The following is a 142756-nucleotide window of genomic DNA, read 5'->3' as shown; positions in this document are numbered from 1 at the left end:
ACCTTGCACAAAAACACACACACACACACACAACATTCTTTTCTTGCCATCCCTTCTTCTGTTTTTATTCTAAAACATTATCTAATGTACAAAAATGCCTGTGTGTGAAGCTGGGCATCTGGGATCAGGTTGGTATGGCAGGATACACACACACACACAAGAGGAGTTGAGGGGGAATTCATAATAACCAGGGTAAACACCAGGTAGATAGCACTAGAGTGTCTCAGTTCATTTTCACTGAGGGCCTCTTTGCATCAGCGGTCAACAGAGCAATCCACTGCAAACACCACTGTGGCTGACTGGCTCTTGAGATAATGGAGACACACACACAGACACACACACACACACACACACTGAATTACCTCCACACTATCATGATCGTTTCATCTTAAATTCTTGTCCCCCTCTGAACTCTGTATTCTCCTCTGGGATTTGTGGTGAAGGGGTGTAACAAGATGGGCGACTGGGTGGATCTAAAAAGCTCTTGCCCTTTAACTTTGCACTCTGGCTGCAGGATGAAATCATCCCTCATGCTGCCTCCAGAAATTAGAGTGGACTGCAGAGTGCATGCCAGACATTTCCTGAATTTAGAGCAAATGCTGCCATGACTGTCTTGATAATGCCATTAAGACATCTCTGCAGGACATGGAGGTTGTGGCATTTTTTGTCTCACAGTTGCTCATGAGATGATGATATCATCCTTGAGGCCTTATATAATCTCCCTGAGAAGAAAAGGAGCATCTGACACTGACCCGGCCCTGTAGCTCGGAAGGCCGACATCTCTTATATCATTAATAATCCAATAAAACTGTATTAGAAGTCAATTGTGATGTTATGTGAGTTTGCCTCCTTTGCCTAGGCCCACTGTGCCAAAAGCTACATTTTATTTTTAGGCCTTCAAAACTTTATCAAAATAAATATTAAATATATCTTCATAAATTGCAGAAGTTGTTTGAAACTGTGTCAGTTTAACTTGTTTTTTTTGTGTCTGATTGTAATAGGATGTTTCACGATCTGTGCGTTGGGGCTTAGATGAAGCAAACACACACACACACACACACACACTCTCTCACACACACATACAAACGCAGCTGTGTCAGAGTCAGGCCTGCATACAGGATCTGCCCGTTGGTGCATTAACAGTGGCAAGGTTTAGGGTTCAAATCGCCCTGGCCCCTGTTATCTGCCATGGTTCACTCACTGGTGCACACACACATAAAGCAGCTGTCATGCTGAACATATACTGTACATACCTGTGATTCATTCTCGCTGCATCACATCAACAAAGGAGATATAGCGGAGTATAAATTCATTACTCCTGTTCAGTGTTTAGTCAACGTCTTTCAATATTTCTTCTTAAGTTTTTTGCTACAGATTGTTTTTCTTGCTCTTTTTTTGCATTAGCATCTTGATAGATTGTAAATATGGTAAGACACTTTCATTAATATCAGTCCTGAACTAAAAAGTCATGACAAAAAGGGTGACTTTTTCATGATCTTAGAAAAAAGCCTTATTTTTCAGTTGTGTGACAGCTAACCCATCAGGTTTTTAAATTGTTTATCTAGCTTAAGATGGAGGATAAAACTTAAGCCTTCAGTTTATCTTTCTTTGAAATTTGAGTGACTCAGCACATTTTTATTTAACTGCCTTGGGAAGCAAAAAGTTTGTGTTTGAAAGGCTGAGGTAGTGAGCACTAGTGGTGGAGAGTTTAATGCCATTATGTCTGGCTGAATTTTGGCAAAGAGCACATGAAAGGCTTTGGGGGTGAGCTTTTGTATTTAAACTGATGGATCATAAATACAGAGCAGTCGAGGCCCAGACTATGCAGGAGAGATGAAGAGGGAAACACACAAGAGTATTAAAGAGGGAGGAAAGCTGCTGTTGAATTGGTGAATATATGAAGCAACCATAATCAGAAAGTGATATGATAAATTCTATCAAACCATCAAACAACGAGCATCACAGCACCTCTGTCATGGAGGAAATGCCCAGTGGTTTGGTTTAGTTGCTTCCCAAGCTGCTGGATCACATTACTCGTTTGAATAAACATCGGCAGAGAGTAAATTGGATTTGGATTCTTCTGTTTCAACCCGTGTGATGGTGGCAGGGATTGAGTAATCTGTGAGAGATCTATGCATCGTTCATTCAGACCACACACACACACACACACACACACACACGCACACACACACACACTGACTTGCAAAGACAGAGACTCTGCACATCCCTCTAATCTGGCTAAGGATTACAGCTGCAATTAGAGGAACGAAAGAGAGAGCTAGAGGGATGAAGAAAAAAAAACCCAATGCAAACAGCTGCTGGCCATAAAGTTCTGAAAGTTATAAAAGGTGAGTAAAATGGTGCATTGTTTCAGGCATAAGTATAAGATTATATTGTTACAGTCCTGTTTGATTTTGGGGATCAGTCTATGATTCCCTCTGTATCTCACTTCCTCTGTGCCTACATGCTGGTTCCATCCATCTTGTTTGCATTTTCATAAATCCTAATGAGCAACAAACAGAAAAACAAGATAATCAAGACAATCTTTCACCACTGGATTCCAGTGGTCAAATGTGCAGAACACACAGGACGAAGGCGCAGACGTTTATGAATAAGCAGCACAGTGGAAAGAATCAGAAACCAGCAATGATGCAAATGAATTTCAGCTCTCTGGTCTACAACCTCTTATAACTTGATCTATGTATGTGTGTGTATGTGTGTGTGTGTGTTGAATGCTACTGTGTGGTATGTGTTTACTACAGATGTGTCTCTGGATGTGGGCATAGGTTTGTGCTTCCATGACACAAGCCAAACTACCTCCATTCAAAAAGACAACATGCACAGACTCTAACATGATATACTGGTTTTCAGTGTCTCCCTCCTCAACACAAGCTTTGGTTTGGCTCTAGGTAAAAATTCCTGTCTGAGAGTCAGGCTAATGTAAAGGCCTGAATGAGAATAACAAGTGAGGACACATCACAACACGGAATCACACGGTTTGACTGACAGTTGGTCTCTGTGCAGGATAAACAACACAACATCAACAAAGAGAGACTCTAAACATAACATAATACACTGGGGAAATTCTAAAAGAGAGTGAAAATGTTTAACAATTGTCGCTGCAAAGTTTTAACGTTGATAGCAGAGGAAACATGCAGGAACATGGTGTCTATTCTGCAGTTTACACACACAAGACAGAGCAATCCAGATTAGTGACAACACACACACACACACACACACACACACACACACACACACACACACAGATGTCCTCATGTCCCCTGCACACACCTCTTCTGATGATCAGCAATCAAACTAGTCCACACAAGTTCAGTACAGTATTATGACACACACACACACACACACCCCAACAAACACACACACACACACACACAGTCTGCATTTCCTGCATGAGAGCCTGATCTTTCATGCCGGGGCATTTTGACATAGGCCAGTGTTGCCTAGCAACAAGGTCTCATGCACGATGTGGAGAGTGACTGTCTGCACTGCTAGGATGCTGGTGTGTGTGTGTGTGTGTGTGTGTGTGAGAGAGAGAGAGATAAAGAAAGAAAAAGTAGTAATCATATGTTGGTGTGTAGAGTTGCATCTGCAAACTCTAAATAGCCCATTACATTGTGTGTGTGTGTGTGTGTGTGTGTGTGTGTGTGTGTGTAAGAGTCTGAGCTGTCACACTTTGCAGCTCTGACCTTTGCCTTAAGCCATATCCTAAAAAGAAAGAACATCTGCAGTTTCTTGTTCACACAATCAACTGAGTGATGGAGTGTCCTGACCGACCTCACTGTGAAGTTAGAAGTTAGATGAAAATTATCTCTGGGTCAGTTTGTTCCCGGAGTCATGGAACATTTTCTACTTATTGTCAATTTATGAGTGCCGTGCAAGGTCGCACAGAAGTCAAACTGTTTCTACAGAACACTTTTTTTTTTTTTACAATAAAAAGATCTTCATATCTAAATTCCCAGGACTCTGAAGTGCTGAAATTGACCTTTCATTAATCCCCATTATTTACTGTTGCTACGCCTGTTCAATCCCACACAGCACTTATGTAGTTTACAATGATAATAGTGGCAGATTTAACAGTTAAAATTCTTCCAGACAGTGGAAGATGTGAAAAGTCAATCCTCACAAAAATGTCAAATTTAATATAACCATGTCTGGCTGCTCTGCTGTGCTACACTTGTTTGTAAGATTTCACTGTCAATGTTTTTTTTTTTTTTAATATTAAAGAAGTCACTTAATCAAATGAATCTAAATGTAAACAGATGCTGTGAAAGGCAGGTCACAATCACACACTGAGGCAGCTGTTTCTCCTCTCTGATATCTGGTAAGAGAGCGCAAGGAGAGGATTTGTGCTTTCGGGGGCCTCAGGGGCTGATCTTAACAAGGAAAGAGCAGCTGGATTCTTTGAGCACACACACACACACACACACACGGAGGAATGGACATGGATTTGCACTGGAGGCCTCTGGGGGCCAATATGACGTTGGATGCGAACTAAAATATTTCTAGATCCCCTCTGAGCTTCTGCCGTGGAAAAGCCTGAATTTAGATTTCGACTCCTCTTACAGCCCTGCTGGATCATCTCACTGGCCACACTCATGAAACAGCATGAGCATGGATTTGAATGTGGACATGAGGAAAAAAAAAAAAAAGTAGAAATACACATCATGGATAGAGACAGACGCTCAAACACGCACACAGTGGAGCATGGATCTCTCACTGAGGCCCGAGGGACCGATCTTAGCCTCTTACTGATAAGCCAGAGAGATGGATTTACTGTGGTGGGGAGGGAAGAGAAAGGGCAGCCCTGATGGTCGTTTTCACTAAAAACACACACATACACATACAGATGGGCAAATACACGGTCAGCACAATTGGATCGTTCAAAAAAAAAAAAAAAATCAATACCAGTCTCACTGAAGCAGAGAGAGTCCTGATCTTCCTTCCTTCTCCTTCTCTGCTATTCTACTCTCATGCCACCAACACACACACACACACACACGCACACACACACACACAAACGTGAACATAATTTTTCGTGTCGACACAGAGTCACTGGTGATACTCTAACACACTCCCAAAGAGACACTCCTGTTGGAAAAGGGTCAAGTGCACAAAAAAACAGACACAAACACACGCACGCACACGCTCGTCATCTTAACCCCATTACTTAGTTGCCATGACAACAATCCACACCCCATCTACCAAGATATCCATTCCAGCAGTACACCCAGTAGCACACACACACACACACACACACACATAATGCAGACAGTGTTTCAGCCTGAGGAGGCAGCCAGACAGTGTGAACAAGTTCATCTAGTGTTTGTGTCGGATTACGGGCGACAAAAGAGCAAGACGTCAAGCGTCTGCCGTCGCTCTCTGTTCATCTTTCTTTTCACAATTTTTCCATCCAATCAATATCTATACTTCTCTGTGTCTGGACTTCAGCTGAACAATTTGTTCACAGCTGTTTCACTCAGTCATTTACATCCTGCTCAAACAGTCTGTCCATCACTTATCACCAACATTTAGCCTCCAACCTCTGCTGCATGAGCTTTAAATGAATGCATATCTGAATGTATGTAAGTAAAAACATGTTTGTATATACACACACGTCTGTGTAGATGGCATATCTTATATCATTGTTTTTTTATGCACAAACTAATAATAAAAATGTTCAAGCCCTTTCTCTATAACACTGTTAAACTTTCACATGTTCTCTCATGAGATTGCTCCTGCAGTGTCTGCTCCATATTCATGAAGTGCAGCTCCTATGAACTGTTGGAAGTTTCACTGTCTGTGTTTGAGAAATGTGCACCTGTTGACTAAATCAAATTTATGTTTACATTTGAAAGGCAATGTTTTTGCCTGTGAGGATTAACTGTGCATTTTGACCACAGCGACTAAATTAATGCATTAGTGGATCATTTTAAGATACATGTATTTATTTATTTGGATTCTATATTAAAGGTATAAAAATGCTTATAATCTGAGAAACTCAGTCACTTTTGAGAATCATGAGACAAACTGTAAAACATCAATATATTTATCCTGATTCATATTTAAGGTTCACAGTTTATATTTATTTATGTTTTATGTCACAGCATTGTATATACTGTATATATATGTATTTATTTAATTTTCTGCTTTTATTTTAATCTCTTTCACCAGCTTTGAAAGCAGCAAAAATAAATATATTGTGGATCACAGTCTGTTGCAGGTCAGCTGTTTCATACAAGCCTCAATTTTAGAAACTCAATCAATCTGATCATGGCAGGATTTGCATCAGACTTTAACATTTTGAAGCTGGTATTTCTGATTTATTTACTTCATGGGCACAACCACAGTAACAGTTAACTCTAAGGAAAAGGTTGATAAGGATTAATTATGTCTAATATCATTTATACTGTGTCAAAGTATCAGTTAAATATGATGAAAAATGAACATCTTGTGATATTATGTATTGATTTTTCCCCTCCCTGCTGTCTCTCCAGCCCCCCCCATCTGTTTGTCTGCCTGTCACTCTTTAACACACTCTTTTGAATGAAACACACACACACACACACACACACACTATCACAGACACGCACACACACACACACACACAAAGATGCGGACATACATAGCAGCAGCACAGCATGTCGTATGGTGTGGGCAGCTGACATTTCAGTGCGAGCAATCTGCCAGTCAAAGTTGGATGCACTCACGCAAACGCACACACGAATACACACAATCACACACACTCACATACATGCATGTTGTAAAGAGTGATTTTTTTTTCCTTTAGCCTGGTTTACTCGATCAAGCACACATGTGCGCTGGATTCACATTATATAACACTTCATTCCCTGCTCTGACTTTCTGCTGTTTAGTTACCCATGTGTGCAATGAATCACCAAGCTGCCTCAGTTTAATATAGCCCACACGTGCAACCTGTTATGTAACGATCCCATCATCATGTAATTAATAGCTGTCGCTGTTTCCTGCGTGCACAGAGTGCTTCATTACACTGACAACGGCTCTTAATGTAACACAGAAGTGATGACGGCTGAAACGTCACCTCGCTCACACATATGTAACAAACACACTTAGAATAAAAGACAGCATGTTTAACACAGTACATGTGCAATGGAGGTTTTTTTGTGAAATTTGAATTTGTAAAGCAAGTCTATAATTTTGCAATTTGGATGATGTGTAATTATCATAAACATAATGCATGTATCTTTATGAAGAAAAATTGGCTTATTAATTTTGTATCTTCATTATCTTCAATAGAGGAGAAAACAACATCTGACATTTTTATCTATTTATTATCAAGCAGTGATATTTAGTGTCATTTACTCTTCAGAAGACTGCTAGAAATACATGAATCATATCCTGAAGTGCTTTATTCGTTATATTTATTATTTCTCAAATGTACCTATACAAATGTATAATTGAGCAAAATTAATTTAAATAACCTATAGAGCCAATTATGTTTTGTTGGACATTGGATTTTATGTGTGTTACTTTTCCAAAGCCTAATTCTATGATCCTTTCCTGTTTTTCTTACAAACTGCTGAACCCTCAACCCTTGATTTACACTGCTTTAAAGTCAAGTGGCAGATGTAAAGAGCACATGAATAAGCAGAAACTACAACATAAATGTAATCCCATAGGCTTTATCTTTATTGTAAAACAGGGATTTTGTGCTTGCCATTATTTAATCTGCTTCGTAACATGGGCTTAAGATATTTAATGGAGCTTAGTGAAAGTTCAATCAGGAAAAGCACTTCATTCAGTCTCCCTTATGCCTTCATTCATCACTGCCTCTTTGCTGCTCTTCATTCATCGTTTCAACTCATTTCACCCGATCAAATGAAGCCAAAGCTACTTCACCTCTCACACACACTGAAATACGTAGGAAAACAATGATTACTGCTACTTTTATTTCTACTTAAAGAAACAAGACTGTTCTGTCTCAAAACTACAACTAAACTGCCTCAATTCAGGTCTATGACTTTTTGACATCAACATAAAGATTCTGCTCAATGGAAATAAATCAAAATAAAGCCGACATAAGGCAGAACCATGAGAGCAACGAGCGTAAGATGCAACGCCAACAGCTGTGTTTTTTAGTGTTGCAATGGGATTGAGTTCAAAGGACAAAAAGTTCTCACACATGTAGTTCCGTAAAAATGGCCGTGTGTGTCTCTGCTCCTGACAGTGACAACATTTTGTGTATGCAAATTCTGAAACAGTCAAATTATCGTCAACACATTTCCTAAACAGGATGTTTTTGAAATGCCAGAGAGGAAATTATCGTGTTTTTAACTTTTCTACCAGACTACTGTTGCAAAGTTCCTATTTTTAGATTTAGTGTGTGTGTGTGTGTGTGTGTGTGTGAGACAGGTGCTGAGGTAACCATGGCAATCAGATAGCAGGAGCGGTGAGGGATGTTTTTAGACACACTCTAAGGAGGGAAGAAAATGATCATTTCCTCTCTGTCTGGTGTCCCCTATGTGGCTCTTTGTCCGGTCTCTCTCATGGGAAGTATTGACATGGCACGTGAAACTTTCTTTTCTTCTCCATGCTCTTTTTTTTCTGCTGAATAGGCACTTCCAGTTAGACTGCATCAGTACAACACCTCCTCAGTGTGTGCGTATGTGTGTTCTCCCTAGAGTGTCGCTTAGAGCACATGGCCACAATGTGTGTGTGTGCACCGTCGCCTCAGGGAAGCCAGAATTTCATGCTATCATTATCTTCCCCCATCAGGGCTGCAAGTTCCTGAGAAGTGGGCCAACTTCATCTTTGATGAAACAGCGGGGAGTGAAGTGGAGGAAACAAAGTCAACGTAAACACAAAGTTTGAAATCAGAAAATGTGTGAGATCATGTATGAAAACGGTCCTCCTGTATAATGAGATTCCGCAAATTACAACGCCGTCATTCATAATGTTCAGCTGCAGCTGTGTCATCCACTTCAATGTTCTACTCTGTCAAAATCTTTGAGCTTCCTTTCCTCAAGACATGTTTTAACCAAAATATCCCAGCCAAATGTTTGCAGTGTTGAACTGAACGGTTCGGAAATCAGCTGGTTTATTGTCCACTTTGCTGTTCCATCCACTGACTCAATTCCTTCCACTTGTGGTAAATTTTAAATAGGCTGTCTTCCTGACTCTGCACATATACCCACAGGATTTTTATTAGGTTCATTATGGCTAAAACTCCAGTCTCAGATCTGGATCACCACCAGCACCTCATCACTTGTTCATTGGCTCTGTGTCTATTTGTCCACTGAATTTCATAAGAAAGGTTTTCATGGGTTGAGAATACAGCAGCTCACGTAGTCCTGCATGTCAGTACATCTGGTTTTAACACATCTCCACAACTTAAACTGAAACTCTTTGTTTGCTTTTGCTTATGTGCATTTTGTGAGCAGAGTTTGAAGTAGTAGCCATGAGAACTACATCTTATTATTGACCTCAGCTTGAATACAACTACAGTATAAACAGGAACCCAGCTGGAGGTCATTCATTATTCAAGGTATTTGTCATAACAAAACAATCTGGTATTGATATTGATGTGCAATGTGTAAATCTTATCAATAATTTAAATTTTAATTAGGCCAAAGCCACAAACAATAAAGCACCAAAGATCATGCCTGACAGCTTCAGTAAAGGTTGTGACTGTCAGTAAGAGGAACTGATAAATAATGCAGCAGTGCTGATGAGTGCAAGAAGGGTCGGCCATTTGGCATCCAAGTTAAATCTAATGAGAGGTAAGATTGTGTTGGTTTTGTTGGACATCCCTTCTGTCCCTTCTGACTCTCTATTATCAGTAACTTTGTGTTTCAGCCAAACACACACTGCAGTGTGTCTGTTGACATATTTATCTGGACTATGTAGCATTTTTAAAGCTTCGTTTTCAAGGGAGATACCTCTGACGTGCAGAGGATGGAGGCCAAACACACACACACACACACACACCCACACACACACACACCCACACACACACACACACACACACACACACACACACACACACACACACACATTATTCGGCCTCTCTTTCACACACTCACTCTTTAAATAACCTGCCACTAATTAGAGACAACAGTTAATTAAGGCTAACTAATGGCATGGGCTTCACAATGAGCAGCTGTGTGTGAGCGTGTGTGTTTGTGAGCACTTGATTGACATGTTGTTGGGGAACAGTTGAGCACATGCTGCCCAGAGGCAAACACATATACAAGTGTCCTTTCCAACACATCTTATTTATACACATATTGTGCATTTAAAACTTGTTTTGAAATCTACTAAAACTTGGGTTTGGCCTCCTTCTCAAAGAAAAATGTGCAACAAAGTGAGAACAGACGCAGAAACGCCAGAGAGGAAGTCTGAGCGTGAAAGAGTCAGAGGAGAGAGATCAGCTCAAGTGAAGGGTCAGCGTGCACGGCAGATGGTTGCCAGCAGCGACACAGTGATGTGACGGCATCTACCGCTCTCCTCACATCTGTCATAACATCCATCTGAATGTGTGTGTGATCGTATGTAATTTACATCTACATCTGCCGCTAAAGCCCTTTATACATTACGTGACTCTGCTTAAGTGCAAAAGACGGTGTGCTGTAAACCGCTCTCAGGGTCAGGCTGCTTGCCTGCTGCATTCAGGGCAGCTGACTTCCACTAACATTATTCACAGAACTGGCATATAATGTCAAGAAATGTTCATTGTGTACCGGAACTATTCATATCCAAGAGAAATGTAATGGAAAGATTAAGACATCACATTATATTGTGTAACTACATTTTGAACGAGTTGGAAGCAGGATGTATAGATTAGGAGTTTGGTTTCGTATTCAATCAAATTTAGATTAGTGATGTAATCAATGCACATACAGGCTAAACAAAGTGAATACTTAATAAATGTATGGTAATCATTAAGTCCATTAAGTCCACAACACACAAGATGAGACAACAAACAAAACTCCAGGATATACTGCACACTTGAAAACTGATCCACACAGAGGCGACATAGTGCTCCTCTGCCCTCTATCAGCTGAGTGTGTTTTTTCACATCCTTTTTTCCCACCTTGCTCCACATCTGCTTCTGATCATGAAAAGTAACGCAACATTTATCCAATGCAACATCTGTCTCTCATTATTAAAACAGATACAATATGGGGCTGACTTAAAGGCCAAATCCAGGATCGGAATGGAGCAGAACACAAAATGCAGGTCTGAGTTTACACACAATACAAACATGAACTATTGAGAGCTTCACGGTGAACGCTGGTATGGGTCTGAGATCTTAACCCCACTGCTGTGATCTCAGTCATCAGGAGCAACTTTTGATTAAATGTGAACAAGAGAATAAATCTGTAATTGAAATAAAATAAAAGTTTGAGACCAGAATATAAGAAGCGCTGGCTGGTGAGACTGTCTTGTAATCTGAGGGTCACATGTTTGATCCCCATGACAGTTATACGTCCTGTCAAAACATCCAAGAACCGGTTGCCCTGGGTAAAGGATAATTCTGCCCTTATTCTATATATAACTGTGAAGTAATATCCTAAAGCTGGGCACTGTAGCTTTTAGCAAATGATTTTTAAACAGTAGTACAGTGTATTTGTTGGGGACTATTTTCAGCTGCGGATTAACACAAATGTTGCATACTAGTGAGAATTTACAGCAGCAGCAGCAGCACAGTGTATTTCATTGACTCAAAACAAAGAAGAAACATCTCACCCAGTGCAACTATATGGCTCATGGAGGATATCTTTAAAGGAATCACTGGGTATAAAGGCTTATTAGCTTTCTTGCAGAGAGTTAGATGAGAGGACTGATACCAGGCCATGGACCCCTGTCTCCAAAGCTGGAAAATGTCGGCCAGCCAAACAAGGACACTACATGTCCCATGAATCATTTCAAAAAAGCTGCTTTAAAGTTCACAATAACTAAATCTGGAACAAATGTTGAATCGGAGTTAAAATTATTCTCAGGAGAAAAAAAATCTAACAATAAAATAAAATAAAAACAACCAGTGATTGAATACATGTACTCCTCTATCACACACATACACACAGATGTTGTTTATATTAAAAAAAAAAGGCCTCCTCCTGTCTTTCCCAGAATCCCTTGTTGTTGCTCCCAGCATGCTTGCAGGTTTGCAGGGAGAAGGGGGAGGAGCTAAAATGTCAGAGGTCACCTGACAAAAATGTTTGATCTTTCTTTTTCCTCTCTGCAAGTCTCTCTTTCTCTTTCTCAGTATACATCCACTCTTTCAGCGCAGCGATCAAATTTAAGATGGAGGGATGGGGCTCTGCCCTCGAGGGTGTACGTGTGCTTTGACACGTTTCTTCTAGTCTCTGGGGTCGAACACATTTCATCCTGGGACCAAAATGCTTCAACAGATTTCCAATAAAATGGCCAGACTTTCTCTCTTAGATTACAATGACAAATACTATTTAAGATTTCACTTCTACAATGAGACTTATTATACTTTTTCTGACCAGGTCATCTGCAGTTTAGATCTGTTAGACATTTATAATTATCTAAATCTGGATGCAGTAGCTTAAAATGTTTTCAATATGAAAACTTGTAGATAATGCACAAATATGATGCTTTATTTATATGTGAGGAAAATTCTCCTGCCCTCCTCCTCCTTCTCCTCAGAGAGTTCAGAGGTCAGAGTCATGTGGTTTGAAGAGTAAATCTTGTTGATGTATTTTTTTATTCTCAGTTTACCATGAATTAATGATTTTATTTACCATGTCTAATGGTTTATTATCGTAAAATAAGAAAAAGAAAAATATATCTCTAGCTCCATCTACTGGACAATATTATGCAAGACACCTATACACCTGCACTGGATATCTGGGTGTGCTGAGTGACTGTTATAAATCCAGCGCTGTGCTCTGTCAGCACTGAACTACATTTTGAGGAATGGATTCTCAATCGTGTTGTAGAAGTAAAAGACTCAACAATCATATCTAATTTTTCTCTGAACATTCAGTATGAGAGCTGTGCCCCTCCCTCACAACTACATGTAAATGATAGACTAGGCAGAGGTGAGTTGTGGATCTCTTTCCAGCAGTTGCTTGCCTACAGCTGCCAGTTTCCACTCGGTGGCATGTAGGTGGACCCACAGAGGAATGTGAATTTTCAAAAACTTGATCTCAATCCAGCTTGTTTGAAAAACACAGCCTTAACCTGAGAGATACGCCTTAGCTGCCTGCTTACAGTAAACCACTCTGAGTCAGTCAGCAAAACACCTGGACGCCTTTCAAGCTACATAAGGTACATTTACCTCGGCCTCACATTCACAAGCATGTGAAAAATCTCAAAGCCATGAGTCAGGGATGTTTTTCTATCCTTTTATGATGACCTTTCCAATTCACTTAACCTACAAAGCAATGTGGTTTGGTCAAGAGAGGTGAAGAGAGCTTGATCAAACACAAAAAGCTCTCCATGATTTGAAACTAGGTTGACTGACATGCAATTAAGAAGCCTATGGTCTCTGTCAATCCTCTTCAGCTTTTGATATTGAAACCCAATCTCAGGACAAAGAGCAGCACTGATTCCTGGTGCAGTCATCGTACCTAACAGCTGCAGGGATGACTGCATGGATGAGAATGTCAGAGGTACCAGCAGCCTTAAATGGAGCCTCTACTGTGGTGTGAGTCCTCCAAATGACTCTGTTATGCATTCAGCAAATTGTTTACAGACACATCCTTGTTAGCAAACATCATTTGTTTCTTTTAACTCTAGAATTACTCCAACGCTCATTTCTACTCATTATACTTCTGCTATAAGGAAGTTTTAGAGTTTATCTATGTTTTAGATGGAATGCCAAGTGCGTTAAGGCAGTAACCGTCACAAAAGGGTCGAAGCTATGTGACCTGCACTGAAGGTCAAATATCTGTGACGACAGTTTGCAGTGTGTGTCAGTGGCTTTGGCTGTCCGAAACACTCCACTTCAAGAGATAGCTTAGAGAGCTATTGTCTGAGAATGCAGGCAACAAGAGTCAACACCGGATTCAAATCTGTAATATGTGCGAGGGAATTGTTAAAAGCGTAAAGCAAAAATTTGGGTATGTGTCCGAATCTTTACAATATATCACAAAGGGAGCAGGTCTAAGGTCAATATTTGAAAAATTTCAGATACAACTCATCTGTGCACAAAGCACACAAGAATTGGACACTATATTTAAAACATATATGATAAAAAATCTGAATAGTCATTAACTGTCTGATTTTGATGAATCTTGGATTGATGATCCACAGACTAACATAGTTTAATTAGTATTTTAGTATTTTCATCCATTCATGGTCATTCAGTTTACACCTGTAAAGTATTACCATGCTTTTCCTCTGACCTTTAATTGCTGATAAGACACTAAAACTGTTTCCTAGGACCCTGAGAGTGAGGATATCACTTGCCAGATCACAATGGTTTTGAGTGCTTCCAACACTTGAGCAATCTTTTCTTTATCAGTGTTCCATACATCACTGAGAGGAGTCTCAGCTTAGACTGAGACTGACACCATCGCTATACCAGTGTATGGCAATACACAACTATTGTGCACAGCAAAATGCACTTTCCCCAAGTTATTTTTTAATTTATGAAGACAGTCAAACCATCGAGGGAATTTCAGCATCCAAAGGTCCAGTTTAGTATTTGCATTGAAGATCTTACCTTAGCATTCCAAGTGTAACTTTCAAATAATGATAATATCGAGTAAACTGGTTTGAAAAGTTAAGCATAGGCTCATTAGTTTGAAATTTTTCTAAGCAAACCAGAGAAAATAGATCTTTCTTTGCATGTCAGTATTCAAAATCTGATAATTTGATTCATTGTTCTCAAGTCCTGAGGTCAGGGATCTATAGAAAGTGATCCCTTAGAGGATAAAGTATAATAAATGAAATGAAAATCCAATACTGTACAAACTGCACAGGTAATGGATAAACACTATGAGCATTTAGATATAAATTTGAACATTCAATTTTATATTCTTAAACGTAATTTGATTGGGGGCTAAAATAACTGTTTTCTCAGTATATTTGTGATGCAGTTTTACAGTTACATTTTGTAACTACTTTTTTCTGTTTATTCTTCAGACCACTGCTCCATATGAATTATTTTCTAATACTGATGTGACACTAATTTGACCCCATTTAAGAACCAGCATGACTCATGACTCAAGGAGCTCCAGCAGGTGGGGTGTCCTTTCTCTTGGGCGGTTTAACTCAGGATATCTATTGAGCTGTGTGATCCATAGCAGGCCTCTGCCTCCCCTCTATCTTTAGCGAGCCACGGTCTGTGAATGGAGAGCCTAACTTTATCTGGCCCACTGTCATCGAAGCTGCTGGTATTTTTAGGTGGTGGCTTGCAGTGGCAGCAGCTGTGAAAGCATTTAATGTTGCCTGCCCCCCCATTCCAACTCCCCTTCTCTCTCTCTCACTCTCTCGCTGTTGGACAATGACAGTATCAGAGCTGACGCATTAAGGCAAGCACTTGACTGAAAGACCGTGGTCATTTTCCTCTCTGCCACTGGCAACCAAACACCAAACTGCCAAACATTACCAGGACATCATACCTGTGACTATGGACCACCAATTGTGAATGGAAGACCTACTTTAACTTGCTTTGACTCTCAGTGACCAGGTGTCAATTGTGAGCCAGAATCAACAAACTGAACCAGAGAGACAAGGAACAAGAGCTTAAACGTCTCACAGAGCTGCACAGCTGTTCTACAGAGCAACAGAACGAAAATCAGCCATTTCTAAGAGTCAAAGAATAATTTAAGGAAGGGCCAAAGGTCATATGTTTTCAGTAAACATCACAACGGTGACAGAATGCTTTAAGGAGAGCAACTCATAGGAGCGGTAAGTTGATCCTTTAACAGTTTTTTAATGGATTCAGTTTTCTGGTAAATTTTACATGCTGCGCTTTGCTCTTTTCCTGGTTACTTGAATTGCTTCTCTCGACACTGCTTCTCGTGAGTAGAGTAAGTAGAATAATTTATATCCATGTGCCTACAAAATGCTCAAAGAGAAGCTGAGCCTGTTTCATGTATTTACTGATCAGACGACTTCTACGAATGCTACACAAACAGCTATTTTCCTGGCTAGACATGAGCACGTGACTACACTATATAGGCGGTGCTGCTTAGAGGATGTGCATCAGATGCGAGAGCACGATGTGTCATACAGCAGAGACAGTTGCAATTCTTAATGCCAAATGAAAGATGGTGACAACATGAGGGAAGCAAATGGGCACGAGAGGCACTAACATTTTCCACTGGCTGCTCCATGATCAAACCAGAAGCTGTTATAATGCAAAAAGTCTCTCACAAGAAAGAGGACTTTAGCTCCAGATATCAAATGGCTTGGGTTGTTGCTAAACCTTAAAGATGTGGACAATAAGACATCAGTTCAACAATCCAGAAACAAAGAAATGACTCCATCAGGGAGGATACGGCTGAGACACAAACTCTATACATGCATGGCTTTATGGGTCGGTTTCGTCTTAGTTTGTGACTGCAGGTGTGTCACTGCACAGTTTGTGTGCTATGTGACACATGGTCTCCTGTGTCTTTTTTTGGACAGACTACTTTATAAATACACTCTTCAATGAGTTACAGCACCAGCTGTAAGAGAACCCAGAGTGGTTTACATTTGCTCAAAACCATATTCACTGAATCACTAAACATGTGATAAACACTTTACTACACATGTTTACCTCAGTTCAGCTCTGCTAACTACACTGAGTACTTTGAAAAGCTGGAACATTTCATTACAGCCTTGTATCTAAATCATCAAAGTCAAATTCCTTATGATAAAATGGTAATTTTAAGGCACATTCCAGATATTTCTTTAAAAATATCTCACATTTGATATGCAATCATCTGGTCTGGATCAGCTGTAAACAGAAATATACAGAAGACAATGTCTCAGCAGTCAAAGCGAAAACACGAAAACAATCAAATGTAAAGATTTTTGCTTGACTGTCTTTCTATTGAATTGATTGCTTTCTGAAACATACATGTTCTTTGTCTCACAGCTCCTTCACCATAGATAAGAGGATCATTTCCAGGCAATCCACAACAAAAGAAATTTCTTTACAAAACCCAGAGAGAAGGTGACACTGTCATGGATATTTTCGGAGGTGCTCCTCGTGTTTTGGGCTACCCACGCCCTGTAGTGGCACAGTGCGGCACAGACGCCACACTGAGCTGCCAAATTGGTGGGGACCCTCGTCCTGATGTGATCTGGGAGCGTAAAAATGTCCAGATCTTGTCTGAGGGACGCTACCAGCTCTCAGAGGAGGGAAAAGCTTACCTGCTCACCATTACCGGAGTGACCCAAGAGGATGCTGGCCAGTACATATGCAAGGCTAGAAATAGCATAGGTGAAACATATGCAGCAGCTTCCCTCAAAGTGGAAGGAGAGACCCAACCACAGGAAGGGGTGCAAAGGCAATTAGCAGTCAATGGTATGAAACAACCAATGACAGACAATGGAGAACTTGAAGGACACCTGAATGGATACTGCAAAGTGCAAAATGGTGAATACAGGAAAGAAAATGGAGCAGAGATCAATGGAGAACACAAATCAAACAACAAGTTTAGCGGAAAAAGAGAAGAAGTTGATTTAACATCTGATGATAAACCACGATTCCTCATCAAGCCCCTCTCTCTGCGTGTGGACAGGGGAGAAGATGCCGCCTTCTCCTGCAAGATCTGGGGCACTCCTCTGCCAGAGGTGACGTGGGAGAAAGACGGGAAGAAGCTGAATGACATCTTTGAAAGTTCACACTTCAGCGTGAGCATTCAAGATGGTGGCTGGTTCCAACTCAAGATCTACAGGACGCGCATGCCAGACAAAGGTGTCTACACCTGTAAAGCCATCAACTGCCACGGTGAGACCCTGGCTGGCGCTGTCCTCCTTGTTGAGCCTGTACCAGAGCGAGAGGAGAGTAAAATGTCCTCAAGCGGTCACACTAACAGCCAGTGGTCACCAAGGCACAGAGGAGGACGACTCAGTTTATCAAGGGTCACAGAGGAGCCACCTGTCAACGCTTCTACAGTCAAGAAGTTCGCAGTGGCAGAGGGGAAACACGCCAAGTTCCGCTGCCTCGTGACAGGGAAGCCAAAGCCTGAGATCATCTGGAAGAAAAACGGGGTTCCCCTTGATCCCGGGAGACGTCATCTGATATTTGAGGACAGAGAGGGTTACTACACGCTAAAGGTTCTGTACTGCAAAGAGCAGGACACAGGGCTGTACATTTGTACAGCATCAAACGCTCTTGGAAACACCCTCAGTGCCGTTCACCTGTCTGTCAAAGGTAAGAGATACTTCCCTAGTTTGCAAACAATCTGCTTTTACTGCAGTTCAAACTGGCAAAACACACAGCTAAATGGCATATATCACTGTTCAAAATGCCAACAATACAAAATTATTATGTATGTATGTATCTGCTGAAGAGAATCATCTAAAATAAAAAGTCAAAAGCAAGAGTGGCAAGAGCAAAGATCACAAAACAATTCATGAGATTGTGCACCGGTTTTGCTCGTCACTGGAAGTGAACATCTTAAAGAAACAACTAATGGTCCAAATGAATGGGTCATTGTGTCTCTGAAGCATATCTCCTTCCACACAGATAAAACATTAGGTCATTAGCTCCACTTGTCGAGGCTAACTGCTTTCTGTGCATTGCTGAAATGTATGCCATTACCTCTTTAAGTAGCTAATTATTTTGTCCAAATCCCTTCATAATGGGAAGATAATTCCCAGGGTCACATAACTTTTCATAAGCATTGTCCTGTACTGTGCCAGCTGCCTCTATCATAATTGTCAGCTTAATCTTGAGGTCAACATATCAGTCCTTAATATTCAGATAATATGGAGTGGCATTACAGCAGCTGAACATTGCTTAACAAGTATTCGTGGCCTGGGAAATTCAAGGGAACTGAATGATTTCAAAACTTCCCTCACAAGTAATAATTTCAGGTTTGGGTGTTGAAGTAAGGTGGACATCTTGTTGTGTAGTGAGAGTTTTGTAGTACTACCTGTACAGCCTCAGGTGATTAACTTGTATCGATTTGCCATTGTAAGCCAGTCTTAACATACCACAAAGGATAAAATTAATTTAACCAACTCAGCACACTTTTTTGTTACTAATCCAATAAATGTGCATATGTCACATGGATTTAATATTTATCATATATTTGAACTATTGTCAATTTAAGCCATAACTGAATGTTGTAGTTATACTCTTATTGTATTATTACTGTTTGTGTTTTAATCTACCCAGTAAACTGTAGTTTTTGTCAACTTAACAGTGCACTAAATACCTGTTTCCCTTGTTCTTCAGGCCCAGCTGTGCGGTTCAAGCATCCATTAAAAGATTTGGAAGTGAGGGAGAGGGATGTTGCTGTGCTGGAGTGTGAGGTGCCTGATGAGTCGCTCCCAGCCGCCTGGTACCTGGAGGACCAGAGGCTGATGCCCAGCAGTAAATACGGGATGGAGCAGAAAGGAACCAAACGCAGACTCACTATCCATGATGTCGGGACAGATGATGATGGAGTGTATCTCTGTGAGATGCCTGATGGAGCAAAGAGCATTGCGGAGCTATCAGTTAAAGGTGTGATATACTGAATGCAGAAATACAGTATTTAGTACAAAGTAACATATCACGTGTAACTAGACAGGGTAACACATTATATGTTTGGTATTTACACCTCTGTTCTGCAATATATATTCTTCTTCTGTGTATTGATTTTGGCAGAAACTGAACTGAATTTGAACTAGAATGAAAACACTTTATCATAGATTGGAAACAAGCAAGTACTCCATCCAGAGAGAACTGGAAACTGGCTATAGCAGCTTTTAAGTTACTCAAAAATTATTTATCATCATTAAAACACAAATGTATGAGTCTGACATAAAATTATAAATCTACAACGGAGAGCAAATGAATGGAGAAAATGAGTGGAACAGCAGGTTAGGAGTAAAACCTACTGTACAACACAAATTAAAATAAATGAAATATTTTTCCTACTTACAGGTACTATTGTTCGTAAACTTCCCCGGAAGCTGGAGGTCCTCGAGGGTGAGAATGCAGCATTCTGTGTGGAGGTGGAGGACGACGAAATGGAGGTCCACTGGTTCAAAGATGGTCTGAAGCTACACGAGACACACCAGACGATCCTGAAGTCTTTTGGCAAAACTCACATTTTGGTGTTTGTCAATGTGGCCTATCAAGACTCAGGGGTAGTGACATTTGTCGCAGGGAGATCCAAGACATCATCACGCCTCAAGGTTAAAGGTACTTTTTGGAGAAACCAATTCCTGAGCTTGTTTTCTGGCTGGTTAGAAAAAGAGTCTGAACGTGATATTCTAAGGAAAATAGATACACACAGATGCATTCTTCATCCTTCTGGTCTCTGCCCTTTAGCTTCAAGACACTGTCCTCCTATCTGTCCTGTGGGTGTCAAGATGGATGTAGATCGACCCAACAGTGCCCTTCTCACCTGGGTTCCTGCCCCTAACAGCCAGACGTCCACCCGCTCCATCTTCATCCTGGAGAGAAAAGAAGTGGGCTCCCAGGAGTGGCAGAAGTGTTTCACCTCAGAGACCGCCACCTCAGCTGAGGTCTCTGGTGACAGCGTGCCATGTGAAGGCGACTACCGCTTCCGTGTCTGTTGCATCAACAAGTATGGACGAAGTGGTCATGTGGAGTTTCCCAAAGTTGTCCATCTGGGTAAGGAAATGCCTGGGAAGTAAAATTGTACATGTTATTGTGTGTATTTTATATTAAACTTTAATAGAGTATAACATAGAAACCATAACCATAGAACCATAGAAAACAATGGCTCTCAGGAAGGAAAACAGTTTTTGTTGACTTGTAGTTCTATTTCCTTCCATTATTCTTAGTTCCTGGGCCCAAAATTCGCAGTCGCCTCCAAGGCTGTGAGGTTGTGGAGGGAGAAGATGCTCGCTTCTCCATTGAACTGTCTGCCTCAATGGTTGGAACCTGGTTTCTGAACAGCGCCCAACTGCAGAATAGTGGACGATATTTGATACAACAGTCCCAAACATGGCACTCATTAGTTATCCGTGACATTCACAATACAGAGGACACAGCAGAGGTGACGTTCATAGCCAACGGAGTCCGGGATTCAGCTGTGCTCAAAGTTAAACGTAGGTGTTAAAATATGGTAATCTTGCTACATCTAGTATGTGATAAAAGAGTGTTTGGGAGTTTGTCTAATTTGTATGTTCATTTCTTTGCAGCTGCTGTAGTAAAATTCAGCCCTCTGTTAGAATTAGACGCCAATAAGAGGGTGGAGCCTGGTGATCCTATTGTTCTCTACTGTGAAGTGTCCCACCCCTTTGCAAAAGTATCCTGGTTCAAAGATGGTCAGGAGCTCCAGATGACTGATGGCCTCAACATCCAATCAGATGGGAACATGAGGAGGATTGTGATCCATTCAGCTGATCCATGTCACTCTGGAGTTTATACATGTGAAACTTCAGGAGATGTCATCAAATTTAATGTGGATGTTGCAGGTAAAAGATAGTTGAATAGCAAGTTCATCCTCTTGTACCTTGTGTTACAACTGTTGACTTCCATTCCTTCCTTCTGTTTTTTCAGGTCCTCCTGTGGAGTTCAGTCCGGTCCCAGAGGAGGAGCTCAATAAAAGCAGCATGGAGTTGGACCCCGTGGTGCTGTTCTGCCACGTCTCCAGAGAGGATGCTGAAGTCATGTGGTAAGGAGTAAAGTCCTTGATCAAACAGTGTGTTTTGATTCATTTGTAGCATATACTTACAACAGCCATTACTGGAAGGTCTGACTTAATTGATCTACTCTTCAACTGGCCACTTTGAATTTAATTCTATTAGTCTGTAATCTTACAGTTGTCTTTATCAAATTTGTGTCCTAGGTATAAGGATGGCTGTGAGATCCAGCCCAGTGACAACATCACTCTGCAGGCAGAGGGAACTGTGAGGAGGTTAATAATCCGCTCTGCAGAAACCTCAGATGCTGGATGCTACACCTGCCAGTCAGGAAACAACAGCATGGAGTTCACCGTCAATGTCAGAGGTACAGGAACGGTTCTGACTCCCGTTGGTGTGGGTAACACATATCGATTCATGAACGAGATAAGAATAAAGTGGTGGTTACACACACTTTACTTACATCAGAGAGCTAAATTAACATGAATCTGCTTCAACTGTCTACAAACAGAGCCTCCAGTGATGATTGTGGATCCTAAGGATGATGTTGTGATGGAAAGCTACATCTCAGAGGAGATCCACCTACAGTGTGAATTGTCCCGCTCCAGTGGGAAGGTGCAGTGGTTCAAGGATGGCCAGGAGGTGATGGAGAGCGACAACATCCAGCTGATATCTGAGGGTCCTTACAGGAGGCTGACTATCTTCTGTGGCTCAGTGGAGGATGGTGGAGAGTATGTCTGCAAAACAGATGGAGACTCTGTCTTCTTCCAGCTTACAGTCACAGGTTTGTACTCACTTCTGGTTCTGCTATATTCCTATTATAAATACCATATACAAATCCTAACCTGGTCAAACAAAGGCTATTTTTTTTCTTCCTGCTCCAGAGCCACCAGTCCGATTTGTTTCCCCCACTGAATCAGAGCTGGAATTAACCCACTTGGCCTCTGAGAGGCTGGTGCTCAGCTGCGAGATCTCCCAGCCAGATGCTCCTGTCCACTGGTACAGGGATGGCCTAGAGGTAGAAGAGGGCCCTAACTTAATCCTTGAGGTGGCTGGGGCCAAACGCCACCTCGTTATACCCATGACTACTGTAGATGACACAGGGGAGTATATATGTGACACTGAAGACGATTCTGTGGCTTTCTTGGTAACTATTACAGGTAAGAATGAGGTCATAAGGGTAATTGTTTAGCATCTTGATAGATGGACTCTCCATAAATGTAAATAATTTTGATTGCATCCCTATCATTTATGACTCTTTCCTCTTTAATGTCTTAAATCCCCTGTTTCATTTAGAGCCACCAGTGACGCTTACTCGTCCCAAAAACACACCTGACAAACTAGAGAGTTTTGCTGGCAATCCAATTGTAATGGAGATCAAGGTGTCCCGGCCAAGCGCAGAAGTCAAGTGGTGGCTGAATAGCAAAGAAGTCGAGGAGAGCAGCAACATCACCATCACAGAAGACGGGCTCATCCGTCGTCTGACCATCCACATTCCTACCCCAGAGGATTCTGGAAAATACACCTGTGATGCTGTTGATGATAAAATTGATTTCCAGGTCAAAGTTACAGGTAAGAAACACAGGTTAGTTTTGGAGATGATTTCTGGTAAAAAGCCATTTTTAAGACTACCAGAATGTCATATTGAATGTCACCATGTAATTCTGTATTCTCAGAGCTTCCAGTGAAGATCTTAAGAAAGTCAGAGATGAAGACAAACCTCAAATCCCTGATGTCTGATGACATTGTGCTAGAGTGTGAACTCTCCAGAGCCAATGCTGTCGCCAGGTGGTACAAAGATGGCTGTCGCATTGAGGGCGATGAAAGGTTCTGTGAAGAGGAAGAAGGCACTTTCCGCTCACTGGTCATTCTCAATGCTGAACTCGGAGACTCAGGAGAGTACTTCCTGGATGTAAGAGATGACAATATCAGCTTCCAGGTTACAGTAGAAGGTAAAATCCATGCACTTGATTTTATTGTTGAAAGGAATTTGTTCAAAAACTCATACTTAAATAAATCCCTCACCTTGTCCCTCTTTTGACCTTAGAGCCTCCAGTGACCATTGTAGGAAACTCACTTGACCCTGAATACCAAGAGATGGTGGCCGGTGATGACCTGATCCTGGCCTGTGAGGTGTCCCGTGCCAATGCCCCCGTTGAGTGGTACTGCAATGACAGGCTGCTCACTAATGACTCTCATACCTACATTGAGAGCTATGGGACTCTGAGGAAAATTATTATCTCTAATGTCCAGCCCTCGGATTCTGGGAAGTACGTGTGTGACGCTGTGGATGACAAAATGATCAGTGTTGTCCGGATTCAAGGTACAAACCCAGGGTTAAGGTCTCAAAAGACTTAAGAAAAAAAAGCTTCTGATAAAACAGGTACCTAATATTTGCTTCTACTTTCTTTTACATCAAAGAACCTCCAGTTATGTTTGTGAACAAGGAGGATGACATTGTTGTGACGGGTTACGAAGCAGAGAGTGTGACCTTGACGAGTTACGTGTCCAAGGAAAGTGCTCTAGTGCGTTGGCTGAAAAACTGGACACCTGTTGAAGGTGAACGCTTCCGAGCACTCATGGAGGGCCATAAGCGCACCCTCACCATTGAGCCTTTGAGGCGCGCTGATGCTGGCGAATACACCTGTGATGTCAACACAGACCAGATCCACTTCAGCCTGCTGGTCAAAGGTTAAAATTTCAATTTCATTTTGCCAGTAACATTATAGAATACTTCAGTGTGGGCTGAAAAGCCTTATTAACTTAGATTTTTCTTTTTTTTTTTTTTTTGCATCACAGAAATGAGAATCAAGTTTGTGAAGCCACTCCGGGACACTGTGGCCCATGCTGACGGTATGGTGACCCTTCGTTGTGAAGTGTGCAAACCAAAATCAGATGTCCAGTGGCTAAAGAATGGTGTGGAGGTGGTTCCCAGCAGGAGGTTCTCCATTCGGGCGGATGGAGTGGAGCGAAGCTTGACCATCCACCGTTTAACTAGAGAGGATGCTGGGGAGTACGTCTGTGAGTCCAGAGATGACCAGACTGTGGCATCGCTGAGAGTAGAGAGTAAGTATGTCTGGACTCTGTCTTTTCTTACATAAGGCAGCAGCTTCATGAACTTTCTTACGTCTTTTCAGTGCCTCGAGTGGTGGAGTTCCTCACAGAGCTTCACAACACCACAGTGCTTGAAGGAGAAGACGCAACTTTCAAGTGTGTGGTTTCCCCTGACGATGTCCAGTTGGTCTGGCTCATGGACAATGAGGCTATCACGCTGGGTGATCGTTTCCAGGCAACCCAGAATGGCCTATGCCACACCTTGGTGATCAAGAAGTGCCAGATGTTGGACTGCTCAAAGATTACAGCAGAGGCAGAGGGAAAATTGAGCAAAGCCAGCCTCAAAGTTCAGGGTAAGATAATTAAATGAAAAGAAAGGAAATGGTGTATTACCAAATGTGCCACAGTAACCTTCAATTCTGCCTCTCTTTATTTTATCAGAGGCTCAGGTCATGTTCACTAAGAAAATGGAGGCTGTCATGGCAGAAGAGTTTGGCGACGCCACCTTGGAAACAGAGATCTGTCTGGAGACAGGTGAGGTCCAATGGATGAGGCAGGGGGTGGTCATCCAGCCCGGCCCCCGTCATACACTGGCACAGAACGGCTGTAAACGCAGTCTGACCATCCGCAACCTGACTCTGTCAGACCGGGGAACCTACCGCTGCGAGACTCTGCACGACCGAACACAAGTCAAACTAAATGTAGAACGTAAGTGGTGTGAGGTGGGATGTGGATGATTGTTTGTGTGTAGACATATCAATGATTATCAATTTATTGTGTAATCTGTGAAATGTCAGAAAAAGATGCAATCTACAATTACATTAAACAGATTAAAGTAACAAATCCAAACGAAACAGATTCAATAAATATTTTGCATTTCTGCTTGATAACTGAATTCATTTTAGAGCTAAATGACATAATATCCAAATACTATTTTCAAATAATTTCTAATGTTTGGAATCATCTCCAAAAGGACATTACAATATGCAGGAATTATTCAGGAGTCAGTGCAGTGTGCCACTCTTATCTGACACAGATGAGCTCTGGGGAGTCGAAGAACAGTACATATTGTACGTGTTTTTCACAGTATGTCCCAGGCAAAAAGATAGTGAGAAGAGCAGGGCTAGACCTGTAAGTGTGAAAAGGTTTTTGAAACACAGCCATGCTGTTATACAATAGTGTACTGAATGACACTGTGACAATGGGCCATGGAGCTACTGTAGGTGTTGTTTTTGTAATGTGATAAACTGAGTTGGGTCTATATTTGAACCACCTTTTGCTGTCCTTGAAAGACAGTGTTATTTGAGTCTACAGTATTACCTCCACCTTAAAGCAATATGATTATATTTAAAATGTAATTATGAGATGCAACATAAAGTTTTGCCAAACAGATGCATCCCCCAACTTTTACCCAGATTTTCAGGAATTATTGCTCACCTGTATCTGTTATGAATATCTGAATGGCATCATGTAATCCTGATACCTAAGAAGACGTACATCACTCCTCTCACAACACTACTCTCCCTCATCTCTTCCGATCCAGCCCGTAAAATCTCCATCCGTAAAGGCCTAACCGACCAAGAAACCCTTGAACGAGAGACCGCCTCTTTTGAGGTGGAGCTTTCCCACACAGATGTGGAGGGAATTTGGCAGAAGGACGGCATTCGGGTGAAACCAAACAACCAGTTCCGGGTGAGCACCAATGGGCGAGTCCACAGCCTCACTCTGTCCAACCTCACCCTGGAGGACACAGGTACCATCGTCTTCTCTGCTGAAGGGGTGCGCACCACTGCCAGGCTCACAATCAAAGGTAACTACCACCTGTGGCTTATTGGATATAGACTCAGGTTCTCGTTTTAGATTTTGACTGCAGATTGCTTTTCTTGAAATATAAAGCACAGCAAATTACCATTAACATTGCTGATTGATTTTGACTTGTTGATAAACTGATTGATTGAGTTAATTGACTGAACTGACAGAGACACCAGTGTCCATCTTGAGAGCGCTGGCTGATGTCCGCGTGGAGGAGGAATTTCCTGCCACTCTGGAGTGTGAATTCTCCAGACAAAATGTTGAAGTCAGATGGCTCAAGGTAGGAAAATCCTATCATTGTGCTTGTCTATGTTTTGGCTCATTGTAGAAAAAAAATATAAGATTTGATGGGAACAAGTTTTAGACTTATGAGGAATACCTTTGTCTTTTTTCTTCTGTGAATCAGAACGGGACGGAGCTGAAGCCAGGGAAGAACTGTCGGATCTACTCCATGGGTCGGAAACGGTTCTGTCAGATCCTGCAGTGCTCCTGCGCTGACTCTGGCAACTACACATGTGACGCAGGAGAAATTAACACTTCCTGTTCACTGGAGGTCTATGGTAATTGTCTGAACAGATTCTGCCATAACACACAGACCATTAAAACCTTTAAGAGCATAGTCTGCTTAAGTTACATTTTGACAATATTTTACATTCCAAGGCTCATCAAAGTTTCATGCTGAATTCTGCAGCCAGTGAAGCAGCTGGAGCTGAGCTTGTACTGTGTCTCCATCTAGTGGTTTTAAAGAGAAGTCTTCAAAAGAGACACTTGATATTTGTCTCCTTTCTGGCATCTAATATCCCTGATCTGAATCTCTTTACAAACCTCACAGAGCATGAGTTGGAGCTAGTGCAGGATCTGGAGGATCTTTACATTCAGGAGGACCAGAATGCTGTCTTCATGTGTGAGGTTTCTCTGGAGGATGTGACAGGAGAGTGGTACAAGGACGGCCACAAGATCCGGCCCACCAGCACCATCAAGATCCGCACTGAAGGTCAGAAAAGGACTGGGTTAATTATTAACGAGACTGAAGGATTTTGATAAGAGTGAGAAACAAATACCCACAATAAATTCAAGAGGATAGGAGACAGATTGGATTTGACTCAGTAACAAATGTACCAAAGGTGTGTGTGATGTAGGGACTGTAACAACCAGTAAAATGGCAAAATTATAAATCTGCAATCAAATCTTTTTTTACTTGAGTGGATTTAAGTAATTAAAAAGTTGCAACTGAACCAATGATACCAGTGTTTAGCAGGACCTCTGGTGGGCAGAAAGGGAATTGTAGGGCCTTGCAATAATTCTACAAATCTATTCTCCTTCAGGGACCAAACACTTCCTGTTGATGTGTAACGTCAAAGCTGAAGATGCTGGGGAAATCCACTTTGTAGCCAGAGACATTGAATCAACAGCCTACCTTGAGGTTGAAGGTAAGCTAATTTTTACATCTAAAATACATTTGACTTATTAACATGTTGAAAATGTTCATTACCAAATTAAAAATGTTTTCCCTTCACTCCAGAGCTTCCAGTTTCCATCGTTAAACCCCTGCGAGACCGAACAGCCCTGGAAAAACATCGCGTGATCCTTGAATGCACCGTTTCCTCGCCTCGCTGCAGCACCACCTGGTACAAGGGCGGGGAGGAGCTGGTCTCCTCAGACCGAGTGGACATTTTGGTCGACGGCTGTTCCCATAAACTGGTGATCCAGCAGGTGTGTGTGGAGGATGAGGGGACCTACAGCATCGAGGTTGGGGAGCACACATCCAAAGCCAAACTGATGGTGGAAGGTAAGATGGGTGGAGAGCTGAGGACGTTTAAGAAGAAGCCAAAAATTAGGTGTGATCGGTTTTTACAAATACTAATGTGTCTAAAAAAAAAGGTGTCTACTTCTCAAGGTCAAGTTTTATGATTCACCAATACTTTCCCCAAGTTAAAGTGCTTATTTTCTTACTGTGTTCCCTCATACTGTGATTACACTTCTTTCCCGTCGTGCTGCTGCAGCCCAGGCTCTCACGATGGTCAAAGAGCTTGAGGACGTGGAGGTGACGGAGCCTGAGCCAGCATCTTTCCAGTGTGAGGTTTCTGTCGCCATAAGCAAGCCACCCATTTGGACTTTGAATGGAGAGGCCCTTCAGCCAGGCCCCTCCGTCCGGCTGGAAAACCACGGGACAGTCTACAAACTCACACTGAGAAACACAAGTGTGGACATGAGTGGGATGGTCAAGTTTACCATGGGCAAGGCCAAGAGCAGCGCCATGCTCAACGTTATGGCAGAGTAGAAGCACAAGAGAGAGAAAAGCAAGTGACTCTGAGAGAAAGACAGAAAGTGAAGACACTGACTGCAAAAATTGGATTTACTTTTGTCCCTGAGAATTTTTTAAAATCCATTTATTATGATTGGATGCCCTGCACTTTTCTCCTTATGTCAAACTGAGGGGATTCAGTGAAGCTGGACTAAGCATTTAAACCCGAGGGATGTTTTTTCAGTCCAGTTGTTCCTTTTTTTATAGAGTGGATGATATTTATTTGCATAGTTGATTTTACATTCTTGTATTCTAATCGAAATCCCCCAAATTAAATATAAAGTAACAATGGTTAATGCCATAGAGTCAGACACTTTTTTAAATGCTTTCTAACGAAGGATGACTCCATGAAAATGCACTGGCACACCCAAAAATCCTCATCAATATCCATACATCCCCAATCCTGAGTAAACTGTGGGACTTTTATCATAATAATCATAGAGACAATGGCTGGCCCTAGCTCTCACCTAGATGTTATGTTAATGCTGAAACAAGTAGTCAATTAGTCAATTAATTGATTAGCTTGCTAACAGAAAATTGATTACCAGTTATTTAAAAAAAAAACACTTTATCATTTCATCCATTTTTTCAGTAAAAATGTCAAACATGCTCAGTAAGAGTGTGCTGCTTTTCTCAATCTCATATCATCGTAAACTGAATATCTTCAGGTTTGAGATTGTTGAATATTAATTTAATATTAATTAATTACTAATTAATCAGCAGATTATTCAATAATGAAAATAACTGTGAGTTGTAGCACTCATATCCACACTCTTATTTAATCACATAACCTAACTGCTTCCTAATAAAGCAAAGTTAATAGTGCTGCTGGACATAGCACCCTCTTTTTGTCATAAATCCTGCTGTATTTATATAAAAAAACGCAGTATGTGATGGTCTGGTTTGTAATTAAAGTATAATACCAGCAGTCAGTGGTGGAGTACACTGTATTTCTACTGATGACAGATCAGCTGTTTACCAAAGTTAGCTACCAGCTACCGACTAGCTAGCCCCAGTTTGTGCCTGTCATGTAACTATTACCATAAAACACAAAGCGTAAGATAACTTGTAAATCTAAGTTTCAGGAGACAGATATTTCTCCAAGGAGCTGGTGGACACTAAAATAGTTCAAATGGATTCTTACATTCATCAACACGTCTCCAAACATCACGATTTACTGTTGCTGTCTCTGCTAGCTGAGGAGCTAAGTTTGCTAATAGGTGGTTAGCAAACAGCTAATTGTTGAAAATGAATAGGACACAGTGTTGTGTTTACTGCCTGTTATGCTGCTCCAAGGTGTCAAATAAATAAATAAAATAATAGGAATTATAATTTATTATTTGTTGCAATTATTGAGGCTGCAATAAACTGATGTAATAATAATAATATATTTTATTATCAAGTAATTGACAATATATATAATGTGTAATAAAAAATAGTGTAGACCATTTACAATTTCTCTAATTAATCAAATATCAAAATCTATGCTGTTTATCTTTCTATTGATCAACTAATGCTACAGCTCAGATTTTCTTGTTTTTACATTACCTGTGATAAACCTAATTCCCATACCCATGGATTTGCACATATGCTACTTTTCTGTTCATTTTGTGTTAGAAAAGAAGAAAGGCTCAACAAACCAGCACGTGGACCATATTTCATTTAGCATTTATGGAAAAAAATGGCATTATTACATAAAGTCCATATATAATTTGGTATGATAAAACAAAGGTCAAAAATTAGGTTACATCTATTGAATCATGAGTACAGTAACATGAATATTCCATATATTAATGAAATTTGTTTGCTTTATTACTGTGCAAAACAAAATATACATATCTACTGAATGTGTAAGAAGTACAGTATCAGCGAATGGGCCCCGTAGTGACACAACACTTGTTCTGTATGTATTCAAATGACTTGATGTCCCTATAAATACTCTTTGCCAACGAATTCCAAAAAAACCAACAGTATCAGCATCAAATCTAATCGAGACACGTGATGATGGCTTACATGAAACACAAATTACCCTGTTATGTGCCTACAACAGTAAGAAACTATTATTTTAGTCAGTTGCTGGTGTTTCTGATCCACATCCTACCTATTAATGTATGAGGTAACCAACCAGGTCTTGCATGATAACAGCAACAACAGTGTTTCCCCTTCGTAAAACAACCTGTAAATATTGTATCAGGACCCCTCCTGGGCAAAGAGAAATAAAACCAGTAATTATTTAGAAAAGAAACAGGCTAAATTTGATTGACAGGAACTTGTTAAACATAGAAAAATAATGTAATAGCTCTTAATATGGTGGACTTAATTGTCATCCTTGTTCCATCTGGGTAAAGTAACATCAAGCATCAAGGCTGCTATTGAGGCTCTTAGTCAAATCCACCGTTTTCATTCATCAGTGTCGACACAAGGTATTGTCAACGCATACAAAGGATGTAACAAGAGTCTGAGACTCCTGCTAGAGACCAGGCTGCTCCTTAAAACTGACCAGCTCAAGAAACTGACATACTAACACCTCCATGTTGAGCTTGAAGAAAAAGAAAGACAAAAAGCAGCACAGACTCAATGTATAACTCCACATCTGTTATAATTGAGATCTTAAAGGAAAACTTCACCCTCAAATCACACTACTACACAGTTCTACGATCGGTTAACTCCATTAACATTACGTCATGTCTATCCAACAGAATATGACCACCAGCCAAATAACAAAGGACCCAGAGGTGCAAGAAAAATCAGCAATAGCTGTCTACTGACAGTGTTGAAGTGTTTCAGGGTGGATTTCTCCTTTAAATCTGGACTGAATTAAACCACTTTTTGTTTGAAAAGGTGTGCCAGCTCACCAGGCACAACACCTCACATATCCTTGACTCCTCATGGCAGCCCCTCCCCCTCAACACACATTTTATTACGAAGTCCTGAAATTGTTTCCAGCGTATGTGTACCGCTTAATTAAAAAGAAAAAAAAAAAAAAGAAAAAAGTTGTACTTTGAAGCTTATGAGACCAAAACTGACAAGCCAAACTAACTTCTATGCAACTTTCTTTACCCATACAAATACAGTCTGTAAATGCTGTGAGATATTCAAGTTTTGAGTGTGGCTTTAAAACAGGTAACAAGACCTCTGCTCTGCTGCAGCATTAAAAATGACCCATTTCAGGTGGTTTTAGAAGTTGATCCTGGTCCTTGCATCTCTGGCATCAACTGGTCATGACATCTATTAACACGCAGGTGGAGTCGCAATGCATTTTGGCTGTCCATCAATCTTTACACAACGATCCACAACCGATAGGCATAGCAGCTGCTCTTTCACCGTCATGTACAGATGGTTTGATATTCATATTAGTGTCAGGATTTTGGAAAAAAAAAAAAGAAATACTGCAGTCACTTTGTTTCAGTGCTGGAACATTTAGTTAAGAATGAATGATTTTCCCATGCTTCTGAAAATTGTATTGCTTCCTGCTGCAAAGGGAAATTATCATTTGCACATTATTGGTATTCATTTAATACTAGTAAATACGAAATCCCATTTATTATCCAGTTTTTAAACTGGGTTTAATATTCAAATTGTGCTAAAACCAATTTCTAAACTGCAGTGAAAGAAAGGACTGTACTATAGTCTATACTTTAAAGTGCTGTCCAATCGTTTTGTTATTAATGGATTTTAACAACTCCTGATTATATTTAACATTACAATCCCAGATGGGTTTTAAAGATTTTTTTTTTTTTTTAAATCACATTCATCCATAACACTGTCATAATTATTCAAAAAATACCTGATCACATTGTTCTAAAACCTCTAAAATCACACCCGCGGATCACGTGCTTTTGACTGCAGACAAATAGTGTGATAATTGACAAGATTAGGGTGTGTGACAAAGATAATGCTATTCCAAAATGTTTAAAATACATCTACAGTACGTATAAACTATCTGCTCTTTCACTGACAAGACTGATCAAGTTTATTCATGCGTAAACCTTTCCTAAAATTCCTTTCCACTTGATTCCTGCTCAGAAAATCCTGCTGCAGTTTGCAGGATCAGACTGTCGAGTCCATGAGAGAAGTCTATGAACGGTACCCAGTCTGTGTCCATTGGATTCGTGGCTGCAGACCTCTGCTTTGTTAACTCACCTACTGCAAGTTCAGTGACACTGCAGAAATGTCCTTAAACATTCATTCATCCTTTCATGCATTCACTCACATGAGCTGGTTCATGGGGGGAGAGTTGCAAGGTAATTTTCAGGCAGTTTTCTGTTTGACCAGAAGGTGGCAGTGACGACGCCATCAAATTCACTGAAAAACTCCCACACATGATCTTGGTTTGATACTGGGCGGGTGAAGGCTCTGTCAGCTGTGAAGCAGTCTGTGTTCTGGTGGGCAGTGATAGCTGGAGCTGGTGATGGAGCCTCGCTGGTGTGTTTATTTACTTTTTGTACGCTGTTTTGTTCAGAATTGAGATGAAAAGTTGAACACTGTTAGCTTGTGGCCCCTTGGTGCTTGAGGACTGAGTACACGTTGTCAACTTTGCTCAGCCTCTCGAAGAACGGGATGAGGTCCAGGAGCTCGGTGTCGGACATGTCGTCGAACCACGAGGCCACAGGCACCTGGACAAAAACATAAATCATCAGCAACCTACAACATGACTACAAAATGTATCTACCACTGAAGTCATTTTTTAGGATCATGAGTCAGTTTCTGCAAGAATTATTTCTGAAATAAATCAATATGCAGCTCAAAGTTTCATTTTCACTTTGAAAATCTGTTACAGATGCTAACATGACCTTTCCACATTGTGATATTGTGACACACTGCATTTTTCCCTGAATTACACAAAATAACAATTGAGCAAGAAATGAAATCAATGAACCAGAACAGACTGAAGGACAAAGCAGAAAAGCAAAGATTGAATCTTTTTCTGGGAAATAAACTGGGATGGATCAGAATGACCAAACACTGGCTCATGTGCTTTAAATTTAAGTTTACACTTCTAAATCTGCATGTAAACTAGGACATCCAGAAGAATCTTTCAGTCCTTTTACTCTTAACCTATCCACCTTGACTTGAGAAAAGTGCACTGCTATCATTAACACCGCATAACTACACCAAAAAGGCAAAAGCAGTCAAGGCCAGTGGAGAAAAAGTCAAGTAAAATGACATAAGGTTGACGTATGTACCATGTTACTGACACAGACTTTATTCAGCAGGCAGATAACTTGCTGTCCCACCCAAAGAGATCCCTGTCATCATCATGACTCAGTTACTGTGCGTTTTATGGTGATACTCACTGCGTTGTCAGGGTGGAAGATGTAGGAGGCCGGGGAGTTGTCCACGATGATGACCTTGTTTAGGTCACGACCCAGGCGACTCAGGTCCTTAACATAATTTCCTCGGTGGAAGACGCAGGACTCCCGGAAGAGGCGACAGCGGAAAGCGCCCCACTTGTCCAGGAGATCAGAGACTGGGTCTGCATACTGCAGCCAAAAACAAAACATGTTGTAAAAACAAAACATGTAGCTTGTGCACGACAAAGTTAATACATCAACCATTACACTCAGTAAACCTGCAGTTAAATCAAAATGCATTTTTACTCCTGTGTTGTTTTCATACAAGACATTTAAAGTTAGTAACCAAAATACTGTATATTTTGTATACAGTATGACATGAATGTAATGTACAAAACATACTATATAAGCACATGGTGCAGTACAACAGAATACATAAAACACAGTATAAAGTTGATTGAAATCTGGATAAAAATGGATGTTGTAAGAACAGCATATGTATTTTTTTTTTTCATATAATGACATTAATAACACTACTACTGCTTGTTTTAGAATATCACAGCCTATTATTTTATTTATTTTTTGTTCTACTGCTATTATTGTTTACTACTATTATTTCCACTGCTATGATTTTGCACACCATTATGCTGCAATCCCTTATCCCACTGCTTCTTTCTACCTTCAATTTTCAGGGATCAAAGATATGAAAATGTTTATAATCTACTTTCCTGTACACATTTAAGTTTGTTTTTCCCTGCTGTATCCAACTGAATCACTGGAGGCTGCAGTGTACTGGTAAATTGGGCAACCAGCTGCATGAACTACAGAGGTTTCTTACCTTGGCTAAACTGGCGGTGAACAGGACACACTCAAACAGTTCTCCCATCCTCTTCAGGAACTCATCGACGTGGGGCCGCTTCAGGACATACACCTGGAACACACAGCAATCTTCAAACCAGGCTTCTACACAGAGTATGTTTCAAAATACAACAAGTTTCTACAAATCTAAACTGCCTGAGGACCCGTAACATTTTCTTTTGGTATTTAAATTAACATATGCACATGATGACTGGACAATGTGAAGGTTTTCTGTGCCATATGGCTCTAGCTGACAGGTTTTACATATAGGTCAAAAAACTTTGATGCACATTCCTTATATTACAACCTGAGGCATCTGAGACTTGCATAGGAAACTAAATATAAAGATACTCATGCAGATCACTAACACATAAACATTTGGCTCTGAAAGTAAAAACCAAGACTTGTTTTCTTGAAGTTCCTCCATTTTTTTTTTTCTTTCCGCGGCGTCGGCAGCTGAGGGCAGCGTTCCTGAACCAAGTCATCCGGAATAGGCTGTGCTTGTCTGAACAAACCTATCCTGGATTACTTGAATCAGGCCCAGACCCACTGTATGTCATCCATCTCCAAGCAGCCATATCTTCAAATCCTTTAAACGCCGACTGCACCTTCTACACTCACCAATTTAAACTTGAGAGCACTGCTGTCACACAACCACAAGGACGGTGAGCCACATCAGAGGACGGCAGATGACAACAGGTTACAATATGAACATTTTATGCTAAGTTTATCGAGTGCGAGCATGATGACGACATTACCTGGTGTACTGTTCCATCTATTTCCACAGGAATGATGAAATCGGCATTGTTCACAGGCTGTCAGAAGCACACAAAATGATTTTAACAAACAAGACATGGATATTTCCAGATATAAACACAACTTTGTCTATTACCATTCAAAAAAACACAGACTGTGGGATTATTGCAGGACACATGCAGGTAAAGACAGTGTGTTTGCAGTGTGTGTGCACATGGAGGAGCAACTGTGTTTATTTGCATAGAACCAGCTAGTTTAGTTTTGGCAATGGCAGAAATGTCACTGTCAGAGCCAAGATAAACAAGGTAAGGCAAAATATAGACTTACAGAGCATTTCTTCTGATTAAACATAACTATCTCATGATGGAATGTGATCACAGGGGACAAATATGTGCTGTAAAGCCGGTTCTTACAAAAACCCAAATCAAATTTTAAAGTCTCTGCGTCATCCGAGATATTAAAGAACACACTTGCAATCCTGGATGTGGACACAGCTGCGGGTAATTAATGCAATAATGTTGTTTTCTTAACCCCTCTTACCTTAAAAGAGCTGTGCACTAACGTCTCATCCAGATCTATAACCACACATATCTTTCCAGAGTCTTTTGACTTCGCTGGAGGAAGCAGTGGCTTCACCTGGATCTAGAAATACCAAAATATGATATTTACCTCATGCTTGCAGAAATTCAAAATGCTTTGAGCAGCATGAAAAAACTAAAAACTGGATCTTAAATGCAAGTTGAAATATGTCTTTTTTCTGTCAAAGCAGGACAAAAAAAAAGAAACCACATTGAAATGCTGAAATCAGCGAGACAGAGGCAAACAAACCTTGGAGACTGTTCCGTTCTCTTCGACCAGCAGAGGAGCGTTGTTGTTGACTGGTGGGGGTTCAGGCTGGTCCCGACACAGGCAGCAGAAGAGGCTGGAGAAGAGGCCTCCCCTCCTGGGCTTCTTGGAGGACAGAGAGGGAGAAGAACCTGCAGACGAAGAGGAGGAGGTCACCAAGCAGTTAAACCCTGCAGAATTACTCAATTAAATAACCAGCAGCAAACCAGTCAAAATGAAGTAAAACTTCCTTAAACTGCCACAAAATGTGAAAAATTGTAAACCCTGAGCAGGTATAGAGACTTAGAATGCCACCTTAAAAACTATTAAATAGAAAAACAGAAAAATGAAGCTGTATTCATAAGTTTTAGGCACAGTGCCACCTAACAGAAGACTCCATCTTGTCAATAAGTGTCTAAAGACAGTAAAAAAAGAACATCCAGCAGCTTTTCCTCATACTTTCTGCATGTGCACAAACCATCCTGGAGAGACACGTGCCTGCCAGGAGCTCTTGCACAATCACTTCTCTGATGTCAGCAGCAAACAGCCTCAAACACCACGATGAATATTCAGCACTTGAACGCAGGCAGAGCAGGCGTTATAAAAGGCATCATGAGTTTATTATGGAATCTACTGTGCCAGTCAGAAGTGGGCAGATGTCACATGACCGTTCATAAATATTCATACATTCATTCATAAAACTTTCCAATGTGGTCAGAACAAAAGTATAATACTTGTGTCCCAACATGCTTCAGTCCTCTGTCTTCTTACTGTTGATCTGAGGCTTTAATTTCACTCTGTTCTGTCTATCTCTCCATTGATCGATATATATCTTTTTTAAACAATAATGAAAATATTAGACACAACAGCTGCCAAATAATCAAAATAGATCACACTGTTAAGTCAAAAACAATTGAAGACATTTGGGTTTTGGGCTTTTGGTTGGACCAAACAACATCTGTGAGGGTTTTCTTCATAGACAAATATAAATTTAGGCATTACTTATCTAATTGATAATAGGAGTAATACATGGACACAGATTACATTTAAAATATATTGTATTTGTTTGGTATGAAAAGCTGCTGCTCAAAGACAGACTTTTCCTTCAAGTTCAGTATCGCACATCAAGCTGCATTCGCTCTCTTCATCCTTTAAAGCCCAAGTGGATTTTAAAATACCTTCTTTTCAAACCACCACTGTTACATTTAAAAGCAGCACTCTTGGATGTCTTTGCCCTCTGGTGCTCATCGTTTTGTTCACTTTAACAACAGAACAAAAGCTCCAGCTGCCGCGCAGATGATTAACCAGACAAACTTGGCAAACGGTGAATGAAGGTTCAGTCTCGCAGCCTCGTCTCCGTCAGTCACTGCAGTGTGACAGAGGAGGAAGTGTGCACCTGTACGGCTCAGCACGTTAACCTCATTCCTCACAGTGTGGGGAAAAGATGCATGATGAAAAAACCAGTCAACACCACTTTAATCCAACTGCAACGATGAGCCAATCACCAGAAAACTGACTGCCATCAGTTCTGATAATAATAATAACTGTTTTTTTTTTAAGAAAAAGAAAATCCTTAATTCTCTCATTACAACTTCTCTAATGTGAATATTTTCTGCTTTCCTCAGGATGAAAAAAAGTAAAATAGCAAAACAGAAGTAAATACATTCGATTGATTCAGTTTCTATTACATTTAATATGTGAAATACGTAAATTATGTAAAGTGCAAAGTCTCAGTACTTTTTTTTCTTAAATGTTTGTGGCTGTTATTTTTGTCATTTGTTCATGACCTTATCTTCATGACGTCATCATTAAAGATGAGCAGGATTAATGGCTGACCTCATATCTTAATATCACATTTTTTAAGCTTTGTTTAAGGCAAATTGAACAGAAAAACTGTTGCTCTTTATCTCTTTCCACGAAAGTTTATCTCAGTCACTGAGATTATCTCTGCTCCCACAAATGTTTGTCAAGTCAAATCACTAATCAGCTCCTCTCCTCGTCCCATACATATCCGAACAACACTCCTCCGCACTTTTCTGTCTCACTGGACTTTGTTTCTGTCTCTTCATGCACCATACTCCCTCTCTCTGTCTGTCCGGACGTGACTGTTTTACCAACACACAAACCTCTGTTGTCCATCTCTCACGCCTCTTTCATTCCCTCTCTGCCATTCCCTCCTACTCCATTTGTGGATTCAAACCCTGTCTGACCCTCCGCTGGCCTCTGCCGCGCTCAGGCCAAAACAGGAAGAGGAAACAGACGGGTATCAGTGGAGGAAGCTACTTGCCATCATGTTGTAGTGTAGCAGGAGTAAGACTGTGATACTATTATGCAGCTTTGTCTTTATGCTGAGCTGAATTCATGTCAGGACAGGTTTTTATTTTCACTCATGTATTTAAGTCTTGTCCTTTTCTGAGTAACTGTAACTTCAAGCTGGCTTGTTTTTTATTTTACTAATATGTCATTGATTACAAACTTAAGATAGATCAATAGATCGATAGATCGATAGATAGATACTTTATTAATCCAATGGGGAAATTAAAAATTAGGAGAAATAATCCCAATTTGTGCCAGATATTGACTACTTTCTACAAAAACTACGACTAACAAGTAGAAATTAGCTGTGAAATGATTAGATCCAAAATAAACCAGTTTAGGGGATCTTACTCAGTATCTTGTAACATTATTTATTCCCTTATGTCCTTATTCGTTGAGCTCCTTCATTTTTCGCTCCCGTCAACACTCATTCCCTCTCATAGGTCCTTATAATTTCCAGCCTTCCCTCGCGTGTCCTTATTTGCTCCTTCAGTCAATATTCATGCCTTTAATCACACGACTTTCACCAGAACTAATTAATAAGTGGGTGCTGTCTGCACAACACAGAGCATGCATTAAATCACAAAAAGGGGCATTATGAGGATGACAAGGAGGGAACATACTGCAGGCGTTGGGCTAAAAGAAATATCTCCCGACCGATCCTAAAACCTGATGAGCCTGATGTCACCATAATAAAGCGTTTTATGATAGAGGAGGACTGTTTTGATTTTATCCTCAAAAGTTTTTGTTGTATTTACCCTCCCGGCATCCACTGGGTACTTTCCTCGTAGTTCATTCCTTTGCAGCCAAAACAATGTTCAGACCACTGAGTCATTCTTCTTAAAATAGGTCTCTAATGCAGATGACATACACGGCAAAGAGTGCAATAGAAAACTCAGACATCCACATTTTACTCACAAAAAGGTTGGAGGAGAGATTTTGTCTGCACGATTTAGGGCCACATATTGTTTACAACTGTTTTCATTATCAATCAATTGAGGATGTAATCAGCAGATTGATCAATTATTAATGAGTTATTCATTTATATGTGTAATTTACTATCATAGAGTAACAAATACTCACATTGAGAGGCTGGATTCGGATAATGGGTTAGGGTTAGGGTTAGGGTTGCTTGAAAAATAACTGAAACGGTTATGAAAAAAGTTGATCAAGCTGACTTATTTTCTTTCAATGTCTTTAATTGTTTTAGCTCTGCCGTAAAATCACACATTGCGAGAGTGGTATGAGTCTTAAAGAAAAACCCTTTCAAATTGATGTAGTTTGTTTTGACACTGAAACCCTGGCCACGATGCATTTTATGACATTAAACACTCCAATGAGCTGCACAGTGAACAACACTGGAGCCACCCTCAGTGGGGCTGGAAATGGATCAAATGGATCCTTATCATCATCTCCTCCTTCAACTGAAGACAAACTGACATCATTTTAAAGAAGTGCATATTGTGCAAATGCTACACAGAAATACTGTTCCAATTCAACAAATAAAGATGGTTTTAAAAGTACCATTCAATCCTGCAGGAATGTAAGCTGCTGTTTTTAACGCTGTGCTAAAAAGCCCCTCCAACACATGTGGCTTCAAACAGAGATGAAACAATTGTTTGATGTGTATTACAGTGGAAAGTCTCTGTTAAGTGTCAAAATCTTCCATCAGCTCGAGGTGAAAACATATTCAACGCTGCTGTTCACTCCGACTATGCCAACATTAAAACTTAAGCTCAAACGCAAATACACAGGAAACCACCAGGAGAGAGAAATACTATCAGTGTTGGCAGCCTAGCAGGCAGATACCAACCGAAGGAATTAGACTGTTTGTTGCCATATCACTGACAGAAATACAATTTGTCAAATTATGAATAACAGAAGATTAAATATAGCTCTAAACATCACCTGTGAATCAGACACAGATGCCTTCCCTCAACATGTTATCTCCTGTCCCATAACTTCACCGAAAATGAATAGTTTTTTATCACATCAGTGACCATGTGCTCATGATAAAATGTTTCGCCTTATCAGTTGATTGTATCAGCCTGGGATCCATTTTAAAGCCTGACAGCGTCGATGGTTTCCTGTAATCGACGTTTCCACTCCTCCTCTAGATCATTTTTTGGGCTCCCTGACTCAGGAGCTTTAGTCAGGCGCTTGATTTCCCTGATTTCTGCGGCTGCTATGACTCCAAACATAAAGAAACCAAGCCACAACAAAAAGGAGTCTTTCTCCACAAGGCTTCCCTGCCTCCATGATTTACTCCAAACGCTTTTGAAATCACTTTTTTATTAAGACACAGTTTTATTGACCCCAGTGTGACTGATGCTGGTATTGACTAGGCTGCCAATATTTTCTAATTTGCCTTAATCAGGGACAAGGATTTAACTAACAAACAGCCTCTAAAACAGACTTTCATGTGACAGTAAAACTCTCTAATAAATCAAACACAGATGAATGAAACTTTTTAGATTGGTGAGCGACGATGCGGTGAACCCGACCTGCTCCAGTTGACAGAAACGCAGTATTAAAACAAACAGAGCCGCGGTTTTGATCACGATTGCGCAGGTTGTATCTGATACTTACTCAGACGACAACATCTGCCTGCACGACTGACAAAGTGATATACGAGACAGCACCAGCATGACGTGAGATCTGGTCACAGAGGCAACAATTAGTGGTTAATGGTGAATTGACCGAACAGCAAACAGTCATGTGTTGTGTTATTTATAAAAATCAATGGGAAAATTACAAATGTGCCGGACGAAAATGTTAGATTTGTCACACGATTACATTTTAACATCCACCCAAGTATATCCTAACACCGAGACAATGACAACACACAAAACAATCTGATAATATCATGCAGGCCTCACAAACACATACACCCTGACCTCAGTGTATGAGTGGAACAAGTCATCAAGTCATACATAAAGAGCTGTAAAAGCAGTAACCATCACTAGCCCAGGGTTTCTCTACCTTTGACCCCACTTTTAGGTGTAGGAGGTGCACAAACTACAGTGCTTAAACACACAGAGTACTCCTGCTCAGCAGAAAGTCACCTTAGGTGCTTTTACAGCCATTTAATCCACGTTTTAATGATGGGAAATCATGTTTTTTATTTTTCCTGTTCAAACACAGAGGGATATGTCTGAATTCAAAACTACCAGACACAACAATGAAACCAAAACTACAAAACTGGTTTTCATGTCAGAGCCTCTTTTAAACAGGGCAGAGTAAACACAGTGCCTCTGTGTGTGTGTGTGTGTGTGTCGCAGTGCATAAACATGTTCTCAAAGTGTGGGGACAAGGTTATGTAATAGAGCAGGCTATTACACATTTACAAGAAGGCTACTGCCTGAAATTCAGCCACTGATCATCTGCTCACATCTCATAAACTACTGTATCTCTGTGTGTGCAGTTTGCCTGAACTAAGGCCGTAACTCCAGCCACAATTTGAACATCAGTGTTGTTTGCATTGAATGCGACCAAGTGCAGGCTGGAAGTGACACTAGAGATTAAAGATGTTGGGTTATGGCCTTCAGGAGGATGGCTGGCAGCATTTTCTCAGGGGTGACGACTGACAGGTCTCCTGATTACTCAGTAACCTGCATTTACACTCCGAGGTCTGTCATTGGTTTGTGTACAGTGGCGGTGCCAGAGATCCATGCTAGGGAACACAGAACTGATAAAGTTAGTGTTGCGTTGCGGAACTCAGAATTTCACAGGCCGGTTGTTTAGTTAAGGAGGAAACAGAGAGGCATTGTAATATAACTGAGCGAAAAATAGAGGAGATTAACAAGTCATTTTTTCATAGATAGAAATTTGATTATAACACTGATGCACATAGGATGCATGTTTTTAAAGTGAATATATCTATAGATAAAAAAAGAAATGCTGCTATGGTCCTGCATTAATTTTTTTTTTAAATCACCAAATATTACTATAATATTCTATGTGCACTTAAGGCATTGTTTTGCTTTTATTAAAATATTATAGCTGTCTTAATCAAGCTCTGGTGCGTCATTTCCTTTCCTTTCATCACAGGCCAAAGGGCCGCAGCCATAATCTCTGCAGAACAGAGAAACTGTCACTTCTCTGGCGCTGCTGCTGTGTCTGCAGCACTGTGCTGCTGCTGCTGGGGAGCAGATCACTGCGCGCTCTCTGAGCCCTGGATCGTGAACTTTGACTCAGTTGTGGCCGCGGAGCTGCAAAACTTTCTCCCTGGAGTGCAGAAGCAAAGCGGGACAAATAAAACAAATTAAAAAAAAAAAAAAGACACCTACCCCTCTCTCCTGCGGCTTTACTTCCCTCCTCATCCCGGCTGACTTGGGTGATTACTGAGGACGGGTTGTCCATCACATGCAGGTCTGGTCCAGAGTGCTGACCTCACGCTTTAAAGTTGGGGTTACTTCGCTGGCTCGGTGCTGCATCAACCCAACTCTGACATGCAGGGAAACAGAAGTGAAGCGCTCCGGGAAGCACCGCCCGCAGCTCGGCCGCTACGCTCCGGGGTGCAGCCGCCCGCTCGGACACCCGCTGCAGTCTGAGGTCTGGAAGTTATAAAACATTTGACAAGGAGTTGGCAACTTTGATTCAATATGGAGCTCAACTCCGCTCGCAATTTCAAGATACAAACACGGAGGTTTCAAGGCGTCCCATTTCACTTAAAGTGGCGCAGTAAGGGAAGGGCCGTGCACAGCGCTCCCTCCGCTCACGCCTACAAATTTGACGACGGTCCCTTAAAGTAGCCCGAAATAAAGTTGCACAAAACTCAGCTAAGCTAGCAGGCTAGCTAACTAGCTAACTAACTAACTAACTAACTACATCGGGCTTAACTTACCCAAACAAAACATTCTTAGAGATTACCAAAGCACACATATCACCCCATTTAAGTTACTAAAATGTGTATTTCCCCCTATGCCATCTGAACAGTGCTGAGCGTTTAACAATATATACGTTATTTGTTCACAGGCTACAGGCAAGAGTTACTTCTTCCTACTTTTTGACCAGCAGGTTTACACACATATATACATAGAAATATATATACATGTATATACACATATATACGTGGGTCTGCGCGACCCTAGTCGTTATATAATAACCGCTTTAAGTAAAAACTTGCTCGGGAGCAGGACCTTCCGTAGGAGTCGCCGCACAGAAACGCCCAGTTTGGGTCCCCTTGAAACTGCCTTCAGCCAGGGACCGTAGCACAAGTGCAGTCTCTGTCTCCTTTTTTTTTTTTTACTTGCTGTACACATTGCTTTTTTTTTCTCCCTCACTTAGTTTGAATGCAAGTTTTGAACCACAAGTTGTAAAGTTTTGTGCAAATGTTTTTTCCTTTATTTGTCATTAGAAAGATACTGTTGTGTTTTTTTTTTTTTTTTTTTTGCATAATTGTGATATTTTATTCCTTTCTGTGGCAATGTTGCCTTACTCTGGTTGGTTGGTTCAATTTCACAATTTGCATTAATTATTATTTTTTTTTACTCCACATTTACTTTAGAGATGTTTTTAAATAGGATTATAGTTGCTGCAGGCTTACCTTTTATTTTGCAAGCCACCACACCTCTGCTTAATTTTTCCTTTGTCCAACCCTTAATAGCTCCGTCATTTTTGTTGTGTTTTGCATTGTGCTACAACACAGTGTTTTTGCAATAGATCTGACAGCTTGACTGAACAGAGAAGGGGAAACATGGGGTAAAACAATAACTTATGCTGACACTGTTTCATGAAAAGTGTGCCAGTAAACCTTGACAGTAAGCCAGCATGCACAATAACAGCTTCCTGAAACAAGCACACCTGAATGGAATGAGGATATTGCGATTAGTTACACATGGGCTTGATGAGTCAATATGTAAAAAAAAAAAAAAAACCCAGAAAAATTCTCCAAGTACTCACGGGTTCCAGAAAGCCCCAGAACAGTGTCCCGCTCAGAATAAGAAACAAGTTCATTTTCCCAGTTGTATCAACAGTTTATTACATACTATCTCATAAAAACATTTTCAATTTTTCCACATATAAACACCGCAAATTGGTACATTTACAAATCTTCAACCGTCCAAATTCATACAAAAAAGAACACTGTGATAGAGCAATACACAAGACGTTCTATTATTACAAGGACTGCATGTACTGTATGTTCGCATGTATAAATGTGTGCATGTATGTAAGAATCTATATGCATCTGTCTGTTCTTGTAAAGTCCAAATATTGTCGTCAAATTTTTGCTTTGTTCAGATAATTCAATTGTGAATTAGAACCAATGGAGATATTAACAAGATAAATATTTTGGATGTTAATCCAATTCAGGCACTGACTGGGTGATCATGATTTAAGCAACCTGACCAACCAATGGGCAATACTGAGAAACAACGGTAATTCACCAGTGTGCATGACTTTTCAAACTAAAATGTTATCTACATTACAGACTGCTTTTCATAGTCGTATAACAGATAGAGATCAGTTTTAATCACAGAACAAGAAGTTGTACCACAAATTCCTAGCTCACCCTAAAACAGTTCATTTTTACTGTGTGAATCCTAACACCAATCACAAAGACACTCCTTATTTTTATTTATTTTTTTGCCTTGATGCCAATTCGAGAAGTGAATCAAAAATGCTTGCACGCGCACACACATGCAAATAAATTAACATGAAAAAGTAAACAATTTAAAGAAAAAAATATATATTTTTGGTTTTGAGTTTTAAAATGTGTAAGTAAATGCAAAAATTAATTAGCAGCTTAAATCATGGTACATTCACATGAGTTGTTTACTACTAAATTTAGTGACATAAACAAGGTTGCGCAGTGGCTGATCGTGCAGAGTGGAGACCAGTGTTTATCTAAACCAAATATTAATGTGCAATTTCAGAATTCACAATATGACTTGAGAAATTGTGCAATTAAATCAAAGAAAACCAAAGAACATCCCGTGTCCTTCCAGTAGATTAAAACTTTCTGAGCAGTTCTGCGCCTCAACAATTCAGATGTCAGGCAGTCTGCTCCTCTTCCCATTCCTCTTTTTATTGTTGTTTCATCTCAGAATCTGATCACTGTTGAATGTTGAATCCTCCCAAAGTAAGACGCGGACTGTCTCTTCTTTGGATATTTTAGCCATATCCAGCTGTCTGCCTGTCCGCCGTGTGTTTACCTGTGCCTCACTTGGCAGGCTGACATTTTTCATGCAGCGGTAATTCACAGAGGAGTCGAGATGGAACAAGTTGTTATTTTGCTTTGCTGTGGGCAGATCAGACTCTGCAAACTCATGTCTGGTGCAGCATTTCCACCGTCATTTCACTTTGGGCTGGGAACATGCGGTGCAGTCCCAGACGCCGGGGACTGAGGTGAGCTCTGGTAGGTGCGCAGCAGCACTTTGTGCTTTGTGGCGCTCTCTGTGCGACAGCTCTGTTGTTCCACCAGGAACTCTTTGAGCCGGCTGGAGGTGAAGGTGAGAGTTTGTCTCCTCAGCTTCATCAGGTAGGAATCCTGCATCCAGGTGTGCGTGAAGCAGTCTCGTGTCGTTGGGCGGGCCCTAAAAAATACACATACAAATACACAGAACTAATTTTTTTCTTTCTTAAAAGGAAGTGTGAAATGCAACTTCTGTTGGCACTGACCATGGGTAACTGCTCAACATCTTCTTGATAAAGGCAGAGGCACTTTGGGACACATTTGGGTACAGTTTTGCTGGGTCAAACTTCGCCATCAGGATTTTAGATTCGACTTTGAGAGGGTCTTTGTCTTCAAAGGGCAGTCGACCACTAAGCCTGGTTGTAAACACAGAAAAAAATTAATCAAAAATTCACTTAATTTGTAAAATGTGTTACCTATCTTCCCTAATACTGTTATGCAATAATTTATTTCACTAACTGAGCTCTTGTCTAAGAAAACAAAGAACTAATAAACATGTTCTATGTTTTCAGAGTCCTTTAAATTTTCTAACACACATGCAGTGCTGGTGACTGTGATGATGGTTGTGGTCATTGAAGTGACGTGAAATGAAAAGAAAAAGTAAACGTACATGATGTAGGTGACAACTCCAACAGTCCAAATATCTGCAGGGGGACCAACCACTTCACCTTTTACCATCTCAGGAGCTTGGATCATATGTGTGCACAGTCAGAATAACGAGAAGTTAGAAGATCAGTGTCGTCAAATTGTGCATGTACATTTGTTCTGCACAAAATAAAAACATGAAAGACAAGTCATAAAAAAAGTTCTTGTCCTCACCCATGTACTCCAGTGTTCCTGCTTCTGGGTCCCCGTGTTTGAGGCTGAGGGGGTTGAAGCTCTGAGCACTCCCAAAGTCCACAATCTTGATGGCGTTGAGGTTGGTCACCATGATGTTGTCCGGTTTGAGGTCGAGGTGGAGGACGCGCCGATTGTGGAGGTACTCGACTCCCTGGAGGATCTGGACCAGGTAACCCACCACGTCGTCCTCAGAGTAACGGAACCTTAGGCGGGTGAAAATACGGCTTTAACTGACATCTGCAACTTCTGAGTGTTGGTTTTATTAATTTTAAACTGATATTCAACTCATCAAAATTAACATTTAATCTAGTTTTATCATTTTAAAACAAGTTCGTCTACCTAGAGATGCAGCTCTATCTAAGTTTGCCTTTGCCACCATGGCCACCATCCTACCTGTCTACGAGGCTGTACAGCAGCTCTTTGCCGGTGCAGTACTCCGCCACCAGCACCAGGTAGCGTGGGGTGACGTAGGCTTCGTGCAGAGCCATGACCTTTTCACTGTGAAGGGATTTTAGGATCTCGTACTCTTTCAGGACTTCCTGCTTGTTCTCCTGACTGTAGGGAATGATCTTTGCCATGTAGATTTTGCCTGTTGCATTCTCTCTGCACTCCCGGATCACACCAAAACGACCCCTGACAAAAAAGCTGTTTCAGTATGGTGGAAATGCTGAAAGTGTATTTCAGCCATTGGGCAATTTAGCAGATTCAATAAAAAGCAAACACCACCCTGAAATAATAAAGCTGTAGTTTTCTATGAGATCTAGTCACTTGGTTTTTCCTAAAAGATGATTATCTACCTCACCTTGCTTTCTCATCCAGGAAAGTGTAGGGCTTCTGTGGAACCCCTTGTCGTAGAACGGTGGTGGAGGGTGTAGTGCGTTCTGATGGGGTGCCTCTGGTGGGGGTGCTGGCCCCTTCACCAATGGGGCTCAGGCTGGATGCCTGAAGCACTTGTGGGGTAAAGGAGACAGGAGTTGGGGCCACACGAGCAGTGACGGTGGTGGTGGGGACATATACGGGCACAGACGTCACTGCTGGTTTTGTGGGGTTTGAAGGTGGGGTTACAAGAGGAGGTGGGGGTGATATGGGTGGGGTCTGGGTCATGGGGGTCACCACGTTTACTGGACTCTGGGGTTTGGGGAGGACGAAGGGAGGAGGTGCTTTGACTATGGGTGCAGAGGGAAGACTGGAGCTCATTTTTTGAGCCTCTTCAGGTGTTGTGCCCGCAGATGGTGATGAAGGGTTAGTTGCACGGCTGGAGGGCAGAGAGGATGGAGGGGTGGGCGTGACGACCGTTTTGGGCGGGGATACAATTGGAAGTGGGAGCGCAGCAGGGGCGGCTGAATCTTTTGGAGAGGTGGAGGTGAAGGTGATGGTGGAGACAGTTATCCTGGGAGCGCTGTTCTGGACCGGTTTGAATGGAGGCACAGTGACTGAAGAGGTGACCAGTGGTTCAGGTGGGGTCGGGATGGTCTTTACAACGGCCACAGTGGGTGATGTGTCTTCAGCTGTGAAAACAGACGAATGACAGATGAAATGTTTTCAATAGACCAATCAAAATACTGCTCAATTTTAAGATGGTCATTTTAAATGTACTCAGGGCACATCCTCTTAGAAAAGGCTGACAGTGAGTGAAATACCTGCTGAGTCCAGACGGACTGGAGCGGAGTGGTTGCTGTATGGTCCCTGCCCGGCCTTATTGACACAGGACACGCGGAACCTAAAGGTGCCACCTAGTGGCAGGTTTGTGACATTGTAGTAGCAGTCAACAACTCCAGTCACCACAGTCAGCCACTTAGATTCTCCTGAGGAGCAGAGGGGAAAGAAAAGAGTTTGCCTTATATGATGGTGCTGTGAGTTTTATGGATAGTACACAAAACCAAATGCAGCGCATACATTTGTGTATATTTAGGTACAAATATTGGATTTATATGAATGTAAAGGGAGATTATACTAAAGAGAAAAAAGATCCTTGAGGAAAAAAATAGTGAACAGAGGCTGAAAAATAAATCCTGATCATGTTTTCTCATTTATTGGTAAATGACTTGTAGTTCCCATATAAAACACTAGATGGCGGTGTTGTCTATTTAATAAGGACTGATCATCTGGACATGCACATGGAAAAGAAGCTTGAAATGATAATGTCAAAATGTTATCTACATACAAGCAAGTTAATGCTCAGTCTGTTGAAGAATGATTTGTCATAATATCTTTTTTCTTATGGAGGGCTGGTGAAACAAACCTGAATTAAAATGTAAATCAGGCAATGACGCACGATTCTGGGAGTACCTACATCAGTGTTGCCTGACAAAGATTGGATTGTGAATGCAGCGACAAGGCGATACATGCCAGAATAAATCAGACCAAAAAGTTCAATAAATATTCATCAACTCTGAGTCTGCTACTCCAAGTCTGTGTGGCTTTATTTTTCATCCACCACATTATGAGATAATGATGATTCATCGTGCATAATGTAGAAAAAGCTTTGACAGCAGCGCTGGTACAGTCACTATTCCCTCATGGACTTACTCATTTTCTCTGTCTAAGTAGTGTCTATGGATTTGGAAACTTATTTTCCAGCGCAAAACCAAACATTGTATAAGCTTTTCAAACACTGCCACCTCCCTGGAGACTGAATCCTTTAGTTTAATTTCATTTTTGCTCCTGTGCCTCTACCACATCACACTGACTAATATATCAAGGGATGTAGTTTTAAAACCACTGAAATGACCAGATAAAAATAAAACATTTCACAAAAAACAAAAAAACCAAACAAAAGGGTCTTGGATAAGCTGATTGCTGGGTAGTGAGGGGAACTGCCATGGTTTGCTAAATGTCAAGACTCACTCACCTTCTGTTTTCCTTTCCAGTGTGTAGGTGCATGGGGACGTGGTGTCTGCTGGCTTCCAGAGCACCAGGGCTGTGTTGTTATAAGTCTGGGGGACTTCAGGGGTCCCCGGCCGTTTTGGGACACCTTTAACAAGGTCAAAGAGAATGTCAGTGTACAAAGACATAACAGATCGTAGCAACCTCTAGTGAAGCTTTTCAGTGGCCTGAAGATAAGACCAGCAGGTGTGTGTGTGTGAGTTCAGAGTGTTTGTGCCCAGTAAACCCACCACGGATAAATTCAGTTTAACTGTTTTGTGTATGTGGTACGAGCTCATTGATGGAGTTTATTTTTTCTCTGCACCTCCTCGGGGCCAACTCTCAATCACCAATACTCTGATCTCTTTTGTTTTTGACATCATGCTGATAATGTTTGACTTTCTGTAGATTTTCTGTAGATGTTGATGACTTATTAGACACTGTGTGTTTAGAATATCATGAATTATGTATAGTTTACATTACAACACCGTTATAGCAATTAGAGTTTGATTATTTATTTATGTGAAAATGTCAGATTTTGAGATTCAAGATGTCAGAGAAGAGAAAAAAAGCCAAAAAGGAGCCAGACACTGGTTAAAATTCAGTTGTTAAACCAAACCAAATGTGACACAACTAGTGTCATTCCTTTATTTCACAATGCATTTCCCATTAGGGCTGTGCACTGGCATGGACAATTGAGCCACTGCCTCTGGGGAGATAAGCTGTCTGAAATATTTTTCACACTACAAATAGATTATTATGGGAGGACAAATAGCATCAGTGGTCGGGATAGGTAATACTACACGTCCAAAGCTATAACAAATAAAGTTCAAATGCAATCGACTGCACCTGACATCCAAGAAATGTATTTTCCACTGAGACCTCAAAAGTCTTATTATTTGGGTTGCATCTGTAAGCAGCAATGGCAGTATCTAAGCTCTGCTGTTCTCATTACACACTCTTTGTGCAAAGGCATGACCGGAGTCTTGAATATGACCTGACACAGCCAATTTTAAAAGTGCAACATCTTCCAATTTGCAGGAAGTATCATTTGTTCCTATTACATGATGAATATGAGAAAAGTCAAAAATCCATTAAGTTAATCTACTGTAAAATTCATCTGCTGACATTAATATTCATTTCAGTTGTATTAATATTCATACCATTCTCTCTGCAATTAAAATTCAATTATGTAAAATACATCACATTATGAAGATAATTACTGTATGCCCATGAAAGACAAAGGAGCAGTTGTACCTCTAGTAGGAGAAGAACTCGCTCTATGCTGTAATTGCAGTGTTGATATTAATGAATAAGATTCCCATTTCCAATTCCCATTTCCCCATTTTCTATGAAATAACAAATTAACTACTAAACAACACATTTTGACATTTTGTAACTATAGGCTAAATAATAGGCTACTTACAAGCTATGGATAGTGTACAGGAGGTGGTGATGGTGGCTATGGGGTTGGTAGCTACACATTCATAAATTCCAGCGTCCCTCCGGCTGGACTTCACGATCGTGAGAAGCTGCCTGCCATCCGGGTGGGAGATCAGGTTGATCCTGTCATCCACCTCCAGCGGTTTTCGATCTGGAAAAAACACACACACACACACACACACACAAACAAATAAGCAACTGTACAGCAGCTTATGGATAAAACCACCACAACACCAAACAATTTAAGTATGACACCTTTCATCCATGTGATTTCTGGATGAGGACTTCCAGCTGGAAGGCAGCTGAGAGTGACAGTTTCCCCCTCCAATAAGATGTGGTCTTTCAGTTTGATGTGGAACACTGGAGCAAAATCCGAAGCGGAGCGGATAAACTGCTGGCTTTTTGACAAACCCTCCTCTTTGGGGACGGATGAAGGAAGATCAGATTGGGATGGAGTTTTGTCTTTCTTGCCCCTTGTCAAACCCCACCTATCCCACCGAGATCGCCTGTCACTCTCTGACGCTTTTTCGGAATGGATGCTTGACGTGGATTCAACCGATTCTTTGGATGCACCAGCACCGGTCTGTTTTGCCAGCTGATTCTCAGGGATGCCCATTCCTTTGAGCCCACGCCCCTCAGACTGGGAATGACGATGGCGAGTAAACAGGGGTGTCCTCTTTCCCTCTGCCTCTCCTTTTCTCTCCTCAGACTGACTGCGGATTTTCGTGGATATTTCTGCCACTTTGTTCTCAAACTTGTGTCGCATTGCCAGGACGGGGGAATCTGTGACTTTCTTTAAATCCTTTTGCACCAGCTCTTTCTGACTTCCCTCAGCATCTTTATCTTTTCTTTCCTCTGACTGGGTCCTGATTTTGGCAGAGATTCCTGCCACTTTGGACTCAAACTTGCGCCTCATAGCAGAAACCGATGACTCCTCAGTTTTCCTTTGTTCTCTCTCCTCCAGCTGCCTCTGTCCTGCTGCACTGTTCAGCTCCTTTGTGTCCAGGGACTTACTGCGACCAATAGCCCATGAAACCCTCTTGCTTACAGCAGATTCCTGCACATTCTGTTGCTTATCCTCCTTTTGCTTCTCACCCTTCTTATCAACGGATGTTGACCTCTTAGCCCGCAAGGACAACCTCCCAATCAGACCAAGGCCTGTTTCCTTATCTCCTTCTCTTAAATCTTGAACAGATTTGGATTTCTCCTGTAGTCCCTTGGATACCATTTCAAGAGGTGCCCCCCTTGGACCCGGCCTATAAACCTCTTCGCCACCCTCAACTGCCTTCCGGCTTAGTACTGGGGATTTCTCCTCTGATTTGTTTCTGGTCAGTTTTCGGAGTCCACGGGTCAAAGACGACTCCCGTTTCTTAAACCTGGCTTCAAATACTTCTTCTGAGTCGATGTCTTTGATGTCTGTTCTGAGCACAGGCTGGCGAGGGGTGGCAGGAAGATCAGGATTCGATGATGTGGGAACAGAACCAGGGGATTGGTCTGCAGTCGCTACTTTGGCAAATACCGCTGGATGTTCAGGTAATGTAGGGCTATCTGTGGGCTTCGTACCATTTGGCTTGGCTGTAGCTGAAGGGTCTTTGGATTGTGCCTTGTTAGATGTTTGAAATGGCACTGCAACAGCTTGAATGACACTTGCATATGCAGATGACTGTTTATTATTTTGTGGTTCTCCCTTCACATCCTTTTCATTAATATGTAACTGCTGATTTTCTTTCCTCTCTTCTTCTTCATCATCCTCCTCTATCACAATTATAGGAGTAATTACAGAGGGTGATGTAGACTCAGATTCCACTTTATCTGCCTCTTCTAACTGGGTTTTGGTCCTTTTCTCTGTTATCCCATCTTTGTCCTCATGTACTTTCACATTGCTGTGTTTTTGTGGTTGGTCCACTCCTGGTGTAGGGAGTATAAAGGAAGTCCTCTTTGTGGGGGAGGTAGATATAGACTCCAGTGTTGTTTGTTCTGTTAGTGCTGACATTGAGGTTGCCTCCTGGAGCTTTTTCCCTTCCAAGCCATCATTGCCCACAGATGGGATCTCTAAGGGCGCTCCAAACCTGCGATGCATCGGCATGGGTTCAGAATCCCCCTGAGTGAAGGAGGCGCTTTTGCGAAAAACTTTGGTCTTTGGCACGTCCTCTCCAGGACTATCAGAGGACGCTGCTCGGGTGATTGTTGATGGCCCTGCTCTGGATCTCCTCAAATTTCGATCCAGAGACCCTGTTTGTCTCTCATCTTCCATGCCCAGTGTTTCAAATAAGGGCCCACGCAGGCCACTCATCTTTTTGTCCATGCTTCCTCCTCTGAGCAGCCGCTGTCTCATCAGTTCCAGTTTCAGGGCATAATCCTCCTGGCTTAATTTTGCTGCTCCTGGGCTTGGGCTGCGATTGGGTAGTTCCATAGAAACAGCCTTTTTCAGGCTCTTGTTCCTTGCCTCTGAATCCTCATTGGCATTTCCCTCTTCTGGGTCAATATGGAGAAGCAGTGCTGAATCAGCAGAACTTCCTCTCCTCATGGTAGCCCTCCTTGCTTTTGTCTCTGATTCATCGGACTCCACACTTGATCCTTTTTTAAGGGGAACTCGTTTTGTCTTTTCCACTTTCTCTCCATTTGGGCTCTCCTCTTCATCTTTCAACCTTTGACCAGCCCCTCCTCTTGCACTTGCTACCTCGTTATTTTTCCTTGTCCCATCAGCAAGAACACTGGGCCATCCAGTGACATCTTCGTCCCCTGGGATCTCGTTAAGGGAGACCCTGGAACCAGAAAAGACCATTGATAGTGGCATAGGAATGAAGGGAAGCTCATCCACGTCTGCATCTGAGTCAGAGGAAGAGGAAAGTTGTGGGGAGCCGTCTTTTAAATGCCGGGCCACAGCAATGGAGACGTGGCTGGATGAGTCATTCAGGAGCTCTGGGATGGACCGCATAATCATCTTAGCTTTGTAGCTGATAAGGGAACGCTGAAAAAAGACAACAGAGGACATCACAGTCTGTTTAATTCTTTTTTCATTTTCCCATACCTGTTTCATATTGAAAGTAGTTTGCAATGAATTGTGAAAGTAGGATGATGCTTAGTATGTATGAGAAATCCAATGCGAGTTCTTCTGGTATAAAAAGGCTACTTTAATCTAATTTCTTTAATCTTTAATTTCCACAAACTAAATGTACTACTAATTTGTCCTCCACAGTGCCTTACCTGCCATCGCCTTCTAGACAAGACTTGCTTTAGCATAGCTGTGCTGATGCTCTTGTTTGTTGGTGACTGCAAGACAAAAAGATGGGAGTCACCATTAACCTTACTGAAGATATAAATATAAACCCCATGACACACTGAAACGTTTGAGGCTACTAAATGATAGCTCACCTTGAACCAAGGATGACGAAGGCATTCAACGGCACTGGGCCTCCTAGGAGAGGCAGAAATAGAACTATGGTTGGTCAAACACATACAAACCCAATGCATATTTCGGATAAAGGACAGGACAGAGTCATCAAGAGTCTTACAGTCTGTCCACCACCAAAAGTTTGATGACAAATCCCTTGGCTTCCTTGCAGAGGTCAGAAAACATGCTCTCCTCAAATGCCACATTGTAGTTACGGATATTTAGGGCGGTGGCTCTGTCATTCTCACCAGCAAAAGGAGACACACCAGTCAGACTGAAATGAACAAACAAAAGAAAAGACATTACTCTTTTGGTTCAGATTTTGGTGCTAGTTCCATTATGCTGAAACTATGAAAATACACATTATGTGGCTAAATACTCTAGTAACAAATCTAAATAAACATACCAGAGGTAAGTGATGACACCAACAGGCCTGTGGGTGAGCAGGACAGATGAATAACAAGTGACTTTTCAGGAACAACATAGACAGTCAGATTTTATTTAGTTGCAGATAACAAGGCAGTGCCTGCAGCGTTGTAGTTCTCAAAACTAGAGAACAGGTGGCTCACCATATGTCTGTTGCCGTGGAGACGGGAGTTTGATTAACAATCTCTGGTGCAACATATTCTGGCGTGCCGTATTTGCAGTAGTAGTCATCTGAAGTCTCCAATTTTATGGCATTTCCAAAATCACAAATGCGGATCTGGTCACTCCCAGGACGTGCCATTAAAATATTTTCTGGCTAGAAGAGGGTGTACCCAGAAACAACAATGTTAGTTAGTTATAAAAGACTATAAAGAATATATTAGACAGTCCTGCAGCAGCAGCAGCAGTGGGGTGGACAGATACCTTTATATCAAGGTGGGCAATGTTTGTTTGGTGAAGATAACGAAGACCCTCCAAAACCTGCTGAACACTACTGCGGATCTGTGGAGAAACATGAGGGAATGAACTTAAAAGTCATGTTACATAATGATGGCGCAGTGCAGTCAGCAGAAGCACACAAACCTCCAGCTCCATGACTGTTGTTTTTTTGGCCATTCTTTCCAGAAGCTCCTCGTGACATCTTCACACAACAGTTGAGGGAAAAAGACGGCGCTGTGACTTGACTGCACAATGCAAGCAGTAGGTGCATGAGAAATGAATTATAAATGAGCAAAACTCCCACACATCCCATCTCTTGCTAATTCCACTCATTGGTGATGAGTCGGAGAGAAAAAGCTGTGCTGCGCTTCATTCATGCCTCCAGGGGACTGCAGAAGACATTAGGATTAATGCTTTGAATCTTTAGTGTCCTTGAGATATATTTAAGTGCACTTTTGGTCGACAGTGAAGCAGATTAGATGTGAAAAAGTGCTGCAGGAAAGCTAGTGCCTTTTTGACATAAAGATATAGACATGTTAGTCCTCACTGTAAATTTGTATTTGTTGTTGCAGTTCTGTGCCAAAGGATAATATAAGTTGCTCATAAATAGAATATTAAAGTACAACAGCTCCTATCATTGAAAATAAAATTGCCCTGAAAGGATACAGCTCTGTGATGAGCACTACCACCTCCTTCTTCTCAAAGGCATCATGGAAATAAAGAACCCTCTCATTGTCCAGCTCAGACAGCAGCTCCATCTCTCTGAGGGCCAAGGCTTTCCTCTTCCCTCGTGCAGAAATGAACTTGGCAGCAAACTCAGCCTTTCCCTTCTTTTGAGTCACTCGCTTCACATAGGAGAAGGCGCCCCTGCACAGTCACATAGTAATGACATTATGGGTTTAGGCAGTTCTTATTCTACATAACAAAAATATACAACAGTCAAAAAGGAATATTATACAAGACAAGACATTAACAGCTTGCTTCTTTTTTCATGATGATATGCACATAAAAATATAAATATTGTTATATGGATGGAAAAAAAAACCTCGGCTCAAAGGTCCACTTATTAGCTTTTCAGAATTCCAACCTCCAGCAAATCACTGCTTAGATTATTTTATTATACAAACTGTAACTATTGTTTATTCACACATCTTGTATGTGGTAAAGAATGTGCTCTGTTGCACCTGTAAACACACCCACTAGAAACACTATTTGTTTGGGGGGAATTAAGTTACTCTTTGAATGTAAACTCCGTGTTGGCACCATCATTATTTTGTAATGCCAGTTAGAAAGCAAAGACATAGCCCCGTGACAACTGAAACAATTAGCCTTTAATAACAAGGCTGAGGCTGTTGGGTGGTTATCTGAAATTAATGCACATGTGCCTGTCACTCAGGGCAAGGACTCTCTCTGACCACAAGGTAAGAGAGCAAAGGAAGACAAGGAAACAGGGCAAAACATTTATATTTTGTGCAAAATTTGTTGGACGTGAAAGGAAAAATGTATTATTTGGATTAATGAAATATTAATGAAAATATCAAATATAACACCAAATTAAAAAGCTCTCAAGATACTTAAAGGCTGCATTGCCATTGTATGTCATTGTATTTGATTCTGCTTGGATGCTGTTCTTTGGTGAAGGAGAAAAAATCTGAACTGTCCTCTCTTTCTGAGTCTGCTGCTCTGTTTAAAATCCGTCTCTCATTGGCTGTTGGAAAACAGATTTCCCTGTCTGCCTGTTTTGCCGTCCTGATTGCTCTACAATTCACAGTGAATGCCTGTCTCCACCGAGTCACAGCAAAACAAATCATCTGTTGGCTAATGTATTCACTCCACTCAGGCTGGTGACTCATCTGTCGGCACCGTCTACCGCTGTTAAGCAGGTGCGACCCCCACCCCCACAGCCCCACCTTCAGCTCTCAAACAGCCATTAATGTTCTTGCTGTGTGTGATGGGATGTAAGACAACATGAGTGTGTGGTTACACGTACACACTCACCTCCCTATCTCTTTGTGGATATCATAGTAATCCGTCAAACGCCTCATCTTCCTCAGAATGGTTCCCTCATCCTCCATCGGCTCCGCAGCTTCCTTTCGCTCTGCAGAGAGCACAGACGCAGGCATTTTTATTTGGGTTGTGTGTGTGTGTGTTGTGGGTTGTAAGTGTGCCAGCACAGTGACAGATGGTTTCATTTTGTAGTCTCAAAACACCTTGTTGTCCCGCCCATATGGTGGGGATTTAGAGGTGCAATTTTCAACGAATTATAGTGGTGTGCACTGCATCAGCAACTGGATATCAGGTCTTTTATTTTCCATTCTATCATCTCTTTTCTCATTATAATCCCTTCAACATGGCTGAATCTGTCTGTATGCCAGGTACGTTTGTGCACACAATGTTGTCGGCTGCAGACCTGTGTGAACTGTGAGCTCAGCCTTGCAGGAGTTGGAGCCGGCCAGGTTCTTCGCAGTGCAGGTGTACACACCGGAGTGTTCGGGGCGGGCATTGAGGACAACAAGGGAATATTCTGGGTCATCGTACACAAACGTGAAGTGGCTGCTTTCAGAGAGAAGCACATCATCCTGCAACAGACCAACCAATTATTAAAATGGTTTAAGTTTACACTGACAATACTGCTAATTTCAATCTGTTCTCTCTAGCAGTTGTAAACTCCTGGCTGTAAACAACATTTGAAATCAAATTGTCTTTAAACTATTAGATATTCTAGTGTTAAAATGACAGATGCTAAACATCATACCTTATACCACAGAATATCTGGGTCTGGTTTCCCTTCAACCACAACAGCCAGACGGGACGTCTCCCCAACGTGCACATCCACATCCTCCATGATGGTTTCAAACTTAGGAGGCACTATGGAAGAATAAGGTAAAAAAGAAAAAGGTTTTGCCTGAGAGTAATTACTTGCTCTCTTTATGCAGCTTCCAGCAACAAAGTACATGCTGTACAGTTAGATTAAAATAATAGTGAATCCATAGTTTATATACCTGTAACAAATCATGAATATATTCTCAATTCTATCTTTTTTGGCCCAGTGAGGATGCTGATGTTTTCGTTTTCTAAAATCCTTTACCCCACAAATTAAAACAACAGCACAGAGCCAATAATAAGGAGGCAGTCATGACAAGAAAGGATGGTTTTCATTTCAAAACATTAAAGTCATTTTTAGAGAAGTTATTTAAAATTCAAGATCCTTTGCTTCAAAAATAGCTACAGCTCAACTTAAATTACAAGCAGCTTTCCCTTGTTGGAATCCACTGGTGCAAGGAATAAGTAGTAAGTTGTTTGGATTCTTACTAAAACGCTAAATTTATCACGTGGTTCTCCGTCTGAACTAAACTGACCTGCCATGGCCAGCTGAAGCGTGCAGAGGTCACTGCCAAACTGGTTGCTGGCTGTGACCACCAACTGGCCGATGTCTGTGCTCCTGAGCCGCTGAATCTTCAGCATGTGCTGATCGTCATCTGGCATGCTCATCTCACACGTCCCCGGTCTGTTGATCAGCACCACCCCCCTCCTGAGGAAGACAAAGGCAATATATCACGGTTAGAGACTACAAAGCAAGACCTGGACCCTTTTCCCCCGAAAGCTTTTTTGTCCTATTTATCATGTATATGCCTTAAGATGTTATCATACTCACATTTAGATTTTGAGAAAACACTTAATTCTGCAAAAAATGACTGATATAAACTGACTTCAATGTACGATACACACTAATGAACTAAATAAAGATATGCATTTTTACTGACAATTAAAAGTTCATATTTTGACTCAAGGTTACTGAAAAATGAACAAAGCCTTCCTCCACAGAGATGATGTGATAAATGCTAAATTCAATCAAAGCAATGTGAACCACTGCACAGCAGTGCTTCTCAGTCCCACTCCTCTGGATCTACACTCCCGCACGCTCTATCCAAATTTATAAAACTGTCCCTGCTGAGAGCAGAACGATGAAAACCAGCAGTGCCAGGTCCCTGAGAGACTTCTGCTGCAGGGGGCTCTTTGTTTGAAATGAGCTCCCTGTACTTGTCAAGAAATCAGACAATGTGTCAACATCAAACAAAGATTTTAAACCATCAACCCCAGCCGCGAGTATGTTACCACATTTATTATTTTGCACAAAAATCCCTCTCTGCATTGCACATTGTCTTTTACATACAAACCTGTATTTTGTCACTAGGGATAGAAGAACTAACCTTTTCCAGGTGACAACCGCATGCACATGGTTTAGTGTGATGGTGATGCTTGCAGGTTGGTTCTCAACAACATACACGATGTCTGGTTTGTCCAAAATGACTGGTGCTTTTCTCAAATAGGGTCCTACAGAGGTCAAAGATCAGAAGAAGACACTTATATATTATCTGCTAAAGGGGAATTTTCGGATCAGTGACAGGGACTTAAAGCTTTCTGCAGTCTTGGTACCTCGGTCCAGCAGCTGGACCAGGTCAGTGGAGGGTGACGGTTTGCTCAGTGTCTTGCCGGTGGATGTCAGGACTCTGAAAGCGTAGCGCACTCCCTTGGACAGGGAGGTGACGGTGTAGTTGGTCTCCCTCAGGTTAGACGCCACAACAGACCACTGGATAGAGCCCAGTGGCTGCTGCTGGACCACGTACAGCAAGGTGCTGGCATCTGCAGACATAGGTGGTGAAAACATATTGTTTTCAAATATGTGTTGATGAGATAATACAATTCATGGGGATTAAAAACATCTCAGAATGAAAAGAAAGCAAATTAATTCCCAAGGCATGCATGCTATAAATAGCATTACATTCTAATTCCAGAAGAAATGTTTTTTCTCACTAAAGAAATGTGCGATATCCAGGCCAAAGGATAAAGTTGTTATCAAAGAAGCCCAGTGAACTCACCAAATGAAGGGTCAAGCCTCTTTGGTCTCTTCCAGCTGAGGCTTATAGTTTTCCCTGTAATAGCTTCTATCACTGGAGGACCATCAGGAGGGTCAGGGACAATATCTGTTTTCAAATGAATAGATACATACATATATAATTTGGCAATTCTTATATTTGGTCAACTGCAGCATCAAACACTGAGTATCCATCCCCACCTGTAACATATAGATGTGCATAGCAGGCTGCTTTGCCCACTTTGTTGGAGATGACGGCTTTGTAGACGCCCCCGTGAGCGTGACAAGTGTTGCGAATGACCAGACTGTGGACATCCCTGTCTGAAGAACAGACACACAAGTTTCTTATTTACCACCTCCACCACAAAAATGAGCTTAGCTGTGTTTGTTATTGGGGGCTTTGCTTACACTGGGTCATTTTGCGCTCTTCACTGCTCTCAATGCGCTTGCCGCTGTGGTACCAGGCGATGGTTGGGTAGGGCAGGCCCGCCACCTTGCACTTCAGCGCCACCTCTTTCCCTTCAATGACCTCCATGTCAGCCAGAGGTTTGACAAAGTCCGGCATGGTGCTCTTCTCCACCTCGCTCTCCAGCACTTCAGGCTCCTCAGGGATGGATGGCATCTTCTCCAGCTTGGCCCTGGAGGAAGGAAGGAGGGGGTGGATTGAAAGATTGATAGGTATTTAATATTTGTCACGCAACTTTAAAGGGGTTTCCTTCCTTAAAGCATTTTTCTTTGCTCTTGGAAACAAAAACGGCTCCTCTGACTTTTACACTGACAGCTTGGTTTTATTTTTCAAAGCCTTTAAAATGACAAAGTGGCTCATAGAGATGTTTTCTATATGAATGACATCTCTTACATGTGAGAGGAGATGGCAGCTCTTGGTTCTTGCATGTAGAGCTCAGCGGTACATTCAGTCTTTCCATGCATATTTTGAGCAATTGCAGTGTAGAAGCCCTCCGTGTTGCTGCCAACGTGGTTGATGACAAGTGAGTGACGACCCCCCTCTTGAAGGATGCGAACATTATCACTCTCCTCCACTCGTGTCTCTGAAAGAAATGTTCATGTGATGAAAAACAAACAAAACAGCTCATTTAGTTGTAGTATATATATATATATCTATCAAAGAAAACACTACACTGAGGTTCTTACCAAAATGCATCCATGTGACTCGTGGAGCAGGTGATCCGCTCACTTTACAGTCAAACCGGGCGGTGCGACCTTCAATGACCTCCAGGATGTCCAGTTTACGGGTGAACAGAGGCTCCTTGGATGGAGTGACTCTCAGGTTTGCGCTTGAGGTCAACTCCTCTGTAAATCCGATAACACATTTTTATTTACTCCTTTTAAAAGACTACGTTCAAACGTGTCAAATCTAGTCAAGTTGGAACAAAAATCTTTAGAAACCTGTATTTTTATACTTTTTATATTCTATACTTCATTCATCATGATTTTCTTGTTATCATAAAAACAACCATAGAGCTAAAAAGAACTGATATGAATATGAATTCTCCATCTTCTCTTAAACAACAGAGGTAAGAGCTTTTGTAGTTCACCTTTGGCAGTGCTCAGCTTGCAAGTGTATGTCCCACTATCATCCTCATGTACTGAATTTAGCAGCAGACGGCACCTGGAAGATAAAACAAAACAGCCTTTAAATATTTCCAACAATTAAAAAAAAAAAAAAAGAGAGATTGTCTTGCAAAATAAATATTTCACTCACAGTAAAACAAGACAGAACAATGGACTAATAGAGTCAAGAGAATGGAGAGTTTGAGCAACCAAGGGTTTTTTATAATTTACACTGATTAGCAATGAAAAAGAAGAAAAGAAGTCATCAGCAAAAGACATTTTACAGCACTAATGAACCCACCTCTTTCCATCAAAGTGCATCTTACAGTTGAGCAGCGCCGGTTGGATCAGCTTCCCATTGGACAGCCAGTCCACATCCACATTTGGTGGTCCTGCAATGAGACACTCGAACATGGCTGACTCTCCAGCCCCCACCGCCACGTCTTTTACCTCCCTCACGATTTTCAGCGCTGTTTGTGCTGTAGCCGCTGATCAAAGCATGAAGTCAACAGAAACATTATTTTATGATTTATCACAGCAGGATGAAACGACACAGATTCAGTTCTTCATTACTCACATATGACCTCCACTCTGCACTCCGCCTGCTCGGTTCCGTACTCGTTGACGATCTTGCAGATGTAAAGCCCGGCGTCCGACCTCTGAGCTGCGCTGATTCTCATTTCACAGGTGCCATCATCTGTCTCTTGCACAGCGAAGCGCCCCGCCGTCTTTACTGTGACTCTGTCCTTCAACCTGGGTCAATACAAAGTGGCTGTCACAGTCGTTTATACTCAGGTGTTTAATAGAGGATGGTGGTGTGTGTGTGTGACCTTGGCTGAGGTAATGGCTTCAGGTGTCTCTGAAGATCTGTTTGCAATAAAGCCTCCAGAAAAGGAGTCTTACCAGTAAACTGTGGGCTTGGGCTGCCCTCTGACCTTCGCTGAGATGACGACATCTTGACCCTCAGTTATCCCCTGGTCACATGGTGCCACCTTTAAAAAAAACAACATAGTTACTTAGAAAAGCTCTCAGGTTTAGAGTGCATTCACTTAAATCAACTCGTCAATCAAACTACTTTGATGATTTATTTATCATTTGAGTCACTTTTCAGCAAAAATACAAAACATTTACTGGTAAGAGCTTCTCAGATTTGACATCACATCTCGACAGAACCTCCTCCTTTTTTGGGTCACTATTCAAAAAATAAGTGAAGATCAGATTTGAAAAAAAACATCTAGACTTTGCTTCTCCCACCTGAAACGATGGAAGCTCTTTGAAGTGGACACTTTTACTCGGAGCAGGCGAGTCCCCGAGCTCCATCGCCTCCTCCTGCGGGCTCAGGTACTCCTCATCTGACTGCATCGGACTACTGACTTCCAAGCACACAGCTGGTTTTCCATATTGCACGTGGGCCGGCTCTGGAAGTGCAGGTGAGTGATAGTGGACATAAGTATAATAGAATTTCAAGCACACTGCTGCTATATCTAATTTACTTCTCACTGGGTTCATAAAAATGTCAACTGTGATTTGCACACTTGTTAATCTGAGTAATTAAGTGCAAACTCTTTGAAATATGGTTAACACGGCGCCGCGGTGGCTTGTTAAACCTTTGGATGGGAACAGTCTGTCAGAGCTCTGATGTTTACAGTCTTTGCTTGCTTTTCTGGAGATGACTATCTTTGCCAAGATGAGCAGTTGGCAACACAGAGCGGTGAGTTAAGAGTTGAGTGAGCGGGTCAGCCACGCGCACCCACATATGCACGCACATGCACACACACACAGAGCATAGGGGACCTCTCTGAAGTGACCGTAACTGAACAGATAATGAATTAATCCCATAATCCCTGACCCAATCATTCGCTTATTCCCATGGAGTTCCAGAGCAGACACTGTGTCTGACTCTGTGTCTGGGTGGAGAAATATAAAAGACTGCCACCCCGCCTCTCTTTCACACTCACACATCTGGCTAGGCAGATAACACAGTGGAAACTGCTGTGAAAATGAATAAAACCCATCAGTGGAACAGAAATAAGACACGTCCTTCTTTGAGAAGACAACAACAGCAGAGCGAATGGATGAAAAGTGTAAACAAACTGCTCATTAAAATAACACAACAGTCCGAAAAGAAGGGAAACAGGGTCATCTGCTATAAACTGCCGGTGAAAGAAGTCAAAGATAGGCTGGTCCAAATGCACAGATGCTACAAAATACAGACAGACACAGATATATATGCAAGAACTCAGCTACGACAACAAAACCTTCACTTTAGAGATTCCCTCTTCAACAACACACAATTCTAACACAATTTATGTCGAGTTACTAAATTAAGTAAGTAAGTATTCTGTTGAACTGTCATCACGCTGGTGCTAAAAAGGAGAAAATAACAAAATGACCTACCTAAAGTCACATCTCTGAGCAGCGTCTGTGCACCAGGGGATAACTCCCGGGAGTATTTACGAAAACCTGCCAACTCTTACACAACTGCTGCACAGTCTGAGCCCGCTAACCTTCCCTCTCAGCCTCGTCCTCTACTCTCTCCTCTGCTTCCCGTCACTGTCACGTCCATATTCTCTAACACTGCTGACATCCTGAAGTTCACAGTTAGCAGCTGAAAAGTTACAGATTCATTGAGGTTTTGGTGATGATTATTCACCACAGAGGATGGTGACGTTGTGAACTGAGTAAACATCTGGAAATTATGAACTTTTGTTGATATTTTTTGCAAGAAAAAAACAACAAAACTGTATTAATCTCTTTCTTGATATTGAGCTGACATACTTTGTAGTCTATAAATCATCCACTCCTACTATTTGTCTTGCTCAGTCAAAAATGTATTGTTTCCAGCTAAACCAGCTAAAATGACTCATAATCTCCCACCACACTTTGACAACTCCAACTCCAAGCATGAAATGTAGAGAGATAAAGAGAAAAAAACTTGCAGCAGTAATCTCTCAAAGGGGCATAAAGCAGACTGCAATTACCAGAGAGAACAAGAGGGCGGCTAAAAATACTCCTTAGACTCCACAGGCCTAATATGGCAACACAGGCCCCGCGCTGCTGGTGAGACAGTACCAGAGTGTACGCTCACATTTGTTGACAAAACTGGGGAAGAACAGGTTGCATTTACACGAGCTGAATCAACACTCTGGGAGAGGTACAAACTTTTCACACACACCACACAATATAAACACACATCAACTTCAGGCGCATTTGTAACATAAACCTTTTTCCAGAAGGAATATTTGTTTTGTTTCCTCCTGATCATGAATGCCACGGCCACCTTTTAGACTCCGGGGACCTTTGTGTGACGGGGGCAGGTCTGCATTTTGAATCCGCACCGAGGGGGAACTTGGTGCTTTTAAGAATTAATGGGTTGCTATGGCAACTATCGCTGCGAGGAGCCGCGGTCGGGATGCTGAGCTCCAGCAGGCCTTTGTAGTCATTAAGACAGAATGTCAGGCGGAGGAGGGCTGGCAGTGGATTAAAGCGAGTTTGTGTGTGAGTCAACATGTTCATGTATTTCAAGGAGAGCATCATCTTCATGTGCCTCAGTGCCTTTGTCTTCATTTAAATCTGTGTTACATGCTTTAAGATGTGCCGCTGTAACACACGATCTAACAGCAGTTCCCTCTGCGTGCTGGGATAGCCTCCCATCTCTGGTCTGGTCTCACCTGACTGGATGTAGAGCATGGCACTGCAGGACGCTCTGCCCGCTGTGTTGACAGCTGTGACGCAGTACGACCCGGCGTTGTTCAGCCTCATCTGCTTTATCAACAGACTGTGCCTCTCCCCCTCAGCCTTCAGCACATGGAAGGCATCGCTCCGTATCTCCACATTATTCTTCCTCCATGTCACTGAGAAGGCAGAGATGACAAACAGCCAATAAAACCCTCCCACAGAAAAAATAAATATAGCGCAGTCCACCTTTCAAAGATGTGTAATGAATAAAGCTCATTGTTTTTGGTTATGACATATTTCCAAAGAAGAAAACCAAGATTTCTTTAAGAATTTAAATAAACGGAATTTTATGTACCCACATAGAAATACACAAACTGCATCCACAAAAAAAAGAAGTGCCTTTTAATTATCATGCAGGATGTGTTCAGTTGTACCTGTAGGGGTTGGGCTCCCGGTGATGATACACTTCAGTGTGACCTCTGAGCCGCTGGGTGCCGTGGTGTCCTCAAGAGGCCTCTCAAACCTCGGGCCCTCAGCTGGCTCCTCATCAGCAGACAGGTAAGAGTCATCGGATGAGCCCCCTGCAGACGACAGGTCAGGTTTATGCAGATCTGCCTGTGCTCTGTTACCTGGTGTTGTAAATGGGTCAGGCTCCAAAATGAGTCATGGGCTGGTTTCTTTTTTTTTTTCGAGTCCTCACATGAAATGAGTTCAGTCGTTGAGTCTGGACCCAACAGCAAGACTGTATTTGATTGATTTTCCAACATAACAGACACATGCTCTATTTTTTTGTTCAGGTCATCAAGTCATCCGTCTCTGTTGTTCATCTGCAGCTGCTCCAGTTCGGTGCCACCTGCTCCTCTACTCTGTGCTTTACAGAAGTTTATTTGGATTTTAGGTTAGTAGTTCACAAACTTTTTGACGGATGACCCTTTAAAAACTAGCACCGGCTATCAGAACCAAAATATTGCTTTACATTAAAGGAAGTTGGTTTATATGCTGGGTTCACAAGGTTCACAGCAGACAGACATGGTTGTAGCGTCTAAGAGGCAAGACAAATGTGAAAATTCTGATTTGGTCTTTTTCATCTGAAGAGATGATGGCGTTTTTGACTTTGGTGCAGTCTTTTCAGAGTCAGCAGCTAAATCTTCAGGCATTATTCATCTGTGGTGCCTGCTGCTTGGTTAATTTAGACTTTCACAGAGACGCTGATCAACAATCATCATAAAATATGTCCTACCTTCCTCTGGAGACCGGGGCTGAGCAGAATGGCCTCTCTTGCTCTTGCGCGCTCTCCCCTCTTTCCTCCTGGTCTTGCTTTCCTCGTTGCTCCTGTCTGCAGCACACTCTGTCTCCATGGGTTCATCCTCCACCAGGATAGTGGGGATGTTCACTTTCAAGGCCGGAGACGTCCGCCCCAGCTCTGCCTTCCTCCTTTTCAGGAGAGGGCTGATGGACGGAGTGGGTGACGGGGTCAGCCGAGGAGGCTTGGGTGGATATTGGGACCCTGGTTCCCTCACTGTGACTGGGGATGCTCTCTTTCCATTCGGACTGGATGATCTGTGGTCTGTTTTGTTGTCCATCTTGCTGTCTCTCTTTGAGCTCGTCCCCAAGTCTCTGGAGGAGGACGAGGACTTGTGGGACGTGGCAACTTTGTCAGCTGCTGGAGAGCTTTGTAGTTTTTCCCTGCATGCAAAGACAAGAGAACTGTTATGTAATACTGACAACATGTGTGGAATAAATTATATATTTAAAGTCATGTTCATGAATTTCTATTCTGTTTCCAATTTTTTGAGGAAATTACTAAACTTACAAAGAAAACACACAAAAAGCAGATACATTTAATATTTAAAAACAGACAAACCATGATCAAGATCATCTCCAAACCTGGTAAGGCTTGTCCCTGTGGCTGTTGGCAATGGTTGCCCTGGTAACTGGTGAACTGGTGCCGTCTCCATGGTAACAGAGATTTTCCCTGTGCTTCCCCGTGATGAGCTGTCCACTGCTTTCCCCTGTGAATCTGGCTGTGTCATTTTATTCTTTTCAGGGTTGTTGCTTTGATTTCCCAGACTTTTGCCTTGGGGCTGGGGAGAAATCTGCACTCTGCTGTCCCCTTCCCTCTCTCCAACTTTTCTTTCCTCCAGGGCTCGCTCCCTCGCCTCCAGCTTTTTAACCACTTGGGGAGGAATGGGCTCTAGTTTTCCGGTGGTCAGCCTCTCTTTCTGTGACAGCTGCTCAGTGGAATATGCCTTCTTCAAGCTCGGTTTCCCCACAAGTTTCTTGATCCTCTGGAGCTCTTCTGCGAACTTGCTCTGGTAGCTCTGGACCCTCTGGGAGTAGCTCGTCTTGTCCTCTAGAGAGGAGGCCCGTTGCTTGAACACTGCTCGCTTCTGGGCTGCGCCCTGCAGGATTCGGCCCTCCTCTTTGTTGGGGCCTCCTGTCTTCTTTCCACTGTCATCTGAGTCGAAGGAAGCTGCCCGTCCAAATCCTGAAACCGATCCGGCTCCTCCTGGCAGATCCACGCTTGCCCTTCGCTCCTCAAATGCACGGACCTTGTCAAAGATCCTGGGCCCTGCACGAGCCAGTTTGGGTGTCATAGTAACACTGTTAACACTAGATGACTGGTCTGCTTTAGAAGAGCAGGGATCTGAAGGTTTGGTTTTGTCCAGGTCGTGGTTTGGGGTAGTGATGTTGTTTTTGTGTGTAGTGGGAGGTGGCTGGGGAGAAGACAGGGGGACACGGGAGGAGAGCCCCTGTGATTCATCAGCAGTTTGAGTCCTGGAGGGGTGAGGATTGAGGGGAAATGGAGGTGTGAAGTTAGAGCTCTGGTGCAGTTGCCATAGATGTTGGAGGAGTCATAAAAAGCTGATGTTTGTCCCTTTGTGTCATTTTGTCTTGTTACGTTTTGATATTTACCAATGAGTTCCTTGTGTATCGTCTGTGCTCTTTTGTGTCTCATTGTAAGAGAACAACACAATAGACAGAGTAAAACGAAATGATGGCAGAGAGGAATAAAAAAATAACACAAATAATGTTTCCCCACATATATGATATCTGAATAATGTCTCACAAACTTATCCAACTGTGGTGAAGTGGAATGAACTCTAAGATACCAACAACTGGAAATTGTAGGCATGTTGCAGCAACACAACTGCAGATTTACAACATGAACTTGTACCAAATGCGAGGAAAGGTACCGCTGCTTCAACTCCAAATTCAAAAACATCATGCCAGAAAAGAAAGTGTGAATCACATGATTATTAATTTCTGAGAATATTCATGCTAATATTAGCTTGGACCAAAGCCAGCAACCCATGCATGCCACAGCAAACCTATAAAGATATGGTGTTAATCCAAAAGTGAGGGGCTGCTCTGGAAAACATGCAGTGGGTAAAAAGAGTAATCACAGTTTTCAGAAGTGCTGAATAATATGTATCTGCAGATTGTACCATTGCGTCCTCTCTAATGGCTATAAGAAATATCAGCAATGATATTTTGTAAGACTTGTTAGGTTGAAATCAAACCACACTCACTCCAATAAAAACACTGAGTCAAAGGAAAGTGTGACATCAAAATAAAAATGGGAAGTAACAACACTGGTTGAAAAAAGGATTGAATATATGAAATAAGAATAGAAAAATGAAAAACTTTTGTAACTCACAACACATATAATCCAATATTTTTGAGTTGGGTCAATGGAGGATACAATGTCTTGTCTTATGTGTCAGTTTTCTTTGCAATTTGGGGGTAGTGGCCAGTCCTTGTGTTTGGTGGAAACCTAAAATTAAAAAGCCATGTGCTATAACGGCATAGAAAATGTTCTCCCTCTGTAGAGGCTGAACATGCTCCCATAGTAGTCGCTGCCTACAGAAACACTTTCCTCTGACCCCTGAACAGGCCGGGCCAGGTTAGCGTGAGACGCCCGGATCAGTGGTTCCACACCCAGGTGACGGACAGGGGGGGCCCCCTCAGTGGGACCCCCGCCGAGAGCTTGCCTGGCTGGGTTTGTGGGGTCCAAGTGGGGCCCCGGAGGGCGGGAGCCTAAAGTACGGAGCTCTCGCTCCACCACAGGGTCATAGGCGCCAGGGAGGGTGGCCCTGCGATCCGAAGCATCTGGGTTATAGTCCATCAGCCTTCCTCCCTCACCTGGAGAGAGATAGAGAGAGATCTTTGAGTACAGTTTAGTGATCACACAGTCTCCTGAATGAAACAGCACAAAGTCCTTTGAACTGTCAATAGGGCTGCTTCAAATGTACAGGATTAGGTTGGTTTTAGGTAGCAGATTTCAGGTAAACACTCAGAGAAACTACATCCTGGAAGGTTGGATGGTGGATGGCTGAGAGTGGTGATTGCTTTGTTGTGACATCACAAAGTTCCAGAAGTCCTGACGGCTCGTTTTAAGGCTCAGTTTCTGAATACAGGCTGTGTGCATTTCTCTGTGGACTGAGCACTTTGACACTTTCACAGTATTAATATAGAACCTAGACCTGATTTACATTCAAAAACGACATGGACATCTCACTTTATACAATATGGGACCTTAAAAAAACATTTTTTGTTTAGTATCAAATCTTTTGGGAATGGAATATTACATTAATAACCTTTGTGCTCTGTTAATAATATACAATTCGATTTTTAGACTTTCTTTAGTTCTTTTTAAAAAAATGTTTTACTAACCATGAAATATATAAAGCACCTATGAATAATTAAGGCATATATTTTGCTTTAATGATTACAATATTCATATAAATCCTTATTATAGCCAAGCATTTAAAAACAAGTAATTAATTAACTGAAAGATTACTGAAGAATCCTGAGTTGGTAGGAATTGACTGATGCAGAGAGGAGTGCAGGAACCTCATTAAGCATAAAAAGGGTAAGATGGATAAAGAGTCTATTGATTGGTTGAAAACAGGAAATGAAACAGAAAGTGTAAGGGCTACGTTGTGGAGCGTGCACCACTTAAAGAGATCCTCCCCCATCGCAAATCACGTAGTGATTGACATTTTAGTGATGAGCAACGGAGACAGGAATGCTTTGGCAGCGAAAAGAAAGAGCAGTCAGCATCTTCCATTCACTACGGAAACCTTGAAACAGCGATGGAGTCGAGGATGTAAAACGACAGACCCACACTGCAATCACAAATGATACTGACTCAGCAAAATGATCATAAACCAAACTACATCAGTTTCTCGTGGAAAAAAAACAAGAATAAAAGGAGAAATCTTTTCAAAGAGCTGCAGAGGAAAATATTACAAGCTTCAAGGCCTTGAGCTTCATTCCTCTGCGAGGTTGGACAGCACCTTTTATTTTACTCCAAGGCAGAAGAGGCAGATCAGGCTTTTAGTGCTGCGCTGTGAAGCTAATGGAGAGTGTAATTTTCACAGACAGTCTTGTCTCATACATGTCCTCGAGATCTAAACAAGGTCCATCTGGAGTGACACTAAAATGAATCTTCTGCAGAGATACATCATCTGAGAAGAAATTGCATCTTGTTTGTCTTTAACAAGGCATTCTAGCGTTTGTATGCAGTGGAGGGAACCAGAGTCTGTTTGAACAAATGATGTATCACCTCATCCCTCCCTCATCTGATATTCTCTTTCTATCTTTTTATTTTTTATTTTTTTTATGTCTAGAGGGACGTGATGAGGGTGTAGTCAGCCCGCCAACACGAAAGCTTAGAAAGTGCAAACACCGTGTACGAGCGAGGGAAGAATATAAAATTTCTTTGAGGTAGAGGAGAAGGGTGTCAATATTTCTGATCTATATTCAGACATCCTGTTGCCTGGCTGGGAATGGGTGGTGAGGGCATGCAGGTTCTGCGACGCCAATGCACCGACACCACTTTGGGAAATGGGAATTCTTTTCATCTGTGCAACAGTAACAGGAAAAGGCTCATTAGGTTGTAATTGGCTAATGCCTGCCGCTCGTCAAATCCTTTTTTACATTTGCATTTTAGACATTAAGAGATCAAGAGTGAATGAATCAACATTTGTTTCTTTGCCTCCCTTTGTTAAATAAAAAACTTTATTTAACCAGGAAAGGGCCTAAGTAAGATTAAAAACATCTATGGGAGCATCCTGGACAAGATAATAGCACCAAAGGAAAATTAATCAACTTTGTATATCATTTTACTTGTTTATCAAAGAATACTCTTTTATCTTGTTGTAAATTGAATACATTTGGGTTTTGGACTGCTTGTTGAACTGTTTTGTGTCATTTCTGACACTTAACAGCATAAATTATTAATAGATTGATTCATAAATAGTCGACAGATTCATCTATACAATAACAATTTGTTGCAGCCTGAGAAGAGATTTTGAACAGGGTAGTAGTTTTTCCAAGGCGATGTTGTCAAGTTGTGTCCAGGCAACAGTCTGAACCCTAAAGATCCTCAGTTTACAAAGATATGAAACAGATACAAGTGCAGCAAGTCATCACAGTGGAGAAAACAAAAGACACAAATGACTCATTATCAAAATAGATGCTGACTATTTCTTTTGATTGATTAATCAATGAATCAACGGATTAAATTTAATGCTCTACATTTATATCCTAATTAAATTAAACTGGCAAGTACACAATATAGTAAAATAATCACTGTCATTAGCTTCAGCCTCGTATATCTAGCAGAAACAGCTTCAGTTTTCTGGGCTGTTCGTTCCCCGAGGAGACACAGAGTGAGATCCAGACCTGAGACAGGTTCCCTGCTGGAAACTAGGCCAGTGTGTCACACTGTTGCATCACGCCATGAGCGATTAATGCATTCTGCCATATCGGATTTCATCCAACACACGTCTTGGACCAAGCTGATAACAACCCCCATTAAATCTATCAATCCGCACTGAATCATAATTTTGTAGAAGTGTGTTTTTGGCAGTGATGTTGTTGCTGCAGTAAATCACACTGACTATCACATCATAAAATAAGGTTTCAGAGCAACGGAACATGTGCACACTGAACTCCCAGACACTACAGTGTGTTTGCAGCTAAAATAATATATAAATTCAAAAAGAAAAAAGCAGAAGTGAAGAGATAATCTAAGACGTGCAGAAACTGTTCAGAAAAATCCGCAAGATGTCAGATGAAATACCTGAAGGTCCTCTCCCTCCGGTCTTGTCTTGGTGCCTCCCGGGCCCTCCTTTGGTTTCCATCTGAGGTTCTGTGGTCTCATCCTCTGTGGTCTCAGAGTCTGAAATAAAGACAAGCGAAACACACAGATGGGTGAAGCTGGAAGGTGGAAATTCAGGACAGAGAGTTTGAGGTGGAGGAGGAAAAGAGGAGGCTGAAAACAACAACAACAGAGCCCTGGTGAAAATGACACTTCACATTTGCTTAGCAGCGCAGACTTTGATGGGTCCTTGAAAAGAGCCGCAGAGAGCCCCCAGAGTGAAATAAATGGGTTGAAGCTCGAGCGTGACATGAAGCCAGCTGTGACTTATAAAAATACACAGCTGATACATGGAGGGGAGGGGTATGTATAAATGCTCTCCCCTCAGGTCTGGATTTATTTGACTTTGGTAACAAAACAGCAGGGTGAGCTGAATCTACTCAGCATCGTTTGCTTCTTTTTTGTTTTTTCTTCTTTTTATCTTACTTGATTTTCAAATCTATAACAATGACTCATTTCACTCATTATTCACATCCATCTTAAGAAGCAAGCAAGCAAATCTCAAATAGTGTTAACAGAGCTCTGAATATTTAGAACAAAAATAACAACATTAAAAAGGAATTACATTTCTCTTTTAAAAAGATTTTAGTAAAAAAACAAAATGAACTATGGTCAAAATTATGGGATGAACATTCAATCAGTGGAAGCTGATATTTCTGGTGTGGAAAATGCAACTTAAACAATAACAAGAGAACAGAAAGAGAGGGATGACAATCACTTGACTATGGTCTTGGTTTTACAAGTAACATTCAAAAACAGGAAGAAGAGATGAATATAAAGGCGAGGTGGAAGAGCAGACCAATAAAATATCATGGAATCTGATCTTTAATATTAAGAACAAGAAAACACAATAAAAGGAAAAGGACTGAAGGAAGCAGAAGCCACAGACAGGGTCATAATAAACCGCCTGAAACCACATCTCTGTGGCTGAGATCACATTACATCAGCAGGGTGAACAGATGAAGTCAGCGAGGGACGGATGGGAAGAGAGAGAAAATAAAAAATAAAAAGAACAGGCAGAAGATGAATCAAGACAGGCAGGTTTACCATAGCTTTGCTTTCGGCAGGAGCGGAAAACTTCGCTTCCATAGTGGCAGCAAGAGAGGGCAGACGGGAGAGCACCGTTACTATGGAAACCACCATCTCTCTCACCCACACGACCAATCCTCTTCGTACCCATTAGAGTCTAAAAATCACCAGCCAAACTGCTGGGTGGCTGACAGATATGTTTACTGGTTAGAGAGCTCGTGAAGGAGGAGGAACGACAACCACAAAACAGGTTGCACCTCATCGCGCCTCGCATCAAGTCAGATCCTGATTAGATAATTCCAGAAGGTCTGCCTAATGATAAGAGAGCCAGTGTAACATGAACAATCACCGTTAACTCATTACACTGCGAGCTGCATGTGTGTGTGTGGTTTCATGGGCGTGGGTATGTAGATCCACCCGTCTGTATCGAATGAAGTTAAATGGCTTGCACAACAGGCGATGGAAATCAATTCAGCAGAGTAATTATGAGGGAATATATTTTATTTCTCACTGTTTAGCCTGGATTTGAATGTAAATACGATTTGGAGCCAAGTGTAGCTCGCCTCTGGTTTGGCTTGGATCAAATATTGACAAATATTATCCCATAAACCACTGAGGCCAGACATTATTCACTCCAGGATTTTATGCAGAGAGGCAACAGCATGATTTCTAAAATATTGCTTTGTGGGGGTGGATGTACAATAATAAAACCCACTCTTGTTGTAAGCAGTCAGGCAGTAAAAACATAAATACATTGAAGCAATATAGATGTTCTACAACAGCAACTTTCATATATAAAAGAGTTATTAGAGGAATAAATCAAAGTGAAGCACATGCTGTTGCAGGATAAAACACAAAGGAAAAGGCCTGAGGAAAAAAAAGCATAAAGGTACTTTACTCTGGATTTTCAACAGAAAAGAAAAGAACAGACAATAGAATACAAGAGAATTGGTGTAAAGCTCATACTGACAACACACCATGGGTAAATCTGCCAAATGTCCGTGTTGAATGCCCAGTTCTCTGAAACAAGATACAAAGTACAATGCATTATTCAACAGTGAACTCAGCCAAAAGATTCTCCTTCACACAAAACTCTACAAAGGTCCTTTTTACCCAGAAGTCCCGCTGTTGTCACATCCTTAACTCAGTACTGGTAGCATGATCTAATGGTAAAATGTTATTTGTACGATGTTAAATCTTACAGACTTTACTATCCTGATCTTGCGAACAGCAGGTGTAACAAAACAATCCCAACTCAAACGTCTTGCTCAGGTTTCTCCATCTGCTGATTGACTCTGATTGAAAGCTCAATAAAAGCTGCTTAATGAACTTTTGAGTTCAAGTTTAGATTTATAACGAAAGAAAAATGTATGTAAGTTGGAAAGTCAAGCGTCAAGTTTCACAAACCATGTGAAACTTGTCTCTTGGTAACACTGCTGCCTACTGGTGTCTTACACGGGTCAGTTTGGTTTAGTGAAATGTGTCTGAACAGAATGAGAAATTATCTCATGTTGGAAATCACAGCTTGTCTTCTCCTAACTCTCTCAATGTCAATCTTCCATCCACTTTTACTTTTAATCCATTTGGTCGTGAGGATAAATGGTAAAAACACGTCTTCAGATGTCTGCACTGACCGACAAGCACCAAACAGATTTGGTTTACTATCACAGAAGACAAACAAACAGCAAGTCTTCAGACGTGAGAAATGGAACTGGACAGTGTTTGGTATTTTTGTGAAATAAAAAAAAAAAAAAGAATCTAGACAACAAACTTTTGGAAAACTGTAACATGAGGTGATCGTATCATTGTGGTAAGATTACACCGCCAATAATATTGAATTATCTCCCAGACATCTATAAAATGAAAAACATCTGACGAACCCTACAGGCCATGTTTTAGTGAGTGTCCCTGCTGATAAAGCAGTTGGTAAAACTGCTTCTTGGACAGTCTGTCAATCAGCACCAAGGAGAGCTCCTCAGAATGACTCACTGCTTTGCAGCGAATAGAAAGGAGCAAAAGTGCAAAACGAAATGACTCATTTCACACTCATTTCCCCCTACGATTGCTGCGCACTCCCCATTGGTTAATGCTTTTCGTGTCAGGCAATTTGATTAACTGTTGCCTGGTGGTAACTGTTGTTTGACAGACTCCGCTAGAAGCTTCCATCGCTGTCGTGATCTCCTTTGTTATGGCCTCGAGGCAATCATATCAGCAAAACCCAGCCATGAACAGCGTCCTTTTGAAAAGGCTGAATTTGGCAAATACTTCAAAAAAAAAAAAAAAAATTCTATGGGTATAATCCAAATCCTACCAGCATGATTCCAACAAATCTGCTGCTGGAAGTAAAAGGACACATCTCCAGGGTTTGATATTGATGCAGAATTCAGAGGAGGCAAAGCGACCATTAGAAATCAGCTCTGTCCTGCGCTTTGCTCACTTCAGAGCTGCTGTGACTGGCTGCCCTGATTCTCATGTCTCCACGGAGTGTAGCCTACTGACACACTTTTCATATGCTCCGAATTTTGGGGAACCTGTTCCATGAATTACTTATTAAACAACAAAACTGTCATGACTGCCAAGGCAAGATGCATATTTTAAACCACAGAATGTGCATAACGACACAGAGGGAATAGAGCAGAAATTTGGACTGTTTGATGTCATGAAAGTGGATTACTGCGCCTTTTTAGTGTTTCAATGTCTTCTTCTTCTTATACTGGCAACCAGAGTTTTCCCAGGCTGACTTTCTTTGTTAGGTTGATCTGATTTGTTCTCAATTTGTCTACAGATATTGGACAACTGCAAGATTCACATCTATCAGTACATTTGCTCCAATCGCATTTCCCAGTAGAGCTGAATGTTAAATTGTTATTCGTATGTTCCCTAAAAATACTTCCTAAAATGTTTATTTTACCACTGTTATCTGTTACAAATGAACACATTTGCATCTCCTTTTCAGGTAAAGGGTGTGGCATGACATCCCAATATGTAAAAACCTACTAATCCCCATGAAAGATAACATATATTTAGAAAAATAACATCATCATTAAATGCAGGTTCCTATCCATAAATGAAGCAAACTCACCTGAAATCTCTTCTTGGACCAGATTTTCTTCATGTTCACGAAGCGTGTCCTGTCAAATGTGTGAGATTACCTGTGGCATGGGCTCACAAAAACATCCCTACAACCCGAAAAAGCCCAGGGTGTGGCATTAACAAAAAAGAGATAATAAAAAAATAATCAAGATTCAAAAGAGGATTCGGCTGCCTCTTGTGCGTGGGCGTGTTTATTCTCCAGTCTGGCAGCAAGACGGGGAAAATGAGAGAGAGAAAGAAAGAGGATGCAAATAAACCGGAGCCAGGTGTCTTTGTGTCGGAGCGTGTATCCGCTGATGTGAACAGCGTCCCTCTCTGACGTAGAGGCTGCCTTTAGTGGGGGCAATTCTCAGCTGGTTTGTCCAACCCCCCACCCCCCTCCCCGCCTGTTCTGCCTCAGTCGAGAGCGCACTCAGAACACGAGGAGGTGGGGGCTGGAAGTCTCAGCAGAAGGGGGTGTGTTGGTCTTGATTGCAGTGATGAGAGTGGAGAATAAGAGGAGGAGGAGGAGGAGGTGGAAAAAAAATGAGGAAGAAAACAACTGGCTTCAGCAGAGCATGTTGACTTTTTCTCCCCCGAGCAGCAGGAGTGAAAGATGAGAGAGAGAGAGAGATAGAGGCACAGAGAGGAATAAGAGAGAGGGACATACACAAAGAGAAGAGACGGAGAGAGGAAAGGAGAGCGAGACACAAGCATGGTGGGGAGAAGATGCACGGGGGAGGAGGCAAAGCAGGGAGAAACAGGAAGAGAGAGCCAGAGGAAGAGGCATAGATGACAGGACAGAGGGGATGAAATGTCTGGACATAAAAGGAGGGGTGAAATATATCTGTTTTCTTAAAAATATGAATATGTGCAGCCCTCCTGAATATGAACAAAAACAAATCCTTACTCCATTCTGATACCTTCTCTGTCTATTCTCCTCTTTTCTTTGTTTTCCTCTCTGCAGAAGAACGCAGCCCCCAGCAACACAATCAATTATTTATCTGTATTCCATGTCTGTAAGCTTTAACCAGTGATAGGGTCAAGGCCACCACAGCCTTCAGCAGCCAAGGGCTATTTGGACTGGGAAAGCAAACATATTTCTCCCACTGGATTACAACATGATGCATTGGCTTGTTTCTGAGGTACACAACAAGCAGCCGCCACTGCTCAACCTAATAATAATAGTTATTTTCATTATAGATTCATAGCCTTGTCTATTAAATGATGAAACAACACTGCAAATTGCTCATTGCAATTTTCAAAAGCCCAGAGCCATGTCCTCAAAATGCTTCTTTTCATCTCATCAACAATCTGAAACCCAGATATGTGCCATCTATAATGATATAAAGCAGAAAAGAACAGGAAATCCTCCATCACACATAAACCTGGAAAAGCAAATGTCAAATGACCAAGTGACTAATCATTTCAGCACCAATAACAATACCAGAGTCTTTCAAATTATTATTTTTTGGCTGTTTAAGAGCAAAGTAATGAGTGTGCAACATTATCATATTTTCACATTAAAAATTTGATATGGTAAATGTCTGACCAAGGACACTAGTTGCTTACAAGCACTCTCCTTTTAGCACTGGTTTGGTCTAAACCAGTTCCTGAGAAAATGATCTGTTCTATGTTCACAAGAGAGTGAAAATCAAAATAATGAGCTGAGGGAAGCTGCAGAGTCAGCTGATAATTCACCTTTCTAAGTCATTTAATCTGTTCTTCAGACAAAAATATTGATGAGAGCATTTCTTTGTTTCATTTGGACCAAATCTGGCAAATTTCAGCTAATCAGAATTGAGGGATTTGCTCCTTCAACCACTATTGTCTCATCTTCATCTCACTAAACTATTATTGATATAATGCTGATATCTATTTCTATAGAGGGGCCTGTGTAAATCAGACAAAGGGAATATTATGAAACACTCTCCTCCAGATGTCTGATTTGTTGAGCAAACTGCTTCCCACTATCTTCCTCCTCCTTCAAACCCCTCTCTGGCTCTAATGCGTACTCTGACACATGTTAATTGTTCTGTCAGACACATCTGTGCTCCCCACACCTCCTCCATCAAACGCATCTAAAAATAATTACAGGCAGACCCAGATCTCACTTTCCGACTAATAAGCCAGAATCCTCATCCACGTACCAGCACAGCTCTTCTATCCTCGACTTGCCTCACTGAACAATGTGCTTTTTAGCATCGTTAATCGAGGCATGTGACTGTTTACGGCCCTGTAAACACAGAATCAATAAGTGAAATTTACTCCTGCCATGAATCAGGAGTTGCTCAGTGAACGTGGATTTGGATTCTGGTCATTAGCTGTTTTGTTTTTCTCTATTTATCTGATGAGTGTCACCCGCAGATAAGACATCCCTGAGTAGATTTAAATTTAAATAGACATCTTTTTTCACTAAAGACAAACCTAGATGCAGTGGATCGCAGTTTGCAATTGTTATTTTAACAAACCTCCCTCTCCTCACCCTCGCCCGCCTCGCACCTCCTCCTCCATCCATCACCAGTGAGAGGCATTCGGTCCAGCAGAAAGTGCAGCAATCAATACCAATGCTTTATGCGTGATACGGGATACACCCCCAAGTAACAGTTCAAACGCCCCCGGATCAATAAGCCCATCATAACACAAGATTCCTCGACCATCATCCACTGAGAGGCCAGATACGGTGGCAAAGCTTCCATTTCATGCTGCTTGGAAAGATCTCTCATGAGGTTGAATTTTTATGCTCGATAACAACCGCAACGACTCAGCTTCAACCAGTCTCTGGCTGGGATATCATACAATATCAGCCATTAAGAAAAGATAATTAGATTCTGGTGGTGCATGTCATTTATCTTGCTCTGTATCTGGACTGTCTAATGGTTCAGGAGGCCACACCGTCATTAGTGCTGCTTAAACCTGAAGTATACACAGACTCGGACATAAGCCAATCCCCATCATTGAGCCACAACATGTATCAGACATGATCCAAACATCTCTGATGAATTAGGGATACAACATTTAGCTGCTGCAAGTTCAAGACAGATGGAGAAATCATAGACACTGAATGAACACTAAAAAGACTTTGGATGAGTGCAATTTGGACCACCCCATAGTTTAATTATCTTAAAACAACAACGAGAGAGTAAGCAGACTTCACGGAAACCCATTGATTTTGTGACAGAGGCTGCTTTCTGTGGAGCAGCCTTGATGAATGCCCTCCAGGCATACAGCTTTATCAGCAGCAAGTCTGGCATCATCTCTCCGCAAAGGAAAACAGGTTCGGCTGATGCTACATCCCACTGTGATCACACTGCTTCTGTTTTTCAGTACAGACCAAGGCTAGTCATCAGGAGGCAGGCAAACCATTTTGGTTTTCATCCTTCCTTTGTAAAATCACTGGATTATGAGCTATCCTATGTCCACCAATGACATATTTAATGATATCCAAAGCTGAAGATAACACACTTCTTCAGTGTTTCTCCATTGTTGAGATACACTGTTAGCAAAGAAAGAACATGTTTCAAGATTAGGGACAAAATGCAAAAAGTGGGCTCCAGTTGGAAAAGCAGCACATGAATAAAACGCCAATCGTCCTATGTTCTCCCGACTCTTTAAACAATCAACCAAATCACATGGCAGTGTCTAAAATGGCAGCTGCAACAATAACTTCCACAAGCAAAAAACAACCATGAAATGATGAGTTCATGGAAAAGATACACAGGAAAATATACCACCGTCAGCATTCCACTTTATATTTCGGCTGTAATTTACATAGGGACATAGACTATCACCTGGATCATACCTACAAAACACTCTCAGGTGGTATCTGCACTCATTTCCAGCAGAACCTGTGTTAAATGTGTGCTTTCGATGTGAAAGTTGTATAAAAAGTAAAGAGAGATGTGAAGAAACTTTGTGAATGCATTTGATCCCTGCATGCTACATTTGTGGTCTTAGCACAGACATAGTTCACAGCCACAGGTGGCAGCCATTCATTGCACAATGGAAGAAAATAAAACAACTTCACTAACTCCTCTTTATTTGCCACCAAAAACCCCTAAGAGGCAAATGTGAGAGGCGGGATGTCGATTCAGTTCATATGGTGAGTTGATCTGGAAATCCCAAATGACAGTGGCCAATGTTGACAGTCACACTGCAACCTGATCCTACCACCTAATCCTGACCAAATCCCTGAGGGTTCCTGTGAATGACTGTGTACCAGCGGGATGGAACACAAACACGTCCTTTGCCAGACCAAACACCAGAGAAAGAGCGTTACATATTGCCGCAGCTGCCTTGTGAGAGTAGAGAGCCTAATTAATTGTACTGTATCCTTAATCCACTATTTCAAGAATGTGAAATCATCAAGCAGCTATAGATTATCTCTGCTCCAGTATGCCAATGAGAGCTGGTGGCAGTCCAGAGAAGAGGACTGGGTCGATAAGAAATGGTGAGAGCAGGAATGCCATGCTGTGTGCTGTCTGAAACACACACTGACAGAGCAGACACAGCACATTTGTCCATAAAAACAATGACATTCAGAATATAAAACTTTTAAAGTTCTTTCATTTATGGTGAATCCTTGAAAGTCTCATTTTGCACCATAAGTTTCAGGTATTTTGTAGTTTTTGTGTTTATAATTAAAGAGTTTTTTGGACTTAAAGGGTAGGATGACCCTTTTCTTTCCATTTGGATAATGGTTTGGGCCTTTAAGACAATTTCTGTAAATAGTTTCATAATTATATGAGGACTGGAAGGACAAGACTTGACATTACTGTTGGAAAAGCACATATTCACATGCTGCTTCCAGGCTAGCTATTGAGTAAAAAGATGGGGCAGTGACATAATTACCATTACCATTTTCTTTTAGGATCTTAAAATATGATCCATTTGAAACTTACACAGAAACAACATGAGTATTTACAGGCTTCGCCAACAGGACTGCTGTACCTTAAAGTAAAGCCTGCAGTAAAAAGCCTAATCTGAGGGCATACAAGAGAGACAAACTAAATCTAATTAAGCAGCAACAGGAGCAGCCTCAAGTGTATAACCTTGTTTTCATTTCCATTTCAGCTGTTCCACTTGGTTGAGTATGCATTGTATGATTCCCTACAGTATTAAAAGGATCCCCAACAAACCATTTTATGCTATCATGGAATATATTTTGTCTTGATACCAGCTCCCACTCACCTCTCTGCTTCTTGCTCCGCGGCCCACTCACACCTTCCCGAGCACTCCTCAAAGCTTTCCGTGCATCGAGCAGCTCCTTCCGCAACATTGCTTTCGTCTTTCCTTCGTATGTTCCTTTAAATAAACGACTAGATGGAAACTTCTGCGCAGAAGAACTTCAGAGCCTCCTCAAGTCTTTTCCATCGAGACACATCACTAAAAACAAGGGAACCTCCTCAAAATGACACTGACAGGCCTACTTCTCCCAGTTCCATCTTCTCTTATGATTTCTTTAAAACGGCTTCTTCTGCAGCATGAAATGAGGGACTGCTCATGCAACGATGTGCCGTCTTAAGATGGCTGCTGGACCTGAAAACTTTATCTTCCTCAGCCCATGTCGCTCTTTCTTGCCCTCTCCCTGTCTTCCCCCAGTCCTCCCTTACTTTGACAGGAAACTTCAGCAGTCTATTTCGAGTCCTGCATAGTACAACCCCTCCAGTCGTACTGTACTTTCCCTTTGCACCCCCTTTCAGAGAGCCTGCCCCCCCCAGTTATAGCAGGAGATTAAACGCACTGCTACAGAGAAACCGAACGACCTTTGCTGTCCTCTGTGGGTCACTCTGCTTGGACTAAAGGGAGTTTTGAAACTCTAGTACAAGGCAGACATGTTGTCGTACACATTAATGATATGCTACAACTCTACTCACAATTTGGGACAATGAGACAGATACAGATGGATCTATTTCAGCCAGCTAAGCGCTCATACACCTTGGATCTGGAGGTGAAATTAACACTGTGGCCTTGCATGAGTTAAAAATAAAGTTCAGACTGTGTGACTGAGTTCATGAGAGTATTTGATGCTTTGCCTGTGTGGAATTCATCGTAATTAGAATCTGATTACAGATCATCATCAATACAAATGTCAAAATCTGACCACAGTCTGGCTGCAAGTGTTACTGGAGCTGCTCGTCTGGTACAGTAGTGTGGGACCCTCTCCGTCGGCCTGTCACTCTACTTTATAGATGCCTCTCAGGTGATGTAACAGACCCTCTGGCATTCGCAGTGGGCGGTTGATGCTGCTGAAAGCCACATCTCTAACAAATGACTGCATCTAAACAGCTGTCTTCATGAGGAATGGATGATTTCAGTGCTGTACTTGACCAACCTACAGTAATGATTTGTCATCTGATTGATTCGATGTGCAGAAAATCACCTTGTTAGTTTGCTAACGGCAACACTTAGTCCGTTATTACTGGTTTCACATAAAGGTCAGTTCGCAAGCAGAGAACTGAACTTTATGTGAACTCAGTCCGTGATGACTGTTGCCTTTAGTGGCTCCAGGAGAAGTTCTCCAGTGTCTGAGGCTCTGTGGGAACCTGTAGAAAATCGTATGGAAGGATTTGAGTTCTGTGTGGATGCTATAATGGCCTTCGGTGACACAACCCTCCCACCTCCTCCATCCTTCACTTCCAAAACAAATGTCTACACCAGCATAACCCAACAACATCCCACTACTACTGTATCTTCACCCTCTTTCCCATGTCTATCCATCCTCAACAACAACTTTTATCATAGGTTAATAGGGTTATAGGTTTTTGAAAGCTGAAATACTTTTTCATGTAAAAACTCCACAGATTTATCTTGTGAGCCCTTAGGGTGTCCTGAGCCTTAGGGACCCTAGGGTTAAAGGTGCAACAACGACCTTTTCAAATGTTATCTTATGACTAACTGCAAGTCATTTCCGGGAGGTTCATGCTCCTACGTCACAATATGAAAATAATCTCCTACTGTAAACGCATCTTAAAATACCACAGGTGACGTGCGCGCTGCTCAAACTGCTCAGCCTCACATGTCTGACAGTCTCTTAATCAAAAGCTATATGTCAGAGATTGATATCAATAAAGTTGTCTGGACTTGTGACACAGCACTACTCTGGTTCCTAGTGGGTCTGATCTGAGTGTGATATCATAAGGTGACAGACCTGACTGACTGTCTGACTCACTGAGTGATGCTCAAAAGCAGCCAGAACAGTCATTAAAATTAACAGCACACACGTGCCCTGATACACACTAACAGACACCAACACAAATACGCAGTCACAGCCCCCACCACCACCACCTTAGTACACCCTCCTCGTCTCTCTTTCATCACACTGACCGTGATTGAGTGTGACAGCGCTGCGTCTTGACTGTGGTGATGCTATAATTATCTGTGATGTCTGCTGGTGCAATTGGAGAAGGGGGCCGGCGGCATCCACTAGAGCACGAGCCCTCTGGACGGCACGACACATACCAGGCCATAAATAACCACAAGGAGAGAGAAAGCAGTGGAGACGTAAGAGGGAGCAGAGGTCAGAGAGACAGTCAGGCAGCTAGGACCCAGAAAATAGATAAAAAATGAGGATATAGTGGTGAAAAAGAAAATGTGATATTCGCTGTCTTTTAGCTTTTATTTGCTATTCATGCAAATAGTAACATGAATCTGGCTAAAGCTTGTCAAGAGACAAAGAGACAGCGTTGTTTTTAAGTCTTTTAGGAAAGGCCATGTCAGGTCTGTTAAAGCAAGTTCAAGTCGAGCCACAAGTCTACTTCATAAGCGGTTATTTTGAGGTGTAAATCCTGACAATTAAAAAGACACATCATTTCCGTATTTTCCTTTCAAAGCTATGTTAATGGGTCTGCTCTCTGGTTTAATGATCTCTTCATTAAATCTCATACAAGTCCAAGTGTAAAGAAAAAGAAAGTAATAAAAGAGACAGATAAGGACCACAAAGAAGGACATATAAAAATGAACCAAAGGAAATGCATGTTATCTGTACTGTCTCTACAATCCTAACTTCAATCATGCTGAGATTAGCAGAGAGAGACAAAAGAAGAGACAGATGAAGAGAAAGAAACAAAGAACAGAAATACATAGAGAACAGAGGTCAAAAAGTAGCAACCAAAGCTGGATTGATGTGAGAGGACAGAGAGGTGCCGAGTGATATGTCAGCTGGACCATACGTGCCAGCTCATAGTGTGAGAGCTGGTGACATGTAAGCTCAACTGTCAACTTTCCTCACAAGCCAAGGCAACAAGACCGTGATCAAAATAATTGCAGCAATACAATGATCTCACTGCAAACCATGCTCTGTATTCTATGCCAAGGACTCTGTTACTTAAACGGGTGATGCAAACTGGTCAGGAGTATTTATACCGCCAAATGTGACGTTGATATTGTTCCAAAATCCAGGTTGCAACAAAATCGCTTGACTGTCACTGGTTTTATCATTTAACTAGTTAAAGTCTTATGCCTCCACTGCAAACAATGACATATGAAAATAGGGCTATTCGTGACATACAAGGCTCTAGTATATGCTTCTCTGGGTTAGTAACTGAGGCATGGAGGAGGGCTGAGTTTAAAAAAAGCTACAGAAGCCACACCGACAAATCCTTATCTCTGCAAGACAGAGGTGACAAGATAAACTGGGAAATGATAGACAAGCTATTCAAATCCACCAAGTGTCCCTGAGCAAGACACTGAAAGCGAATCCATATATGTAAGACACGTGCTTTCACACTGCCCCTCGGCTATGGACACAGTTACTTTGGTTTACCCGCACTAAATAGTATTTCATTTGTATTACACTGAGAGGGCGAACGATATGCTTAGAGTAAGAGAGAAGTGAGTAAGACGTGACAAAGATGATGTGGGAGATGGAACAAGATGTGACTGCTCAAAAAGATAATTTATGTCTGGCATACTGTGCTGTGTGAATTTATGCTGACAGAACGACCACCCTGAGCGACACTGTCCCACCACAGTGATCTTATTTTGGAAACGTTACAGAGACACAACAGCAGAAAAAGGCTCTTTTTTTAAAATATAATCTTTACAGCTTAATCTTGATCTCACTGTCCATATATCATTATCCTGTTTAATCAGTTGGGAAGTTTGAGCCTCCAAAAGTTTACTTTTGCAAAAGTTCAAGTTTTCTTGGAAGTTTCATCCTAAGTGAAACCCACGCAAACAGACTGCAAGTACCACACAATAACTTACAAATCTGCATAATATTGATTCAAATCAAAACCACAATGTTCATGAGGAAATAAACTTGTACACATGCCATGAACTCCTTAGTGTCAATCTGTTAGAGGTCTCTGTCAATGTGAACATTTTCAGCATAAACTAGCTCAACTTCTGCTGTGTCTCCAAAGTGGAAATAAAAACCATGGTCCACACTCATTCGCCTGCAGGACAATCGACAAAGTGACGTCTTTAAACCACAGAATAAAAACCAGTGTGATGTTGACGTTATTGTCATTGTGCTTTTTGAGCTGTGGTAATAAAATCAACATCACAGGGTTAGTGGGCTAGCACATTATTATTATTATTTTATGGTGTTATTTGCATTGTGTCACAATACACAGTAGCTGCAAGCTTTCAGATCAATGCTATCGGTGATGACTGATGTACACAGCTGTTGGAGGTCTAATGATTTGTCTCCATTTTAAAGTCTTAAAGGCGACTTTTCCCAGGCTAACAGGAATTTCCCAACATATCCCCAGAGTAAGAACGTTATCATCAAACAAGGTGACCAAATCCCAACTTGCTCAGTTCACTACACACAACAAACAACACCAAAAAGGTTCAGCTGCGCAGCTAATAGAAAGCAACGACAGGTGACACTCCTCCCCTTCAACAAATCTGAGCCTCCATTTAAATCCACAAGCTAATTTTAAGTACCTCGCAGTGCAGTACATGGAAGACAGGGTTACTGTCCGATGATCAAAACACAGCCTTTGATCTACCACTGTTTTGTCTTTGTGAGCTCTTGAGATAATGAGATTAAATATTAATTAGAAACAAAAGTGTGGAGAAAAGCAAAGAGGAAATGCGTGATTAGTGTAAGTAAGCGATTGGTCTATCTGACACCCATTTCGGTCTTAATCTATTTCCAAACAACAGCCTTTTTAAAAGGAAATATGATGAAAGCTTAAAAATCCAACGTCATGACTTAGGACTTCCTGTTAAAGAAAGTGTCAGTTGCTTGTCATTACCTTCACCAAGGTCCATAATGGCCAAGACAGCACTGCAGCTTGCCTCTCCCAGCTCATTGGTTGCCACACAGGTATACAAGCCAGCGTCGCTTGTGCGACAGTCCCGTATCCACAGTCCCCCTGAGTCCTGGGCCTCTGATGGAGGAAGGAGCTCATCGTTGTGATACCAGGTCAGCAAAGGTTTTGGAAATCCAGCCAGCGACACCCTCAGTCGGATATCACAGCCTGTACCGACTGCTGCTTTGCGGAGTTTACGGATAAAAACTGGCGGCGTGGGTTCTTGCGTTGCAGCCCCAGCGTCTGGAACAACATGGACCTTGGAGACTTTGGGCCTCTTGGAAGGGATGTCGAGATTTGGACTGGATCCAGGGCTTTCTGCCATCTTGATTTCTTTCACACTTCTTTATGGACTGCACTTTTTATCTGGTAATTGATTGGGTTGTCAAGATGAGCTGCAGTTATTGAAGGCCTCTTCTGACAGGCTCCATCGGTTCAGATATCTCTGGGCTCACAGGGAGTATAGAGGCTGTTCGACCTGGGCTGTTGCACTGGGGACTGTAACAATCAGAATACATCAATCAGAATGACATCAAAGTTATCTTTGGACATTTTGCACTTTGACTACAGACACCGTTTCCTAATGAATGTGTTCATCAGGAAAAAATGACATCATTGTTCAAAAACCCATATTTACATTGTTATGACAAGCAACCTCTTGCAGTTATGCGAATAATGTCTCCCTTTCCATAAAAATGACAGCACTGCTTAAAAAAACAAGGTGTGCAGTAAGAAGTACTCCATCTATTTTACCTATTTTGTCAAAGTCTACTGAAGTGCTGCTCAGCCGGTGAAACGGTTGCATAATGTGTTCTGCTGCACTTGAGGGGTGTTGTCAAATCTAAGAAAACTACTCAAGTAACAGTGCCTTGGCATGTATCGTACCTGAGTTTGGGGCAGCTGAGCTAAAGACACTATCAAGTTGCATTTTGGGAAGACATCACTGCCTCTTTTGGCAGTTCCTCCCCCAAAACCGATGAAAGGTACTAAATCCCTGGAGTACTCTTTAGCAAAGCAAGGTATGACCTAATCATTGTCTTATACACTGGCTGTATCTGTCACTTTGATACCAGTAGTACACACCTAACATGGCATACAGGCAGATGAAGCAGGCCAGCTACCATAGCCAAGATGTGACAATCCAAGGAGCAAAGAAGTCCTGCCCTGACACTTCCACCTACTATGATGTATGTCAAGAAGCTACTGTTTTACACCGAAAACAATAGCCAGGGTGGTTTTAAAGTATGTAATGTTATAATAGTCTTAAGACGCAGGTTGGTAGGAAGGCCCGAGGAAGGACCAAAAGCTAGGATTTGCTTCCCCTATTTAACATTGGGAACCTTTCCCTAATAGTAAGCAAGTGGTTATTACTGGTTGAACCTAAAAGGCGCTACTCTTGTGTCCTGGTTTACTGATGGTGGTGCCAGATCAGGTTTAGAATGTGATGACAATCGGCCTGTTTGGTTGTTTAGTTTTTAGGACTTCCTGCCATTTTAATTCTTCATTTCAAGTCATATTTAGAAACAAAATGTAATCACTATCAAATGGCCACAATTACTGACCAAAGAATACGTCAGTATTTGGATTTGCTTCCTATGCTAATTCATGACATTCCACTAATATGCTGATCCAAAGAGTTGCCTAAAATAGACTTAACCCGATAATAGAAAGAAATGCACCTTACCTCACTTTTGCCATTAAAGCCGAAAGGAATCCCTTTGGACATCCCCGCAAAGTCCAAGTTAAGGTAACAAGATCCATGGAGCAAAATATTTCATCTCAAATCATTTGCTAAAGCCTGTGTCTCTGTGTGTCCTTTAGTGAGCATGGGCTGTAGGTGTAAGTCCACCCTGGATCATGTAGCATTAGCAGCCACTGCCATGGTCCCTTTCAACAGCTTTAACCCTGCTGAAGAGTGGTGAGACAGAGAGTCAGAGATCCTTTTCCTTAAATGTCAAACCACTCAGACCTTCTGGTCTAGTGTGTTTTCAGTAACTACCTTTGGGTACTTTTTAAAAAAAAACACACTTGTAACCTTTTGAGGCTCTTAAGTACTCAAATCAGCTCATATAATAGGTCTCCTCTCTCTCTCCAGTCTCTCCTTGTCTCACTGCTTCACCCCCAAGTCCCTCAGGTTGCAGGCGACAGCTGCACCACCACAGATAGGTCACATTTCTCGAGCTGCCATGTATGACCTACACACACAGACACACACACACACCAAAGCTCCCACACTCAAAGCCTTCGAGATAATGTTATCAACTAAAATGAGTGTGTGTGTGTGTGTGTGTGTGTGTGTGTGTGTGTTTATGTGAGACAGGCAGAGACAGCATGCGTGTGACAGTTGGAGCTGCTATAAAAAGAAAGTCTAAGAATAAAGACAGGACTTAGTGATTCATACAACTGTAGGGCAGTGATATAACAACACAATACAATATAACTGGCTGGAGCAATTGCAGTAGACACAATAATTTCATATCTAATACACATTTAATACATTGTTTCCCCTTATTTCTGTATGAATCCCTGTTAAGGTTTTGTTATTGAAGGCTGAGTTTCATGGGTGATTTTCTGTAACCAAAAAAATAATAATTTCTTCATTTTTACCTTGTGTGACTGAGGTTTCAGCCACTTATGGATCATTTAAAGGTACAGCAATTTGTGAAACAGCTTTAAGATCTTAGAAAATAAAATTCACCGGTCTGTTTTCATTTTGTCATATTTTATCTTCTTTATACTAGATGAACAAGGACACTCCTAAGCAAAATATTTCCTCAAGTACAGCTCACTTACATGCATTAAAGTCAAAAAGGGTTAGGATCAAGAGTTAAAATATGATTGTCAGTGTTTGGTCTTGCCTGTACTTTCACAGGAACAACTTGTCTCTAGCTGTAACAAACTACTTATCCTTGAGGTGTGCTGACACTCAGCAAAAACACTCTGCACTTTCACAATGACTGAACCGCACCATCAAATTTCATCAAGCAAGATCAAGCAATTGTGGATGCATCAGTCATGAAGTTGTTATTCAGAGTTTCTGAAATGATACAAAATAATAAAAACAATCTAACACACCCATAAAGTACTGAGTCAAAACTTTTTACAAGGAAAAGTAATGACGTCCAGGATTTTCTCTGTCTAGTGCGAGGTAGGTTTGAAATGCTGGATAGGCAACTATGGTCCTTAAAAATGTAAATCAATAACAGACTTTGCCAGGATGGAGCAACTTTTCCATCCTGTGCTGGTTGCCATTAGTCAATACCCTTAGGAGGTTGGCAGATGGGGGCAGGAAAAAAAAAGGTAGGTATCAGCAGCTCTCTAAGGATCTCTGCTTCACTTTCACAACACCAAACCACTTTAGTATCAGACCACAGTCCAGGCTTTGACATTATCTTAACAGATCTCAACAAAATCATGGTGTAAAAGTGGACACTGGATGTGGTTTTTTTTAATTTCCTGTCCTTTTGAAACTCTTTTATGTTATGTTGTATTAAAAAGAGAAAAAGAAAGTTTCAGATCTCAAAATTGCCCTGATGATGGTAATGCAACATAACCTGTAACACCTGAAGTACAACATCAAAGTTTTCCTTCTTTGTTGAAGGTGAATTAAGCTTTTTGGTGCAAAATTAGTGGATGGAAAACATGTTCACAGGGAGAAATGTTTAATGCACTAACAAGCAAAGTTCAGAAAATCTTTAAAACACAACCATCATATTTCCTTACTGTTGAATCAGCACCATGATGTCTTTTTTGTGCATCTGAAGCTAAACAACAACTGAAAGAAGTACATGCATTATATACACAACAGTCTTACCTGAAGATATGCAGTGTGTCACATGATGTAATATTTCTGTCATGAGTGGGTGTGCTGCAGACTGCCCGAGACCAGCTCAATGATGTTCATCTCCAAACAATTTCCTCCAGTTCACCTCTGTGTAAGAAGAGACTACGATTGTTAATCTTGGACTGTGGACCGTCTCAGTTCTATATGTGTTGATAATATTTCAGTATTATTAGTTAAGTCTTTGCAGACAGAGAATTGTGTTTTTTGCAACTAGTCCTATAGATTATAATATTACTTACAGCTGTGAATGTGTGCACACATGACAAAAGAACACAAAAGAGCAGACGAGTTTAAAATAATTCCCCTGTTTATCTAATCTTATTGGCCACTTGTTTCAGTCAGTGTCCATTCGTTTTGCAGGGCGATTCAGGTTCAACATAGATCATGCATTAGGATACAATTAAAATTTACAGAAATTATGATCACAGTCTGCAATCAAGTTTATTTTCACTTCACAGTATTGCTCAAAGGGCTCAAAGTGAAAATCTTCTCTCTCTGTCTTTATATCTTTATACTTAAATAAGATATACAGTATATAGTGTATATTATAGAGAGAAATGACTAATTTCCATCCAGAGAGCCACAGATGTCTTGACTGTAACACATGAACATCAAAGCCTGCAGCTTTTCAGTTCCTTAAAAAAATTCTCAAATATAAAAGCTGTTTGACACACACCAACACCTGGAGACATGTAAATGCACATGAAAACAAACATACCTGCAGCAGATGAGGAGATGTGGATCATCAGCTTCGTCGCTCTCGTACATGTTTCTACCCTTTGGTTATGAATTTATATACGCCAGGCTGGAACAACAACACACAAAGAGGTAATTACCCTAGCTGAAGGTGCTCCAGTGGTGAGAGAAGTAATCTGATCCTGTATTTGAAAACAGCATTACCACTATGTAGAAATTCTTCAATATAGGTAAAACACTTGCATTCAAAATTTACTACAGAAAATGTAAATAAGTATCAGAAAAATTAGATATCAAAAGCAAAAGCAGTCATTATCCAGTCATTTTTCAGTGTTATCTAATTAATTTAACTGTTATTACTGATGCATTAGATCCATTTTGATGATTTATCTATACATATACAGTAGTTAAGACCAGATCCACCTCAAACAGCTACAACAGTACAGACAATCCAATAATGTCTTAGTCATTTAGGGGCCATTTTCCTGTAGAACGAATACTTTTACTTTTAACACTGTAAGTATTTCACTAATGACATTTCTGTACTTATTTAGATTTAGTAGATTTTGGATGCAGGATAAATACTTACAATGGAACATTTTTGCATTGTTGTAGCATATAGGTAATTTCACTTTTTGGTCATTCCCTGTCATCTGATGAATGCTATTAAAATACAAACAATCCTATACAATTCTGCGAACCGCCCAAGATCGACGAAAGGATGTTTGTGTGCGATCACTCACCAGATAACTTCATCCAAGTTGCCTACATGTGTCACAGGATTGATGGTGAGTATTTTTAAACACTTTAAAGGACCTGCTATCTTACAGCAGTCAATGTTGGGATGATTTTAAGATTACAAGCTAAAATCTCACTGTATCTGCGGATGCTTTGTTACATGTGAAGGAAAAAGTGCAGATATTCAGTGTGGTAATAATTTCTGGATGAAAATATCTGAAAAAGGATTGTACATCTCTGCATAATGTTCTGTCAAAATGCAGTCACACTCATCTCCCTTTAATCCTGCCTTTGCTTCTTGAATGTTGCTGTATGACATATATGTATATCATGCTATACCTGACTTCCTCTGACATCAATGTCCCAGAGAGAAGTGGTAACTCTTCAATATGGGCTTCATCCCAGTCTGTGGCTCTCCTTGCAGACATTTATCAAAAAAAAAGAGTGGATTCATTATTAAAGGAGTGCAACTAATTCATGTTTTTGTCCTTTTTTTTTGAGAATGTCACAATTATTTGACTATTAAACTGCAGGAGTTACAACAGAAGAGCACCTGTCTTTCCTCGCTCCTTATTATGCTGTTCTTACTACATTCCTCATAGGTTTAAGAAGGTTTTAAGCTACAGTAAATCAGTAAATGTTGAAGAAAGTAGAAACAACAAATGTAATGCCAAGCTAGTTTTCCTTTCCTGAATTCTTTTGAGAATCTTTTCCTTTTTTTCCCTCATGATGGGACAAAAATTAATGAGTTACAGTTGTTGACATCAATGTTCTTACATTTTCAATGAATAATAAACTTAATTAATTTTTATAGCAGGTTTTTCCACCCATCGGGTGTTAGTAACAAAATATTCTGTGCTTTATTCTGTCCACAAACTCAGGACACATCTGGTGACGTATTAATTTAGCGCCCTCTACTGTTAAATACATGGTACTCCAGATTCCAGTCTTAACTTTGCTTTTAGATTAGTAACATGAACGATATCTGTATCAAATGCAATTTAGACTGCAAAAAAAAAAAAAAAAAAAAAAAACAAAAAAAAAAACACTTATTTTAAGCTGAAGTTGTGAAAACTGTGTTGTCAAATGACAAAAGCAGACAACACAGCACACACGTTAACTGCAAATGTACAATACTAGTACTAACTTTACTGTTGTTTACATGTATTTTAAAGATTTCACCGAATTCTTGCTCTTTGGTACAGTTATTATGATGTATGTACATTATCCAAACCCACCTCGGTCGGGGGAGAGGCCGCCCCATCGTCCATCTTGAAATTAGATAACAGAAACATCTGCCTTCTGATTGGACGTGCTTTGTGATTGGACTGTCATTGTCCAATCAGATTCAGGTGTAAAAAAAAACTGGGTCAATATTTTATTTGTAACCTCACTGTCCTTCAGCGTGACTGTGTTTTACATGTGGTTTTCTGCACATATATTTACAACAGCATTTCTTTCACAGCGTCTTTGTGTAAATTCACCACTGACAACATTTGTACAAAGATTTTAATTAATAAAAAAAATATATATTTTTTTTTCTAAAAAAGTACAAAATATAATTTCTCCTTTACAAAAATTGATTTACAGTTACAAAGATCAGATCAGTGTCTGAAATCACCCCCTTGTTCACTAATTTGCTCGACAGTGAGCAATAGATTCAGATTAAATCCAGAAAATTACTGATCATCATCACTATCAGCTGTGGTAGCAGCTTTTAAAACTTGTATACTGGACTTCCTGAGGGTTTTATAAGGTGAATACATTTGCACACACATTTAAACAGCAATAAAATGGTGGACATTATTGCATTATATAGTGAATATGGAGTGATTTCAGACACAGTCCAAGTTTTGTTGGATTACAGTGGACCATACCAACAAAACATTGAAAGATTACAGTGATATTGTGAGACTGTAAAACAGATTCCTCATCCCTTCCTGCTTTAACTTAATGCGAGTGCTCTGAAAAGGCAAGGGTCCCCCTCACGCAGAGCAGCAATCAGAACTGAGCTGGCTTCAGTCCCCTTTCTTCGCACAATGTCAATGAAGTCTCTGGCTTTTTCTGGTTTGATTTTTGTTCTGAGCAACTGCATTTCATCATCAGTTACAACGCCACGCTCAAGGAGTCTGTCCAGAAGCTGGTCTAGAACAGCGTCAGATACTCCAGTAATAAACCTCCTCCGAACTAAGAGCAGCCTGTCCTCTGGTGGGAGGTTGTCCTCTGCTGCTAGGCTGTCCTCTGCTGAGGCGCTCCGTGCAGTTTCCCTGCCTGGGCCTGGTAGAAAACCAGAGAAAAGGCTTTTGTTTAGTAACAAACAATCACTTTTAAACATTACAAAACACCAACAGAGAGGAAACAGCAGGTCTTTTTGTCTGCTGCAACGTCTGCTCTGTAAATCACTTGTCCTGTGTTCAGAAACCTAAAATGAGAAATGTACATCTTATATTTTTGAGCTGTCTCTTGTGAAACCAGCACTCTGACAGCCATGCCAGCTGCTGTCAATCAAACACACAGGAGGTCGACTACTGGCTGGCTTCAAGACTTGATGGAGGGCTGTGTGAGAAGACATAATTATTGTCCTTATTTTCCAACACTGAGTTTGATAATTACTTTAGCTTTTGCACACAAAGCTCTTCAGTCCCACTTATTAGATTTTTTTACTCACAAGTCAAAGTTTACGACCATTTCTTACTAATTTTATACACACTGACTCTGGAGGTCCATGGCTACTAAGATCTATTAAAATCTGATGGAAAGTGGACTGTAAATTAAACGCAGACTGAAGATGATCAATATTAACGGCACAATGGATCAATCAATTAACTTTTACTCTATTCTCATATGTTTTATTCTGTGTGAGTGATGCTGTAGGTGGATGAAGACTTTACCAGTCAGGTCAACTTCACGCTCCCAGACATTTGCATTTGCTTGGTCTCGGACCGTTATAGTCGCTTCTTCTGTGTGTATAGGCAGGCGGATCTCAAATGTCGGGTGGTAATTTGGTCCATAATCCAGGTCGAACTCTTCTTCCTGAAAACCAGTAGCACCAGTGTCAGCATCTCTATGGTACCCAAAGTAAATGTAATGGTGTCAGCAGGTGACAAATATCATTTATTTGAAGCACTGACCTCAGGTTGTATTTTATAGGCATTCGGACAGTGAACAGTGTAATTTTGATTTTTGATGAGTTTGCATTTGGAAGGCGCCTCGATGTACTCAGAATTTCGGTGTTTTGCGATCACCTGAAGAACAATCAGAACATTTTAATTAGAGGGTTCTTCCTCAGTAGAGCCCGACTGACAAATCAGCAGTAAAGACAAGTAAACAAGGAAACAAAGATAAATCCACCACTACCATTATCATATTCTCTCCTTGCCCACACCCACGCAACAATACACTGACTTTCTGACAGTCCCGTAAGGTCTATCCAGTCACTGTCTTTGTTACAAATTACCCCGGTTTCGTCTAGTTTCACCAATAAAATGATGAAGGATTGTGGACTGAAAGTGAAGCTGTAACATTTCTTAAAACTTTACCTCTTCCAGAGGGACATTTCTTGGCAGGAGAAACACATTGAGGTTTTTCCTCTGTGTTTTTGGGTTAGGTGGTCTGAGGAACAGCAAAACCTGGCTGCTAATTACTTTCCTGTCTCTCCAAAACTTCCATATACTCTCAAAAGGCCAGGCTAGGCCATAGCAAGAGAGATGAGGGACTTTGACAATCACATGAGTTTCTGTGATCTCCAGCGGTTTGAGGATGCTCATTCCATCATCAGTGATGTGGATGACAGACAGCAGGCGTTTATAGTGTAGATCTGTGAAAACACAGAGAGACATTCAATATCTGTTTCAGTGGCAACAGCCTCGTCGCAATGGTAGTGATCATATTCTATATATAGGACACTTAGTCTAGTTATTGAAGACTTATTTGGGATGAGGTCCAGGAGGGGATCTGGCTATTCTAAATCGAGGAGGAAGTAAAGAAGGCAAATAATGCAAAACAAATGAAAAAAAGAAAAAGAATAAAAGATAAAGATGTTTAGTATATTCGGGATCCCTAGATGATAAATCCTATCCATAATTCCTACTTGTATGTAGAGATATGGGAATTCAATGACTATTTTCCATGGATCAGAGTTGTTAAGGATTTTATTATTATAGTAAATAGTAAGTTTGTTATTAGTCATTCAATTAATAATAAAGTGTGAGATTATTATTATTGAAGTAGGATTAATATTTTTAATGCACATTAATCCAAATAAATTTATTATAATTTCCTGTGATGTATTCAGCCAAAAGAAAAGTCCCCTTCTCTGCCCAGAGATACGGACACAGAGGAAGACGACATAGAGAGCAGAGAATAACACTAGATGGAAAATACTCTGGACTGCAGAAAAACATTTTCTCCTCGAGCCCCACATCCTGTTATAGCAGAACATCCACTGACTGATATGTATAAATATCAAAAAGGTACTGTTCTTCATGAAAACAATACGATTGACAACATATATCAGGCACTAACATAGTGAATATTAAATATCATGTCCTTTTATCATTATGTTTATTAGACAGAAGACTTTATAAAACAACAACAATGATGTAGTAACACGTGAGGTCCACTGTATATACACAGCACAATATATGTGCTTCTCGACAATTTAATTTTATTGCTTTATTAATTATATAACTCCTCAGAGTTCCTTCATGATGTTTGTTACTGTCATTATTTTTGATACTAATTAAATTCTAATTAGCTGTATGTAAAATAAATAAAACTGACAAAACGTCTGAGCTCCATAGAGCCATTTATTGGTGAGAGCCCACATTAACCAAATGTGCCCCAGTGAGCTCTGATGTCTTCACGGGCACCGTGGCGTTACCGTCACAGTGTGGGTGATGGAGTGGATGTGGCTGTGGTGAGCTCTGCACTTACAGGATGTTAGAGTTTCATCACTGCTCTAAAAGAACACCATAATTAGCTTACCATCGTTTGAGACACAATGTGGGAGGTGAAGCTGACAGACAGCGTCTTCAGGACACTTGATGTTGAACAGCGGCCCTGCAGCTATCTTGCTCGCTGATTGGAGGAGGCCCTCATCCCACTGAACGGTCTTGTAGAATAGCTCCGCCTTCTGAGTCATAACAAACACCAGTCCAGTCAAAGCACACTGGAACTGACCTGGACCAGGACATTTGAAGCTGGAGGACACAGAATGACTACATGAACTTGAGCATTGAGGAAGAGAGCGGGAAAAGAGCCATCCACAAGACCACCAGAACTGCAGAGAGCACATCAGGAGATTGCTGTGGCTCAAAAGAGGAAAGCTGGATGTGAGAAGAAGAAGACGGTGCTATGTCTAAAACAGTATTAAGTGGTTTTATTATGTGATTACCTGTATGACACACTTGTAGAATCAGTTTTCAGTTGAGGCGTGAAGCGTAACGGAGGCTGGGATTCAGACGGGAACAACATCAGTTAGAAATAACTTGTGTACAGGTCAGACAGAAAATTAAGTCTGAGTGTGACACTTGTACAAGGTGGTAGAGAAGAGATTGTTGAATTCTTTGATTATTTGATTTTCATTTCTTGCCTCGTGTAAATCTGTCTGGTTTTTCCTCTCACCTGCATCGGCTTTGTGTCGTCCTCAGACACTCCCGGCTTTGTGTCTGCTCTGCTTGGGCCCAGTTTGACATCAGGGAAACCTGCTGGGAGGAAGTGTGCAAATATCTGCCTTTATTCAGTAAAATTCACCAGCCATGGTCACATGTTGTTGATTGTTACTGACAGTGTTGCTCTGCTTGCAAATAAAATCTCCAGGAGGAAGCATACCATGGAGCTGGTCCTGATCCCGGTCCTGTGATCCTGGACCTCTGAAGGTCATCCAGGAACTGCATGATAACAAACAAATACATCAAACACGCAGCTATTGTACTACACCTGATACACCTGATCACTGCAAAGCCATGTGACCTCCACCAGCTCCCAACTTCAAACAGGTTTTGTAGTTTTAACAGCTGAAATCTGAGTGTGTAGTGAAATTCAAAATGACTACATGAACTTGAGCATTGAGGAAGAGAGCGGGAAAAGAGCCATCCACAAGACCACCAGAACTGCAGAGAGCACATCAGGAGATTGCTGTGGCTCAAAAGAGGAAAGCTGGATGTGAGAAGAAGAAGACGGTGCTATGTCTAAAACAGTATTAAGTGGTTTTATTATGTGATTACCTGCATTTAGTTTTCAGTGGAGGCTTGAAGCGTAACGGAGGCTGGGATTCAGACGGGAACAACATCAGTTAGAAATAACTTGTGTACAGGTCAGACAGAAAATTAAGTCTGAGTGTGACACTTGTACAAGGTGGTAGAGAAGAGATTGTTGAATTCTTTGATTATTTGATTTTCATTTCTTGCCTCGTGTAAATCTGTCTGGTTTTTCCTCTCACCTGCATCGGCTTTGTGTCGTCCTCAGACACTCCCGGCTTTGTGTCTGCTCTGCTTGGGCCCAGTTTGACATCAGGGACACCTGCTGGGAGGAAGTGTGCAAATATCTGCCTTTATTCAGTAAAATTCACCAGCCATGGTCACATGTTGTTGATTGTTACTGACAGTGTTGCTCTGCTTGCAAATAAAATCTGTTCATCTTCCACCAAATCCAGGTGACCATGTGGTACATACTGCTGTCAGTGAAAACATTAATATGCACATGTATTCTGTCCATCAATTTCAGGACTGTTTAAACTTCAATTATCTACATACCTGTGGAGATGTTTTATAGAGACTGAACCAAAGTGTAAATTTATAAATATTTTGTTGAAGAAATGAGAATATTTCATTTTACATTCAGACTTTATGGACAACAGATCAATGAATAGGAGACACTGGTTCAGTACTCACATGTTTTGCCTTCGGGAACGTACATGTAGCTGTAGGAACAAAAACAACCACAACAGTTACAAAGTGAGAGGAGAATAATCCGAATAATCATTTATTTGAGTTATCTTCATTAAACCTGACAGTGAAGATCCCAGATCAAAGTGGACTGAAAATGCCACAAACTTATCAAATCAAATGGTTCAGATGATCAGACAAAGTGCAGGACAACAATATGAATAAAGAATAAAACATGTCACTTTAGAGGACAAAGATTGTAGTCACATTCACACCTATGCGGCAATTTAGAGTCAACAAGTCATCGAATTTGCAGGATCATCATTATTCATACTAGAATTACTGCCTTACTGTTATGTGCCTCTGCCAACCAGTCAAAATGCAGTTTACATTGATGTATGTCCAGATTCATATAATATATGTTGTGAGTTGTTTGAAGGAAATTAATAAAAGTGTATTTTTTCACAATTGATGGATAGATGAGGGAATCTCCCTTTTTTTAAGAGACGAGGAATACTCTGTAGCAGTGTTACCTTTCTGCCCTAAGGAACTATGGGTAATGTAGTACACTGTCAAGCATGGAGTAAAAAATGTTCCATCACTAAAACTACACACTATGGTGCAATATTTATGGGGAATGATCAGTTGAGCACATGGTGTAAGAACAAAGCTCCACACATGTAAACTGAGGTCATGTTTAGTACAATCCAATTACCTGAGCCGAAACACTCCTTTCCTTTTTGCTGTAGGTGACAGGCTGCTTCTTCTTTTCATCTTTGGCTCTTTTGGGAGGATGGAGGCCTTTCCCTCTGAGAGGTCTGCAGACCAGACTGCAGGAACTGACTGGAAAACTGACTGTAATACTGGAAGGAACCTCAGGCCTGTTTGAGCCTCATAGTCCTCCACACGGGAGAAAAGATCCAGCAGGAAATCACGCTGAATTTTCCTCATAAGATCATCATCCATGTTTGTGCCATGAAACGGGAATGTTTCGGATCTGCACACTGATGATAACAGCTCCAGCATCTTCTCTCCTGTCTGCTGCTCTCTCTCTGCTGCTGCACAGAACAGATTCCCAAAAAACTCAGATGCATCTGAGACTGTAGAGGGAAAGATACTGGAACGAGAATAAAACATTTTGTTATGATGTTAGTAGCAGACATGTATAATATAGGGAGTGTAGCTGCCTGTATGTCTACAAAATACCTGCTGATGAGCGCAACACAGTAAAATCAATCGGTCTAGAATTTAAATAAGAATGACAAGGCTTTTACTAACTACCGTCACAAAATGATCAATGATTTTATCCTCAAATGATATATGTATCGATTGGCCTGAAATGCTAAACCACAATTTTGAACATCCATCATTATGTATCTTTAAAACCAAATAAAGTCCTAGTGAAGCATATTTAGGATTTCCAGTGGTATATTTTCACTTCCTCTTAATCATCAGGTTATGTCAGTGGCAGTGTTGCCTTTCTGTTCTCAGGAATTATGGGTAATGTAGGAATAAGTACAATGTACTATGGAGTAAAAAGTATGATCAAGACTGATCAATTGAGTGCATCACCTTAACCTGAGAACTAACAGTGAGCTGGTGTAGATGTAAGAACAAAGCTCTGCACATGTAAACTGAAGTCATGTTTAGTACAGTCCATTTACCTGAGCTGTGAGATATAAGGCAGACACTGCAGCAAACTCCTCACTTCACTCTCTTCACGTGACCAGCCTATCAACACCACTGGTTTCTTCTCTGCCTGGAGCTTCAGCACCTCCAGGAGGATGGAGACCTTTCTCTGTGAGAGGTCTATGGACCAGACTCCATGAGCTGACTGGAAAAACGGTCTCAGTTTTGGAATGACACTTGAATATCCCTGACTCTGGACATGTTGATAAAAATCAAGGTGGATGTTATTCAAGTCGGTGTTAACAGAAAACAACGAGAAGAGCACATCCACTACACTGTGAAAGCTCTCTTCTTTGTGAAGTGCTGCTCTCAGGCAAAGGTCCAGCAACAGCCTCTTTTCTTCCTTCCCAAGTGTACCATGGAGCTGGTCCTGATCCCGCTCCTGTGATCCTGGACCTCTGAAGGTCATCCTGAAACTGCATGATAACAAACAAATACATCAAACGCGCAGCTATTGTACTACACCTGATACACCTGATCACTGCAAAGCCATGTGACCTCCACCAGCTCCCCTGGAGTGATCCCAGACCAAAATGGTCTCGAGATCTACCCTGTGATAAATTAGTTACCTGGAAACAGGCTCAAATTTATTACTAATTGGTGAATTAATGTTTTCTTTAGAGGTGACAATAACCTAATCTCTCTAAGTCCCCACCTGAAGCTGTCTGTGGTTCTGAAAGGTTTTCTATGATAGATGTATCACATCCAAAACTGGAGGTCTGATCTGACCATGGAATAGGCTCATCTTCAACTTTTATTAAATGCTGTTTACAAGCAGTTTGAAAACCCAACAATTCAAGCTTTTCATTTCAATGCTGATGAAAATGAAAATATATGGAATTAGCATTGCACAAAAACAAAAGCTACATACCTGAGTGAGCTGATGTATGGCAAAGCCTCTAAGAGGCATGCACACAGACTTGGACAGACAGGAGTCGGCCAGTCCCAGTAGAGGCAGACGTTAACCTTTGGAGTACTCATCTTCATGACGTGTACAGCTCTTTCATACAGACATCTTTTACCCTCAACTGGAAGGTGCATCCAATTTCCATCAAGGTCAAGTAAGCTGATGTAGTCCATCTGGCCTTCACTGAGAAGGAAAATCTCCCACACCTGCCGTGGCAGAGGATCACACCTATAATTGGAAGAATAATTGAAGACCTACATCAGCATCTACATTAGATGTGGTACCTAAGCAGCAATTTGACACTTAAACACATTCACACCCGTACCATTGGACATTTTTAAGGCATCCAAACAGGCATCTCATTCCTTGTTCTGATGCCGTGACATCTTCAAGGTCCAGCCGTATTTTCTTGTCCTGTGACTGAGTGACCACATAGGCCACAGCACAGCAAGAGTAGGGATCAAGACACTCTCCAGTGAGATCCAGACAGTAGTCCAGTTTGTCCAGGAGGTAGATGCATGCTTCAGGACACTGGGACTCATACAGGCACTGGCATAAGAACAGTATGTCCACACTAGACCCACTGCCCTCAGTATCAGCCTCGTCTTGACAATCACAAAATGTGCTTATCATTTCCTTTAAGAACCAGCTAGATGTATTCTTGAGCTCTTCAGGGGGAATCAGATACTTCATCAGACTCGGGTTCTTCTCATGCAACAATCTACACATGAAAGGGATCAGATGCCTCATGTGTTTCATCTCCTCAGTCAGGCACTGCTGAAGAACAGCCTTCACTTTATCTGGATTCTTCAAGAGCCACAGTGCTGCAAAAAACTCCTGCATTGTGTAATGGTGAAATGCATAGGTGGTAGAGGAGATGTTGAGAACAAGTGGTTTCAGGAAGGAAAGGACAGTGTTGTCTTTGATGGGCAGTTCTGTCAAGTTCACACTTTTTCCTTCAGTTGCATAAAAGGCAACCTCGGCCAAAGACAGTATTTCGCTCCTCTTGCTCGTGATGTAGGAATTCAGATGTCTGGTTTCTGTTTTGCTGCCAGTAGTCTGAAGGCAAAGACGAACAACACAGATGTAGACTTCGGTTATCGTGCAGGGCTGTGGGGAGTCTCCCGATGAAATGCAGGCAGCCACCATCAGTGCATACATTGGAACGTGGCAAAGAGTTAACAACTCCAAGTTGCTCAAAACCATACTCTGTTTACTGCCAAGTGCTGCAGATAGGTATGTTTTTATGGACTGCTCACTAAAGCCTTTCACTTCCACTCTGAGAAAATCCCAGGGAAAGAAGTCCTCTTCATCATCCGGTCTGCATGTTATTATGATTTTTGCATCAGGTAGTAGGTCTTTCGTTGCAAGTCTCCATGCCACTGATGAACAGAGATCTGTGATTCCATCAAAAATGATTGTAACATTGTCAGAGTTCTTCTTTATATCATCTAAGACCTCTTCTTTGCCTTCATCTGGTTCACTGAACACGCTGAAAAGAAGATCCTCCAAACTCATGCTCTTCATGACCTCGGATGTGTCTCTCATGTCAAAGTAGAACATGTAATCCAGGTCCTCGCTGTCGCTTTCTGCCCAGAGTTTCAACATTTCCAGACTGAGTGCTGTCTTTCCAATTCCAGCCGGACCAACCAGGACTATGTTTTTATCTATTTTCAGCAGGTCACTGGGCGAGATTTCCGGTTTGTACTCAGGGATGTATGTTTTAAGCATTTTGGCGCGACTCATCATGCTTTTCTTGATCTCCGATTTCTTTATTTTAGATGGAGAAATGTTTCCTTCTGCGTCTAGTACCAGTGGCATGTATGACAGATCAGGCTTGTAGCTTTTGTCAAACAGACATTTGTTTGCCATCCAAAATTCCTCTGACATTTTTATTGCTTTTGACTTCAGCTTTGCCTGGTATCTGTGGCACGGCCTCAAACCTGAAACAAAACCGATAGTGAGTAAATAAATGTACTGTGAATTGACTGAAGTGTCCCTGCATACTCCTGCCAAACAGTTTTGCACACAGACACATAAAAGTGCATTATATACAACAGATTATCAATCAGAATTCAGAATCAAAATACCTTGTAAGTAGTTCATATCCCCGCATGTGTCTTCCTCGAAGGGAAAGCAGCTGATCCAAAATTGCAGGTCAAACCCCGTGGTCTCAGCAGAAGCTTCACTCTTTTTCTCAGGTAAGGGGGATGGCCTCCCACTGGTCCTCCTCCTCGTCATGTAAATAATCCTGAGAAACTCGTAACAAGCTGCTTCCCCTTTTCGTAAGACTGAGTCCAGTATTTTTCTGGTTTTATCTTCATCAGTCTCTGCCTGTAATTCGCTAACCTCTCCATCGTTTAAAATCTTGTGCAGATACAAGTTCTCCACAATCGCAGAGAGATTCTTTAATTCTCTTATAAGGTGGACTCTGGCCTGCCTGACATAGTCTGAGGCAGACTGTGATGAACAAGCCATGTCCTGACTCCTGTACGCTCTGCACAAACATCCAAATTCAATGATCTGAAAAGAAAAATACAAGAAATAAATTGTTAATTAAAACAATAATTTCTTCTGCAGTGTATTACCTGTTGTGCAAGATGTCTGAAAGACTTCAGTGACAAAAACATTTTTGAAGGACTGTTCAAACTTCATGCAGTTGGAGCATTTTAACAGTCTCACATCAGATCTAATGGCGCCAATCCAAGGCGGATATCGCTGTCCTTAGGAAGGATGTGCAAACCAAAGTGACAGAGTAGGGAATCCAAAGACTCCAGACGAGAGAAGAGAGGAGCTGATGATAGAGCCCGAAACCCAAAGAACTAGAAACAACCTAGAGACATTTTTGGCTTTTTTTCTGAGGAAGGATTATTCACTTGCAGCTCTATTTGAGTTGAACATCTAATAAACAATAAATACATGTTTTTAGGGTTTCAGGGTTGAAGCATTAACACTACATATCTTATAATATTGTAATAACTGAAGTTACCAAATGAATGGAGTACAATACTACTGTGTACGTAGCCGGAAGTGAAGTACGCTTGGACGTTGCTCAAAGTCCCTTTTAAAGACAGCCAATCAGGTGCGCCTCACCTTACCTGCGCTTATCGCATCGCCGGCGGCGTGGAGCCCGACCTCAGGCGTTTCCTCCGCGGAGGACGAGAGGAATGAGAGGAAGAGACGGAAGGGAAGGGTGTGGTCAGAAGAAGATTCAGTTCTGGCTTTTAAAAGTGTTCAGCTCCCTTTCCTTCATCTCACCTGTACGACACAGGCTCACAGGCACAGCTTCTTAGTCCTCACTGATTTTTGTATTTATTTTTGGCTGTTTTGGTTCCTTTCTGCTCAGTTACCTCCTCTGCTGAAACTTCACTGCCCAGGATCCCTCCGCCGCCGTGACGCACATCCTGTAGGGAGGGCAGCGCCCACAAGATGTCGCCCTTGGACCAGAAAACCTGAACTCAAATCCAAAAAAAGCACAGTAGCTCCCTTCTCCAGGTGTGTAGTTAAATGAATGAATAAGAAAGCATTGACTACATTTGAGTTTTCTCGAGGTTTTGAGAAATCTGCCTCTGGTTGAGATTTTGTTTGTTCTGGAAATTAGAGTGACAGATGTTAATTCATGCCATTTTTTTCACTTCCCACTTCTTCTTCACTTCTTTTTTCCTTTCTTTCCATGTTTTTAAAGATTTTCATTTTTTTTAATTCTGGTTGCTTCAGAATAACACTTCTGCAAACACCTGGTCTCCGGTCTGTGAAATTGCTGATAAAATGTCCTTGCACAGAAACGCACGTTATGAAAAAAATATCTTGCAGGGGCAGATTTCAATGATTCAAGGCCAGTCGGATAAAGAGGGCACAGCAGACAAAGACTTCTTGTTTAGTGGGAAAACAGGTGTGTGAAATATGGTTGTAGGCTATAAATGTTTTCAGCTCCACATAATACAAACATTTTGTATATTTGTTGGTGCCAATTATTATCCACATACTCCAGATAATTAGAATAATGTGATATGGATTTTTGTGGAACGTCTCAAAATGTTGTAATTACTATATTATATATGTATACACACTTGAGTGCACGTTGAAATGTCCCCACACAGCAAAATAACTCAGATGTGACACTGACCACACAACAGTGTAAAAAAAACTTTCACAACAGAATCTGAGACTGAACAAAACTTTTCCATCATCTGTGCTTTGCATTAATAATGCACGTGTGGCTGATGTCTGGGCCTTTGCTCGAGCTGTAAGTCAAATGAACCAACCAAAAGCAACTCTGCAGAAAATAAGAGAGGAAAATAACACATGCCAACACATTCCCTCAATGCTGTGTGGAGATAATGCAATATCCCAACTGTCAAGGCCATTCTTTGCTATCTTCCATTTGTGTGTTGGCAACAAAATGCTTTTGTTTGCAGACTTCACACGGACCCAGATAGCTGCAGAGCCAAACAAATACATGTGAGAATAAGGGAAGTCACAGAAGAGAAACAGTTTTCTGAGCCGACTGGAACTCCATCTTCAAAGAGACTCTGCTTCTCCGGACAGTACACAGTCAGACTTTTTTGTTGTCAAGTGGTTCTCGTACACTGCGGTCATGGTCTCCTGTGCTCTTCTCATCCTGGGTCCTTTGTGGATCCACAGTCTGCTTCAGGCCTGCGGAGGAGAGGAGCTGTCCAGGGAGGCAGTGTTGTCCTGGTTCAGGGAGCGGGTCCTGGAGGGCCTCGGGCTCGAAGAGCTGCCTGTAGCCACAGCGCAGGGTCCTGCTGATGTGGACAGGGCACGGCTAGAAGCAAGGCATGCGCGTCGGAGGGCTCCCAGGACTAGCAGGACAGCGTGGGTCAACCATCAAACCCGTCCAGACCAGGAAATGTCTCAAATTATTCTCTTCCCCAGTTCTGGTGAGAAACCTTTTTTTTTTTTTTCCTTAAATTCAAGACAACAGTATGTATTTGTTCTATGTATATGCTCAGTAAAGCTGACCCAATCATGTGGAAATGAATCAGTGATTGCATTGTTAGTGATTACAGATGAAATAACTTTGAAATAATCTAGGACGAATAGCAGAGCTGCTCAGTGGGTTATGTTGGGAGATGTTTTACAGAGGAAGAATTACTCAGCTTTGAGTTGCAATAAAAAAACCTAAATTACAAATATACTGAAATATTTCATCTTTGAGTTTTCTCTCTCTCTAATCTCTCTTTGGCAGACTCATCTTGTGTCAGATCTGACTCAGCTCCTGGAGAAACCCCCGAAAGCCACTTCACCTATTACTTCCAGCCCTCCATGAACAACCAGGAGACCCAGGTCACATCTGCCCACTTCTGGTTCTATGCGGGTGAAGGAGCCACAGCAAACACCTCTGCCCCACTGTTCATTCTCACTTCGGCGCAGCAGCTTCTTCAGGGAGCAGAGGCTCCATCAGAGATGAGCTCAGATGGGTGGACCACCTACCACGTGGATCAGAGCCTGCTGGCCTCTGTGGCTGAAGGCCCTTTTCTACTCCAGGTCCGCTGCCCGGCCTGTCAGTGCCACGCTAATGAACCAGACAAGATGCCTTTCCTTCACCTCCGCGCTCAGCCTCGTGGTCCAGTCCGTTCACCCCGCCATGCACCAGTAACCATTCCCTGGTCTCCTTCTGCTATTGACCTGCTACAGCGGCCCTCTCAGGAGAGACCACAGCACAGCGACTGCCACCGAGAGGGAATTGAGATAAGCTTCGATGAGCTGGGCTGGGACAACTGGATTGTCCATCCTAAAGTGCTGACTTTTTACTACTGCCATGGCAACTGCTCGGCCTGGGATCGAACCGCCACAATGCTGGGGATCACTCAGTGCTGCGCTCCTGTCCCGGGGACCATGAAGTCCCTGAGGATCACCACGACATCTGATGGTGGATACTCGTTCAAATACGAGACCTTGCCCAACATCATTCCTGAAGAGTGTGCTTGTATCTGAACATGAAAGGTTAAAGTGCTAGTTTACTTATATTTAGCCATTTTTTGGTTTATGTGCCGAGTCTGGAATTTCACCCTCTGACTGTACAGTAAAGCATATACTGTAAACTGTTTGAGTACACAATTATACTGTTTTTACAAAAGAATCAATATATTTAATTGTTTAATCCTCACAGGAAAAGATGCAGTACTTTAAAAAGAGAAAGCAAAATGTTTTTTCCCCACTGATTTAACTGATTTCCTAATTTTTCTAGTACATACAGAAAATCCACTTGAATTTAGTATTTAGCATGGAATTGGAACACAGCTATATTTTTCCATTTTGCTTTTGTGCCATACAGCCATGCAGACATTTCTGGTTTTATGTGACATGGTTTTAAGATTTTCCTTCTGACTGGAACTACTTTCTGCAAAACAAATAGTCCCCATCAAAACTGTCCACAGCAAGGGCTGCAGATGGTCCTGAGTACCCAGGTCTCTTTCTACAAAAACTGGTTGGTGGGGATTTAAAGTTGGATATTTCAATATCTCAGTATATCAAACCAAAACTATTTGCATGGCCAGAAACAACAAGGGGCAAGTTAAGGAAAGCCTTTGTAATCTAGGGGACTTCCCTTTGCCATTCCTCTTAGTAATTATTATTTAACTAACTTATCAAAGTTTCTTGCATTTGTTATGTTTATTTAGCCACAAGTAAAATTAAAGCTGTTTGTTTTTCCTTTGTGTTGTGATTCTCACCTTTAGGGGGCAGTGCAGCCCTACTTTTAAACTGCATCATTTACATCAGTACTGTCACACACAGCCTTACTTCTGTAGTAATGTATATTAAAATCATTGATTACAACATGGATCAGTTGTGTTCTGTAAATGCCACAAACATTACAACTCTGGGAGAATGTTTCACAAACAAAAATGTGGGGAAAAGTTTATACAAGCTGCAACTTTAAATCGCCCGAGTCAATTCCAAAGACAAAATCTTGTTCAAATATATTTATTTACTCTGAAGACAAAATAATCTCTACAGTTACAAAAACTACAAAACTTGCAATAGAAAAAAAAAAAAAAAAAAAAGTATAAACCGTTGAAGTACCATATTCAAACTGGAATGTCGTACCTTGCAATAAGTAGCAAAACTGGAAGTGAGATGATTACAAGAATACAGCATTAAACAGCTCCTTTGGCAATCTGTACTTTCATTTTTCCACCCACAGATCATTAAACCAACTGACAGGCTATGAAAAAGTATGAACTCTGCATGAACACTGAAAGCTATTGATCAAAAGTCTCATGATGAACTGAAGATTATGTGTTTACATGGCACAAGGCTGTGTGTCAGCAGTCGACCGTCATCCTTTCCTCTGCTGGGTTCTTTTTTTTTTTTTCCATGATGCACGAAAGCATCCATGTTTCAGCACAGAGGAGGAGTGGTGGTGCATGTCAAGGATGGAAAATGTGCCTCACCAAACAGGAATGTAAATTTCAAAAGACAAGGATGGAGTTTCATTGTTGACAGTAGCCTAGAAGACAGATGTTTGCAGCTGGTTAGCAAAAAAAAAAAAAATCCCCCAAATGTGAAATTAATTATTTTTATCTGCAATGACGAACATTATGAATCATTTTTATATTACATTATTTAGGAAAGAAAGGGATTACCAACATCAAGTACCTACTTCTCAGCAGTCATATGAAACAGGTGGCATTCGTGATGCCACCACTTCCTTCTAGACAAAGATAACTAATCTAGAGCTTTGGTCAAGACATGTAAAAAAGGTACTGGTAAAATAAATGGAGTATTTTAAATGAATTGATTGTACAAAAAATGATTCTTGGAAAATTCCTCGCAACATTTCTTGTCGATAAAGAATTCAAGCATTTCCCAGGTAAAACATTTTGGATGATTGGAGTAAATATACAGGCTTCAAATATCTGTCAAACTTTTCTGAAATGGTGTGGGATCCGGTTAATAAACAATAACCCCTAACATCAAATCTGTTTAAATTAAACATGACTCATCTAGCACAGGTTAAGCCTGCTGCACACGCTCCAGAAATGACATAACCCAAGGCTGTGTTGTTTGAGATTCTCTCTGAGGCCAACAAGACTCAGCAAGGCTCGACTTTAACATTTGGCGACATTTTATAAAAAGAGAGCCTCTATTGTCGAGAGGACCAAAAAAAAAAAAAAAACACTACATCAAGCCAGGAGTTTAAAGCTTACGGCGATCCTTACAAGCTCTGAAATGGGTGAGGATTACTGCATGGCCACAAAAACACTGAGTGGGTGAAAGAACAGGGTGTAGACAAGGCTTTAGCTGAAGGCACAAGTCAAGATTTGGATGTAGGTCGGCAAGCAGAAACTTGATATGTGGCAGGCTTTCAAGTTTAGAGTCGTGGAGATGAACCATTTGTCACAACACAGCTTGGTCAGCATTTTTTGACTGACCCCTAATACTGAAAGGCTCATTTCTCTCATCCACGCATGCATACAAACACACACACATACACACTTTGGTCTCCCTCAGTGGTCTGACTGCATTCCCATATGTGCTTCCCCCATGTGTTTAAGGCCAGTAGGAATGGAAGGACAGACGTTTGTGGCAGGAAGCACGCTCAGGCATGTATTCCTAGGAAAAGAGACAAAACAGACTATTCAGCATGTATCTTCATTAAAAACTGGACATTTAAAAAAAAAAAAAAAAAAAAAAAAAAAAAAGGTTCATCATGGGTAACATGATGTTTTGCTGACTTAAGTCATAAATAAATCCAAGGTGGCTATTAGGAAATGTTCACAACAAAGCTGAAACCAGTAGTCATTTGGAAGAAAGAAAACCAACTTCATTTTACTTGAGCTCTTTTACAAGTTAGCAGTACTTTTCTCCAGATATTTCTTTCCAACAGATTGTTATTAATTTTGTTGATCAGCTGACAGGTTAACCAACTGATTGCCACAGCACTATAAGGGTTTAGAGTTGGTATAAATCTGCATGTTTTAAAACTGCATGTTTTACCTTTCTCGCTTGCCTCTCCCTGCTTTTCCTGGGCAAAGTTGAGGCGGTTCTGCTCGGCAGCCGTCTGTGCAGCCGTGTTGACCTCCGGGCTGCTGCTTCGTGAGGGGCTTCCCTCGTCTGCCTGGTAGGCCAGGTCAAGGTGCTGCTGGGCCAGCTTCAGGTGCCTCCTCAACCGCTCCAGCTCCTTGGACGAAGGCACCTCGTCCCCAAAACTCTCCCTCCCGGAGTCGGCCATTGGGGAATCCCTTAGCTCTCCTTTTAGTTTCTCCTTCTTCATGGTGGCGTGGTATCCTGGTGGAGCTGTTGGCATGGCGCGTGAGGAGGCTGGCGGCAGGGCACGTCGCCTGCGGAAGGTGTCACGGACGCCGCCGATCCCCAAATGGAGGATTTCCAGAAAAGTGAGGAGCAGGCAGAGGAAGGACACCACGTACATCACCAGCAGGAAGATGGTCTTCTCCGTGGGGCGGGACACAAAGCAGTCCACTGTGTGGGGGCATGGCGAGCGAGTGCAGACGTAGGACGGAATCACCTCGAAGCCGTAGAGGACATACTGGCCGAAAAGGAAGGCAACCTCAAAGGCAGAGCGCCACAGCAGCTGGCACACGTAGACTTTCATCAGGCCGTCACGCAGAATCCGCCGACGACCGTCATGCTTTTTCTCTGGGCCTTGGAAACAGAAATGATGGTTAGAATCTGATTCAGGAATCTCAAAATGTTTTGTGACCGACATATTGCTGCCCTACTTTTTTCTGCTTTGTCGGGCTTGTCTGGTTCAATCTCTTCAGCAATCATAGGGTCTTCCTCTCCGTTGTCCTCGGCCTCCTCATAGTCCCGAACTGCCCCACGGCTGACGATGGGCATCTTCTTCTTCCGGTTGCGGCTGGGCCTGTACTCGCTGTCTTCCATGCGGGCGATCTTGTGCATGGCAAAGCCCAGGTACATGATAGTTGGGGTAGTGATCATGATAACCTGGACAAAACACATGCATGTTGATCAAATTTTGCAAGACACCATCAGTCGGAGAGAGATTAATGTGGAAGATAAACACTACGCGAAAAAGTGAGATGCAGCTCACCTGGAAGATCCAGAATCGGACATGTGAAAGTGGCGCAAACGCATCGTAGCACACATTCTCACACCCAGGCTGCTGCGTGTTGCAGACAAATTTACTCTGTTCATCGTAGTAGATGGTTTCACCCCCGACGGCTGTCAGCACGATGCGGAAGATGATGAGCACTGTCAACCAGATCTTCCCCACGAAGGTGGAGTGGTTGGAGATCTCATCCAGCAGACGAGTTAGGAAGCTCCAACTCATGGTGCCAAGGTGAAAGGGGAGCGAGATCAGCTCTGGTTTCAGGGAAAAAAAAAAAAAAAAAAAAAAAAAAAAAATTAACTGATAAGTCAAGCCACAGAAAATCAATTTGTCTCAGTCATTTTTAAGCAAAAGTCACAACTTCCAGCCTCTGAAATGTGAATTTTGGCCTTTTATCATAATATTACCTAATATTTTGAGTTTTTGATTATTTGTTGGAGAAAACAAGACATTAGGAGATTTGAATTATACCCTCATTTTAACATTGTTAATGAAAATAGACATTTGTTGCTGGCCTCACTAAAATACTCCACATTGGACAAACAGAAAGTGTACACATGCATCACACTAAGGTTTACACGTTCACAAAAAGATTAAAGGCTGCACATGTAAATACTGCATGCAAGTATTCTGGGTAAACCTCAGACACATGGCTAAGCAGTAAACACAGCCACATGCTTTGTCTTAATCAGACACAGACCTCTCAGACATGCAGGTATCCATGTGTCAACTGCACAAAACAGTGAATCAGTGCTGTCGGTCATAGCGCACAGGTCTTAGTAGCAGTTTGGTAAACCCACATTCCTTCAGCTCCCTGCCATGCCAAGCTTGAGCTGCTTAATCAAACATCAAAGTGTCGGCTGGCAAGTTGCTGCTAGCAGTGAGGGAACCTGCTGTGGCTTTGCACTCCAGGTATGATGATACTAGAGGAGTGAATGGGGCTAGGAATTCATTTCCTGTCCCACTGCCAGAAATTATTCCTTTTAATTCTTTAAAAACCACAACCTCACACCTTAACACAAACACGCGAACAACACAGCAGAGCTGGACTTTTTTTTCTTTTTTTCTTCACTTTAGTGACAAAGTGACTTCTCCTTTAAAGTGAGTCAGTATTGACAGAAAAGGTTGAATCATCAAATTTCTAGGAACAAAATTCAGACAATGCCAGACTTGATGAGGTAGTCTGACAACTTTTTGTGATGTTATTAGTTTTCTCTAAAAAAGTATCAAAAAAAAAATGCCTTGAAGCTTATTTGAGCACTGAAATTGAAGGGTCCCACCCAGCTTCCTTATTTATCATGGGTTTGTTTAAGTATCTGGATAAATATGTTCTTCACAAGAAATCAGTCTCTGGTATTGATGCCATGATAAAAGATCCTTTTTGGGACTTCTTGGACTGACCTTTCTCCACATTTCTAATTTCAGAAAAGGCTGTAGAAAAGAAAAGAAAATTTCATGACTCATTGCAACGGGACGAGTCTTTGGCCATTTCAAGCATCTATAGACATGTCGACTCAGATTAGTACACGATGCTCAGGCCCTCACTTGCCAGGTTACTCATCAATTCCTTTGTGAAATCCTTCCTCTAAACTGGCACCTTCAGATGCTGTGAAATGTTGAGGCTGACTTGCCCGAGCCTGACCAGAAAAAAAATATTCCACCGAAAACACGCCTTCATGCAGAGGTCCAGAGACTCACTAGCCACACCAAAGCTGTAAACACATGTTAGAAGTTGGCCCGTCTTGGTTAGATCCAGACAGTCAAAATTATGGACCTTGGAACATTTGGACTCAGATCCAGAGTATTTAAGGGTTTCAGGCACTAAATGTAGAAGGAAAATCACACTTCCAAAAAAAAGGCAAGACTCATCTACTGCAGAGACATTGTACCATTATCTCTATGAAACCATCCTTTGCCTGCTAAATGCAGATTTCCAGCCGTGGGAATGGTTAAGGTGTTTGACAAAACAGACAACTTTGTGACCCTGAAAGGAAAGACAAGAGTGCAGCTGCGAGGGGACATCTGTTTTACCCCTACCATACAATTACAAACCCCACCTATGGGTGCTCCGATAGATAAAGCGTTCTTACATGCTTTGGTATCTAAGTTTTCTCACAGCTAAACAGTCCTATCTAACGTCCGATGAGGCGGAGGGTCCCTTTAAACATCATCTGACCCAGTTACCACCGTGTTTGGTTTCCTCCACTGAAACTCTGAGATCTGATATTCAGCCGTCTCCAGCTCCAACTGCGCTCTGAGGAAACCAACCGTAATGCAAAACAGTGACCACGAGCATCTTGGGAGAAAAGAGGAATTAAAAAAAAAAAAAAAAAAAAAATCTACAGGCTGATATTTGAATGTCACCTTCAAATGTTAAACAAACTTATCACTGCACTGCAGTCACCTGGTCGACACCTGGAAAATGTCCATATGCAGTGTTTGACCTGAGTGAGTGACTGCTCGGTTCACGGAGCCGCTGCAGTCTGCAAAGGGCCAAACAAGTCAGTCAAACACCCACATTTGAAGACTTGAAACCTTTTTCCATCTTTTTTATGCTTTAAGTGCCTCAGTGACGTGTTCTCGCTGCCTCAGTCCCACCGTTAACTTTCATCCAGAACAGAGTGAACCCACTGTAAAAGCAGATACATGAAGCCTGTCACATAAAAATGTCACTGAATCAGGGTGGTGCATTTCTTAGTTGAGGTTGAGCTATTCCCGTCTGGTAAATTATTTCAATCTGGTGACTCCTGCGAGCCAAAAAGTTACTGTAATTTTAGACGCTGGCTGTGCGCCACCAGTGGGTCAAACTGCAGTTTTAGTTTTTAAGCTGCTGTTCATCGGGATTTAACTTTGTTCAGCAGGTGTTACAGCTCCAAAGAGGAGTCTGGAGGGTCCATTAAAGGTTTCCAAGCGTGCAGGGCTGAGGAGGAAGAGTAAAGACTCCTCTCAGAAGTTCTCTCTCTCCACCCACAGCAGCAGACTAAATATACTCGAGATGAAAACCTTTACAGCACCCCTTGTTAACACACTGTAAATTCTCACAGCTCTCCGCCGCTCTCTAAATAAAGACACAAATAAAAAAGGAGCTCATCACCCAACAATGTATTTGACTTCAACAAACTGCCTTCCTGGTTAAAGCCAACATTTCTGCAGTGCCACCCTCCCCAACAGCTGACCAAAGGCAGCTTTTAAACAGAAGCTTATTTGCTCATACGGGCTAAACCCAGCTCAACTGATTTAATGGCTTTTCTGCTTCAGGAGCCACTCATCTGGAGGAGGAGGAGGAGGAGGAGGAGGAAGAGGGGGGGGGATGGAGAGTTTTTGGGCAAAGGATCTGGACAAAGCGAAGGCGAGTTAACATTCCTGCCTAACCAAAAGCAGAAAGCTGGATGTTAGGGTTCAGGGAGCAGACAGAGGGCACCATGAAATCCCCAGGAAGCCTGACCAGCAGCACAGCATCTGCACGTCCATCACTCCTCTCCTCTGCTGTCAGCACGAATAAAACACTCCTGTATTTGCAAAAGGCATCAAGTGGGGGGGGGGGGGCACTTCATCCACAACACACGTTTCCTTTTCTGTTTCAAACAAGCAGTAAAAACAAGTTGAAAGGAGACTGAAATGCTCCTCAGGCCAAGAACACGCTCTGCTGAGTCAGACTGAGCTGTTTTGGAAACTGTGGCATTTCTGCAGGAAAGCGAAGCGCAGAGGAAGCAGAGAAACCGGTGAGTTCGGAAGTGAAGCCGTCATTTCAGAGTCCGAGGCGCAGGTTAGTCAGAGCAGAGAAACCCGCTGTTCGAGCTGCTCCGGAGAAAAACACGAGGGGAATCAGAGCTGCACACTCACCGCTCTCCGGCGAGGTCCCGGACCCGCAGCGCACCGCCGCCCGCTCGATCCGCGCTCAGCCCCGCTCCTGAAAGACACTCTGCCCCCCCACTTATCACGACCACGTCAGGAGTGGGCTTTTAGCGGAGCGCTACAAAATTTAAAAAAAAAAGAAAGAAAGTGAACTTCTCTCGGCGCCAGGCACGCGGCTTCTGTCCTCGCGCTTTAATTGAGCGACCAGGTTGTCCTAATTAAGCGCGCGCCGAGCGTCTGCGTGCGTCCGCGTCCGTGGCAGTGTGAACCCACGCAGCCCGTGGCGCTGACCCCGTGTGTCGGGGCCCCGAACAAGAGGACAAAAGAAGGCGCTCCGGTTCCCCGCAGGCTCCTGGCGGCACCCCTCCCTCTCCTCCTCCCCCCGCGCCTCCTCCATCCAGAGGAGGCCCCACGGATGAAACCTGAGCTCCACCACGCTGACTACCGTTCGGGCCCCTCACGACAAAGGGCTCCAGGAGCCAGGCCTCTGCGGGGGGGGGGGGGGGGGCTTGTTCATAGAGCTTGTTCTCCTTAAAGGAATATATTGCACATGTATTATTATTATTATTATTATTATTATTATTATTATTATAGCACAAGCTTTAATACAGGTCATGTTTATATATGGATCCATATATTTCTGGATGCATAGTCAGGTCACTTTACAGGCTGCAGTTCATGCTGCTGTTAAACGTTTTAGTGTGTTTCTAAAATGTCTCATAAGCTCACATACTGTATTATCTGGGAAAGGCAGGAGCCAGGGAACCACACGGGGCTGGTTCAGCAAAGTCACTGAGCTGTTCCGGACACATGAGGCTGAACCAGGTCCGAGCTTCCCACTGCTTCCCACTGGTTTCTGGACGGGGCCGCTTTTTATAACCTCGGTCCGGTTGATTGACGGGCTGGACCAGGTGCTGCTCCAATCAGACCCCAGCTAACAAAGAAGGTGGGGACGCCCCCAGCCAATCATGCCTTGGGGACAACACATCCCAATTAGCATACACACACCCTATATTATTCCAAGCGGGTCAATCAGACAGGAGTAAATGATACTGACCAGGTTTTGCACTCTCGGTCCCAAATGACGTCAGGTTGATTGACGGGCTGGACCAGGTGCTGCTCCAATCACATCCCAGCTAACAAGGAAGGCGGGGTCGCCTCCAGAAACCGCAGCCAATCAGGCCTTGGGGACAACACATCCCAATTAGCATACAGGTACAGTTCCGCCGCAGGGATAGGGTTAATAAACAGATGCAGGCGCCGCGGCCATGACACTACATCAAATACATGTTTTAAAGGTTTCTCCAACACTTTAGCTCCACCACCTCACAGTTAGAGGATTTGTGAGGGAGGGAACTACAAAAACTTTCAATTTTACCCCTCTACAAGTCGAGATAATGTTGATGACAGCTACAGCATCACCAGGGCTAATTTCTCACACTTTCTAAAGCCACACATGACTATATACAACAGTTTTAAAGACTAGACAGCAGTCTGTGCAACTCAAACTGATCTTGATGTGTGAAATTTGTGTTGTGTCCCGTCAGCCACTTTCATATCCGGAATAACTCCACTTGAGAGGATTTGTGTTTGTGTTGTTAGAATCTGTTTATCTTGTCTACATTCCTGTTTTTTATGCTGAAAAGCCGAACGGGTGCAACGACACTGAGATCCAGTCATTCCTCTTACTGGTGAGGACCCCGTGGTATCCTCTGGACCGCAGTTTGGCAGCCCACCGGCCTGACAAAGCACTGCGTGACTGCAGCCTCTAGAAGAGGAAGCCCACCATCCAAGAATTTAGTTTGACTCAAGCATTCAGCAAAACAACAAGTTTCTTGCTGTCATGCACAGTGCAGCTGTAGTGCTCCTGATTTACCAGAGGACCTGAGATGTTTGGAGGAGACAGTGGGAAGTCAAATCAGGCCAGATGGCTGCATCCCAGCTTCCTCATACGAACTGTCCGCCCTGCTTTCCACAGCTTCCCAAATGTGGTCCAAGTGAGGCATGAACCTATCCTTTCACCTTTTTCATTTTCACTCATACGTTCTTGAGTATTCACAATTTTTGTATGACATTTTGGCTTTTTATAAACATACTAAATATCACTGAATTTGTGCTTTTAAAAGGTGAAAAGTGTGACAATTAGGGCCCCATAGCTGGACAGGGGCCAAAAAATGACACTAGGATTATGCAATTTAAGATAGGATAATAGGAGTTGGGGTGGGGTGAGTGCCTCAAGCGGCTAAAATTCCTTCCTACCCCCCTACAGTGAATATATTAACAGCTTGAATAGAGGGAGACTCGCTGGTATGGAGCATGGATTGTTGCCCACCTGCATGTTTTGCTGCCTCTTCTTATCCAACGAACACATGTTGTGGTCACGTTCTAGCATCGCTTATTTCCTCCCTGAACATAAACCTGTGACATGAGTTCAGGGCGTGCACCCGTTATGACTCATGGAGTTTCTTGGCTCATTAATTTTTACCATATTGTGATACAAAACAAAAGGATACAGCATGGAAACACTAGACGTTTATTCCTGGCAGGATGGAGGAAGAGGATGGTGGGAAACTACATGTAAAAGAATTATAAGCATATAATCATAATCATAAGCATAAAATACAACAGAAGAAAAAAAACAAATAACACATGGAAAAGGATAATAAAAATCTGAAATGCATGGCTTAATGTGGGCATTTGAGAGTGAGGAAAGTTCTTAGATCATAAACAGATCAAGCACCTGCCTTCTTTACTTCCATGTGAACTATCTTGCTTCATTTCTAGGAAAATTACACTTTCAGACAAAAAAATGCAAAAAACAAACTGGTATTGTGAGCGTGGTGTACATTCTGCTGATTAGTTCACTGTGCTTTCTGAATCCAGTGAATAAATTTACTGTTGACATATGTGCTAGATGTAATCCTAAAATCCAAACCAGGGCAACTGCAGCTGTTTCACATGATTTCCTACTATGAAGGCTTTGTCAAAATTTTCCACACATATCCTTTAATTCCCTTGGATTTGTGAGCTGTGAAAGAGCTGCAATGTCCCCGTCTCTGGAGATTTTAGAGGTTCAAACCTCTCAGAGAGCGTCCCACCTGCTGCAGTGTCTTTGAGCAAGACGCTGTATCCATCTGAGCTCCGAGGACGATGTTCTGCACCTGCACCTGACCTTTGACCTTCTTTTGCATCGACAAGAAATGGAAAGCAGAAAAGAGAGTCAAGCGTAAAACGTGCTGTTGTTTATTGTGTGAATCCGATTCGTGACCAGGATGTGGGTGAGTGGTCACCAGTCATTTGTGTGTTTGGGGTTTGTCAGCCATGCGGGTGCAACTGAAGGTGATCCAGGTCTCCAACAACCATGTGCACAGCACATGTACAGCACCGGTGGCTGCAGAAATATTTACACTGTGAAATTGGTTAGCATACCGTTCACACAGCTGAGCTCGGACTCAAATCGGGCTTTGCTTCGCGGGGTGGGACTGGCAGTTCGGTGTTGAGTGTCTAGAAGGATCGGCGTGCTAAAAAGGCCACAGGTTTGACTTCTCCTGCAGCTTTTTCCGCATTCCTTCGCTGCTGCTGCTTTCAACTGGGGCCAGGAATAAAGTCATGATTAAGCTGACCCATTAAAGCTGAACTGGCTCGTGAAGGCAGCAGGTTTTATTTTTTAGCACCAGTGAAGGAATAAAATAGGAAAGGAAAAAATAAACTGTGGGAGCAGTTACGATTACAGAGTCCACAAGTTTCAACATGTTTATACTTAAAGGGATGAAGAATAAAATTGTACTTTTTGGAGAAACATAAACCACCTGTCTTTAAACTGGAGCACTGATTCATCAAGCTTCAAGTACGCTGCCCAGAAAATGAAAATGAATGAATTTCACTAATCCACCTGCCAGTGAAGTCAGACCAGAGTAATCCTCTACGGCGCTGACGAATACCTGGCTTTTGTTTCTTGAAAGTGATATTTCGACATCTCTTTCTACAAAGTGACTAAAACGTTATCACACACAACAAAGCAGGAGTCATGGAGAGGAAACAGACTAACAAACTGTGAAATCTCTGCTGATTAAACTGGGGTCAGAGGTCATGAAAAGCAGCACCGCAGCTCTTCAGGTTCTTGTGCTCCTCTTTGTTACAGCTACACTTTCCCCGTCTGTGCCAGAGGTTGGTGTTTTTCTGTGGCGTGCATCCTGATTGTATCACCGGGATTAACAGCGATTCAGATGAAGAGCTTTTCTTACATCAGACCACACGGACTTTTGTTGACATGGATGACCACTTGTGGTGTCGCCGGGCGAAACAAACATCCGGAGACTTGCAATGCTGTGGTCGTGTGTTTCTCTCTGTTCGAAATGTAACAGAGCACAGTAACTCAGGAGAACACAAATGAACACATTCCTTTTATACTGAATTATACACATCATACATTCAATGCTTTTTCTTCACATTGTTACAAAAATAAAAGACACTTTTCTGACTCATCCCATGATGAAAAAACTGAAATAAATTAAGTTATACTGGTTAATACAAGTCTAAACAGTGCTGAGTTCACTTTGATCTTTCCTGCATCTGTACATGATCACATGTACAATTTCACATCACAGTGGCTACATGCGCAGCAGTTCTGCGTTACATTTCAGACTGATATAACTGATTATATTGTAAACTAAACAGACACAAGGATTTAGTTGAGATGTCCTGCACTTCTCAAGTTTTAAAAAGAGCTGCTACAGTGCATCTTTTCACACAACACTGTGCAGAGACACATCACAAGACCCTAATTGGGTGGAGAGGGTGTGGAGTGACCCTCCGTGACAGACTTGAGCCCTGGCCTTTCAGAAGCACCTCCAACCTCGTGTTGAGCGCGTGATATCACAGCTTGCTGCACCCTCAGATGGCGAGGCGAGGCCCCGTTCTGCTTAACACGAGGGGGGGACATCATTAAGGCTCAGCTCCCCTAAAAATCCCCAAAAAACTTTTGTTCCCAACTTAATGCTCTCTCAGTTCTAAATCCCCAAATCTGCTCCACAGCAGCTTGTTGCTACGATGGATGAGAACAACATAAGATGCTTTAAGGTGCATTTCAATCAGAAACATGGCAGATGCTACAGAAACAAGGCACACTCCATTTCAGCTGTTGAAACGTTCAGCGGGATGGTATCTGGAGGAGAAATTATGCAACCAGTGCTTTTACAGGCTTGTGTACCACATGAATGAATGCAATCATTCCCAAGTTCTTGGCTTAAAAGACGATGAAAGCAATGGGCGTAATGGGAACAGACTGAGTGCAGACTGTGTAAAGAGAAAATAAAGACGCACTCGCTCACGCTCACTTAATATTTCCCAGTACCAACACGCAGCTTCAAGATCACAGAACACACACACACACACACACACACACACACACACAGAGTCTCTATCTTTTGTCTCTTTCATGCCCTCCCCCATTATGCTGCCTCGTCTTGCAGGCTTGTGTGCAGCTTTACTCCGAACATGGCCTCCCACTGTGCTCTGACCCAGGCCAGCAGACCCTGGAGGAGCTCGGTGCTCTCCGAGCGCACACACCACGTCTTCTCCTGTTTCACCGTCTGCAGGGGGGAAAAAAAAAAAAAAACACAGCTTGAGAAACACTTCAAATTAAAACAGTTAATCATGAGAAAATCCAACTTGACCATACTGCGAGCTGCAACAGGTCTCTTGCTGAATGAGATTAAGAAAAGCAGGGCTTGCATGTATGTGAACTGATATCACTGTTGTAAGAATCCTCAGAAACAACACAATATGCATCTTGGTCAACGCTGTGCGGCCTAATTTCGCAGCACATGTGCTGTACTTAACAATACAGTGATCTCACCCTGAATTATGTTCTAACATCAAACAGAACTTGATTGTGTTCTATCACAGTGAAATTCTTCTCAGCAGCGACGAGTAAACAAATGAAGTGGTGGTGTTTGCAGATCACGGTGAACAGGCGAACAGTTAGAGGACTCACTCAGCTCTGCGCTCTACTGCAACGACTGTGCACACATGCGGGACAAATCAATACAAACACTGGCTTGATAAATACATGTTTTTACAGTTTTGGTTTCATTCAGGAGCTCACAGCTGAGACAAAGGCATGAGGGGAAAGGAATGATGGGAGGATACAAACATCCCGATCTGTATTTAAACGAAAACAGCATGAGCGACTGAGCCAACTGAACACGGACCAAATACCAGATTTCATATGGAAATACTCATTTTGGCTGCTGTTGTAGAGAATTTCATTAAAAATAGTGAAGAAAAACTCCTATTGGCTTTGTTTTTTTTAATCAGTCTGTTATCATAATCTCACTGTTAATGATGGATCTGTGCATTTATCATGATGGAGACACTTGTTATTGGCTGATCAAAACAAGAGTTATATGTATAATAAAGTGAGGATGTTGCAGTTGTACTTATCCACCAACAACTGCACTCTTTTTAACACCAACCTCGTCGTAGAGCTTAATATCTATCCTGCACTGGTCTGAAGGCCACAGGAGGACCGAGCTCACGCAGCTGATTGGCAGCGTTTCTAAAACGGCGACGCTCCCGCTGCACGGCTCTTTGTTTTCGTTCTCCGTCAGGCCGTTGGAGCTTTTGGTCCACTGGTGATCTTCTTTGAGCAGGTAGAGGGTTTCCCGGGTCGCCAGGACTGTCAACGGTGTCCAGACGTCCTCTGAGAGAAAAATAGGGAAACATGAGCAGCTTCATACTATTTTAAGGGTTGAAGATGATGTCACTTCCTAATGCCTCTGTCTTGCTTCCTTTTTTCAGGAAGAACCGTTGTATGAAGTTTTTAACACCTAATGCCTCCACATCAGCTAACAAACCATCAAAGTAAATACAGCTTTGATAAACGGGGTTTCTCAAGTCAAGCTTGGATCCTCAGTAACATCATCATCATGGGTCACTGCTTTACAAAGTACCTCCGCCTGCTACATTCAAAGATGACTTTTAGTGTTTCATTTCATGTCAGGAAGCTCCAGCTTCAGATCAGCGAGCAGAGCGAAAAGGCAGATCTAGGCACGCTGAAATTATGGCACTTGAAATTCCACCGACGTGCGCAGCTGTGTCTAGCCTGCAGCTACCTTGGCTTTAAATGCCTCTGTTTAAACACACAGACAGGGAGGCATCCTGCAGCAGCGCTACACATGTACAGACCACATGCATGCCAATACAATCAAAACACAAGATTTGTGTCTTATTTTATGGCAACGGTTGTTAACTTGGATCGTGGACAGGCGCCTGATGTCAGCTGCTGCCCACAAATCACATCTTCTCTTCTATATTTTCCCTTTTCTTGTCTTAATCTGCTTTTATTTTAAAGGAAAAACTTTCTTTCATTCTTATTTATCATATCTTCATTACTGCTGGTTAATATTAATGTTCATGATCTAGCTTATTCTACTTTTTCAGACCACGCCAGCATAAATCCTGACAGTGTTGACATACGAGGCAATTAGCGGTAACAGCACTAATCTCTGCATCAAGTCAGGAGACATGACATGTTGAGTCCTGAAATCTAATCTGTCTCGAAACAGCGTGGTGAAAAGTGAAGCTCGTGAATGAGAGGAGATGTCACCTTGCAGGACAAAAGCCAGAATGTAGAAAAACTGCAGCTGGCCGTCCTCCACATCTGCCTGGATGTCTTCACACACCAGAGGCCTAACACATCCAAAGAAATGAAGTGTTGACATAATGTTGCATGTAAATACATTAACAAAATAAATCTCCTCCATCATTTCTAAACCGGCTGCTGTTTCGCGAAAAGCAGAGACACGGGGGGCTGTGGTGGTTTGTGGCTGGCAGGTGGAATCACTTCCACAACATGGGGTGAATTTCTCAGCATCTGTGAAGCAAAGGGGATAATTGACATAATAATAGCTGACAGGTCTTGGATTGCACAAACACTGGACGTGCACCGAGACTGTGGTTAGCTGCCTCGCAACACATGAAGGAGCTGCTGTGATTTGGTTTTTTTGTTTCTGATTCCTGAGCTGTGGAATCTGTAGCCTGAGGACAAATCACAAGTTGGGAGATGTGAGATATTAGTGTGAATATATTAATCTTTTCTTCATGATGAAAGTATATTTCATCTTTTTTTTCCCAGTAAAAGGAAAGTTGATATTTATTTGACTTTTGCTAGTAGGATAACACACGTTTGCCAGGTTGTCCAGGCTGCTACAAAGTCTGTTAGTGTCACTGAAATATTTGATTATTCACAGCACGTTTTTTTTTTACACTTTCTTATGAGAAATTTGATCCCTTTTCTTCTCTGAAATAATACTTTCATTAAGATAACCACATTCTTTCTCAGTGAAAACCGAGAGAAAGCTGCTGTCATCTTTTTTTTAAGAGAGAAAAACGTACAAATAAAGGTGTAAAAAAAGCGACACAAGGTGATAACAAAACACACCACAGGATATGCATGCTTCAGGAGCACAACATGTGTTACAAATTAAGATGTGGTTTACCAGCTAATTTAGTGGGGCCGTTTTACAAAATGAAGTCTAAAAAAGGCTGATTATAATGGACTAAAGATGTGTGAGAAATGTGAAGTGTTGGACCTCCAGCAGCCGTGGCTCCCTTTAACTTAAACCTCCCAACCACATATAAATGCACGTGACACTCTTCAGACCACATCTTTCAGCATCCGCACAAATGTCGCCCATTTTCCTCAGTGCGTGCCACGGCTGCTTCCCTCGTCAAAGCAGCAGCGGCAGAGAGGAGCGTACCAGAGATGGTGCTGGGGGTTGAGTCTGGTGGTAGAGATGGACTGCAGCTTGCTGTCTGATTTGTGAGCCATCTCGCGCACAATTCCTGAAGGAAAGACAACGGAAAAGCAGAGCGATCAGGTGAGTTTTGTAATCACACCAGTGCTGAAACAATAGTCTGCAAAGACTCTCAGTCATCCACGGCCACAGTCAGACAACATTTTCCCTGCTCAAAAAGGTAACAGCTAAATAAACCTGAATAAGTACTTCATTCTTTTTTGCTTCATTTAATTTTTAAATAAACATTTGATGTTTTCTTCTCTGCAAATATGAGAATTGATACATTTTCTCAGTTTTATATAATTGTGAGCTGCAGATTAAGCGAAATAAAAATACTTGTTATTATTATTGTGGAAAAGTCAGCTGTGTTTTTTTTCTTGTTTTAAATTGTTCACTCTTGCATCGTTTAAGAAATATCTACCTATCAAACCGATTTCAAAACAAAAGAACGCAAAGTAACAGGACTGATTAAGATCCTTAAAGCTTCTCGGCCAATTAAACCTGTGTGTTGGATGATGATTTTAGCCCCAGAAATTAATGCAAATTTCAAAGACGGAATATGAAAATGATGCATCACAGCTCTGAGCTGAGTTGAAACAGCTGTGTGAAAACTAAACACGCCATGTCAATCACATCTCAAACTGAATGGAAGCGTCGCTGCTCACTTGCACGAGGCGAAACACGTATTGACATTGGCATTTAACAGGGAAGCATAATGAGCAGCGATGGAGGCAATCGAGTGAACCACGTGACCGCCCCGGTCTGAAAGCCAACACCTAACTTGTAAAGGACACAGAGAAGGCACAGTGGCCTAAAAATGCCACACCCACACATTCATGGCAAGACATCTACACACAAAAGCCAAACTCTGTCTGAAACTTTGTCTTCCTCTGCTAACTGTAAATAAGAAAGCCAAAAGGTTTCTGGTTGCAGGTGTAAAATTTCAGCTGCATAGTATCAGTGGGTGAGAAAATGTTGGGAACACAATGTGCCGGGTCACGCTCACATTCACGGATTGTAGCGTGTCATTGAGCGCGACAACAATACAGGGCAGAGAGGATATCTGCAGTGTGGCTTCACAGTCGAGTCTGAATGGACGGCACTTCAAAGGGATTTAAAAGGACACTGAGGAGGAGTGGGGACGAAAAAGGAGCCTACTGGGTTAACAGCGGAGGAAAATAAGATGATGACAAAAGAAACCCTGCTTTATCAATACCCTCCTCAGGACAAAGGTGCAAGAAATGGAAAGGGGAGGCTGATTAATATCATTCTTACACATGGCTGACACATGCAAAAGGCCGAGTTCATGCAGCTATTACACAAAGATGTTTCTGTTATTCTAACTTTGGGTTTGGGACCCACAGTAGTGCAAATGAGACCAAGCTAAATGGTCATTAGTTCATTATGTTGAGTTTTTTTTCTAGCTTGTTTTTTCCCCTAGAGAAATATAGTTCTGTGTCCTTAGATTTTTGGTTTTTCTATTTAAGAAAATATGGTTTAAACAACAACTATCCGATCAAAGATTTGTCTATGAAAACATTTTTGCCTTTTGATAAAATGATCCAGCCTCCACAAATGCATCAGTGTTCAGTTTCGTCTTAATACAAAACAGCCATGCGAGGATTTTTCCTGATTAAAACACTGTTATAAAAGCTCTGGTTTAAACAGGAACTATCTGATAGGAGAAGAAGTAAACAGGACTGGGAACCTGACGAAGCATTCAGTGCCAACTTTTGTCACTTGACAGTTTTCAAAACTCGGGGCTATGGAAACAAAAAACACTCGAAATTGTATTTTTTTGTTTTCGCTGTTTGGACAAGAGACAGGTGGTCCAAACACAAACTGTATCCATAGTAAGGAAGTAGCATCCATCAGCAGCCAGATGCAAAATATCACTAACAAACCACCTCCGCTTCTGAGCCATTTTTATAAAACAAAAATATCGTATTTGGTTGTTAAATCTTTAGCTGTTGAATTGTTAAATTGTTGTGGATCCTGGAATTCATCAAAACCTGTTGCTGTTGGATCAAAATCTTGTGCTGTGTCATGTAATGTTCTGTGTAATGTCTCTGATGTTTTTAAATACTCTCCACAACAACAAAAAAACGTCAGTTTTGATCAGTTTCTTTTCTGTTTTTAATCTTTTACTTTTACTTAAATTAAATGACAGGTTCAGTAAAAAGCCAGCGAGGAGTTTCAGTTTAGAAAAAAAACAAAAAAAAAACATGGCTGATGGTGCGATCGCTGTCACGAAAATCTGCGCTGGGCTGGAGTCAAAGTCTCCCACACTGCTGGCAGCACATTTTCACATGTTTGAGGGGAAAGCATGGGCGTAGGACGAATTTAAGATTAAATGACCTGTTAACATAGACAATTTTAGCAAGGTGCCATCCAAGATTGCAATCATGTGAAAGCAGAGGCTGACCGGCCGAGAGCGTTAAGAACCGAATTTGCAGAGGGCGGACTTTGGTTGGTGCTCTGGTCTATATCAGTATTCCTACTTCCTCTCGTTTCAGCCCCAGACTCTTTGGCTGCCTCCATCACCAACAAAAACATCGCTCCTGATGGTTTTAACATGAAATCAAACACCGTACCACTGCTGTGATGCTGTGTATAGCTACATAAAATTACATTTACGAATTCCAGTTTCCAAAAGCCACAGCTAAAGGTGCATTTCGCATTTCACACAACAATAAGTTCACAAATTCCTCTGAGAGAAAATGACTGAGCAATAAAAGCAGAAGATCAGTAAGACAGCTGCAGATTCCACAGGTCTTGTGTTATCGCTCATGTTTCAATAAAGTTGTGTCAGACTCGGTTAGACCAAGAGGCTTCGGGCTCCAGAAAACTGTCCCTCTTATAACCACATCCTCTCTGTGTCTTCCAGCCAGAGAGTCTTCTGTCATTCCAGTTGTGGTTTTCAACTTTGTCCATATGACGGGAGCCAGGTTGGACGATAGACGGGGTTTGTTATGGTTAAGCTTTTCCATATAATATTACAACAGCTGTTTTGGGGTTAATTTGATATTAGGGAAAAAAAAAACTCTGGCATAGTAGCAACTAAGTTATTTTCATCCTCAAGGATCAAAGAAATAAACATATGATATACTCTATGTGTAAGTATTTGGCAGTTAAACATAGATTTTCATGCATTTTCTTTGAGATGCACCTGAAAATATCATGTTTTCCACTTTGTCTGTTCTGTTTTGGACAAACTCTGTGGTTTCTGCTGAAAGAAATCTGGAATCATTTTCAGCCACGAAGAATTCAACACAGTAAATGAGCTGTTTATGAATTTGGACAGAAAGAAAAAGCTCTCAGAGGACACAGGGAGAGCTGCAGATAGAGGGAGGCCGGTGAAAAGAACAAAAAGCAGAGCGTGTGCTGGAAAAAGGAAGAAATGTCATCGAAAAATGTATAGGATTGGTTCACGAACACCCACATGTTACTATAACTGTAAGAGATAGTGTTAAGTTCATTTGTGCGACACTGCGACTTCAATGAATGATCTCACTTGACTGTGTGTCAGTGAAAGCTGGACACAAACGGCAGCTGAGGGCAGAGAGCTGTGGAAAAAAGTGTGATTGCTCTTCTTATCCGTTGACTGAATTTGAAGTTTTTGCCTGTGTTCAGCATCTTGTATTGTGAGACTGGTGATTATGGGAAAATACTTTCATACGTCACAGTCTCTATTATTAAATTTCCAAACAGCGTGCACTAGAGACGGAGCATCAATACTTTTCCATGCGTGCCAAGTTCCTGTTTTCTCCAAACGTTTTCAGGGCTGGAAATTGCCAAATTAATTTTCCATATTTTTCCAGACATTCCAAACCCGAGCAGGAGCCCCCCTCTAATAAAAGGTTTTCCTTCCAGCCTCTGGTTCTCCCTTTCAGACAAGTTGGTCTGGGCAGGATGTGCTCAGTCTGTGTGAACCCAATACGGAGAGGGACGGGGCAGAAATTTGCGTCACATAGCACACATGTGGTGTAGTATTAGTCTGTGAGGGGAGTAGCTTGGGTTTCTCAGTCTGTGGCACAATGCCTGTGAGTGGAACATGCTGTTCCAATACCTGCCTCAGGGATCAAACAGTACTCTAACTTTTTTTTTTTCCTTTTTAATCTAAATAAGTCAATGGTTTATTTTGTGGCATCTTCCCTCAAAGTGCCCGGAGGAAAGTGAAACCAGTGCAACCAGTAAGTGCAGAGAGACTGAGAGAATAAGGTCAGTGAGTTTCTCTCCCTAACTGTAGTCACAAAGGAAAACTTCCTTTTATGTGTTTTTCCATACACTCAACAGAAACCATTTTCCACTATTTCTGGATTTGGCAGCGTTTTCTTTTACCTGTCAACAGGCCAAAGAAGCGCTTGCAACGTAAACTGTCCCTCACGAGGAGGGTATAGGCCACGCCCCCGTCTCCAAACTCCATGTGGATGCTCTGAGAGCCCAGCCCCACCTCCAGGTAGCTGAGCTCCATGATTGGGTGGCTGTCCTTCTTCTGCAGCCAATCAGAGAGTTGGCCTGTGCTGGGAGGAAAAGAGTGAGGCATTAGAAAGTGCAGAAAATGCACTGTCACACTGAGATGGATGAAATGGTTTACTTGATCTCTGACACTTGGAGGTGTGACTGCCAGAACAACACTTTAAAATGTGTTTGTTAAAACCAATGTTTATTCAGCGCAACCATGGTAATAACTTATGTAATACTTCATTTTTCATGGATTAAGATAAAAGGTCAAATACAAAATAATAGTCTGGTTTCCTGCCCAGCGCCAGGAACAAGAGAAGTCTGTTTTTATGGTCTGAAAGTAACACTGTACGAACACCACAGTAACTTGTAACTCTGGAGTAATTTCTAAGAGCCATCACAGCATGTGCTCCAGACCTGGGGAAATATATTTTGTTTTGACGAGAGAAAAAAAATCTTTTCATTTATGTGACGGAGGAGACGAAAAAAAAAAAAAAAAACAATAAGAAAGGGGGTAAGAAACCAGCAGGAGGAGAAAAGACTCCTCAGTCAACAGACACTTTGAGGTCAATGTGTTCTCAAGATGTGACCCAGAAACCTGGACAGGTTATGCAATTTTATCCATATCCTAAATGGAGGGTGTGGGGCTGCGCACCAACATCAAAAGTCATAATTGTTAACTGCAGTGTGGCGCCCTCTTTTGAATCACTGTCCACACCAGCAGGAGCTGATTAAGCCTTTGATAAAAAGGAATGTGTTGTGTCAATATCTCATTGTCTTTAGCTTTATACTACGTACAAGTTACTTTAGCGAATCCCACTTAAACTTTCTTTTATTGCATTTTTTCCATTCTTTTATTTGATTTTATTTTTTCCTTCCTGCTCTTGGTGACACCTAGTAGTTGTTGCATAGCTTAATTTAAATAATCATTGTTTAAACACATGATCTTTTCATGCAAAATTGCATATACAAACATAATTAATGCAAAATCCTGCAAGACTGCATACAATATATAATATTGCAGGAATGCAAATAACTAATAAGTAATAACAATAAGAGTAAAATAAGTAATTAGAAATTATTTGTTGCAATTAAGTAGTTAAAAAGAGAGAGCAAAGACTTTTTGTATCCTGTACAGTTGCTCCACTTACTGCATCTCTGATGTTGCTTCCAGGAAATAGATTCGCTGGTTTGACACCACCAACAGAGAGGGTACCTCCCCTGGCTCCCCATACTTGACAGCTGACATCTAAGAGCACAGAAAAATGAGATATGAGATGGTATACAGCCACTTAATATTTCCTATTAGAGCATGATAATTTGAACCATGAAGCTATAAAAACAAAACTTGTTGTGTGATATTCACAAGCTCTAGAGGTTTAAAATCAGACCCGCAGACCACGATCTTTCTTCATTTCCTCTTTAACAACACAAGAAGTGAAAGCACATGGGAAACAGAGAGCAGCCTCTGTCACTGGATAAATAAACATAACGAAAATGAATGGAGCGGGACCTCCTGTTTCCAGCTGTGGTTTGCTCTGTCCTGCTCTGCTCTTTGCTCTTCGTCCAGGTGTCTGACAGAGAAAAGCAATGACCTGCTGATTTGAAGAGCTCCCAGGATGCACTGCATATTAAAAGAGGTCTCTAAGATCATTGAGTGACAGGAGGGGAGGACAAAACTAGTCAAAGAAGCTACAGAAGAAAGAAGAAGAGGAGCGGGGTTAAATGGGCTCCCGGGAGATTTACTGCTGACTGCATTCATCTTGGCTGACTGAGATGAAACCACAGCTAAAGTGTTGTCGGTCTTAAAGTTGTCACTACCCATTAAGATGGAATCTTTTGGCCATCGGCTGGATATTTTAAAGGACTTTTAAAAACCACAATAACAAAAGAAACAATAACAGCATCATAAAAACACTGAACAGCTAAATTTGAGTAATCAGTCACAGGCTACCATGACTTGCTAAATTCTGCTTAACCAGCAGATAATACCATTTCCTCCCTTAATATTACCTCCAGTAAATATTGTGAAAGCCTGAATATCAGTTTTCTAAATCAGCTTGTTATTGTGAGTGAACCATTGTGGTTATTTCACATGAGAGAATTCTGCATTTCTGATTTCGCCCTCTCTTTTCTTGCAGTTTTTAAGTGGCAGGACTCAACTGGAAAAAGTGTGATGTCATACATGTCCCTGCACCAATCAGAGTTTGGCAACAATTAACAAAAAATGTGATGACAATTACGGGCTTGTTTGCTCATGTTGCCAGAGTTTTGAGTCTTAACTTCATCATAAAAAATATGCTTTTCCAACTATAAAGGAAGAGACATTTTCAGCAGCTGGAGTTTTCCTGCTTGTCTGAACTATCCCTTTAACATTGACTGTTCCTTTTATGGTCATGAATAGTTTGCCTTTCTCGAGATTTGGAAAAACAAGTTTTAATACATGTGTGCCTTCCTCATAGATACCTTGAGGAAAGAGTGAAGCTCCTCTTCTTCCTCAAAGACCTCCACATCCAGGAAAAGCTTGAGCCGATGGTCCACTGCTTCGTAGTCCTCAGACAGTAGGTCCACGTCATCTACAGACACATCGAGAGCTCATCAGCATTAGTCACATTACTGCTAGTCCAACACAATAAACCAAAAAAACAAAGAACAAATCTTCAGGAATTTGGGCTTAAAGACTTAAAATGAATGAATCTTTGTTTGGCTACTTTATTTATTCCCTTAAATGATATCTTGCATTGATACTGAAGCCATAGTTTCCTGGCAGCAATGTGAAGACTTACATATTTCTTGGCTTCAAACAAACTTCACCCAGATTTTACTGCAGCAGATCTTAGCATTAGCCAACAGGCCTCACAAAGAAAGGCATTTAAGAGCAATAAATCCACCAATGAACAGCAATGGAGGTCATTTGAACACTGATGAATGGTTACAGCTAATCGAAAATGACAAGGCCTGGGCCTGCACAGGCCAAAACAAACCCACCGTCTTTCATTTGAGGAGAGTACAAACAGATCAGATTAAAAAGGCCCTTAAACCTTCAGACAACGCTCTTTCTAAAGGTGAAAGGTGTGTGTACACCCACACACACACACATACATGCACGCACACACTCTTTAGAAACAAAGCACTTCTTCAGAGAGAAGAAAATCAGAAACTCTGCACCACAACAATGGCTGCACTGTGTCACCGAGAGAAGACACCATATTCAGTGTCAGTCAGTGCTTCAGGATGAGTGTAAGTTGTCTCCAGTGTGAGACGGTGGTTTCAGGACAGATTATGTGGTATTGGCACTACAACTGCAGTATTACAAAAAAAGAAAAGATACAGAAAGCTATTATTACGACTCAGCCCTTCCTCTCTTAGGCTTTCATTCCTTCTCCCATCACTTCCAGTAATGACTCCAATCTGTCTTGTTACCATGTGGTTCGTCTAAAAATGGCAGACAGATGTTGCGGAAATCGGATGCTGTTGCAGAGATACACAGAGTTTCTGTGCCACACAACATCCACAAGATCCAAATACTTCCCATCTCTGTTCAGTTTTAATTAAGACTTAGATTCATCTTTGGGAAAGGCAGTGAAGTCGACGTAAACAGTTTATACCACAGCTGATGTGTTTTACAATGACCATATGAAGTGTAGAACTTGAATCAAGTAATAAAATACTATTTATATTTTACTGCTGTTCAGGCTTTCCTCCCGCAGACAGTCCTGCCAACATCACAGTGATATCTTAACTGTTTCTGCTGTCAGTTTGAAGCTTCCAGCTTCTAAAATGTGAAAAGTTTTTTAAAATTTTTTTTATACATTACTATAAATTAAAAAATCTCTGGATCTTTTGGACTGATGGTCAATGTTGAAGACATCACCGCAGGCTCTGAGAAACTGTTATGGGCTTTTTCTGCTTCTTTTTGTTCACTGAGCCAATGGTTTCCAGCTGATGGCTTCAAAAACATCAAAAACATGGTCTTCTTATCACACCTATTTACATGTTATGCTGTAAAAGTAGTTGGAATCACGTTAGTTATGTGTATTTCATGTTTTTTATATTTATAATGTTGATTATAAGCCTTGATTACAGTTTCATGCTCCACTGCCTATTTGATTGAATGAATTAAAACTGAAGAGCAGCACAGAATCTTCTATCATCTTCTGGTTTTACATCCAGTCAGAATGGATAGATGCTAATAGACTCAGTGTGTATGTGAGGTTAGTTGTGTTGCCCTAATGTGGAAGGGAACATTTCCACCTTCAGAGCTCACCAGTTAAGAACCACTGCAAAATCTTGACCCACCATTTGGGGTGGATCTCCCTGCAGGCTGGGCTTGGACTTCAGGTGGTGTCGCACCAGTAGTGGTGTAGTGGTAGCTCCCAGCCAGGTCCTCTTTACTTTGACACTCTGTGTTGTAAGAGAGGCTGTAGGCATCACCAGGAGCATCCCTGATGAAGAAGGAGCTTCCCTGGGCAGTGACGAAGGTGGGGTCTTCTGTAGTGGTGGCGGTGTCCAGGATGGGACTACTGCTGATACTGGCATCTGTGTAGTCGTCCTGTGGTGATACAGAGAAAACCTGGAAATAATGAGTCTGTGTCTAAACAATTATAGAAATAAATTAGAGTGAGAAAAGCAAATGTGAAGCTGATCGGACAGACCTTAGTGGCACTGCGAGTGCTCTGGGTTATATCGAGGTGATCGTCCTCACTGTCGGGCCTGGATGGACGACGGACGGGTGTGCTGCTGTAGGGAGCTGATGGGACAGCCAGCTGGACCACATGATCGCTACCACATTCTGGACAAATATTACTGTTCCCTGGAAAAAAACAGATAGATACAGGAACTGATTTCCAAAGAGCTACAGACCGGTGATGGTGAAAACATCTGCATTACTGACAAAGAACAGGAGATGCTCCCCTTCATGGCATTAATCTGTAATTGCAATACAATAAATTACTGTGTGTTTGAGTCTTCTCTACCCCTAGTCGAAGGTTTTGTCATCCATTTTTATAAAAGGAACTTGTTGTTATGCCATGAATCATCATAGTTACCACTATTTATAAATGCAGATACCTTATTTTTTATGGGAAAGATTAAATGTTGATCTTATCATTATATGTAAAATTATATTATCTATTTTTTGTACATCTATTATTTTTTATCTATTTATGTACTTTTTTTTATTTTCTTTTTTTGGGAGGGTTATTTTATTGTGCCATCAACCTGGAGGGAGGGGGGACCCCTTGTCAGGCAGCTGATGTACACGGTTAAATATGAGCGATGTTAAAGGAATCCATGTCTGAAATGACCATGTATGCAAGAGCTGTTGTGTCTGATATAACCTCCAGTACTGGGGGCAAATTAATAATAAAAACTTGATTAAAAAGAAAAAAAAAAAAAGATCTACAGAGTATCACATCCATTCAAGAGCATGAGGACAGCTGATTGATTCTGACAACCAAATGATGCAAGAAAATGGACAGAAAACACGTCTGCTTTCACTCATAACAATATATGAAGAAGACTTTTCCCTTCTGTCTGCAGGGCATGTATTTCTGTAACCCATGCACAAATAATGTCTAAGTTCAGACACGTGCAAATGAAAAAGGTATTTGTTGCCTGAAATTTCAGCAGAGCACTAAACTAAGCACACTAACAAAGGAGTGTGGATCCAAGAAATCCCCAAAACATCTGTCGAACAAAGCCTGCGTGCTGTCTGTGCGTGCTGGAGCAGGTCTTAATGTCAGGTTTGGTTGAGTTGCTGGGAGGTGGCTGCTGGGGTGAAGGCTATTATCTGTCTCCTGCTGATTATAGGAGGGGGAAACTCAGCGGAATGGGCCACTTGGCAATAAAAGAGAAGAGATAAGTCCTGGGATGCTTCACTCGAGTCCATCTGAGACCGCAATTTTGTTTTGGGAAAAAAACGCAGCCCTGTGCAGACTACCAATGGGAGCCTGACAGCTGAGAGGTGCTTTGACGTCAAATGATAAATATCTTTTGCATGAACCTGCCGGGCGAATTGCGTGACCTTGTCTTGTACCTTTTTCTCTTATCTTCTGTGTTCAACCACGCAACCAGCTGATATTGATTAAACAAAAGAAAGAGAAGCGATTATTTTGAGGGAAAGCTGATTACATCCACTGCTTCGTTTTTAAGGATGGCTTAGAGTGTGTGCGGCTGGGCGTGACTCATCTGAGCCTGTGCGTGACTCAGTTCGAGGGATGATTCAGAGTCAAGGCTGTGGTGTGTGTATGAGTGGGATGCTTTGACAGCTAAGGATGACAGATTCAGATGTAAACCTGAGCCAAACATCACAGCGCTTGAGCAAGTTTTTCACTCACAAGGGTGCAATTCTTTATGTTTTACAGATGTTATTCAATTTCTAAGATGCCCCTTAACATCTGGACAGTTGATTGATGATCACCTGCTTCACTTTCAACTACAATAACAATGTATTTTGTTTTGTTTTTATGTTTTATGTGTTTTTGCTGTCTTCCACTCTACATTTTAACTATTTTTCAATGTGTTGCTTGAAGATTCAGTAAATTTTCACCTTTGGTGTCACCATCACATTCGGCCTCTGTTGGCTGCTCCCCGTCCTCTTCTTCCACACCCTCTGGTAGCATCGCTGCCCCTCTCCGCCTCACTCTCCCACCCGCCTCCTCTTCACTGCCCCCTACTTCAAGAGCAAACTCCGACCTGCAGCGAAGGCACTGCAGGTGAACACAGCTGGGATGGAGCTCGGAGTCACGCCGCTGGTTTTCCTCCGCCACATGAGACAGCACGTCGATCAGAGCCTATTCAGCAAACATTATTACTTTTAAACAATGTGTTAATAGTGTGAGCAAAAGAAAGAAAAAAAAAACATAATTTCTATACAGAGAACAAGTTTGTCAGCAGACAAAAGTTTGCCAAAGTTGGACTGTTTGGCTGTCAACAGCTCATCAGATATGCAGGCTCCTTCTTTTCTCTGCTGGTTTTGAATAGTTCTGTCTGGCAAGGCCAAAAATGCACAGAAAGTTATTTGCATGTTCAAACCTTTGTAGCCGAAAACTAGAAACTGTTGGAGCTACATCAAGCTTCTCAAAAGGCCAAAAATCAGTAGATCGAGGATAATTTGATGCAATGCATCACAGCTGGTAATGCAGGACATGTGTGAGTGTTTCTGTAAACACGAGGACAATCTGTCTTGTTCAATGAGCAGCTATGGAAGAGTTCAAGGTGTTTGCTGAACTATTATACTTGTCACTTTAGCTATGTGTGTATGTGTGTGTGTGTGTGTTTATAAAGCATGATTCATAACTCCCTGACGGCTCACCACAATTCTGAAAAAAATCTTGCATACTGGAATTGGTATTGGCTTTCTGTGCTATCTGGCACTGCGCTGATGTTGCATAATATGAGGAGACCAAAATCAAGGTGTAGCAGTAAACATGGGACATTGTGTACTGCTGGATGTTGATGTCATATGTGAAATCAAGGGGAACAGGGTGGGGGTAGAGGGCAGCCTGTGAGCGTGACCAGACTCGTACAAGTACAAGTGTGTGAACTTTGTGATCTCGTGTCATCTGAGATAAAAGTCATCTAAAATAGCTTCTGAAAGTAACCAAATACTTCAGAGTGTGTTATTAACCTGTAGAGCTTGCTGTGGGTCATCATCCAGCAGGACGTAGCGTCTCCTCCTCTTCTCCCTGCTGATGTAGTCGAACTGAAGCTCCACAGCTGGAAGCGTCTCTTCTGTATCCTGAGACAAAGAGAGACAGGAGAGAGAAACCTCATCCATAAACTTCTTAAACTTATATTTCTTTAATAATAATCATCATCAAGATATTATTGAGAATGTTTTTTTATGTAGATATATATTCTGAGATGGCAAATGTACACAAAAATCACATAAAATGTTCAAATTTAATGCTATTGAAATGCTGTATTCCACAGTTTTGTATTAAGATACACAAAACTCTTAATGTGTTTTAACTTACACAACTCATTTTGTTTGTTTTTAATAACAATCTCACTGATAATTTGATATAATTATAATAACATAACAATATACTTCACTTTTTTCCTAAGCTGCACAACTCATTTTTCTTTCCCTTTAAACATGCATGCTTTCTTTTTTTCTCCCTGCCTTCTTACCCCACGGGTCCATGAGGCCTCTGTGGTCTCCACCCGAGCCAGGCTGTCCAGCTCCAGACGACATCTCTCCTGACCACGTTGCATGTCCACCTCCAGCACCAGGCCCTGTTTTATGCACAGAAACACTTCCCTCCTCCTCCTCCCTTTCCCTCGCTGGCTACTGTCGCCTTCCTCCTCTTTGTCAGACAAGACGCCAACAAGGAGCGGGTGACACAGGTCCACTAACAAGAAAAAAGAAGAGAAGAAGCTTTAAAATTGTTCCTCTGACGAGTTGTAAGGTTAATGAAGAAATACTGTAGAAGTAAGTTAAAAGGACCTTCAAGCAACAAATACCCTACCTCCTAGGTCCTCCTCCTCCTCTTCCTCTTTAGTGTCTCTGCTTTCTGCTCTAGACCTTTGGGAGTCTGGACTTGGCCCAGGAGAGCTCATTACTCCCTGGCTCACCACCTGACCATCCACCATGCTGTCCTCCAAGGTGGACTCTGTGTTTCGAGTGCTCTGACCGGGCCACTGTAGCGTGGACTCTGTTTCCTGGTCTCCATCCACGTCAGAAGTCTCCAGCCTGGGCTCAGACGAGAGAAGCGGAGAGGGGAGGACCTCTGGGACCTGCAGGGACGGCGGAGACGGCTGCTTCCAAGGGCTGGTGGTGGTGGTGGTGGTTGTGAGGCCATTGGGGAGAGTTTGATGGTGAGGGGTTGGCTGGTTAGTGCTGACAGTGCTGGTGATGGCAGAGGGGGAAGATCCATCTAGATGGTGCTGGTACCTCAGCCAATCCTCCCCCAGCTGCTCTCTGAAGCTGGACATGCGCTCGATCTCCTGCTGGTGGGGCAGGACAATATCTAGTGGAGGAAAAACATTTTTGTAGTTTTGGTATTTATTTAACAACTAAAAGATTTAATCTTGGTCACTGACATTTTAAGCAGCTAGTAGTTAAAACTGCCAGAAAAGTGAAAGTCTTTAAGAAAAGGGGGATAAATTTGTATATTTGCTTTGATATTACACAGATACAGAATCACAATGGACAAGAAAACCCACTCTGTGAGGAGGAAAGTTGTCTGATCTCGTAATCTGTGTCACTGGGCTCGGATATGCTGGCCCTCCGCACTTTGACCTTACTCTGAAACACAAAATGGTTTGGAAGAACAAAATTATGCTTCAGCAAGTTTGTCAGCATTTACCAGACTAGTCTACTAATACACTTAGGAGCAGCTCTCTTACTCTGGATTTCTTCTTGCGCATGTGTGAGACCCCCACTTCTCCAACAGACACGCTGTCACTAAGCTCCCCAGCACCACTGGACCCTTCTTGGTTACTCCGTTCTGTTGGCATGGCAACAGGAGGTGAAGTCTGGACCTGGGTGATCAGCTGGCCTGGTTTAGGCAGAACCTGCAAAAAAGAGTGGTCCAACATTGAGAGTGGTGCAACTCAAACTAAAATCACATGTATATATAATTATTTAATGTAATTTATCATGATTTGCCACAGTGGATCGATCATATATTGACTGGGAAACTTACTGATAACTCATATGAGGAAAGTGGGGAACCATCAAGTTTGAGCTGGAGAGAAACAAACAAAGGAAAATTGGTTATCCAACAAAAAGAAAACAACAAAAAAAACACGACATGCCATTTTTCTCATTCAGTTGTCACCACAGGGGCCTGTTGATGATTTTCAACCCAATATGATTCAAGAGCCCAAGCCAGTAGGAGGCACAGCCAGCTATTTTGTATGCGTGGAGAGGCTGTACATCATATAAATCAAGACATAATACCTGCTGATGCAGAGCATATGAGCCAGCTGTTATAACTGTGACAATATATTTTAAGGTCGTAGCCTACTTTGGAAATTTAACGGCTCCTGTTTCAATTTTATGTGTTTTACAGCACGACATTATGTGATCTGCTTCAGTCTTCAGCTGCTGTTTTGTGCAGTAACCGTACTGTGCAACTGCCAAGACAAATGTCCATGCTGAACACTTTTATTATTATCATCATTATTTAATGCTTCGACATCAAGTTTTAAAAAAAATAGCATGTCAGCCTATGGTTATTACTCACTCTGAGATAGGCAGCCTTTGGGGAGAGATGTCGAACGGTGCAGGTGCGGTGAGTCTTCTGGAAGAACAGCGGGTTGCCCTCCAGATTAAGCTGCAAGAAGATATAATATTTTACATAGAACTGGTCACATATTGTGAAGCAAATACTTGTATCCACCAAATCCCATGAGGGAGCCTTAGAAGATAAAAATGCATGTGTGTCCTTACTGTTTTGAGGCAGTGCAGTAAGGAGAGAGGAGCTAGCTGGGAATGCTCCAACAGGAGGTTGTAGGCCAGGTCTAAGTGCTGGAGTGAAGACAACTGCTCCACACCTGTATAATCAGGGAGCGCCACAATGCAGGGGAAGAGACATGATATCAAGAACATATAAACAACATATGCAGACATATGTATGTACGTGGAATAAAAATAAACCAGCAGCTCAAACATCTGATCTGACTCTAATGCTTTTCTCCCTTCAGACACTATAAACAGGCAGGTATAAGGTTACTTATTGCTCCGCTCTGTGATGATAAACAGTATCCAAGACAAACAGAGGGACTTTCAAAACACTGGGAGGTGGGGGTCACTGTCAGAGAAAGTCTGCTAACTCATAACAGATCAAGTCGTAAGTTTGTGTATTTGCACCGCGATCGGCTTCCTGTTTTTCCAGTGTTTTTTTAAGTTTCACTGGCTCACTTCTCTCTGAGGTTTGTGAGTGAATTGGCCGAGTGTCAGCTCTCACTGGGGACTGTTTGTCTGTGTCTAAAGAAAATGATGACCAAATCTGACTGTCTTCATCAGTCTACCATACCGTTTATAGTCTCCAGTTCATTGTTCCTGAGGATGAGTGTGAGGAGTTTGGCCCGGGCACTCAGGCCCAGCGTTGGCGCCCTCTGCAGGCAGTTGTAGCCCAGGTTCAAGTGCTCCAGTTCACTCAAGGGCTGAGAATGCAATAGGGAAATAAAGGATTGTCACAAGCATATTTAAAAATAAAGGTTAATTATTTTTACACAAACTGTGGCACCTATCCTACCTTTAGAAATTCAGCACACTCCTGAATCTTGTTATGGCTTAGATCCAGGGATTTCAGGACGTTCAGTAAACTCTGTGAAAGACACAGTGGAGAAAGGTGACGTCAGATGAAGATAATGTGGGTTAATAAGTGAGTAATGATGCACCTCTCTGTATATTTGTCTCACAAGTGACTGGTCAAGGCAAACAATGGAGTTGTAGCTGAAATTAAGGGTGTGCAGTTCCAGCCAAGGCAGTGCAGAGCTGAGGTCACCTCCACACAGAGAAAGCAGCTCCTAGGAAACAAACCAGATACAAACATATTACTTAGCCTTTGGATTTTGGTGCCAAATATTCCTTATATACACACTTAATGACACTTGTTGACTAAGGTACTACACTGAGCAGTATACTACAGTACCTCCAGGGAGCTGAGGCTCTTTGAGCAGGTGAAAACCTCCAACTGGGAGTAAACTCCTCTGAGTCCCTCTAGACAGTGTGGGGGGATTCGCTTTAGCTGGTAAGGAAGAGAGACAAAAAGAAACTTGATACAAGTATGATCACATGTTGTCAGGACAGACAGAATGGGGACATATTTAGTAATGGAAATTGAGAGGGGATGGAATAAAAGAGACACAGGATAAAGCGAGGGAATGATTGTAGTCAGGGTTCATACCTCCAAACTCTTCAGTGACTTGAACGGGAAGATTTTCACCACAGATTGAAGTCTCAACTCTGGCGGGTTGATGAGCTGAATTTAAAAATTAAGACACATAACATCTCGTAATTACAAAGTCCAGCAGGAGTATAAGTAATAGATATAATACGTGAGCAACAGTCAGCAGAATCTGCATGCCTCCTGGAAAACATCTGACCCTATTTTGGGGATACTGCCCTATAAAAATGACACCAGGTCTGCAGAGTTCTCAAATGGAGAAGTATAAAGTTGGGAAGTTTTAGTAAGGCATTTCCCCCAATGGATTTTTTTCCAGGTAAGAAAAGGTGACCCGTTCTTGGGGTCCCACAGCCCACCTTGAGGGAGATGGTCTTCTGCAGGACGTCGAACAGGAACTGCAGCTGCAGCAGGGAAGCTGTGTCAGCAGGGTGGGAGGGCAGTGCCAGGAAGCCATGCTGCTGGCTCCTGGACAACAAGTACTGTTCAAACAGCCGGGTGAGGTGCTGTAAGCTGGCTGCCGGCAAGGTCAGAGTGCTGCTGCCATCCAGCACCAAGTCACCTGGAGGGTAGGAAACACCACTTAGCTCATACTGCTACTATACTAATATATTCATTTTATTCATCAATCGATTTGACATGAAATAATCCCATATTTGATCTGATATCTCTGTGCAAGTTGCATGCAGGATCAAAACAAAGCAACATTTAAAAAAAAAAAAAAAAGGCACATAGCTGCCATTGTTTTTGCTTTAATTATTCCTGGTGACAAGCACCTCTGATGCCATGGACACGACCCTTTTGTTACTTTTTTTATTTATCTACCCAGTGAGAGTAACATTACCATCATTTCGGAGGAGTGTGGCCAAGCTGTGCACCAGGGAGGACCGGCCAGTGTGAGATACAGCCATCCTGAAACGTTTCAACAAGGTGCAATGTCAGCACAACTACAAATCAACAGATATACTAAAGTCTTTTTCCGTGTTACGCAGCTGTTGTATAATAGTGTCTCAAAAAGCCTTAAATACTTTGTTAGTGTAATTTAACATTCAAACCTGCAGCTAACGTTACCTCAGCTAATGTAGCGTTAAACTAGCTATTTCCTGTTAGCTAAGCTTAAACGACATACCTCTGCAGTGACAGCCAAAAAACTTAACATCAAGCTCTTACTTCGACTCGTTAATCATGTTATTTTTTCTATATGTAGAAAAACAACCGTTTAGCTGTAATTTCTCGGCACAGTGCACAGAGATGTTGACATGTTTCGCATCACATGACGAGGTGCCTAATGCTTCTACGGTAGCCCCGACAGACCAAAAAGAATAGTCGCTCAAAATACGGCGCAACGTTTCCCCTTCCCATATGGTTAACTATCCAGATATGGTACAATTTATTATTATAGCCTGTAATTAGAATTAGAAAAATGCTCTATTTTATTAGAAAACTTATGGATTCTGTATTTCTATGAAATTAGCATCAGTTTAGGATCAAGATCACACTAAATGTG

The 142756-nt window shown here is 41.8% G+C and overlaps 8 protein-coding genes across 20 annotated transcripts in view; 2 read left to right on the top strand and 6 right to left on the bottom strand.

The window, feature by feature from the left end:
- Positions 1-20594, bottom strand: part of LOC139609758 (sodium/potassium-transporting ATPase subunit alpha-1) — a 47378-nt gene extending 26784 nt beyond the window's left edge. Inside the window, exons 1-3 of the mRNA XM_071464716.1 lie at positions 20538-20594; positions 20070-20190; positions 19359-19609 (exon numbers count right to left, since the gene is read on the bottom strand). Of these exons, the coding sequence (XP_071320817.1) occupies positions 19359-19609; positions 20070-20190; positions 20538-20585 (420 nt within the window). The 5' untranslated portion in view covers positions 20586-20594. The remainder of the gene's footprint in view (positions 1-19358; positions 19610-20069; positions 20191-20537) is intronic.
- Positions 20595-21217: 623 nt separating this feature from the next.
- obsl1a (obscurin like cytoskeletal adaptor 1a) lies at positions 21218-32302 on the top strand. The gene is made up of 19 exons (XM_071464712.1): positions 21218-21576; positions 21662-21776; positions 21951-22111; positions 22256-22528; positions 22629-22904; positions 23041-23316; positions 23421-23696; positions 23792-24067; positions 24166-24435; positions 24544-24810; positions 24882-25151; positions 25240-25506; positions 26342-26608; positions 26778-26890; positions 27017-27170; positions 27443-27604; positions 27936-28040; positions 28133-28399; positions 28614-32302. Exons 1-19 carry the CDS (start codon positions 21222-21224, stop codon positions 28889-28891), a joined length of 4428 nt encoding a protein of 1475 aa, XP_071320813.1. The 5' UTR covers positions 21218-21221; the 3' UTR covers positions 28892-32302.
- Positions 30563-44184, bottom strand: LOC139609763 (carboxy-terminal domain RNA polymerase II polypeptide A small phosphatase 1-like). Its single transcript, XM_071464727.1, has 8 exons — positions 44106-44184; positions 43254-43520; positions 36652-36800; positions 36364-36465; positions 35826-35882; positions 35048-35140; positions 34213-34398; positions 30563-33531 (listed from the first exon to the last, which is right to left on the bottom strand). Exons 2-8 carry the CDS (start codon positions 43324-43326, stop codon positions 33403-33405), a joined length of 789 nt encoding a protein of 262 aa, XP_071320828.1. The 5' UTR covers positions 43327-43520; positions 44106-44184; the 3' UTR covers positions 30563-33402.
- Positions 44185-44921: 737 nt separating this feature from the next.
- Positions 44922-93996, bottom strand: spega (striated muscle enriched protein kinase a). 5 transcript variants are annotated; one of them, XM_071464707.1, is made up of 45 exons: positions 93967-93996; positions 93068-93145; positions 92013-92099; positions 91265-91381; positions 87394-87948; positions 73007-73105; positions 69909-70059; positions 67801-68691; positions 67154-67599; positions 66348-66494; positions 65907-66089; positions 63490-63653; positions 63139-63227; positions 62813-62988; positions 62537-62723; positions 62220-62293; positions 61816-61974; positions 61523-61712; positions 61072-61301; positions 60865-60984; positions 60668-60772; positions 60225-60431; positions 59999-60122; positions 59147-59319; positions 58543-58655; positions 58198-58366; positions 57786-57885; positions 56454-56654; positions 55932-55989; positions 55773-55850; positions 55493-55665; positions 55330-55356; positions 55045-55197; positions 54905-54947; positions 54737-54802; positions 51785-54500; positions 51513-51680; positions 50073-50195; positions 48862-49026; positions 48024-48729; positions 47615-47854; positions 47201-47424; positions 46992-47067; positions 46588-46737; positions 44922-46502 (listed from the first exon to the last, which is right to left on the bottom strand). In XM_071464707.1, exons 5-45 carry the CDS (start codon positions 87773-87775, stop codon positions 46265-46267), a joined length of 10284 nt encoding a protein of 3427 aa, XP_071320808.1. In that variant the 5' UTR covers positions 87776-87948; positions 91265-91381; positions 92013-92099; positions 93068-93145; positions 93967-93996; the 3' UTR covers positions 44922-46264. The 5 variants fall into 5 exon arrangements, with proteins under 5 accessions (XP_071320808.1, XP_071320810.1, XP_071320812.1 ...); XM_071464709.1 differs by lacking the exons at positions 87394-87948; positions 91265-91381; positions 92013-92099; positions 93068-93145; positions 93967-93996 and adding exons at positions 74132-74161; positions 75091-75133; positions 77196-77778; XM_071464711.1 differs by lacking the exons at positions 87394-87948; positions 91265-91381; positions 92013-92099; positions 93068-93145; positions 93967-93996 and adding exons at positions 74132-74166; positions 75091-75133; positions 77196-77233.
- A 227-nt stretch (positions 93997-94223) lies between these two features.
- LOC139609406 (NACHT, LRR and PYD domains-containing protein 1b allele 4-like) lies at positions 94224-105602 on the bottom strand. 9 transcript variants are annotated; one of them, XM_071463911.1, is made up of 17 exons: positions 105305-105602; positions 104302-104734; positions 102537-104154; positions 102176-102439; positions 101280-101720; positions 100331-100732; positions 99622-99650; positions 99171-99253; positions 98956-98996; positions 98561-98619; positions 98354-98436; positions 98124-98179; positions 97715-97929; positions 96268-96545; positions 95860-95973; positions 95620-95761; positions 94224-95005 (listed from the first exon to the last, which is right to left on the bottom strand). In XM_071463911.1, the coding sequence occupies exons 2-17, from the start codon at positions 104687-104689 to the stop codon at positions 94674-94676; spliced, it is 4545 nt and encodes a 1514-aa protein (XP_071320012.1). In that variant the 5' UTR covers positions 104690-104734; positions 105305-105602; the 3' UTR covers positions 94224-94673. The 9 variants fall into 9 exon arrangements, with proteins under 9 accessions (XP_071320012.1, XP_071320011.1, XP_071320016.1 ...); XM_071463910.1 differs by having other exon boundaries at positions 105310-105602; XM_071463915.1 differs by having other exon boundaries at positions 98354-98433; positions 105310-105602.
- A 422-nt stretch (positions 105603-106024) lies between these two features.
- Positions 106025-109012, top strand: inha (inhibin subunit alpha). Its single transcript, XM_071463922.1, has 4 exons — positions 106025-106103; positions 106630-106672; positions 106856-107112; positions 107421-109012. Exons 1-4 carry the CDS (start codon positions 106037-106039, stop codon positions 108167-108169), a joined length of 1116 nt encoding a protein of 371 aa, XP_071320023.1. The 5' UTR covers positions 106025-106036; the 3' UTR covers positions 108170-109012.
- A 131-nt stretch (positions 109013-109143) lies between these two features.
- On the bottom strand, positions 109144-116479 carry LOC139609408 (gap junction gamma-1 protein-like). The gene is made up of 5 exons (XM_071463921.1): positions 116112-116479; positions 112251-112522; positions 111919-112144; positions 111176-111841; positions 109144-110791 (listed from the first exon to the last, which is right to left on the bottom strand). The coding sequence occupies exons 2-5, from the start codon at positions 112488-112490 to the stop codon at positions 110778-110780; spliced, it is 1146 nt and encodes a 381-aa protein (XP_071320022.1). The 5' UTR covers positions 112491-112522; positions 116112-116479; the 3' UTR covers positions 109144-110777.
- Positions 116480-120513: 4034 nt separating this feature from the next.
- stk11ip (serine/threonine kinase 11 interacting protein) lies at positions 120514-142538 on the bottom strand. Its single transcript, XM_071463920.1, has 26 exons — positions 142379-142538; positions 142094-142161; positions 141609-141811; positions 141253-141327; positions 140998-141093; positions 140765-140872; positions 140599-140670; positions 140377-140506; positions 139791-139894; positions 139585-139674; positions 139042-139083; positions 138743-138910; positions 138560-138641; positions 137863-138363; positions 137525-137745; positions 137019-137129; positions 135939-136182; positions 134044-134201; positions 133688-133940; positions 131855-131964; positions 130540-130637; positions 129266-129447; positions 124886-124970; positions 123733-123815; positions 122600-122826; positions 120514-121714 (listed from the first exon to the last, which is right to left on the bottom strand). The coding sequence occupies exons 2-26, from the start codon at positions 142158-142160 to the stop codon at positions 121574-121576; spliced, it is 3651 nt and encodes a 1216-aa protein (XP_071320021.1). The 5' UTR covers position 142161; positions 142379-142538; the 3' UTR covers positions 120514-121573.
- Positions 142539-142756: the final 218 nt, after the last annotated feature.

Source organism: Trachinotus anak, unplaced genomic scaffold (genome assembly GCF_046630095.1).
Source record: "Trachinotus anak isolate AG129_WGS33_773 ecotype Australia unplaced genomic scaffold, CSIRO_AGI_Tana_v1 ptg000026l, whole genome shotgun sequence".
Taxonomy (NCBI): domain Eukaryota; kingdom Metazoa; phylum Chordata; class Actinopteri; order Carangiformes; family Carangidae; genus Trachinotus; species Trachinotus anak.
Note: the sequence above shows the minus strand (reverse complement) of the source record. Positions and strands in the feature narration are given on the sequence as shown.

Coding starts and splice junctions, on each gene's coding strand:
- stk11ip (XM_071463920.1), bottom strand. CDS start 142,160: ATGGCTGTATCTCACACTGGCCGGTCCTCCCTGGTGCACAGCTTGGCC. Junction 141,328..141,608: donor AGAAGACCATCTCCCTCAAG/GTGGGCTGTGGG, acceptor TTTTAAATTCAG/CTCATCAACCCGCCAGAGTT. Junction 138,911..139,041: donor TTTCCTCATATGAGTTATCA/GTAAGTTTCCCA, acceptor TCTTTTTTGCAG/GTTCTGCCTAAACCAGGCCA.
- obsl1a (XM_071464712.1), top strand. CDS start 21,222: ATGGTAATCTTGCTACATCTAGTATGTGATAAAAGAGTGTTTGGGAGT. Junction 24,436..24,543: donor CTTCAGCCTGCTGGTCAAAG/GTTAAAATTTCA, acceptor TTTGCATCACAG/AAATGAGAATCAAGTTTGTG. Junction 28,041..28,132: donor AGCCTACCTTGAGGTTGAAG/GTAAGCTAATTT, acceptor CCTTCACTCCAG/AGCTTCCAGTTTCCATCGTT.
- inha (XM_071463922.1), top strand. CDS start 106,037: ATGATTCAAGGCCAGTCGGATAAAGAGGGCACAGCAGACAAAGACTTC. Junction 106,673..106,855: donor GCAGAGCCAAACAAATACAT/GTGAGAATAAGG, acceptor GTGGATCCACAG/TCTGCTTCAGGCCTGCGGAG. Junction 107,113..107,420: donor TATTCTCTTCCCCAGTTCTG/GTGAGAAACCTT, acceptor TCTCTTTGGCAG/ACTCATCTTGTGTCAGATCT.
- LOC139609406 (XM_071463911.1), bottom strand. CDS start 104,689: ATGGCTTGTTCATCACAGTCTGCCTCAGACTATGTCAGGCAGGCCAGA. Junction 98,437..98,560: donor GGATCAGGACCAGCTCCATG/GTATGCTTCCTC, acceptor ACTTCCTCCCAG/CAGGTTTCCCTGATGTCAAA. Junction 96,546..97,714: donor ACATTGTGTCTCAAACGATG/GTAAGCTAATTA, acceptor GTGTTTTCACAG/ATCTACACTATAAACGCCTG.
- LOC139609408 (XM_071463921.1), bottom strand. CDS start 112,490: ATGAGTTGGAGCTTCCTAACTCGTCTGCTGGATGAGATCTCCAACCAC. Junction 112,145..112,250: donor TCCGATTCTGGATCTTCCAG/GTGAGCTGCATC, acceptor TGTTTTGTCCAG/GTTATCATGATCACTACCCC. Junction 111,842..111,918: donor GCCCGACAAAGCAGAAAAAA/GTAGGGCAGCAA, acceptor TCTGTTTCCAAG/GCCCAGAGAAAAAGCATGAC.
- LOC139609763 (XM_071464727.1), bottom strand. CDS start 43,326: ATGGACAACCCGTCCTCAGTAATCACCCAAGTCAGCCGGGATGAGGAG. Junction 36,801..43,253: donor TAAAGCCGCAGGAGAGAGGG/GTAGGTGTCTTT, acceptor CTTCGTCTGCAG/GTTCTTCTCCCTCTCTGTCC. Junction 35,141..35,825: donor TAGATGGAACAGTACACCAG/GTAATGTCGTCA, acceptor TGTGTGTTCCAG/GTGTATGTCCTGAAGCGGCC.
- spega (XM_071464707.1), bottom strand. CDS start 87,775: ATGGCAGAAAGCCCTGGATCCAGTCCAAATCTCGACATCCCTTCCAAG. Junction 57,886..58,197: donor TGAGCTCACAGTTCACACAG/GTCTGCAGCCGA, acceptor TGCTCTCTGCAG/AGCGAAAGGAAGCTGCGGAG. Junction 47,855..48,023: donor TTCCTGGATGAGAAAGCAAG/GTGAGGTAGATA, acceptor CTTTTTTGTCAG/GGGTCGTTTTGGTGTGATCC.